The sequence below is a fragment of the Nyctibius grandis genome, chromosome 27 (assembly GCF_013368605.1).
Source record: "Nyctibius grandis isolate bNycGra1 chromosome 27, bNycGra1.pri, whole genome shotgun sequence".
Classification (NCBI taxonomy): domain Eukaryota; kingdom Metazoa; phylum Chordata; class Aves; order Nyctibiiformes; family Nyctibiidae; genus Nyctibius; species Nyctibius grandis.
In genome coordinates, this window is record NC_090684.1 from 2544999 (window position 1) to 2687665 (window position 142667).

Consider the following 142667-nt stretch of genomic DNA (forward strand, 5'->3'; position numbering starts at 1 on the left):
TAACGCAAAGGTGGTTTTTTTTGCTTTAAAAAAAAAAAAGGCAAATAAATACATAGAATACTATAGAACAACCAGGAGGTTTTACAGAGAGGATGGATGGATGGCGATATATTTACAAATTAAAGAAAAACAAAACAGTCCAATACTTTCTGTCTGATGTGAGCAGGAGGAACGAACATTTAAAACTCTGTACGGCGAAGGAAGGAGGCTGTTCTGCGGGTTTGACACGGGGTTTAGACTGTGTTTGACAACCGAAGCCTGATGCCCACTTGCGAAGGACGTGGAGAGACAAGGGGACCTGCTGATGCGCTGGGGTTTTGTTAGGACCGGAAAAGCATCGTTATCCTCGTTAGTAAAACAGGTCTTAGTGCAAGAAATAGAACACAGTCTTTTTTTTTTCTCTTTTAACAAGATTTGTTTATTTTTATTGCTTAACTGAAATCGTTTGCTGCTAGTACATAATTAAGCCTGGTACAACAGACATTACCTTGCAGGTTGAACTGGTGGCTCCGCTGGGACCTCACACCGAGCCGTTTGTCCACCAAGCCCTCTGCAGACATCTCCTTCCTTTTCTGGTTACTTCCAGTAACGTGGTGGTAGGACTCTAATTGCTTTTGCGAGACTTTTTGGGCTTAGGACAGGACTAGCTGGGCTGGGTCCAGCTCCTTCCCTCCCTGCTTGCTGAGGCATGCTGCGGGGCACAGGGTGAAACACTTCTCCATGTCCAAATGGATGCTAAGAGGTTTGCTCAGTAAAATGGTGGGTCATGGCAGGACAGAAATACAGGCTTTACTACAAATGGCACGTAATACAGAACACGACCCAGACCGCCCTGCTTTCAGTGACACCTGACCAACTTTCTTCAGGTCTGGAGGTGCTGCGTGGTAGCCAAGGGTCTTGTGGTCCCCATTAGCAGTTGGTCCACAAAGCAGCGAGGATGTGGTGTGCTGGGTGTGAATGAAGCTCCAGAGGCTTTTCCGCAGTGGAGGCTGTAGTTTCTTTCTCTCCTCATTTCCACCAGCACTGGGGCAAGAAGTTGTGCCAACTCAACACTGTAAGGGCAGCTGCAGGCTTGGGAAGTGGTCATCCCTGTGACCAAGGGTTGCGTCACGTTTGGCCTGGTGTGTTTGCTTAAAAACCAAATACAATCCTGCGTGTCCTGGGAAGGGGCTGGGAGATGCTCTCCTTGAACTGGAGCGGTGGCGAGTGGCAGCGGTAGAAACAGGGTTGTTGCATGAGTGCGTTTACACTGACGGTAACAGAGAGAGAGAGAGACATGTGGCTCGTACCCTGCAAGTTGACACGGATGGAGGACCCCGGCAGCTGGGTTCCTCTGCGGTGGAGAGGGGACACCCCTGCCCTGGGGTGGCCGGAGCACCCCCAGCTCTAGGGGTTCCTCTGCCTGGTAACGCCAGCCTAAACCCTCCTTGGCTCATGTGGCGCGTGGAACTCCTTTGCGGTTTGGTTTGCATCCAGCTCTCTCCTGTTTTCCATGTGGTCCCGCAGGAGGTGCCGTGCGGGTGCTGACCAGGTCCAGGCTCTGCCCCAAACTGCAGGGGAGTTGTGCCTTTAGCAGCTTAAAGAATGTGGCAAAGTCCATCTCAACAATCCACATTAGCAGAAGTATTCTTGTTAGCAATATGTCTTCGTAGCAAACCAGCTTGAAAGCTAAAAGAATAATTGCATTAATCCTATTGCGTTTAATCCATTCTGCGGAACAAAAACACCCTCCTTAGAAAATGAAATGAAAGAAAAGTCCAGCCTAACGTCATTGGCCGTCTGTGAAACGGTCCGAAGAAACCCAATCTCTCTCAGCGAAGGTACCTTTGGTTTCAAAAGTGCAGGAAGTGGGAGAATACACATGGCGTTGGCCGCTAAGTACTGTCTAACTCTACCTTCTACAGTGATCCATGCTGGCTCAGCTGGGAGAGCTGCCCGGGCATCCTACTCCTACTGCGCTGGCGGAGCAAAGACCGTCGCGTTAGGGGCGTGTAAGCGGTGGGGGAATCGTATCAGTTTGTTAAACTTCACGGGAAGTTCGAAGCTGTGTAAGGCATGTGAAGGAGCTCTCCTACCCGAGACGCTTTGTTACGATGTGTGAACGGGTTAACTGAAATCACGTGTTGGCTTGATATGTGAAGGAGACAGCGGAGGGGAGTCCCGCAGTGCAGGGGAGTCCCGCGGTGCAGGCGGTCGCTCGTGGAAGGGTCTCACTCAGGCTGATTGATGGAGGGGGGAAAGGCCACTGTCAGAAATGAGGAGGGGAGTTTGGGGGATCTGGCTCAGCCCGGGTGCCTGGGGGAGACATGGACCTCGGGTCCTGCACTCCCACCTTGTGTCTCCCGAGGGATCCACGTCCCTGAACCATTCCAGCTGCTGCTCGGGAGCTGTGGTGCAGGGCGATAGCAGGGGATCCTCCACCCCATCCCGGCAGCTGCTTCTCATCCTCACTGGGTGCCTTTGTTTGTTTATTTTTTTAAAATAAGTGATTTCTGGTCCCCTCATCCTATATTAATCCTTCTTCCACTCCCTCTTTGCTACATAAGATTTATGGAGTTGCCTTTAGAAGATAGCAGGCGTGGTCTGGGGGCAGTTTCCCCCCAGGTTCTTACAAAGCAAAGACTAAACCAAAACGGTTTGCCTCCGGTTACCCAGGCCAGCGATGCTGTTATCCTCGGCGCGGGGGGGTGAGCAGCACCTGACTGTCCTTCCATGCTTCCACAAGCTCTTCTGCAACCTCTGGTCCTCTGAGGATGCTCCGGAGCCCCACGGAGGTGGTGGGTGACCTCTCCGTGGGCTTTGCAGGGGGGATGGACCACGGACCCTAAGCACCGATGCAAGTTACAGTGCCAAGAGAAGTGGGGGACCCGCTCTTCCCTGCACAGGTGCTGCTTGATCTCTGGGGAAGGAGGTTGTGGTGCTGACTGGGTTGGGAGAGGCGATGGGCAAGATGCTGCTGTGAGGATGGACATCTCAGTAATACAGTGCCGTGGTGTCGTTACCCAAAGATCCACCGCTTTCCTCCTTTCATGCATTTCTGTTGCTCTTGCTGCTCTGCCCAGGCCCCGCTCACCCCTCTTCTCTTCCCAAAACTTTTTTTTAAACATTTTTTCCCCCCTCTTAACTGGAACCTTCCTGTAAAGATTAAAAAGAATTTGTAACTCCCTCCCAAAAGAACAAAAAGGGCCTCGGGGAGCCCGGCTGGCCGAGCCATCGTGGCCCCTGCCGGGCTGGCTCTGGGTGCTGGGGCCAGCCCCGAAGCTGGGCGCAGCTCGAGCATCCCGCTCCTCCTCCAGCCCCTCTGGCTCAGCCCAGACTTCAGCTACAGCTCCAACCCATCCGCGCCCTGGGAGTCCTTGCCGTTCGCTTGTTTGCTAAGGATAAGATGGCATCGGCAGCCACCTGGTCTGCCTGTTTGCTTGGATTTTTTTCTTTTTTTTTTTTCTTTTTTCTTTTTTTTTTTTGTCCTTGTTGGTTGTTTTAATTCACACTTTTCTGGAGGTAGTGGCGGCGGCGGCTGATGTTTAACCCCCATCCACTACAAACACCTTAGACTGTTTGTGGTTTCAGTGCATCGCGCTATGCCAAGGAGTAGATAGCATTGACTGGGGAGGTGGCTTCCGAGCTCTCGTTGCCTTCGGTCTCCTCTTTGTCCTTCTTCACCGTGTACTGGCCGATAAAGGAGCCGTCCTCGTTAAACTGCCCTTCGCCCCCCTCTCCATAGTCCACCAAGCTATCGTCGCTCTCCTGCTGCTTTATCGTGCCGTCCAAGGAGGTCTGGCTGTTTGGCAGGGGTTTGTTGTCTTCGTCGCTGGGTAGCAGAAGACAGACAGACACAGTAAGGGTTGAGAATGGGGCTTACAACCTTCACCCAAGGTCTGGATATTCAAAAATAAATCCAGTGTGCAAATATACTGACCAGAGCCCACGGATGCGGGGTGCTCTGACTGCAGACAGCAAGTCATGACGTGTCTGGCACGTACGTGAAGGTGTGGAGACAACCTCCACATAGCCTCCAACTGCCTGTGCAGTTGGTGCTGTGGTTAGTGTTGCTGCAAGCCCAACCTTCAGGCTCTTTCTTTTTTAGAAAGCAATTTTTTTTAACCTGTATCACATACGATGCTTAGATCAGTCCAACTGGATGTACATTCTAAATATCCTTCCCTTGTCATTGCTTTGTATTCTTTCTTTCTCTCGGCATTTTAGCCAACCTTGGTGTAACCTGGTTTAGTGATGTTTGTTTCCAGATTTCCTTGCAGAAAACCGCACTTGGCTGTTTAGATAGCTACATGCAATGGGGAGCACTCTCAAAGCACTGCGAGGGGGCACGTATAGGATGCCAAGTTCTGTGCAGCTTCCAAAACTCTTGGGAATTTACCTTTCCAAGCTTATTTCTGAGCGTCTAAGCTTGTTTGTTCAAGTCTTTATCCTTTTCTCTTTTTCACTAGAAAGATTAAGCCAGGTCACTGAAAAATAAATAGTCTGACTCACAGGAAAAAAACAACCCTTTAAAGAAAGCCTTCTAACACAAAAAAAAAACCACAGGGAAAAGCTGTTTTCTCTCTGGAGGGCAAGGGCTGGTATCTCACAAATACAGATGGCTGCATGGAGGATGAGAGTGGATTTCTATAGATAAAAATCAATTTTCATATCAGCTAGTCCTTAGTTCATGTTTGATCTTATGTCCAGCATGCAAATTCTGTACTATTCCTAAAGGTGTCGCATATGTACCTTAAACATTTGTCCTTCCACCTCCATTCCTGTCTTTTTATTGTTGTTGTTTTAGCTTGGGACTCGTCAGACTCACTCCCCAGCATGGCACTCTACTCTGTTCTTTATTTTTCCTAAAATCAGTAAAAGTACTGGGCTTTGACTGCAGCCCTTGATAGTTGGTGACCACACGAAGGGGTTTGCTTCCCAGGAAGGCATGAGAAACACTTTGCTTGGGCCAGGGAGCAAAATGCTCTTCAGCTGGGGAAGGCATTAAATCTCTCTCATGCCATTTAATTAATGGCATCAGCTCTCTACAGTGGGAGAGGAATTTGGTATCCCACAGTACAGCACGCAGCTTTCTAACGTATTTCCTTGTATCAGCACTTTGTGAATTAAGTGATAATACAAAACCAATATTTGAGGCCTTGTGTTAACTTGGCATCATAATAAAAAATAACTTGTTAGCTTTGAAAGCAGCTTCTTTCTGGGGGGAAGAGGAAGAGAATTCAGTCTGCAAGCGGGACTGCCAGTTAGAAAGCCCAATAAATGCCAGGTAGAGAGCGGCAAAACCCAGATCCCTTTATTTGCAATATCCTTTCCCAAGGTTTGGGGTTCGGTTAAAGCTGAATCTAGAGCCAGATTTTCCCTAATGGGGGTTTGCAGCACCAAACACCCCGGCAATGCGTCTCCCGAACCTGCCCCCTGGTTTTACCTCTCTCCGGTGCTATTTATCCTGTTAGTGCATTAGGAGGGCGAAGCAGATATTCATCAGCATCTTGATGCAATATTACCCCGTTAAAATGGATTTCTATGGGGTTTGCTGGTGTGTGCATTAGAGCACCCAGATGAAAACCATTTGAGAAACGTCCTGAGTTGCATAAATCATTGAGAAGAGGGGGAGGCTTGAGCCGGAGGGAGGATTTTCAGGACTGAGACAGAGTGGGCAGATTGATTAGGATCTAGCGGGTTTTTTTTTGCTCATGTCCCTTGCCACCGTCCCCTGGGTGTCCGGCATCAGGGCGCTGAATGCACTGAGGGCATCGTCCCCAGGTCCAACCCTTGGCCAGTCCCACTACAGCAGGAGGGATCAGCTCCTCGAGCGTGGGGCTGGGGGGGTCTGGCTGGCGCCTGGGGGTGCCCCCAGCCCACAGAGCATTTCCACGCAAGATGCAACTGGCTGGACGTGGGGGTACCCCCGGTGGCAGTGGGAGTTAGAGGGATCTCGTTTAATGTGTTAGGTGGAGGCAGGTACATGGGAATAGGGAGGGGAAGGTATAGTTTCAGCTATAAAGAAATAAATAGCTAGGAGGAAGGAAAGTAAAAAAAGCTAAATGTGCCGGACTTCTGGCAGCACGTGGTCCTACCTTTCAAGAGACCTTCATGGTCCATGTGGATAGACCAGGTGAAAAGGAGAAGAAAGAATGGGAATAAAACAGAGAGAAGCAGAAAGAGCCTGATCAGAGAGAGGTATGATGAGGTCTGCATTTACAGGGGCAGTGCTAAAAACCAAAAAGAAACGTCTCTGCATTCCTCATGGAGCTAATTGCCTCGTTATACCAAATGGAGCCAATATAATTGTTCAGAGCTGGATGAGCCTCGTTGGCTTCCCCGAGAAAGCCGATACAGAGCAGCAGGGCTGGTGCAGGTGGGAAGGGGGCTGTTTGCCATCGGGCTGGTCAACAAGGGCTTGTGGTTGAAGTCTGTCAGCGAGCGGCTGGAGGGAACAGCGGTCGCTGGTGGGGACCGACATGCAGCAGGACGAGGGCCGAGTGAAGGGGTCGCTCAGGTTCCCCCCCACCTTCTGCTGGGCTTCCATGATACAGCCATGCACCCGTGTCGTGTTATCTATTGACAAGCGTACACCTCCCCAGGCGGCTTCACCAGAGCTCTCCTCCCCTCGCTAGGCTCAGAGGATGGCTCGGTGTCCTCCTGTCTTGATGTCTGCTGAGATGGTCCATTCAGGGCAAGCTGGCACTGCCTGCAGTGTGTGACCTGTGCCACAGGATGCTCTCCTGAATCTGAACCGGAGCCCAGAAGCTAAAACCACTCAACTTTCCCTTCCCAGTGGCCGGGGTTTCCAGCTGACTCCCCCATGTGCAGCTTAAACATTTGGTATAATGAGGCACAGTCACTGGCACAGGACATTGTCCAAGGATAATGGTCTCCTGCTTTGAAAAGAAGCTTCTCAGCTTAGCCTCTGCTCAGGAAAACCATTATTCTGTTAGTGGAACAGAAAGATGTGACAGTATCTCTTAATTATAGGCTGCAGAGATTTGAAAGTTGCATGCACAGGGCATTAAGGACGTGAGATATGATGAGAGCATATCAGACATGCTATGTGGAGGTGGGGAGGGAAACCAATGAAGAACTCGCGTCAGCTCAATTCCTGTCCTTGCTTGAAATACTAATTGCTACCCTCCTTGAGCCTAACAGCGCAATCATTTTGAATCTTAATCAGCCAACAGCGTTTCATGTCAATCCTTCAGGTTCACCTTCCTTTCTGCCTCCTTGAGGGAAGCCTCCTATTACTTCTCCCAGGAAACCTGTTGTTCCTGAGAAGGAGGGGGCAAAGTTTATGGGTTGTTGGGGTTTTGTTGTTGTTGTTGTTTGACTGTTTTTTTTTCCCCCATCTAGTCCATGGGACAGTGTGATCGAAAATGCAGGAGCATCTTGAAGCTTGGTTATTGCCCTTCTACTGACCTCTGCCTTTAGCTTGCAAACTTTCGGGAATGGGGCTGTCAATAAAAGTTTGGGTTTAAGCTAAGCAGAAGCTGCTGTGTAGTAGGATGAAGGATTTACCCCATTCCTTCCCATTGCCTGGAAGGCAATGCCCCTTGGATGGTGCTTGGGCAGTAAATGCAGCATTGCTGACTGTCACAATGCCGCCAGCCATGCCAAGAGCTTGGGTTTCCTTCTATGCGAGGCAGTTGCCTTAGGAGTGATGAGGGTGAGGAGGCCTTGACTGCAGCCACCTCAACGGACTCTTGAGAAGCAGATCTCTGAAATCAGTGCGTACTGCCAGAAGCTCGGCTGTGGAGACCTTGTCTGAGATCCAGGTGATGGAGCTGAGCCTGTGGAGTTGTGTGTGGGTAGCTCCTGGGTGATGAGATGTTTCAGGCTTGCTGCATGGTATTTACACCATCCCACAAATCTGGGAACCAAGAGGATCCCTACTGTGACTCGGAGCATTAAAGGGACTTGTTTTGGTCGTCAAAGCATGGACGCTAGCTGTGTGGTACGCAGTTTTGGTTATGGCTTGTGTCTGTACAAGGAGCACTGCCTGCACTTGTAAAATCACGCCTGGGAAGAGATGCGTTTGATCCGGGGCAAAGCCTGCAACAGGACCAGGCTGGGCTAACTTCTTCTCTGCTGTTCCCTGTGTCCTGGCCAGGAATCTGAAGAGAACAGCCCCAAACTGCCATTTGTGTGTGGACTTAATGCGATTGCCCCGGTGTGGCTTGCTACCACCAGAAGTGATAACCAAACCTCGCAGGGAGGTGAGGAAGGTGTTGCCCTTGGGTGTTGTTTAGGGCAATGAGAATTGAGACCTTTTCCTACAATGTGCCACTTACTCCTGTTCCTGCTGGGCCGTATTTGTATTCTGTATCGTGCTGTCAGAAGACTGGGGAGCTTTGGGCTTACGGCATCCTTCAGAGAAAAAGTCGCTACTGAAATAGCGTTACCGTGCTGCTAACCATATAAATGTGATTGTACTGAGGGCTGCAGTTGTTCTACTTCCATTTATGTGTTGTGTGCAGACAGATATATTCATTTTGCTTCCTCTAAAGTCTTTGGCAGAACACGTGTGTCTTGTTACATCCCTTACTGAATAGTAAATAAATTCTTCCTATCTTTGCTACCTCCATTTGTAATGCTAGGAGCATTGGTAATGATATGGGGTTTAATTAACCCCCGTTTTGAAGTCAGGAGAAAAAATCCTCCTATCCTAATTGGGCAGCTGTGTCCTGGGTAGCTGATGCCAGAGTCCCAGCTCTCTGCCTGGACTGATTCTCCCAGCCTGAGGCAGGGAAAGGAGGAGACCTTAGCAGCATCCTCACAGCCTGGTCACTGGTCCAGGGTTTTAGGCAGGAAATGTTCCCTTTGGTAGAGGACTTGCAGAGGGAAGGAGGCAGGAGGAGGAAGGTGGGAGAAACAATTTAAGAGGCTGTGTGGCACCGCGGTGCTGCGGTTATGTGGAGGGGTAGCGCGGTGAGGTGTGTGATGGCTGGGAGTGGGGCTGATGGGGAGACGTGGGTGCACATGCCAGTGGAAGCATACCTGTAGTCGAAGGACCCATCTTCTACGTTCTTGTCTTCGGGATTTAGATGTTCATCTTTATTGTCTCGTACTGTAAATAAGCACATCCCCAACGTTCACGTTAAAAAGCAGCACAGAAGATAAAAGCTTTACAAGGCAGTAACAGCAGCTGGCATTGAGGCTGTCTGTAAAATCCCTGCGGGGTGAAGTACAGCTTTTCATTGACTCTGTGAAAAGCCTGCGCTTGGGAGGGCTTGCAAAGGGCTTGCAAAGGGTACTGCTGTGGTGGCACCAGGGCACAAGCACTCCAGAGAGTGAGAGAAGATGTATGAATTGGTGAATTTTCTTAAGCCTTATCTTTGCTTTGCAAAAATTTAATGAGATTTTTGCCCGAAAAGATCTTTTTCTAGATATGGACAAGCAAATTTCCGGAGTAGAGGTTGGGTCGTGTATAGCAGAAGTGTCCAGCTCCACAGCTTAAAGCCTGCACAGCACAGAGCCCTCACCCGACCTTTAATTAACTGAAATCCTTCCCACTAATAATAGTGTTCCCACTACAGAGAAAGAAAAGCCCTTGGAATCACAAGCATCTATCTGAGAGCAATATGATTTGATAAGCCCCCAGGAGCCCGGAGATGTTTAAACCATGAGCACAAACGATCGCCGTGCGACGCTCTTACCTGGATATTTCCCACCTCTGCTCCTCTTAATGAAGCAGACGATCAACAGAATAAGGACCAGGAGAGCGATGGCACACATCAGCCCGATGAACCAGCCCTGCGTTGCGATGTCCACTTGATTCTTGGTATAAGCTGGGAGGAAAATTGAAAGGGGAAAAAAAAAGAAAGCTTTAAGGGACAGAGCAGAACCACAGAGGGAAACAGATGAATAGTAAGACACAGTCCACTGGTTTAGAAATTATCTTTAGCGCTGCATTTGTGTGACTATGTGTGTATTGACCAGGTTATCGGAGACTGTAGCACAGGGATCTGTGGCTTTTTTATTTCTTTTGTGGTGGTAGGTCACCTCAGCCTTTTAGCAGGAGCTACAAACAGCGAAGGGTCACAACGGAAAGTAAAACCTAGCACAGACCAGTGAGTGCATTGCAAATAATGGCAAAAGCAGCTGGGTAACAGATTTGATCTTTCATGTACTGTGTCTCAAAACTGTCCTGGAAGCGAGAAGGTCTGAAAGGAACGTGCCCAAGCAGATCCAGTCCCAGTAGCACCGCTGGATCCAGAGGGTTACTGACCCTGAAGGGCTCATCAGCACCCTCGAGCTGGGAGAAACCCAAATCCCGTGGGCCAGCCTTGCCCAAGCTGCAGCGGCGATGGGCAGTGGCTCTGCTGCCACCGCCACCAAGGTCCTGCTGCCCTTGGGTGGCCGAGGGGCATCTCCAGGGCTGAGAGGAGACTTGTGGAAGCCCACCGAGACTTGGCCAGTGCATGAGAGGGGACGCAGCGGTGGGAGCAGCATTCTGAGGAATGACAGCTGGGTCCCACATAGTTGAGGGGTGCTCTGATAGCACTGGATAGTCTTTTCTCCTGGGACAAACTCTTTATACCGCTGCTTCCAGCACCCTCAAAAGGCTGTTGAATATTAATATGATTAATACCAAGCAAGGAGGTGTCTTGTTCCCCAAACAATGCTCTGGCTCCTAACTGCCATGTCCTCCCTCACGTACTCTAACTTCTTGTTTGCAGCTCCCATACACGGTCAGACAGACAAATCTGTGTCCTATAAATAGCAACAAGCTGCCATTTTCGGGCTCTCATTGACATGCACTTTGTATTCAGCAAGACAGAGCAGAGGAGAAAATAACCTTCAGCGCAGCAGGGGGGCTAAATTTAACCCGACTGCAGTGCAAACAGATAGGTATTCCTGGTAGGAATGCAGGGGGTGTGAGCTGGATGGGATTGACTTGGGATTTAGCGGGGGTTTGCCTGAAATGGGCAGGACAGTGCAGCGAGGATCCTTTTTGGTGCCCAAGTGACAAAAAAACCCTGACGGTGCTTACAAAGCAAGCATAAAATCCAGCCCTCTGTTAATGTATTCTGAATGAAAGGCTCTTGTAAAAGAGACAAAAACTTTAAAAATGGGTTGAATTGGCAAACTTTTCCTAACCCACACCAATTTAGGGCTGTAAGTGCATACTTATTCCATCAAAATTGAACCCAAGAGAACAGGCACTTTCCTTGGGATGAAATCTAAGCCACATTGCCAGTAGGTAATAGCAGCAAACTGTGACAAGGAAATCCACAGATAAAAGAGGAAAAGGATGACAAAGAGAACCATTCGCTAAAGAAATGATGTGGGACCCTGAACGCTCGGTGTTTGTGAGCGGCACCAAGCTCCCGGGGAAGCCGGGTGGAAGCAGCTGCCTAATGGTGCCTTGGCTCCCTTCTGCTGCTCTTCCCTTTAATGCTGCCACATTTAATATTTACCTTTAGTACAACCTGAGCTACGTAGTCCTTGAAGATGCACTTTTTTATAATGGAGAGAATGAGATTATACCCGAGTGGAGCTGGGAACTGGATTCAATTAGCTGAGTGCTTGGGGAGGAAAGGGGAAGAAAGCTTCACTGGAGAGCTTTGAAATGGAAACAGATTGTATTAGCAGTCCTGATGGGATGGGGTTTGTACTGAACCCAGCGCTAAGGGAGAAAGAAGGGGGTCTTCAAAGTATGAAATGCCAGAGCAGCCTGAGCGGTGGGTTCATACCACCGTGCAGATTGGGGCTGAGTTTTACAGGGAGGGAGGATTTTGAGTACCAAGTCACCAGGGGATCTTGCAGTAGGATCGTGGCACTGCCTATCGCCAAGGTAGAGGTGTAATTGCCATCCTTCCCAAAAAAGCAACACATGACGACAAAATTATCGTCACAGCAATCTTGTATTTATAGTAAACGAGTGACTGTCATTGCAGCATTGCGAAAGAGAAGATTAAGTACATGGCTGTCAGAGAGGATGTTTTGATTTGCTTTAATGTAAGGCCAATGTTAAGGGGAGACAGTGGAAAGCAGCTCAGTAATTGAACAGGTATTGATCTGAAATGCAACTGCAGTAATGTTTTTTTTTTTAAATTATGATTTTGTGGCAAAAAAGATGTTACCTAACAGTCGTAGTTCATATGCCAATAGCAAAGCTGTGTTCCACCAACAGAAGATGAGCAAAATTTTTGTCTTTCTGTATAAAGCAGAGCATTAGGTGTGTAAAGTCTCACTAGCTCCAGCCTTGCATGATCCTCTTCCCAGGGTTTGTACTGGCTGGGGAGGTTTTTTTTCTTAAATTTAGAAGATCTCTTTGTATTAAGCTATGTTTGTAGTTTCAAAGTGTCCTTTACTACTGGAAGGAACTCTGTTGGGTTATTGAGCTGTCAGTTAATCAGAAGCAAAGTCGGAGGGGCAGTGTCTTGCAGCCACAGTGCAGGTGGACTTCTTACAGACCTACACTCAAAACTGAAGAAACTTCTAGAATAGAAATTTGCAAAACATTAAAAAACAAAACCCACAAAAAAACCCCAAACAATGCTTTTTTGTCAAAAGCATTCCTGATGGCATATGATTGTCAGCGGGGGCTCAACGCTCGTGTCAGCAGTATCCAGCCAGCGAAGAAATGGGTCTGCAGCGTTGATGCATGGAGGGATGGCGATAGCTCTGTGCGTCCCGCGGTGACAGGGCTCAGGTCACCAATCGGCCTCTATCACAGGGACAAGGGTGGCCCCATCTTTCAGTCTCAGTGATAATATCAGTAGGAACCCCTCAATTACAGAAAATGGATATGCCAAGACTGCCAGCATCAATCAGCCAAGGATATTGCTTTTTTTTCCCCCCTCTCTTCCTAATGCTTCCCTGCCTCCTGTTGTCCATCATGCAGGGGGCTGCCCCCTCTCCCCCCAGATCCCAAAGTGGGTGAAAAGCAGGCGAGAAAAGAACAGAGGCGGGTCCAGATTGGGAAATACTTATCCAGAAAGACACGTTGTGTGGTATGGGTGGGGGCTGTCGAGCTGCTGGTGATTTCTGAGTCAGGGGAGCGATGGGGAAAAACCCCGGTGAAAATAAATCCCTTTTGAAAAACATGGCTCTCTGCAAAGCCACACATGTTCCATGGGTGCTGTGCTGTGGGTTCAACCATATCACAGGGTGACGGAGCCGTTTGAGGAGGCACATCAGACCTTGGGCACGGGCCAGAGGCAGGACAGAGCCAAGGTCAGTACTCGCTGGTAGTTTCTCAGTGTTGGGCAGCATTAGATATGCAGAAGTACCAGCAGTTGCTGTCTGTCCCTGTGTCATCTCGGCACATTGGAGAATTACTCAGCGGCGTTCTGGCTTGACAAATTTTTGGACACCAAGATGTGCTGGGGGGGGGGTGTGGGGAGAGCTGCTGCTCCCCACCTCCCCCTGCAGCACTCCCTTGCTGGGAATTGCATTTCCCTTTTGCACTTCTCAGCACAGAGCCTGGTAAATGCCTGAGCTTTCCATTGCACGGCTGGATCTGAGCAAAATTTGAGTTCTTTGAAAATCACAGCCTCTACCTACTACATCAGTCAGTGGGGGTTACTCCCGTGCTGCTTGCTCCTTGGGCTTTCGGCTAAGCATTCAGACCCGTGCTTTGACAGGCGTTGTGCACAGATTCCTACGGCAAAAGCCCCGGGTGAATACAAAGGAAGTTACGGTTGTTTTGATCTACTGAAACTCCTCGAGTGTGAAGTTTTATAAATGCATAAAGCCCGATTCAGTGGCTGTGGAAGTCAATACGGGTATTTCTCTGGTGTTGGGTGGGCAGGGTAGGAAGCCCATAATTAGAAAGCTGTAAAAATCACTCGGGTGCTCAGCCTAGAAAATGGCTTGTGCAATTAAATGTGAAGTTGCCAGAGGAAACATACCTGGAGGATGGAAAGCCCTCAGCACATGCTACATGTGACTCTTACCCAGGTCTTCTGCAAGCACCATGTTCCCCCTCACCTGCATCCCATCACCAGTATCTCCCCACCTGCCCCTCCACCATAACCTGGGGCCAAAGCAACCGCCACGAGTAGCAACACGCGTGTGGAAGCGCGAACACGCAGTGGCGGGGCTTCAAGCAGAGCCGCGTGACAACATGAGCGTGTTCTCCACCCTCCTTAAAGACCCTTTCCTTCGAAGGGATCCCCATCCCCTCCTGGGGCTCTCCTCCTCCGTGCAACGGGGAGCAACCTCCCGGCGATGCTGGGGGTGGCTCTTTAATAAGGGCAGAGATCAGGAGGGGTGGATGAGGGTTGTCCCATGCAGTCATGGTCAAACCACCTCCCGCCACCACGCGAATGACGTCGGCGGTGATGGATGTGACATGCCTCGGAAACGTACCCCGCGGCGGGGCTGAAGCCCGGCTCACCTGAGCTGGTGGTAAAGGTTATGTACGAGTGTTCGCTGGGGCTAGACCATATGGGGAACACCCACAGCTTGTACATCATTCCCGGCGTCAGATTCGCCAGCTGCACAGAGGAAGGGGTCTGAGCTTTAACAGGGATAGATTTCTCTGTCTTGTTACCTGAGAAACAGAAACCGCACATCAAACCCAGCTGCGGGAGGCTCGGAGAGATTACCGTGTCGACACTGCAGGCGATGCGTTACGCTATCCCTAACCACTGAGCAGAAATAATACAGCTTGATGGTCAAGGAGCTATTAACTGAGGACAGAAGAAAATCGGTGATGCAGGAATACGGTGTAGGTTTTGCTGCATCCCTGCTTGCCCCACTGCAAAAAATACCGGTAGCTATTCACATCTCTCCCTGCTTTTAAGACCCGATAGGTCCTTTATCTGCCCAGCCTCAGGTCTAGATGTTTGGGGATTTACCACAAAGGGTCTGGAATTTGCCTGGTCCCGCTCAGCCGGGTGAAGGTGCTACAGGGCTCAGTAAAGGAGCCAATTCTTGTGCTTTTTGGGAGTGTTACATGTGCACCAGTTTTGCTGGTAGGTTAAGGAGGCTTCGAATGAGCTGGATGTTGCATTAAACATGCTGCAGGGCTGCTCGCCCCAGCCGGCAGATTGCTGCTTTTGGGGGTGAGAGGGGTCTAGAGCCCTTCAGCTCAAGGAGGGGTGCTTGGGGGCTGGTTGTTCCCAGGCTCTGGCCAAGGATGACCTGTTCTTTGCACTGTGCCGGGAATCATTTGCTGATGAGCTTAAAGGGGAAGGTTGAGCCTAGCCCAGTCCGTGCTGCCCTCCGAAGCCGTGCAGGCTGTGGAGTGAGACCAGGCACTGGCTGCACATTAGAAATTGCTTCAAGGAGAAAGCAAGGCCGTCTCTTAAATGATGTTGTAAATGATCATAAGTGGTTTGCTGTTAATGATTATGCCTAGTTGGTTTATTTTAAATGCCGATTTAAGACCAGCATACCGGGTGGTGTGAGGGCTGAAATGGCTGGGAAATAAAGTCAGAGATAAGCAGTAGTCATCACTGCCTATCTATAAAAAAAAACCCAACAACATGGAAACATCTTTCTAAACAAGTACTAGAACCAGAGATACTGGCTTTGAGTTTCCAGACTAAGTACATAGCCTTACAATTTTAAGAGACAACGATATCTGGATACAACAGGAGGTTTAGGATCATAGATGATTCTGCCAACTCCAGGTTCAAGAAGCCTGTCTTCAACGGCGTTTAAAACTGCTCCCCAATTTATGTAGATTTCATTTGTTTTCCCTTAAAGTTTTGTCCTCTTTCATATATATTTTTACATTGTGACCACAACAGAGGGGGAATCACTTGTGAATCACCAGGATTAGCTCTGGTGCACTCTACACAGCAATGACCATGACCTGCCTTTTCCTCTCCCATCCTCCACGTGCCCATAGAGCATTATTCCACACACTGTAATTAAGACCAAGTAATAGAATCACAGACTGGTTTGGGTTGGAAGGGACCTTAAAGATCATCTAGTTCCAAACCCCCTGCCATGGGCAGGGACACCTTCCACTAGACCAGGTTGCTCAACGCCTCATCCAACCTGGCCTTGAACACTGTCAGGAAGGGGGTAATAGGTTGCAACCATGGGAGCTGGCAGGATCTCTAATGGCATCACCACCCTATAGAGTCCCCACGCGATCTGATGCTTACTGGTGATATACTTAACCACAAAGTCAGTTCCTGCAGAGTAATTGTGGCTCCAGGTGATGTTTGCCCAGTTACTATTAGCCATAGCTCTTATGTCCCATATGGACGATCCATTGGTGGCTGGTGGACAGGTTAGAACAGGAGTTAGTATTTTGGATTACACATGAATGAGACCTCATCTAGCATCTGGTGTTGGCAAAGCCTTACAAAATCATTCCTGAAGTAAGTTAATGCTTTGATCTTAACCTACGAGCATGCCTAAGGACATATTTGTCCTTTCAAGATCTTTAACTTTAAACTTTTGGGGAGAAGTTTGGTCACAGAAGCTCATTGTGTATTGGAGTCCAACTGCACTTAGTTTATCTTTGGAGTCTGAAGGCTTCTGTGGCACATCCCTGAAGATTCTGGTAAGCAGGGAAATCTCCTCGCTAAACTCCTGCCCAAACGGACATGTGTGCACACGGACTCACTGCTGCAGCCGAGAAGGGAAGGCTGGGAGAGAATATTGTCGTGTTACTGGGTCTGGAGACAGCCAGTGGGGCAATGAAGTCACTCGTTTCTGCTTTTGAAGTTAAGGATTGTCGACGTTGCTTTGGAGAGCGGATGAACTTCATTTCTAGTGAAGTAGAGCTAATCCACTAGTTCAGTGTGCGTTTAAGTGAGGTCAGGTAAATTCCACCTTGGTTTTACTATGATGATGATTGTTATTATTTACTTCAGGGTGTAGCTTAGGTTTTGGTTTGACAAAAATAGAGATTAATAACTGCAGTCCCTGGGACGAGGCCAGCTACGCGACTTTGGGGAAATTGCAAGGACCTGACGCTGTGGGGTCGGGGACGTGACCTAGAATCCCTTGTACAAACACAACCTGTGCTGCCACGCAGTTGCCCTGTCTGCCCGCGTTACAGCTCAGCCTCCTCCCTCGTGTCCCCGGGGGGGGTCGGGACACGCGCGGTTCCTCTTGCAGCTCCTATTTTCCTCCTCTCTCCTCTCCTTGCTCTGTGGCACTGCCACTTAATTGCCTATTTTCAATTAGCGTCATGTCCCCACGTAGTCACTTAACAGCGACTGTGTTGGGGTAACAATCTCGCTTCATTACTAAGACCTCAATATAGCGACGAAGCTGCAGCTGTAGTTCTCGCACCAGTTTTTAAGCTGATTTTGCTTTGGCAGCGCAGCTCCCTGTACGCTTCCCTTCGCCTTGCACAGCGTAAGGCTTCTCTGGCCGGGGAGGTGTGTGGTGCCACAAGCTGGAACACAAATTGCCATTTCTCAGCTCAGGTTTGCATCTTTACTAAGCAAATTAGTGCAGAGCAGGACACGTGCTACTGATTCGCAGATGTGTTTAACTGCGGAGTATCGGGGGAGGCTGGTCCTCCCGGCGTGTGATTTTGGTGGGTTTTGTTTAGCCTGAGCTAATCTTATGCGAGAATATAAAGAAAAGGGTCTGAGCTGCTTTAATCAAATTCCTTGAATTAAATGGGTGTCAACTTTGATATTCATTACTATTATCTCCTTTCCCTCTTTATGAAGAGTTAACAAGGAGTTCTGTAGCTTTGAGTGTATCCTATGAGCTACGTAACTGAATTCTTTTGGTTGCGTTCCCTTTTGCTACTATTTTCCTTTTTTTTAATAACCTACATTTAAGTATCCATAATTATTTATTAACTATAGAGACCTTTATAGCAGCATTTTTAAAAACAAGGCTCGGAGAGATACATCTATCTATCAGTAAAACACATGGTAGGGAATACGCCTCCACCAAAACAGAGTTTGCCCATCCCGTTCTAGCTGATCGCGTGAGAGGTTTATCTCGACCCCATAAATACCTGGCACACACCTGCGTGTTGTAACCTAAACACTCCCCCGGCTCTCCTATGGCTATGGCGAGGTTACATCGCAAAGAGCAGTAGCATAAACCAAAAGACGTGTATAAATGATGACAGGTCTCGTAGCTAACAGCTGATGTGCTAAATCTGAAGTGATGTTTTCTATAATAGAGCCCCTTTGTAACGGCAATAAGATACACGATAATACTTTTGAGAGCTTTTGTAGGGTCTTCCACCTCCTTCCCGAAGACTGATGCTAATTCAGCATCGCGACACCCCGGGGAGGGCTGTGTTATCCCTGAGATTGAGACCAGGAGGGTGGCACGGAGACCCCCAAGTTGCCGGGAGCCACTTGTGCCCCTCGATTCCTGAGCCTGTGCCACCTCTGGCTCCTCGCAAAGCCGTTCCCAGAGCGGGGGATGTCTTAAATTTTGCCTGTGCCCGTTATTAATCCTTGCTCTGAGCAAGATGTGGGGAAGGTCCCGGTAGGGTTAGAGGGGTTAGAGGAAAAGGAAAGCGCAGTACCCAACTCCTGCTTTGTGGTGGCTGCCGGAGCCCTCTCTATAGCTGCTGTAGTGCTTGCGACGGTGGTGGCGGCTGGGGTGGCAGCTGTGGTGGTGGTGGTGGTAGTTGTGTCAGTAGTTGCGGCGGTGGTAGTTGTGTCGGTAGTTGTGGTAGTTGTGTCAGTGGTGGTGGTGGTAGTAGTTGGGGTGGTTGTAGTACTGGTTAGACCGATTGTAGTTGGAGGCAGCCCAGTTGCAGCTGGGAGAGGGAAACACTGGCTTTTCAGATGAGGTGATGTCTCCTCGGGGCTTGCCCTCGCCATCCCTGACGGCCGGACGCGCAGGCACACGAGAGGAAGCAGAGCAGCACAGCACGGAGGCGGGGGACCGGGGAGGGAGGCAGGCAGCAAACAGCACCGGGAAACACGAGGCTGAACCGCTTTTCCCTTCCCCACCTGCGTGCGGGGACGGCGATGCGCCGGCCGAGGGGCAGGGAGCGATGCTGGGGGTGAAGAGGGGCAGCAAGCGGGGGGCTGCCCCCGGCAAGCTGCTCCTGCACACCCAGGTTTGATCCCTTTCTCAGGGCTGAAGGACCTGCTTCTCTTTTGCCTCTGCTCTGCCACCGGTGCCCCTCGCCACCCAGGGCTTAAATCGCACGGAGTGCACCGGAGGAGGAAAGTGGGGGGGGTCTGGGGATGCACAGGGCAGCTCCATCATCGCCCCACCCAGAGCTGCGCTGAGAGCACTCAGGGCTCCCTGAAATAAGGAACAGGATTTATCTCTTAAGAAAACATAATAATCCCATTTGTCGTGGGCCAGGCAAGCCACAATTACATTAATGCAGCAGCCCCTGGACTACACCTCCAGCATTTTTGAGCTGCTAATTCAGCCTGCAGCTTCTTAGCTGTTCCCTTCCTGGCTCGTCTCTGTACTAACACTGCAGCCTGGTCATGGAGCGGCTTTAGCATTAACGTGGATTTTAGCTCGTGTATGAGTGATGGATGGTGCTTTGCCATCACTACCCCTCCCAATTTCCATTTAAATTAGGACAAAGGGGTTGCACACCCCAAGCTGTCCAGGGGGAAAGTCTGAGCAATTTGTTTTCTAAATATCCCCGGCCACATCTCACCTGTGCTGTATTTCCAGAGCCAAGGGGTAAATGTGCCCCTTTGGGAGGTTGGGAGGGTCCTGAGCACCACCCGAGGGGAGCGCATTGGCTGGGGCCTGAAAACCCGCCAGCAGAAAACGCAGCTGAAATGCTGCTTGAACTACCTAAGGTGAATGAGCGGAGCTTTACCCTGCGATGCTCGCATTAAATTATATTTGCTTACTCTTACTGTAGATTAAGGGATTACAAATCCCTGTTAGGCAAATGAAACCAGCGCCTTTAAATAAATATCACCCACAAACAAGAATAGCTCTAGGAAATCACTTTAAAAGGCATCCCAGAACCAAGCCAGGGCTTTCTTCTTCACCACCTCCATCCCCAAGGAGGGCCAACCCCTAAACCTCAACCCTCCCCGAGAGCCCAAAGCAGAGAAGAGCAGTAGGTCACTCAGTCCATCTCCCTACTGACCGCAGCTGCAATAAAACCGCAGTTACCGGCACGTTCCCCAGACCACCAGCCCACCCCGAGGTGTGCCCAGAGAGCAGCACCGTGCCAACACCGTGTCACAGCCAGCCCCATGCAGCAGCGCAGCCACCAAAGCCGAGCACCCGCCTTGCCCAGCCGATCGCTGCCCCACGGCCAGGCGAGGGGCTGGGGGAGAGAAGGGGGGTGGTGACAGGGAGGGGACCCAGCGTGGGTGGGAAATGGCACAGCTTTGTCCTCGGGTGTTTGTTGGGTAGCAATTGCCACAGCAATCGGGGTGCTGGGGTCTTGCTGTTCTGCCTTGCTTTCACCCCGTTACTCATCAGGGGCTTTGCTGTGTCCTGAGGCTCTAAGTTACAAAAGCCTTTCTTGGGTTGGGAAGTGTTAACATCCATCTTTGCTGATTCATAGCGGGTTTTTTGGAAGGTTGAGAGATTAGTGTCACCAGGTTAATGTCACCATTAACCCGATTAAGCTGCAGCTCCTTGGTAGGTTTACGATGCATGCGCTCAGCGCCGTAGACACGAGTTATTAGCTAATGCAGGCTCAGCATCTCCCCTGTGACTCCCTGGCTCCTCTCTAAGGCAAACAGGACCCCACAAGGCACAAAGAAACTTCCTGAAAGGCAGGAGCTGGTGGAAAACCTAGCACAACCCCCCAGGTCTGGTCCATATCTCTGCCCCATGCCTCTCCAGCCCAGCACCTTCGCGGGCTGTCTGCACCACCTCGCCCTGCTGTAAGGGCTCTGACAGAAGGGGAGATTCAGCTTTAATGCTCCTCTAGACCCTCGATGGGAAGAGATTATCTGGGATAAGTCAAAGCTTTGCTGTCCCTCGCGTAGGGTATCGTCTTTATGTATTACACACAGATACACACCCACGCAGGTGAAGCTGCGGTGCCAAGACCCTCCTGGATGCCGCGTTGACCCCTCCTGTGTTGGTCGGAGCTGGGTGGCTCAGTGATGCCAGGCAGGATTTGCCCCCACACCGCTCCAGTGGAAGTGATCCCCGAGAGCAGGGCTATCACATCGCATCAGGATAACGCGGGCGTGCTCCCGAGCGGGTCCCTGCATGAGATCGAGGCGGGAGGTGTTGGCACACGGGATAAAAATGATCCTGGCAGGACTAGGAACAGGTCAAAATGTGGGATCAGGTGAGTCCGGAAAGCAATAGTTCAGAGAGGGGAGGATGGGGAGAGCGTCTATGGGCAGCACCGTGCTGCAGGATGGGACCGGGCGGTGGGAGGGCTCCCAGGCCGTGGGGGGATCTGGTCCTAAGCTGCCCCGGGATTCAAAGCTACGGCCTCATTTGTGTTTGAATATGAAACGTATGCGGGAGAAAAGCTCAGCTGGGAGATTTGGGGGAGAGAAGATAAGGGGCATTTTCTAGGCTTTGAAATCCATCCCCTAATGAGAGCTGATTTCAGTCTGGGGGGGATAAAGGCAGGCTTGGACAGAGATCAGAGCGCTCTGGTGTCCCCCAAAGAAAAGGGCACCCTGGCATGGGGGAGCAGCCGTAGCCCTTCCCCGGGGTGCCTGGGGTCCCCTGCTCGCTGCCCACCACGTCGGGGCTAATTAGGGAGTGACAGATCACTGCTCCTGGCAGCAAAAAGGGGGGACGGGGGTGAGGACCAGGCTGGCATGTCCAGAACTGCTCGTTCTGAAAAAATCTAGCAATCACCCACATCATTCTAAAAATGTGGTTGCAGTATTTCATCAGGGAAAACGTTTCTGAGCTTTGCAGAGTAGCTGAATTTATTTTTCTCCATTGCCAACGTGAGGTTCCCTCAAAGGCTTTGACAACAGTTCCCTCAAGTTTAGGTACAGGACCGAGCATCTGGCGTTCACATGAGGGGAGATAAATTCCCCACTCTCTGAAAGCAGGAGATGGCACAGAGATGGGGCGGCCCCTTTTTCAGATGCAGGGCAGAGCAGCACCCTGAAAAACCAGCGTGTCTAAAGACACGGGCTTGAAATTGCCCCAGAGCACCCAGGAAACCCAAAGCCAGTGATAGCAATTCCCATCCTCTTGCTCCCATTCCTGGAAACATCTAAACGACCATTCAGCTCATTAACAGCCCCCATCATCTTTGCAAGGCAGAGATTGCTTTTGCTGTCTGCAAGATGCATTAAATGTTCAGGTAATGGAGACCGAGGGGCACGGGGGGGGGGGAGGAGAGATGCTGTGCTAATGGCCAGGGGATGCAGCAGTCTGGCTAGAGCAATTAATAGCCGAAGTAATGAGAGATGCTTGCAGCAGGAGGGCCGTGCTCTTCGCTGCAGCTTGGCTCCTCGGACCACGAATGGAGCAGTAAAAAGGAGCCCAAACCTTACACAAAAACTGTGTGAGGCTCAGATTAGGGAAAAAAAAAAACCTGAGGAAGAATCATAAAAGCAAAAGAGGGATATTTAAAGAGGGAACCTCTTAAGGGAGGGACTCGAGTCCTGCTCCGACTAGTGTAGCAGTTCAGGGAGTAGTTGCATGGTTTTTTTGCAAAATACAGGAAACAATACACATTCATACGGCTCTTTAATTATTTAAAGGTGCTTTTAATGTGTTGTTAGGCTGTAGCAACAGCTTTCCCTTGGGTGTGTCTACAAAATAATTAGGCTTGGAGAAATTTGATTAATTTTTCATGAATTTTTGACGATTAGCCAAATACATTTTCTTTTTTCTTCTCTCCCTCTCCCAATTTTTAGCAACAGAAGGAAATTGTAAAGTCTTTATGGTAAAGATAAAGTGTTCCAAATCTAATAGCTATAAGAAACTCAAGAATAGAAAGGAGCGATTGAGCAGCCTCTAAAAGACAGGGGTCAGCAGTTCTCTCCGTTTCTACTGCCGTCCATTTCTAAAACGAACAATAGGATCTTTCTCTTCTGATTCATAATTGTGGAGAGACAAGTAGGGAACAGAGAAAAATCAATGTTTTTTTCCCTTAAAGTCTAAGACCGATGCTCTTTATCATCCCTGATGCAGTTTTCCCATACACATGGGCAGTATGGGATCCAGTTCTGATTTTTTTTTCCTCATTCATAGCATAAATAAGAGCCCTTTTTAGATGTCCCCTCTTTTCCCAGATCACCTCTCCCTTTGTCCAGGTCTGGCTTAGGAAAAGTAAAGCCTTTCCTAAGGGAAAGTCCTTGCACTTGACTGATTTCATCAAGCTGGTCCCGTTTCTCATACACATACAGAACAGCTACGGCCCTGTGTACCTAAGGTTACCCCTGGAAAAAAAAAAAAAAGACCTTTTTATATATTTTAGTGCCAGCAGCCCATGGCAAAGAGCATTTTAAGACAGTTTTCACTGCGAATCCATAAAAATCTACAAAATCTAGGTCACTGAGCGGAGACGAATCTCCCGAGAAAGGTCAAGCAGTATTTCACGTGAACCCTGTACTTGGTAGAACAGAAACAGCCTCTCGGGACAAACGCAGCTCGACTTGTGTAACAGCTCCCGCACCCGCCCCGTGTCCTAACGAGAAATGACATCCAGCTCAAGAGCAAGACAAAGATGTGTGCTGGATCTTGCTATGCCTTGATTTCTCCTGCTCAAGTGCAGCATGGTGAGGAAGCTGTGGCTGAGTTAGCACTTAACGACCTACTACTCCAGTTACTGACTCTTAAGACCTCTTTCAGCTCTTTTCTCTTTGCTATTTCTCCTAGCAGAAGGTAAAAAAATAGAGGGGTGGGGGGACCAGTGGGCTCTGTTCTTGTAGAGTTATCCTTTAAATGGCTTCTAGTGGTATAAGAAATTATGCCTGAAATGATACGATGCTGGAAGGATAAAGAGATCACACTGTGTTTTCAAAGTTCAGCAATATCCGCTGCGAGTAGAAAAGTACTTGAAGAAGGTGATCCTGAGCTACAAAGAGAATCCAGATTCTCGTGGATAAGCTAAACCCTGGCCAAAGTATGAGCTACGCAGCAAAACAGCCCTCCCTGACTTGGAGGATAGAGATCCTCTAAGCCAAAAGGTTATGTCCACGGTCAGTTTCCCACTACCCAAAGCAGACCAATCTGTTACCCCCTTTTTTTTTTAGGAAGAGAAAATATAGTAAGAAGAAGATTGGCATCTATTCAGAAAGGAAAAAAAAAAACACAAAAGAATATTGGGTAGAGATACATCACCGCAACAAAATAAAAGGAGGAGAAACATCGATGAGGTAGGAAAGCAAAACCTACAGGTGCAGAGAGCAGGTCCTGCACTTGTATTCCTTGGGAAGAGCCTTCCCTAAGAAGCTGTTCCTCCTTGGGAGGCCTGGGGCCGTGTCCAGCAAAGGCAAAGCACGACCTCTTACAGAGCCCTTGGCGCGGGGCAATGAGTGCTGTTGCTCCAGACCAAAAGCTTTTCTGCAGCGTTTTGGGGTGTGTTTTGGCTGGCTGCGCTCCCCAGCACTGCTGCCAGCCCCCTTCTGAGCCCTGCTCACAGGGTTGTCCCCACGGCTGAAATATTGGCTCAAAGCAGGGGCAAAGTCATGTCTGCAGCGTTCGTAAGAGGTGGGCGTCCTTCTCTGGGCAACAGAAGTTGTGCTTATGCTTTGGACACTGCAGGGTTGGCTCTGGGTAACTGAGGATTTGGGTTTCCTTGAAAGCAGGTAGAGAGGCTTCCCCCCGTTACAAGAAAAGGTTTCTCTCTGCTTCAATGCTGCTGTAGAAATTCACAATCAATCGAGGGCAAAGCCAGCAATAGCCTCGCATGCAGACATGCACAGCTGTGGCACAAACGTCCTTAACCCTTTCAATGGGCACCTCAAACAAAAGGATTCTCCTGTACGGAAGCCCTGGCAGCCCTAAAAGAACCGTGGGGAGGTGTGTGGCTTGTGGTGCCCGTGTGCTGCAACACAGACCTGCGTGGCCAAGGGGGGGAAGCTGCTCCAGCAGCAATACTGCAGGCTCCTGGGTGTAAAAATGCAGTGTAAATACTGCAGGGTGGGCACCACCGAGTCAGGGAGGGCTGGTAAACGTTTTGTTGTGTTGTGCGGGGCATGTTGAGGCTTCAAAAGGGAGAGAGCTTTGTGCAGACCCGGGATTAAAAACCTCTTTAATAGGGCAACTTGACTCTTATTTTTGCTTGTACAGTCTGTGGCAGCTGCCGTGTTTGGTGGGTTTGGCTGTCATTAGGCATCTGGGAGGCTGTTAAGCCCCGCTCAGAGGTATTTTAATCTTTGCAGACCCCACCACGGAGCCTGCCCTAGTCCCTGTGGGGCTTCATTTTGCCTGTTGTTGTTTCATATGTCCAATTTAGGCTCCTGCCACTTCACCTTCCCATTGAAAGGGTTAATGGAGTGCATGCTTAATTGCCAGCACACCGAGCGAGCGTGGAGTGAGTGTTGCCCCATTCCTGTTACCTCCTCCGGCTGGTACGGTACCTGGGGTTGGCGTGGCTTCAGAGGGCAGCGCCAAGGATAGGGAGGGGAATACGAAGAGAGCATAGAAGAGAAGGGAAGAGAAAACAGAGGAATATATAAAACAACCAGCACACACCAACAAGAGACTCGGGACCACTTGCACACAGTCACCAGAGAGTTGAGAGAGAGGGAATAAATGCATTAGCTACAACCCGTCACCCTCCTGTGCACCAGAGCCACTTGCACAGGGCAGAGAGGGCAGGGATGTGCCGGTTAAACACGCACCAGCGCCGCAGCAGAGATGCCTGTGGTGTTGATTAAGTGAAGTGCTTAAGCAGGTGCTTGTATCTAATAGCTGAATTTTACCTTGTTTTTTTTCTAGTGTAATTCTGACATCAGTGCTAGTCCTGCCTTGCGTGGGTCGGAGCCCGTGGTGCAGAACATCAGAGATGTATTTTAGTTAAACTTCTCAGGTGAGTGAGTGTGGCAAGCAGAAAACAACCTCTGAATGCATTAATGGGGTTAATTTTCTTAATCTGCTTTTTTTTTTTAATTCCAAACTCATCTTTCACGTAGCTTTACAGCAGGTACCTTCATATCAAAGGGGGCACTTGGAGCTGCTAATCGTACTCACGTGCCTGTCATTGGCAGAACTCGCCTATGTCGTGTTGTACCTCAGGGTCTGGTGTTTCGTGGTCAAACTTTGCCATATTTCTGTAACTTCAGACCACGATTTCACTCTTTAATTTTTCTTGCTGCTTAAGGGCCAACGCTTTGTCCTTTTGCTAAGTGGCAGCAGCTCGTCCCTTGGGCAGGGGCAGCCGGGGAGCACTGGGTGCCACCGCCCGTCCGCATCCCCGACCCCGGGGACAGGGACCCTTACCTTGTCACGCTGCTGTACGCTGTACCTGCTAGTTCCCGATACAAATCAGTTAAGCAACATACCCCAGCAGCTGGTTAGGGCTGTAATTTAGCTCTGCTCTCCTAACAGTCACCATTATCAGCACATCGAAACAAACCCAGTAAGCAAATGTAGGTGAAACAACTACAACTATTGACTGTCACCACCAACAACTCCAATCTGATCCCTGTTTGTTCAGCAAAGCCCCTTTTTAAAGCAATGACATGCCCCCTCTCCTGTTTGCCAGGGTGTAAATTAGCTGATTTTTTTTCCCATAACATATGCAGCCCCATCTCCCATCCTGTCACGTCAATTAGCCGTGCTGGAGCCCACCTCGGAGGTGTCAGGAAGCATTTCATTTCCACTGGGTCAGCAGTAGGAATTACTTTTCCTACTCAGAGCCATTAGTTGGGGAGGGGGAGATGGAGGAAAGGAGACAAAAACCCCATTAAATCAGAGCGCTAACCAAATCACAGGTCTTTTAGCAAATGCTAAAGGAAGGAAAGAGCCAGCTTTTGTCTCCCTGCGTTCCCTCAGGGCTCCTGAACTTTCACTTAGTTTGATGAATGTTCCCACAATGGGCATTTTATCTTGTTATGAGTCTGGGAGTTGGGGCTTCGCTTTGGAGGGTCAGGTCAGCTGCTGGGTATGGGGTGACAGGGAAGTGGCACCGTAGCCCCTGGCTGGGGTTCACTGCCTGGAGGATTCAGCTGCTGCAGCCCCTTTGAGCCACATAAAAATCACCCACATCTGCCCTTTATTCAGCTCGTACAGAGCTCCACCTTTTGCAAGGTGACAGCAAGATGCCCTCCTGCTCCGGGGCACGTGAGGCACACTAATCACTTGGGGGTCAGCAAGATGGTTCCCAAGAGCACAGGACAGTCCCCCAGTCACCTCTGTAGCATTTCTGCCATGGTACTGGTCAGTCATCTGTCTACCTCTGCAGCAGGTGGCAGCTGTGCACCAGTTACTGTCTTGTACTGGTTGCTCTGTGGACCACCCGATTCTCTGACCTGCAGGTTTTGGCTGATGATACATGTACCATCACCCACCCCCAACCCCTCAGCAAAGCGAGAAGCTGTTGCTGCTGCACATACCTTCGTTCAGCAAGGCTGGAGACTCCTCCACTAAGGTTTCTCCTTCTCCCACCTGGGTCCGTGCGCGCAGGAAGAAGCGATAGCGCGAGATGGGGTCTGTCCTCTGCAGGGTGAACCTTGTCTGATTGGGAGAGAAGTTCTCTACCAGGGTTCGGCCCGTTTTGGATCCGTTAACTGGGGAGGGAAAGGCAGGTCATGGTGGCTTCAGCCTTGTTTCAGAAATACGCTGTGCTATCATCTACCTCGTCACCTCACCCCAGAACCCAACCTGCAGTCGGTGTGGGGCCACGCAGGCTCAGAGCTATAGCTGCTGTTAAATACACTTCATCTAGGGTGGCTGGTGACTTACTAGCTGGGGGACACGCTAGCGGGGACATTCAGGGTTGTATTGGTCAAGGAAAGGCATAGCACAAGTGCCAGGGGCTCGGAGAAGGCTGTACTGCCCCAGGCATCGTGCTGGGCTCTGCACTCTAGGCAGCATCTCTTATACAGCTGGGAGCTTGTGGTTGAGTGAGAAGGTAAACTACTCAGACTGCGCTTAAAGGGCTTTCTAAATTGAAGATCAAACTTATTTCCCTTCCATGGTCAAGTCTGGAGAGCTGCTGAGCAACCACAGCCCTCCCTGGTTAACTGCAGCTGCCCAGCACCACTCCAGGACTCCTCTCCAACTCATCTTGTGATGAAAGCCTCCAGTTCCTTACGGAGAGCTTTCTGTGCTAGGTGAGGAGGTAATTAGCAGCAAGAAAAATATTTAATGACTTAATTATCACTAAGAAGATAACATGTGGAACGTACAGGCTTGATATCTAAGGTTGTATCCTGTGAGGACTCCATTGGGATGCTCTGGATGATCCCACTCCAGATTGATGCTTTCCAGGTTTGGCTGTCGGATTCTTAGATACCTGGGGGAGCTGGGCACTTGGGAGGAGGACGGGAGCAGGAAGAGGGGGAAAGAAGAAAAAACATACAAGATAACATACCTCACAATACTGTACACATCGCAGGCTGACCGATACACTCAAGACACTCGTAAACACACACACACACACATATAACACACACGCGCTAAAGGTCAGAAACCGATTGAACAAGAATCTGTGCCAGAAACCATGCGCCAGCCCCGGGTTTTCAGCAGCGTGTGTGCAGGGAGAAGAAACCAGAGCAGCTCTGCATGCAGCCCCAGCCCCGGCGGCACCGCGCTCGCTGGGTACCGCTGCCCTCCAGCACGTAGCTCGGTGAGGCACCCGCAAAAGATGCTACAGCTGTGAAGCAGAGCTGTGACACCGTTCAAGTCCCACTTCTGCATGTCGTACACAGACTTTACTGGTCTTGTTTACAGCCCCCACCCAGCCCCAACATTTACACCTCATCTATTTCTCTCTTGGAATGGCGAGAAATAGTAGAGCAGCTTCTCTTATTGCAAAGCATCTTTGGGTTATTAATGTCTAGAGACCTGCAACAGGGAGCTGGTGCACGAATACAGTGGTCCTTACCCTGGGGAATGGCTGCTTTTATGACTGCTTAGTCAAAGCTAGTAAAGGAAGGAAAGCGTTACACATTCTTCAATTAAATTATTCTCCTGGTTTACTCATAATTGCGGTGTCTTGACTGGGGAGAGAACTTGGCTCTCTGATCTGAGAGATTAGTGATTTTTTTTTTTTAAACAGACGTTTTGCAGAATATCATTCAATCTCCTAAACATCAATATATAGTCAATAAAATTGCTTAGTGGTATAGGGAAAAACAAATCAGCAGTTTACTTATGACAAGAGTATAAGCTGCTATAATTGATTCAATCAATGCTGCCCACGTATGCATATAGCTATGCCCAATGCATATATAGCTACCCTAAATGGATATAGCTACCCCAGATGCATATATAGCTACCCCAAATGTGTGTGTGTATATATATATATATATATTTTATATATATATATAGCTACCCTAGATGCTCCGTGCCTCGAGCACGCAGGTAAGCAGCTCACTCAAAATGCACCTGCCTGCAAAACCGCCCTGCTGGAACAGAGTCCTTTCTTTTTAAACAAGCTTAATTCTGGCTGGTCAATTGAAAATCCTTAGAAAATGGTGACAGCATCCAAGGAAATGTTAAGGAAGAAAGAGACGGGGCTGAGAGATGCTGTTCTTGTACATGAACAGGATGAAGTGGAAGAGAAAGAGGAAGACCCCATAGGATTTTGGGTTAGTCGAGAGAGGATTTGTTTCCAGCCTTTACTATTTTCTCCTCTTGTGTTTTTGTAACATACTGTGCCAGAAACATCTGTGCTACAGGAAGATTCATTGCCAGCCCCTGAAAGTGCAGCTCCAACACAAAGGTACTGGCGTATCTATAAATAGCTCCTGTGACAGCAAGAAAATTAAAATCTCAAGTTCATCCTTGACACAAGCGCTTTAAACAGAAGAATGAGGTGCTCTCGCCTTAAAAGCCTGACGGGGGTATCAGTGACATCCTTTCAGAACAAAAGGACTCAGGTCTTGCAAAGATTTTACTGCCTTTTACTGAGCAGGGTGAATATATTCACTCCCTTTTCACCGCCGCGCAGCACGGGGCGGCGCGGTGACATTGGCAGGTCAGGCAGCAAAGCAAGGGCACGGAGCTGCGCCTCGGAGAGCGCTTTGCAAACATTGCTCTGGTTCAGCCTAAGAGCTGCTTGCTGATGTGTTCAAAGCACCTGAAGGGGATATTTTTTATTTTTAGATCGATGAGACGGTGCCAGGCGTTAGCTCTGGGTGTAGCTGCAGAGATGTCACCTGCCCGGCGGTGAGGCAGGCATCCAGCCGTGCCGTGTGACAGTGACACTGCTCAGGAGATGCTGCCCAGGCTCAGCTAAAACCTGTCCCTAGCACATCTCCCCAGCAGCTCCCGGGCTGCTCCGCGGAGCTGAACCACCCCAACCTCTCCCAGCCCATACCCGAGGGACGGGTGCCTGCGCAGCCCCCCCGGGAACGTACCTCCTTCTGGTGTGGGGAACTCCTTAACTTCACTGCGGGGCCCATCTCCTCGCCCGTTGGTTACAACCATTTCAAGCTTGTAGTTGCTGTAAGGAAACAGCCGGGACACTATGCCCCGGTTTCGGTCTCCAGGAAAACTCACATACTGCCGTTTTTTGGAGACCCACAGGTTCTTCAGCAAACTACTGTCTCTCCAGAAATAGGCCTTCAAGAAACAGGCATGGCAAGTGAAGCTTTTCCCATTTAAATGGTTTTTTTTTCATTAACAAAGCATAGCAAAAACTTTGCCTTTCCAAAGAGCAGCTCTCAGCTGCAGGAGCCTTTTAGAGCAGTTAATGAAGCTCCACGTCCCCGCAGCGAGGCGGGTCAGTGGTGTTACCCGAGGAAGAGGCTGAGCACGGGGTTAAGTGCTTCCCAAAGGTCACGGAGCAAAACCAGCAAAGCTCAGACTACAAGGAGCTGTTTCTGGTTCCTGAGCACTAGGCATCAATTGACTCTCCCTTCCTACCTGGAGTAGTACCGTAGCAGTGTACAAGGCAAGGTGGGACGTGTCCAGGCACAAAAGGAAGCCTGAACTTGGAAAGTCTCCCATTCGAAGCCCTGACTGTAAATCTTATTTCATGCAGAAATAAGATTCATTCAGAAAACAGACCAGAATGACAGAGGAGAGGCAGAAAAAGCGAAGGCAGTGCCCAGGGAGCTTGCTTCGTGCCCAGTGGGTTATTGGATTTGAAATGGTCTAACTGCAGGACATGTGATTTTGGTAGCATCTTAAACTCTGATAGAAGGGGCTCTCTCCAGACTTCTGCTTGTTTTGAACAGGGTCTGTCCTCTGTACAGAAACGCTGGTGTTTTACCTTAGCAGTAAATAACCGAACAGGATCCACGCTGTCTTTAGTTGCCAGTTAGTACGAACCGCTGGGTTTAGGCTTTGCAGGGGTTGGTGTTCATTAAAAGGCGGTGTAGGTACTTTGGGGATGACACAAAAACGAGCCTGTTTGTACCTATCTGAGGTCATTCCCCCCAGAGCCAGCCAGCCCATGGGTCTGGGCAGCTCTATAGCCAGGAGACACCTCTCTGCATGGACAGGACCACCCCGAGTCCCTCTCTGAGTGCACAAGGGCAGCCCCACTTGCTTTGTCTGAGCACCCCGGATCCTGCAGCCGGGCACCGGGAAGGGCCAGCCCAGCACCGAGCCCTGGGGGAGTAATGGGAGATGTCCCCAGCCCCGTCCAGGCACCACAAAGAGCAAACCAAGGCCCTTCGTCTCTGGTGCTGCTCCAGAGCTGAGAGCTCAGCCCCTCTGCTCTGCACCCACCCATGGCAAAAGGGTCCTGATGGCCAGAGGAGAGTTTTCTGTCATCCCCATCGCAGGCAGCTCCATCACCGGGGCCACCTCGCCTTGTGAGAAGGTTAGCTGTGTTAATAGTCAGTGCCGAAGAGGTTTGGTTTTGCTCACTCTGTACTCCTTGAGCTGTCCCTGGATGGTGTCCAGGTGCACCCGGGTCCAGGTCAGAGCAATGGCAGTGCTGTTTAAAACTCTTATCCTAACATCCGTGGGCGCAGCCTTGGGATCTGAGCGTTCAGGGGTAAAGCAGAGCGTGCGTTAGGTGCCCACTGGTACCCTGGAGATCAGACAGACGGACAGACACCCCTCCTGCCCCCCCTTGCCATAAGCATTGAGGGGCTGCTGCAAACCGGGGAGCAGCAGCCCCGCGTGCTGGCTCTGCCGTCTGCTGCCACCCCGGCCAGCCCCATCTGCCAGCAGCGTTTTCATGGGGATAATCACCTCCTTTTCTCCCTCCTTAAACTGAATTTCTGAGGATTTCCAAACTAGTAACATAAAACAGGAGCAACAAGCCAACTCTCAGCTTCCTGGCTGCCCTTGTTTGGGGTGAGCAGACCCTACAACCCTGCAAATACACAGCAGAGCATCACTTACCTCTGTCCCCCTCGCTTTCTCCCATACATGTGCATGCTTAAAAAGCTGACAATTGTTTTTCAAGCATTACTTCCACAGGAAAGGAGAAAAAAACCCACCATGTTTCACTCCACCAGCTATCACAAGAGTACTCGTGATCCAGTTAATAGCAGGGCTTCCTACACACTGCTGGAAGAGATGACGTTAGCGAGGAAGGGCTCTGGCTCGCCTCCCTCAGCTAGGTCCAGCTTTGCTTCCACCCTGACTCCCACCCTTTCTGCCCATTTTCCTTCCCATTGCCCTGTCTCCTCTGGGAGAGGATGCCCGGTCGGAGGATGTGTCATGTGTGCTATCTCAGCACCAAGACTGCAGATTTTCTTGAAATTCCTTGTGCCCTGATTGTGTCCCCTTGACTTCAAGCCCAGAGTCCTGGATGGTGAGCTGCCAGATCTACCTTACTTCTTGGTAATGCTAAAGTCACGCAGCCAGGGACCCCCACTGATGCTGCAGTTCGAGGAATTAATACATATTTCTTTAAAAATAAAGTTGATGGCAGCAAACCACATTATCCTGACAGGATAAGGATAATTGTGTCTCAGAGTCTTGATGCTACAGGCACAGAAGGTGATACCACTAGCCCAGAGAGAACGTGAAAAGAGAGTTAAACAAGTTCTGCGTGACCAGGTGGAGAGTTTTAAAGAAGGATAAGCTGAGCCAATGGTGTGTTGCAAAGAGGAGCCCAAGCTGGGGCTTAGCTGAGGCCTTGTCAGAGAGGCACAAGAACCCAGTCCAGGATGAACCAAGGCCCTTTTGGCCACTCGTAGCACCCCTCACCTGAGATGAACTCGGTGCTCCACAGATGTTGGGGGCAAAAAAATTTAATGTGGTTTATTGGAATGCAGCCAGAGCTCATCTTAAATGAAATCTTGCTGTCTTCCACACTCTAAGTGTTATCTCTGGGTCTTACAGAGAGCAACGGAGATGCTAAGTGACTTGGGTTGTGCAGGCAGAGCCCAGAACAGAACCTGATGGCCAAGCCTATTTCTGCCAGTGCCTGGTACTGGATTCTTGTGCCAAATCAAGCAGTGCTATGAACATGTCCTGGGCACAGGTGCCAGCCCACTGACCTTGGGTGGGATCTTGCCCTTCTGAAACACTTACGATCTCTGGCTCAGAAAGTACTCACAATCTTCCCCTGAGTAGCCGATGACCGTGTCAGGCTCCGGTGCTCTACCAAAGTCGTTCTCCGCCTGCACTTTGATCTCGTAGGGTACGTAGATGGGCGTGTTCCAGACAACATGCCTTGGTGTCCTCACTGTCTCATTGTACCAGCTGCCTCGGGTGTCCCTTCGCCTCCATCTCACGATGTACCTGAGGTTGGGCCCATAAGCTTGAGTTGCATTCAGAGGCTTAAATGGACCAAAACAGAAAAAGAAAGTGAGAAGGAGGAAGAGCCACTGTATTTCTCTGCCACCACAGAGCTCCAGAAAGTTCTGTTCAGCAGCTGGTTCTTATTTCATGCTCCATCAGCGACTCTCAAAGGAGGTCAATACTTTTGTCCCCAGAGAGAGACGTACCTAGTCTTTGTCCTCCAGACCCAAGGTAGGACCAAGAACCATATCCTTCTACTCCAGTCCACACTCCCAGTGCAATTTCTACCCTCCTTACAGCTGCTGGCTTATTTATGGATGACACCTGCTGGTCCATGCAGAAAAGAGCCGCTCTGGAAGCCCTAGGTACTGCTTGAGGAATCAGGCTGGGCATCCTCCCTAACCTCTATCTGTGATCCGGCATCTTTTCTTTGGCTTCAATGTAATTATTTTTTTTATCACAAACCTCCTTCTAGGCACTGACAATGGTCTCTCTTGTAGATGCATCTTCTGCTTTTTATTTTCTTTATTATCTCTAAGGTTATAGTATTCTGTGTGGTGTATCACACGTTGCCAGAGGCTCTGAGTTTATCTTGGTATGTGTGACCGTAATGGTAAGATGCTGGGTGGCTGTCAAGCGTCAAAGAACTCACCATCCAGGTTATCTCCATGTTGTTTTTTTGGGTCCCTGCACCTTGAACTCCCGTTGGGTTAATTTCAGGACCTGAAATTCACATTAGGGGAAAAAAAAAAAAAAAGGCAGTTTATAATGTCAAAAAATGACCATTTGAGTGGTTAAAAACCCTTTACTGTGCAAGCCAAAAGTCCTTCCAAGACAGAAGTTAATGGCCTGATTTTTCCAGAAGTTCCCATTCAGGTTAATGGAACATGAGGCTCTCAGCACTCTTGAAAACCAGGCCATTTATTTAGGAGCCTCTTTTTTTTATTTTTTTTCTTCCAAAATGTCCTAAATCTTTGAAAGACAGCCATTGTGAAGCAACCCCAGGAGCCGAGTCTGACACTTTTGAAATCTGAAACAAGAAGAGCAATGTCGAAAGCTGACACTAGATGCCAGTAGATATTGCACAAGTATCTCTGCAATGGTTGAGTTACGAAATGCAGCAAAACTACTAAGCTTCCTGTGAATTCCTCATATGAATTTTCCCAAGTATTCTACAACGTACGGAGCACTGGGCACACAAAGTGAAGACCCGAGTCTTGGTCGTGGACTGGAGCACACTTTACTCTTGCATCGATCTGGGCTCCTGGCCAGTTCTAGCCATGGCCAATGAATTAGCAATTTTGGAACAAAATGCCTTTTGGTTGTGGACAGTTCACACTTGAGTCTAATTTTCCAAGAGACTCTGAGCTTCCTGTGGTCAGAAAGGATGAAAGACTTTCGTTAGAAAGCTTCTCTGTGAGGTGAAACTGGGCTGTCCTTCAACAGATTCTGCTGGAGCGATCTTTGCGTAGATCTTTGAGTTTTGCTGCGCTGCAGAGTATCAGTCAGAGGCTTGAGGATGTGATATATAAAATTACACCCCAGCACACGCATGGACCAACTCATTCCCTCACCTGTGTAAATCTGTTTCTGTTATAGGAGCTGTGATCATACACCATGAGGGAAGAGTCTACATGGAGAGCGGTGGCCACATGCTAAGAGCAACATCAAGTCACCGCGGCGAGAGGGACCGGGCGGACAGTACTCACGTGCCCCGTTGGTCTGGTATCGTTCGGATGGCACGCTGGGCAGGCTGCTGCCCACGTCATTCACCGCTATCACCCGAAACTGGTAGTTGACGTAAGGAGAGAGGCTCAGGACGGCCGAGTTGACGCTCCCGGGGTACCTGGAGTGGTTATGCCACATGCCAGGTTGGAACCGGTCCTCCTCAAACTGGACGATGTAGTCTGGGGGAGAGGATGGAGAGGTGGGGTTAAGGGCTCAGCTCACAGGGAAAGTTTTCTCTCCACCGTGCAGAAGAAAGCGGGAGGGATACGGGGCAGAGGGTCCGGCACTGACCTGTGATGGGGCTGTTATTGTCATCGCCGGGAATCCACGTCAGCCGCACGCTCCGCTCGGCCAGGTCTGTCAGCTCCAAGTCACGGGGCCGGTCGGGTCGTTCTGTTGGCCAAGTAACGAGACAAATGAGGCTGGGATTGTCCCAGGAGCTGGGAGTCCCAGTTCCCATCGCTTCTCCCGGGAGGGGAAGCTCTGGCCGTCTTAGTCCAGACCCGTGGGAGGACACGTGCTCTGTGGCACGATTCACGCCCTGCAGCTCTTGGTGGACTAGTACAATTTGTTAAATACAAATGTGCTCATGTACTAGTCGTGCCCTGCCTAGAAACCCCACCTGCTCCCTGTACTGCTGATGTTATCTGGTGGTGGAAGCACAATACAGTGGCTTAGCAGGGGGATGTGTGATCTCACAACAAACTACACGCAGCTGTCCAAAAAATAAATGCAAACAAATAGAACAGAGAGGACACAAAGCCTCAATGAAGATATAGAAATGCTCTGGGCACAATTCTGGTTTCTTTACCTGGTCACAGCCCACATGGTCGCACAGAACCTCATGCTATAACAGTAACAGTAGTAACTTCTTTACAGGTAAAAGTCAAGGGATTCAATGTGATTTTTTTTTTTCCCCCGTCAGAGCTCACCATTTCCAGGTATGGGTAAAGTGATTCTTGCCCTCAAGGATTGGCACTGTGGGACACGAAATGATGTGGCACAGGACCTTTCTACCCGCGGCCATCTGGATGGGTTTTCAAGGACAACATGGACAGGACTTGGAAGCATCAGCTCCCAGCTTTTTCAACCGCTACACCTAGATTTTCTGTTGGCGTTATTGGCAAGGCAAAACAAAATCAATTTACAAAATAAAATAAACCCAATGAATTAGTGATGATTACCTTTAGGTAACTCTCTCAAACGGTTAGCAGGGATGGCTGCAAGGTAAGACATTGGTTGTTAACGGTGTTAGTTTAGTCATTAAGCTTGGGTGGCCAAAGGAGCACCTGGCAAATATAAAGTTACACACACAGTTACAGATTTCAGAAGGATCTCATTCTGCCTGGGGACCAGCGTAAGTACATCCTTCCCCAGAGACCCCCAGGCACGCTCTGCACCCCTTTGTTCGTATTTCTAGTACACAGCAAAGGGGAAACATCAGCCTGCTGTAGTGTTAATTAGCTATTAGGGGAAAAGGAAGGGAAATAAATCAAGCTCAGTCAAATTATTAGGGATATGGGATTCATATTGCATTTTGTAGGGCACTGCGGGTCTCTGCCAGCGGTGCCAGCAGTTGGGGCGCTCCCGTGAATGCAGCACGTCAGCAAGGTCTGAGGTGGCCGAGAGCAGGGATTGATAAATCCGTGTTGTGCGAGTAGATCTCGTGGTGTACATAAATGGGTACGGGGAATGGGTTTAGGTTTGTCCCTCCCCATATGGAAAAGGGGAGCTGCCAGGCTGGGAGCGGCTCGCTCACCCCTGGCTTTCTTTCCAGCGTTGCTCAGCAGCCTGACAGTCAATTAAATTCACTTGCAAATTTAGGACTGTTCTCACAGAGCTTCAACATCCACATTGGGATATTTTTAGCTCTTTGTAATAACTACTCCTTTTTTTTTTTCTGCTCTCAAATGCAAGTTTCCTTCGACTCAAATTCAATGCCATTGTCTGAGCCTGGGATGAGGCAGCACGTCCTTGCTGAGTCCTGCAGCAGCAGAACAAGTGCTCTGCCAGCATCTCCCTGAGCAGCTCTGCTTTGGAGGACAATTCTGTGACCACAGATCACCCTGTCAGTCTGACCTTGAAGTCAGTCTGTTGTACTCAAAATAAAGCACTTTCAGCTCTGTGTCGGGACATGGGGAGGACAGCTTTACCCAGCACGGTGAGGTACGCTTTAGCCGAGTCCTTGTCCAGCTCCGTGCTGGCTACGCAGGTGTAATCCCCTTGGTCCTTTTCAGCCACGCCATATATTGTCAGGCCATCGTCTTCTTTCTTCATCCTTAAAGGGATGAAAATGATAATCACACAACTGCACATTAGGCAGCAGGATTGAGGTCTGACTGTCCTCTGATAAAATATATATAAAAGCCCAAACAGAACAGGAGTACATCTCTGGTCTGAAGATTTTATCAGCTAAGGATGTGTTGAGTTTTTCATTTCCTAAGGGATCGGTGAATGTGCTCTGGTGTGTATCTGGAATAATCACACTTTTAGCAAAACAATCTGACCTCTGACTGGCTTGTGTCCCGTGGTCAGATCTCACTTTGCAAGAAGGGAGTCAGCGATGGAAAGGAAATTACAACTGTGACACTCACAGCAGGTAAACATTAATTTTGAAGTAGCTTGTTATTAACCCACCTGTTTTATCAAGATGTCCTAAAAATATCTGTAAATAAAACCTATAGTCAAAGTCTTGATTTACTGATAAGTCAATTTTAATTGCTAGGCAGTTGGGAGGAGCTAGTGACATTAAAAGGATCAAGAACAGCAAATGTTGCCTAGATGGGAACTCGGTGTTTGTCCATGTTATCCCTGGTGACTCTTGAAACATTCTGTAAAAAGTCCAACAATCCTGGGAGAGAAAACCCATGAAACTGTTGAAGACAGACCTGTTTCCCATGTACAGGGGTGCATCGTCTTTCAGCCAGGTCACTGTGAGTTTCAGCGTAGGGTCGTGCTTTATACGGCAGTGGAGGCGAGGCATGGAGCCCCTCTTCACCACCTGGTCTTCTGGTCCTCTCACAATCCTTGTTGGGTCTGCACGAAGTCAGAAAGAAAGCGTTAGGCACCAGCCTGCTGGGTCTTAGCTCAGGAACTTGATGAAGAGCGGTGGTACTTGGAAAAGACGAGCATGCACGTCAAGTGTTTGTCGAGTTTGCTATAGTGAACTGTCTCTGATGCAAATGCTTGCAAATAAATTAATTTAATAAGCCATTAAATCATGCTGACCCTTTAAAAAATGCCTGGTTTGCTGAGTCAGCAATCAGTTTTGCTGCACAGGGAAAAGCCCAGTGGAAACTTGATCAGAAAATGTTTTATTGCCATCAGTTAACCCTGATATACGGTATTTCTTCTTGCGATGCTTATAGCATCTCACGGCTCAATATCCACACCAAGCCCTTCTGCAGCTTCAGTATATCCACAGACTTGGGTTTTTTCAACATTAAAAGGGCATCTCTGCCTTTTTCTGGATTCTAGCTCCAAATTACGCAGTGCCTGTCCCGCTGACAGACTGCTGGAGCTCACAACCAATCTTCCCTTAACATAAATTATTATTTCTGCTGCAAGTTTGAAAAGATCCAAGAGACTGTTTTGACCTGGAGCCCTTCGTGCCCCTACCTTTGACCTCCAGGCGAACCTGGGCCTCCGCTTTACCCAAGATGTTGGTAGCGACGCAAGTGTAGATGCCCTGGTCCTCCTTCCGAGCCATGTTCATCTCCAAGCTCCCGTTCTCATGTGCCTTGTAGTTTCCTCCATCCAGTGTGTTCCCCTGGCCGTTCTTAAACCTCACAACACCACAAAGCGCTATTGTAAGGGAAGAAAGAGCAGGAAACCTCCCCTTCCCACCCCTCCGGGCTGGAAGGGGACATGCTGCAGCTCTTACCATCTCAGGGTGGGGATCGGCGAGCCAAAGAAGGGGCAGTCAAGTCGGGTCCTGTTGTTTTGAATCACCTTGATGAGCTGATTGCGGGGGGCCAGTATCCGTGGAGGCACGTCTGCACACAACAAAAATCACAGCCATTGAGAAAGAAAAGAAACCAGTTTCCAGACTGCTGCTCCCTTTCCATCAGTCAGTTCATCCATCCTGACTTCTCTTGTGTTCACTCTTCCTTGTTGGCACTTTCAAGGCTCAGTAGAGCTTCTCCATCCCTCTCATCTCTCCTTCCCTTTCTAGCCTCGCTGCATGAACCAGCTTACATCTGAGTGCCAACGGGACTGGTTTTGCAGGTCCATGGCAATGGACTTCTGCGCCAAAACAGCAAAGAGGAAAGCAAAGAGAGAACTCTTGCAGGGAAAACTTGAGTACACGGTGGTCATCTTCCATAAGTACTTACCCAGGACACTGACAAAGGCATTGGCGAGAAGGTAGCCGTGCTCGTTGGACGCGTTGCATTGGTACACGGCGCTGCTGCCAATCTGGGTGTCTCGAAATACAACGGTGTCTCCAGCCACCTCTCGACTCGGGTTGGGGGGAGAAGCTTCAAAACAGAGAGCATTCCTTAAATTAAATTTCAAATTAAAATTCACAACTCTCAGTGTCATTACGCATCTTTTCATCTCAGCCCAGATAAAACCAGACAATGGTACCTACAAAGACACGGTTCAAGTGGCCTTGTCTCAGGCAAGCAGGTGGTTTATGTGCTGCCATGCCGGAGCCCACGCACACCGCTCAGTGGGGTGCCTGGCACCCCGACAGCAGCTCTGGCTCTCATGGTCAGCCACGAGATCCTTGGCTAGGCAAAAAGCAGGTACAGATTCTTCCTTGCTCACCTTCTATGGGCTCGCCGTTCACCAGCCACTGAATCGCAGGCTTGGGGTTCCCGTTGGCACGACACACCAGCCTGCCATCCTCACCAGGGGCCAGAATGAGGTTTTGGGGTTCATCCAACCAGTATGGAGCAGCTTTAAAATACACCAACGCACCAGTTAGAGGCACAGCAGTAGTACCTCATCCAAAACCCCCTCCCTGCCTGCATGCCGCTGAACTAAGGCATGAAAACACCGTCCTCTCGAGTGGGCTTTCTGGGGTGCAGTGAGAGCGGAGAGTCCTCTTCCCCCCTCTTTGGCCATGATCCTCCCCTTTTGCACAAAACCACAACCATTTATACTGGTGAAGCTCTGGCGAGTTCCACCAGCTGAGATCACATCGCACGCTGCTTTTAAGTCACTTTGGACAAGAAGCAAGTATGGCTGGATACAGCACGGAAACAGCCCCCGCAGAAAGACCCCACTCCCCCCTCCAATAAATCAGAGCATCCCCTCCCGTGCGTGTCCCCTCGGCTTCTGGTTGCGAAGGTAAAAAAGATGGCAAGGTAAAGATGACGTACCCTTCACTCTCACCGAGATCGTGTGGCGGATGCTGCCCATCTTGTTCGACGCCAAGCAGAAATACTCCCCGGAGTCTTCCTCGGAGACGTTGGAGATACGAAGAGCCTTGTTAAAGTTTTCCAGCTTGGTTTTGCCAGCTGGGAGCTCTCCTCCTTTCTTGTACCACATGATGTCTGGTGCTGGTCTAAGGAGAGGGGAGGAGATAAATGCTTTTGCAAGACAAGAAAATTACTCCTAAGAAAACAGTTGATAATCCTGCACTTGGAACCACTCACACCCAGGGAGAAGGACTGATCCAACCACTGAGCCACCCTCCTTCCTACCACAGCCCCTAAAACTGGGACCCCGAGCATCACCAGCTGGTCAGGAGTGGGGTCCATCTCACGCCTCGTGCTTGGGGATGAAGAGTGCTGGTCTGGCAGTGGGTGTGGGCAGCAGCAGGCAGCACACCCCAGGAGTGCTGCCAAATCTGACCCTGAGCCCAGGACGCTTCTGCAGGCACATGGACCCCCAACGTCCTCACCCGCAGTTTATACAGTGCGGTAAGGAGCACCCAGGAGATTTCCCAAATAGGTAGAAGGATAAATCGGTGGGAAATTATCCTTGGACAGCAAGTACCCAAAGACACCCGCTTCTCTGACCAGTGCTGCAAAACTCAGCTCTCCTGTTCACTCTTATCCTTTAAGCAGGTTATGAGAGTATTGTTAACAGCAGTTAAAAGGAAGGGAACGATCCCTTTGCCCAGCCAGAGGTATTTCCACTGGCGATTCAGCATCTTGGACCCAGGCCATCCCTCCGGAGACTGCTGGGGACCAGCCACCCTCTCCCCACCCCGGGAAGCGGTACGTACACTCCTGAAGCAATGCACTCCAGCAAGAGGTCCACCCCTCGGAGCACCATCTGACTGCTTGAGGTCCCGTAGGGATACATGAAGCTGGGCGTTGTTTCCGTAATCCCTCGGGCTGAAATCAGCAGGAGAGAAAAAAACAAACAAAACATGGTGCTTTTAAACTCTCCTTCGCTGCAGCAACGGGGAGGGCACATACAGAAATACACAGTGGGGGAAGCTGTCAAGTTCCTGGCCAAGCCTGGAATACTGAACTCACACAAAAATGTACCTGAAAGGCAGAGAAGAGCTCAAGGTAATTTTTAAAGTAAAAAAAAAAAAAAGCATAGAGAGAGGATGCTTGGGAGGCAAGGAGGTAAAGAAGCAGCAGAGGATGGGCAGAGGGAGCGGAGCCGTGGGGAAGAAGCCCCACACCATCAGCTCCCACTGAGGCAGCGTCTTTCCTGCCCCCCGCTGCCTCTAGCACAAAGAAATGAGCTGGAATCAGATGAGACTTGGAAATACTGATGGACAGAACGTGTGATGAGTGACAAAAGGAACAAATGGGCACAGAAAGGGTTTACTAGGACAACTGAGCTGCTTTGCCCCAGAGATCTCCGAAATACAGAGGATTCCGGCACTGTCTGGGGCTCTAGCAGCACCAAGCAGGTTTCCCACCCTTACTGGGAGCTGCGGGACTGGAAGGACTGTGCCCTTTGGAAAGGAACAACTTAGTGACCAAAATGACAGATTTCAGGACTGGACAGGGAAGTTTAACAGGAGAAAACCAGGGGAAGCCACAAGACAACCCTTTACAGACACACACACAGAGCAAAGGTCTCTTTGTAGGGGCAAAAAATTAATTATTAATGGAATAAATTCCATTAATAAGTGTAATTATTAAACTAGGTCTAGATCAGTGAGGACAAAACAGGATGAGATGTGCTTGAAAGCAGCAGTAGCAGAGACGGAGGTTATGAGATTAGGAAAGGGCACAAAATGGCCAGGGTTGGCACAGGGTCACTACAAACACCGAAGTGATCCACGGGGAGAGCCCACCCCGGTGTGGGAGCGGGACCTCGGGGCGCAGCCCAAGCCCTCTCCTGCTGCCCCGAAGGCTTCGTTGGCTCAGTGAGCAGGAGGCAGCCAGGCGTGCCCAGCGCCGCGGGGCTTCTGGGGATGCCCACATCTCCTTGGGAAGCCCCTACATGAGCTCTGGTAGGGGAAAAGGGCTGGGAAGAAGGAGGGGAGGGAGGGCAGGGGCTGTTCGTGGAGCTCCCATCAGCCTGCCTGAGGGCAAGCCTGGCACCAGGCTCCCAAGGGGAAAATAACCCAACCCCAGGAGTCAAACCGTGCCTTTGGAGCGGCCCCGCGTGTGCCAGAGCGCGGCCGCACGCCCGCATCCCAGCGCTCCCACGGGGTGCTCGTCAGCAGGTTAGTCAATTATTTGATTAATGGATTACCAGGGCAGGCAAATCTTGGCCTTATCCCGAAGGGCCAGTTCTCTGGGCAGGCACAGGCCACCGTTTGCTTGCCTGCTTCTGCAGAGGATTTTTTGGTTAAAGCACCCAGCGTTTATCGACAGCTCCCACACCTCCAGCCAGACTCGTGAACTTCTCTCTTCTCATGTGATTAGGAGATTGGGATATTTTATAAGTCAATATTGGCTTTTATTAGCCAACAATCCTGTTTGAACAGGCTGTTCGCTTCACTCCCACAATGAACCCATTTGCTCAGGAGCCCGAGGCATAACCAGAAGAGATAAGCAGCAGTGCAAGCCAAATTTTACGAGCCATATATTAATGATGAAAATTAAAAATAAGGGAGATAAATTAGTATCCTATCCACTTGTTTAATAAACCTAACAACACCACTGCATAGCTAATAAGCTTTTTGCCTTAGTATATCACTACTACTAAATATTTTGCTATTTATAATAGAGAGCAGCCAGAAATGCTCTCAGGCAGAGAGCACCCAGCTCTGAACTTGTGGCAGCTACAGCTTGAAGCTGTCAGATACATGGCAACGCCTCACTCATCTGTTTGGATGGAACAGAACTGGAAAAATAAATCCCATGGCTGTTTATTTCTGCTCAAAAATAGACTCTGCTTCCAATATATTGCTGCTCTTGTCCCCACCTCTATGAAACTGGAGTGGTTCAGCCTTGAACAGGGTATCCCAGAAACAGCCACTTCTCACCCCGGAGCAGCCGAGTGCCCCCTCCCCACAGTCCTGACCTGACAGCATTTAAAAATTGCACATCAACTCGCATTTCTACTTGGAGGTGGTAATAGGAATATGCACATCCAGACACATCCCGTCTGTTCGCCTCCTGCACAGCTAGCCAGCTTTAAAACATCCTGCAGATTTGCCAAAAAAAAAAATTAAAAAAAATAAAAAAAGATGAAATAGACTTTCATTTCCTCTTTAAAAAAAAGGTGAGAAACTTCTGCTAATAAAATATTCAATTAATCCTTTTAGATCATTTTTCCTTCATAATTGCAGACAGTTTGCCTAGGAAATTAAGCTTTGCAGCAAGGAAATCATTGCAGCCGCTACGAGCCGTGGGGAGAAGGGCTTGGTTGCGTCTCCTGGGAGAGCCTGGCCCTCGGGTACAGTTTGGGACAAGAGTCCCACGAACCGCTTGTGCCCCATGGCCACGCCAGCAGGTCCCACGTCCCCGAGACGAGCTCGGGCACATCTGTCGCAGACCAGCAGGGACGGGGACTCGCAGCCCGTCCCATCGAGCTTCCCTGCAACCTCTGCAGAGCCCTTTGGCTGGCTCTGAGCTGAGCCCGTACTGCAGGGACCAGCACCATCTGAGAGCCCCAAGTCTCCCAAAGACCTAAAGACTTGGGGCACTGATGTCCCTCTTCCCCACTCCCCATCCCTAAGACTCCTTGCCTTGCTGCAGCTGGTCCCAGGGGCTGGTACAGCCAGATGGGTCACTCCAGGGAGAGACACGGGGTCAGCAAAAAGAAAAAGGGCCAAGGGTAAGAATTTTTTTACCAGTTCATAAACTATTAAGAAATTGTGTGCTTGGAGCCCAGATTTGCACAGGGGCGTGAGTGGGTGATTTGAATCCACTGGACCCATAAAATGTTCCAGGGGACATTAAGTGCAAACAGCGGGCGGTTTATCCCACGCACCTATGAACAGGAACCTGGAGGAATCTATGAGGCTGTGCAGGTGAGCTCTCATTTTCCTAACCGAGTGACCACTAATCATCCCTTTTCCCTGAACACACACATGCAGTGGGAGATTGAGAAGCCCACGACCACCGCAGTGCCTTTCCCCGAACCTGCAAACCCAGCAGCGTGAAGGCATTCCCTTTGAAACACAAACATCGTTTATGCTGCTGAGGTGCAAGATACATTTACAGGAGAGCTCACTGCTGGTTTTCTCTCTGCTCCCTGGCCCCACGCGCCTGCAAGGGAGGCATCTCCTCCTGCTCGCCCCTAGTCGAGGCGTGATGCAGTTTATGCCGTTCCCATTGAAGCTAATCTTGCTGCCAACCCCCTTTCACAGCCATTTCTACAAATCTTTTCACACCACACCCAGCCCGTTTGCTGCCACCAGCGCTCCCTCCGAGGCTGGGCCTTCTGCTGAGCTCTCCAGCATCCTCAGAAACCTCCCGCTCCTGGCTGCCCGTGAGATGCCAACACCCCGGTTCCCTCGGTGGGGAAGGGATGCCCGGGCTGCCCACTGGCACGAGAGGGCTCTCACTGAGGACACCAAACCCTGTGCCTTCACCTGGCACATCCTCCTCTTCTCACACTCCTACTCTCTTAGCAAAAAGCACTCCTTGTCCCCAAAAGTCCCCATGGAAGAAGAAAATGTGCCCTGGGCTGTGCAAGCTGTGGCTCCGGGTGGGAAGCTGAGCGGGGTTTCTCTGTAGGGCACGGCCAGGGACCAGCGCAGGGCATTGCCGGGGCTGTCCCCATCCCACTGCCCCACAACCCTGTCCCCCATAAGCAGCAATAAGGGCAGAAAGTAAATCCTGCCCACGACAGCACCTGGCCTCGGGGCGATCAGACCCCGGGGTGGTCTTTGGCGAGGCGTTCGCATCCCTGGTAGTGCCTGCGCTCTCAGCATCGCCCACAAACAGCCCCATCTTCCCTTCCCCTACAAACCCCCGTCGCTGCCCAGCTCTGCCCGCATTATCCCATCACGTCCGTGACACTTGCAATCCATTCCAGGGCAGCGATCGTGCCCCGGGGAGCCGCGCATTTTTGTGTCTGAAGCATAATTTATGAGTTTGGGACTGGCTTCTCCCAGCAAACGCAGGCTCCGGAGGTAATCTCCCTGCTCAGACAAAGGGCAAGAGCCTCACGCAAGCATCCAACACACGTACAACCTCATCACAAAGAAACAAAGCGCCCAGCTTTTGAGAACACCAAATACTCCTTTTTTTTTTTTTCCTTTTTTTTTTTTCTCTCCCAGTCGCTGCCTGTGTTTAGCCGCAAATACAATAGATGCTCTTTCTGAAGACAGAGGGAAGAGGGATGGTGGGTCTTATCTTTAAATCATGAGCCACCTCTTCGGCGAGGGGCTCGCTGAGCCACATGGGCCAGATCCTATTAATCCAAACACCTCTCAAGCTGAGCTCCAGTTAATTAGCTTAAAACTCAATAATTTTAAGATGCCAAAACTTTGAGGGGGGTTTTGTCACTCTTCGGCTCGTTTCGTCCCACCCGTTTTTGCCAAGCTGAGGTGATACCCCAGGGCCGGGGCCGCGGGCACACGCAGGGCACGGCCGGTGCTGCCCGGTTAGCGCGGGAGGTCAGTGGGGTTAGGCGGGGGGTTAAACTGGGAAGGGTCTCCCCAAGCCAGCGTTGACTCACCACTGTACATGGCAGTGTGATTTCGTAAAGACGTTTCGTTATGGGGTTTCTCTGCAATAAACAAAAGAGCGTGAGCGTACCGAGGGCCACGAAGCGGGCGGGGGGACAGGCAGCGCGGGGGGACGGGGGACACAAAATAACTTCCCGAAACACAAGAGCAGCGCAGACAGACAACAGCAGGGGTACAAAAGCACTCTGAGCACAGCTGCCTTCCAGGACAAACAACATAACACAGCGGTAAAGGAGAGGAAAAGAGGGCTGTTCTCCTCCTACGAGATGGGAAGACAGATAAATATATGAAAATTGTATCAAACATTTCCTTGAAGTGTTTTTCTTTTCAGTATAAAGACATTTGTATCTTTGAAAACAAAAAATCAGTTCAATTTAGAGAAGAAAATGTTTTTTCTCTATGGAAACATATTCCAGCTGCCTTTTCCCGGCATAAAGCATAGGTTGGGCACAGCCAGGCAGCAGCGTAACGATGCAGAAAGGCGTGGTGAAGATGAACAAATAAAAATAATAATAATAATAATTAGGTTCTAAAAGCATAATCCGCTGTAAAATCCCTCTTAATTACAAGGTGATTAAAGTAACTTGTGTTACATGCAAAATACCAGCTCTTCAATAACCTGCTGCTCTCACTTATTGCCAACCACCCCAGCCATCACCTACACTTGACGAAGAAAGCTAATTGTGAGGAGGTGGGGACGCACCGTCCTGGCCCGTGGCTGCTGGAGGATCTGCCCTCCTCAGCTCACACCGGTACCCGAAACCCTGGTTTGGCGCGTGGGAACACCCTGGTTTTCAGCAGCTAGTGGACTTTTTTTTTAAAAGACAGCCAATGCTCATGGCTTAAGGCTGAGATTGAACAGTATGAGACAAATCCAAGCTCGTCTCCTTTGACCACTGTACCTATAAATAATTTTTTTGGTATTATAACAGATGAGAAATTAGAGCCTCAGTTCTTTAACCTATAAGGGCCTCTGGGGAGCTCATGGGGTGGCATTTGCATCTGATAACACAGCAGACATTTCAAAAGCAAAACTTAAAGAAAGGGACCAGTATAATTGGAAGTCAATTCTGCATAGCCTGGGAGCAAAACGCCGTGGTGGCATCTGAGCGTAGCAGGAGGGGGAGCTTGGATCTGTCTGCACAGAAACCTTCCAGGATTTCTTTCCTATTTTTTCTATAGCTTGAAAAATATGTCAGGCTAAAGCCTTTGGAGGCTCAAATGACCCCAGATCTTTGTTTGCCAGAATTTCTCCAGCTCACACTAATTTAGGACTCAGTCCTTCCCTGACAGGTAAACGTTGGCGCTGTTTGGCCAGCGCTGTAAACAGACAGGTAATATTCAGAATGAATTACCCGCACACATCCCTCACCTTCAGCAAAGAGCCTGTTTATACTATTTACGTTGCCAATTCTCGACTCATGCTTTGCACAGAGGAGAAGCTTGTTACAAGAAAAGTGCAAAATACTCCGGACTCCGTCTGCTTCTCACGTCACTTTCAGGTCGCTTTAATAGTGTTAATTCTAATTTAAGCTGCTGCGAGATCAAATTCAGCTCCTAACGCTGGGATTCGGGAGCACCACATGCCTGCTTCGCCCAAGAGCCTGCTCCCCAAAACACAGCCTTGCATCTGCCAGCACACGCTACCCCTTCCTCCCAGTCGGACCTTACTGGGAACGGGAGATGGCTCCTGTCTGGGCCCCATAGATGCTGTTTCTGTGTCGATCGCTGATTGTGACAGTGCTCTGCACACAACCCCCCCAAAAGGCAGCCCATGCTCTGCAGGACCTACATCAACTCGAGAGCTTCATGCCCTGCAGCGCTCAGCTCACGTCCCCACCAGCCAGCTCGCCTGAAACGCATCAGCATCAGGACCTCGCCTTCCTTCAAGCAGTCTCACTTCTGGAGAAGAGGCTGCTGGTGGCTGGACCTGCCCATGGAGAGGCTCTTACATGCCTGGGGCATGTGCTCCACCTGCCCCCTGAGACGACGCTCTTCACCAAGGTGAAGCTGAGATCTCTGGCCAGCTTGAGCATGTCACCCATTAACATGCTCAGACCCCAAAGGCTCAAGCCCTCCTGCCAGCCCGTCCCAGAGCCCAGGAGCTAAACAGCAGCTCCTGGTCAGTAGGGAAAGCCTGAGCTGTGCAAGGCTGACACACACCCAGTCCCCCCGTGCAGCACCAGCACGGCCGGGGGTTCCCCGTAAACCTAAGCCTGGAGCAAACCAAGGCTACTTCCAGCTTTTCAAACTAGGGAAAGATCACTTGATATTATGCATTTCCCTAAAGATGGAGGGAACAAACCATCTGTGCTGAAATGCTTTCCAGTTTATCCCAGACACACGAATGTAGCAACACCCACACCGAGCTACCTCTGCAGCCCTCGACCCATGAGGCTGCAAAGCTTTGAGATGCTGGAGGGAAACCAGCCCCCCCTCCCTGCCATGTTAGCTGTCCAAGGACTATCATTCCTCATCCAAACTGGTTCTTGCACTATCCTAAACAAAATGAAGGAAGCCACTCTTCTCCCTGGTAGGTCTCAGTGCTGTCAAGAACAGAAACAAGGTGTCTGGAAGGAAAATCCTGCCTGAGAGAGGCCAGCGAAGACCCATCCTGAGCAACCACAGTGACACTTACTGGTTTTCACCTTGAGAGTGTAGGGGTTTTTCTGCTGGATGGTGTGGGTGAAGTGGAAGCGTGCGTTGCAGCTGTAGTCGGTCTGGGCATCCTGCAGCATGACGTTGGAGAAGTACAGGTCGCCGTTCTGGCCCTGGGAGACACGCTTGTCCTGGTGGATGGGCTCCATGGCTGCAGGGGAGAAGGGGCACTCAGAGCAAGTCAGGTCCTCCCGCGGGCTGACCCAGGCCCTGTGAGGCAGCCTCCAAGCTCCGAACTAGCAGTAACGCCCCTAACCATAGTTGTTCTAGATAAACGTTGCAGGTGATGCAAAGGCTGCCCCAGAGTTCGAGGTGGGAAGGGGAGTTCCCCCGACTCACAGCTGCTCATCCAGAAGATGACGGGCGAAGGCAGGCCGGGCGGTGGGTTGCACTGCAGACTGAGCGGAGCACCTTCATCCACCTCTATGACATCCACCTTCTCCTTGGGCCACAGGGGAGACTCTGCCAGGAGAAGCAAAGACACTGCATGAGGAAGGGAGGGGAATAACTTTGCAGATCTCTTCCCGCTGGACCTGGCCTGGTTTCAGTGGAGTGGCCTCAATGCAAACTCCATTTCTACGTGTGCAAGACCCTTAAATCTACACCAAGTATTTCCCTGGTAGCTACAGCCATAACCCTCATGCCTTCATCTCGGTCCTGTGGCCAGTTACATCCCAACATAGGTAACAGATGAAGCAGGCTGAGATGTTTGAGCACTGGATATTCTCCATGCCTCTTCTACAAGATCTCATACGATGCAAATAGTCCCTGCTCTCCTCGGGGCATGGCCAGCTGCTTGCTCTGTGCCACGGCTGTTACTCACTAGAAACCTGGAGGTGGATTTTGCTGGAGAGAGCAGTGCCGTAGTCATTGCGGGCGAAGCACTGGTACTCTCCCTCGTAGTCCTCTGCCCGTCCCCCGCTGTGGAAGTCGATGACGAGCGTCCCTGACCGCCGCCGCATGGACACCTTGGGGTCCTTTGCCACGTTGAAGAACTTCCCGTTCCGCGTCCAGGAAAAACTGCAAGTGCGGGGAAGAGGTTGGGTTTGTAACCATGGACCATATTTACCTGGTGAGATCCTTACCTGTGCTGTGCAAGCCAACAGCTGGATCAGCTGGTGGGGTAAACGGCACAGCTGGACCAGAGGGGAGCTCCTCCAGAGCCAGCTCTAATGAACAGCAGGGCTTCAGTGTAACGAGGGCTGCAGAGGCACTTACATGGGAACGGGGTTCCCTTTGGCTTCACATTCAATGAAGATGTTATCCCTTGGGTCGACGATGTAGTCCTTCACGGACTGCTTGGTGATTGTGGGGGGCTGAGGCACTGCAAAGCAAACGAAAAGCCGTGAGGAGGGTCATGCAAAGAGGGCGAAGCTTCTCCCTGCTGTCCTGCAGCAGATCCTGCTGGGATCTCAGACTGTTTCCCAGACTATTTTTTTTTTTTTTGCAATTTATGGTTTAAAGCCCTTCAACACCTGAGGGAATTACCATGAGTGTTCGTGGGGGTGTGCTGCTCATCACCCCTCAGACCACCAGCACTGTTCATACTCCCTTTCGGTACCGGGAAGCTCTTGTTTCTCACTTAGAATCTTGGTCTCATTAAGAAATTTCAGTTACATCTTCCTGCTACCTCAGGTCATTCGAATCAGACTGAAAGGCATCCTGGCTGTGCACCTCCAAGACAGGGACTGCAGCTGGGACAGGGAAGCCAGAAAGCCACTGCAAGATGTTTAGATACCCCCTGTGCAAGGAAGAGGCTCAAAACCTCCTGGGTTTACCCCGAAGGAGCACAGCAGTGGCGTTCAGAAGGGCAAGGCTTGGGACAAGGGGCACACGAGCCCAGCAGCCAGCGTAGGCTCCAGCTCTGGTCCTGAACCCTGCGTTGAAGGGCTCAGTCCCATGGCTGTCCTGGAGCAAAGCTGCTCAGGTCCGAGGCCGTTTGCTTTCCCCCCAAGAGCTAGTGATGCTGCAAGCGGGTCAGTACGTGGAGCCGAGCTTGGCACACGTGCTCGTGCAGGGCAGAGGAGCCTGCTCTCCTCGGAGGTGTGGCATTGGCAACGACAAGCCCCTGCAGAAACAGCATTTGCCTCGCAAAGACAGCCTGGTCCTGGCTCCAGGGAGAGCAGCAGAGCCTGAGCACTCCTCCCAAGCCGCTCCAGCACCTCCCGTGCCTCTCCCAGCCATGCCTGGCCGTGCAGAAGTGGCTTGTCCTCCCCCTGGCCAGCCCTACACCCACGGACACCATGTGCCAAGCAACAGCCACCACCAGCCCCCTGCTCGGTACGGACCCCTCGTGCCCTGCTTTGGCCATGCAGAGGAGACGGACACGCACACACGGAGGGCGAGGGGAACACTTACATTCACTCTGAATATTTGCTGTTATTCCCAAAGTGCAAGCACAACAAAAAAAAGAAAAAAGGTTAATTGAAGAACAAACCTATTTACATCACGTACACAAACATATATAGTTATTGTAGGGCTTGCAAATACCACACACAAACCATCTTACAATTCAAGGATGTTCTGATCTACCTACTTACTGTCCACGTGGGAGGAGCTGCTGCTGAGCGGTCCTGTTAGCTGTCAACTGCCTCTGCAGCACGGGTTTTTAGGCCAAAAGAGAGCACAGGGTGCCTGGATGGGCTTCAGCATCACTTGCCCACAGGCACTCGTGGCGCTGTGGTCCAGCAGGTTGCCCACAGGAGTTAGGAATGTTCACCCCTTCCTTATGGCTGCGCTTACCCTGAGCCCCCCCACTTTCATCCCCCAGAGTCAGAGGCTAATATGTGCCTGATAAACCCTTAGCTGGCTTTTTAGGTGCCAAACTCAGAGGAGGTGCCTGTAATATAAGGAGATGTATATATATATCCTGAAAGCAACCCCCTGATGGCTCCGAGGGTTGGGATGGAAGTAGAACAAAGCTGATGCTCCACTTGTCCAAAAGAGCAAAGGAAGGTTGGGAAGGGTCAGCTGGTGGGGACAGGCATCAGCAGGATCCCTAACCCTCGCCCAGGGTTGGGAGATGCTCCTCACCCGCCTGCTCTTGGCACTGCTGTGCACAACTGCCTCCGTGCACATTATTTACAAATATCTGTCCTGCGAGGGACCCGTTCAGGAAAGGATGCCAAAAGGATGCTCTTAGTTACGATCCCAGTTTCCCACCAGCACTGGAAGGGCTGATGCTCCCCTCAGCTCAGTGCTGTGCAGCAGGGAGGAGGAGGCTGGAGAAACGGCGAGCTGCTGCAGGCTGCCTGGAGCTTTTCTCCACCAGCTGTCAGCATTTCTCTTATTTTTCTAAGGTCACATTACATTTAAGCAGCAAAATTACTCCTTCCCTGATGCAAAGCACGAGCAATCACAGAATCAATGAGGTTGGAAGAGCCCTCTGGGATCATCGAGTCCAACCATTGCCCTGACACCATCATGTCAACTAGACCAGGGCACTAAGTGCCATGTCCAGGCTTTTCTTAAACCCCTCCAGAGATGGTGACTCCACCACCTCCCTGGGCAGCCCCTTCCAATGGCTAATGACCCTTGCTGAGAAGAAATGCTTCCTAATGTCCAACCTGACCCTCCCCTGGCGAAGCTTGAGGCTGTGTCCTCTTGTCCTGTCGCTGGTTGCCTGGGAGAAGGTGAATGGCACCTGAACAGCAGACGGTGGCTATTTGCAGACCCGTTCAGTCTTCCCCAGCTGCACTGACCCCACTTCCATGCCGGCTGCCTGCGTTTCTGCAGTATTACAGCTGCCAACAAAGCCAGGCCTGCAGGACCCACCGAGCTGCGTGCACCAGATACAATTCCCATTGCTGGGAACACGAGTGCCCTGTGTGTGTTACAGTGCTGACTCCAAGGGAACAGATATTTTCATCTACCGTCATCTGGAACGGAGCAGAGCACGGACTCGAGTCTGGGACCCCCTCCCTGTGCTTTCAAGTAACACAAATATTTATTCCCCTCCGCAAATCAGGGCTTTCCCACCCTTTCTCTTCAGTCATTTCCCAATTTCAGCCAAAAGCCACTGCCCTAAATTTTTCCTTCCCGTTTTGCTGCACAGAGTCCAGGATCAGCTGAGGTACCACGGCTGCAGCCAGCACACCCAGGGCTCCACAGAGCAACAACCCACGGGGGAGAAATTTCTCCTGTCAAGAGCAACCCTGGCACTTCAGCCTGAATTTAGACCCCAGCAGAACGCTGTGCTTTTTCTCCTAACGCGCTGCTCACCGAAGGATTTCTGTGCATTGTGCTGTCGGAAGAGATTCCCGGCAGTGACAGGCTGATTGTTATTAACAGTCGCTACAGGAGGAAGCTGGGACACAAAGAAATTACGAAACTGGTTTCCAGAACAGTGGCTGAGTAGCTCTCGATACAAACCCCCGTCTCAAGTGCATTCAACCAAGTCCTGCATTTCCCGTGCTCTGGCCTGAAGATGCCCGTTCAGCAGAAACATCAGCCCATGTCCCCCTTCCTCCTCGCTCCATATCCCCCAGCTCTTGCATTTCTTAATAAAACATAACTCCTGTCTCATAATTAACCAAAAAGTCCCGACAGAGAGAAAAATCACATTGTTCTGCAGGACCTGCCTGGGTCTCCACTGCCCTTGAGGACCTTGGTGTCAGCTCGTGGCAGCATCTGCCAGATAAGACTAGCAACGAGCTCATGTCCTCACGAAAGAGCGTCCCCAAGCCTGCCCATGCTGTGTAGGAACAGCAGAAGTCCTGGGATGCTCCACTTAAATCAATAGGCTGAAGACTCGGCAGCTTGGCTCAGATGCTCTGTTCCATTTTGATACGTGGTTTCAAGTCCTCTGCTCAGCTTTTGAGATAGACTAAATCAGAAAGTGATTAAGGTGACTTTCTGGAGGGCATGTGGTTTAAAAAGAAAAATAATCCCAAACAAACAACAGAAAACTTTAGGCTGGGCCAGGAAAGCCACCTGGGCCGTGCACATCTTCACTCTACCTCCTCAACCATTTCAGCAGGAGTTTTTAGAGGGGTAAACCATAACTTACAGTCCAGAGGGACTTCGATGGTGCTGACGAGGTGATGAAGGTAGAGAGCGAATGCTATTCCTGCGCAGGTGAGGTGGTGTCTTTGCATGACCATTTTGGACGCCTGGGCAGCGTTAGGACCTCAGTTGTGTCCCCCGAGGCGAGCAGACCAGCGGCACGTGTGGATGGATCCTCAGCTGCAAAACAAACACAAACCCAGTGGTCACTGAGCTGTTTACCTCCATTTCTGTCATCTTCCTTTTGGCAACTGCGGAGAGAGAGTGTTTCCAACCCAAAAATATTTGTGCGGAGGGACAGGGGTGTGAATAGTGTCAGAAAGAGTTTCCAGGCTCTGGTGACCCAGGTACAAGCCCGTGGTCACTATCCTTCCAACTCCTGGGTTGTTCAGTTGGCAGAAAATCAGCCTTATGGGGTTGTTTGTGCTCAAAGCCTGGAGAGATCTCTTGGATGGAAGGAGGAGGACAATGCTCTCCCCTGGGACAGATGTGAAGTTACTCAGAGCAACTGAATACAAAAACAGCAAACAGTCCCCATAGGATAAAATAAAAAGGATGATTTTCTGTTTAAAAAAATAAAGTAATAATAATTGTATTTTATGCACAAGAAATACCTAACAAACATCTGCTCCCTCCAGCGGGGCACTGGGGTGAGCTCTGCCTCCACGTGCAGCCTGGCAATAGCAGGGGGACCGGCTCCAGAGACCCCCTCGTGTACCAAAGAGCCTGTCACCGAGCTGGCACAGCTCTAGCAGGAGTCGGGGCATGGCGGGACCTTTCCCAACCAGCCTCTAAACAAGCCCATTCCCACCCAGGCTCCAGCTGCTTCCCTCCCCAGAGGGTTCCTGGTGCCAGCACGCTGCTGTCGGGCTCCCATAGGCACCCCCATCCAAACCTCCTGGGGACCACCAGGTTGCCATTTGCATTTTTCATACACATACCTTTGATTTTGCTGTTAATAAACCCCATAGACTAAATGCAGATTAAAAAAAAAGAGCAAAAAGGAGGATAAATTATCCCGTCTGTACAATAAAAGCCCCCCTAGAGAGGCTGCTGCGGCACAGAGGCTGCATCACGGCTGAGTTACAGCTCTCTGTGAGAGAGTTATAAAAAGGGCATCAGACACGCAGACAGCTCTCTGGCTAAGCACAAAAATAACGCCAGGGCAGCAAAGAGTGGAAAATCCCCAGCCTTGCTCCGCGCCGCTCCTCCCGGTCCCTCGCAGAGGCTGCCGCCGAGGTGGGATGTCGCCAGGCAGGGGAGCAGCACAGAGAGGCCATTTGGCAAGCAAGGAGAGCCCGGCTTCATGAAATATAAATAACCAAAAAAAAGCTTTGGATGCTGCTGCCCCTTCAGCTGTTCTCGAGCCCGGTACGGGGCACGCACGGGAGGGAGGGGGGGAGCCAGCGCAACAGACCAAACCCGGCGAGCGCGGGGCTGCCGGGGGCTCCGGGTACCGCAGGAACGCTGCTGGGAGCCGGCGAGGAGCAGATGGCATGGAAAATAAACAGCCCTGACACATGGCCCGGGAAACTCTCCTGAACCCCAGACAGGATCAAACCCAGCGCAAGACAACTCTTAAGGACACTTTTCCCAGTTACCCTTATGGGGAACAAGATGTGCTTAATGGTTTCTCCATCCAGCCCTGCTCGGGTGCGATCGGGGTCTCTGTGTCCCCGCTCTTGGGCTGAAGCCCAAAGGAACTCGCCGTCCCAGCATGTCCCAGTTACACCAGATGATGGATTGTAGGTTGCGAAGGGGCTTGGAGGGGAGTGTTGTTTTGATCTTTTTTGCTCGTTCTAAGGATCTTCCGATCCAGCTGTTGCAATAAAAATAGTTGAAGGACAGAATAATTACAGGACTGGGCCAGTAATTAAAGTCATGTCCAGGACTTCTGCAGTCCTGTGATCAGGTCGTGCTGAACAAAGCTTTTCAAATTACTTCTTTAGTTTTCTGAGGGAAGATATCATTTTGATCTGTAGCCTTCAAAGTGGTTCATTTCTCCAGTTACAGCCTAAAATGAGTAATGGATCAGCTGGTTTTATGCCTTTCTGTTACTAAGCACAAGTCTGACTGATGAACTGAATCAGCCAACACTGCAACCAGAGATTTAGCAAGGGCAAGATTTCTCGTGTCCTCACTACGCTCGCGTGCTGATGCTTCACATCGCTGTCACAAAATGCTTTAAACCCCTCTTCATTCACCGAGGTGCTATGGGAGGGAAGGCGCAAGGCATTTACGAAGCTGGGCATGAGGAGCAGCACCAACCGAGAGCAAATAATAAACCCCACGACAGAGCACACAGAAAATGCATCCCCGCCTTTAGCGGAGCGGCCGCCGGGTTGCTCCAGGGCCCCTTTGTCTCGGGGTAGATGTGGGTGCGACTCGCATCAGGAACAATCCGCCGCCGTGCCTGCGCGTGTAGGTGGCTCCTGGGGACAGGCAGTGCCGCGAGCCCCCGGCGCGCAGAACACAGCCCGCATTGTCAGGGCTGCTCCTCGCCCGGGGACAGGGACATCTCCCCAGCACAGAGGGCTGGAGCTGCGCTGGGGGCACGAACGTGCTCGTCTGGGGATGCTAAGAGTCGTGAAGCTGTCTGATGTCTTCATCTGCTTCTGAGACTGACTCAACCCGAAATGGCCTGTGCAAAGGGGCAGATGGGACCTCTTCTTCCCAGGCTTAGCATTTCTTAATCGTTGTTCCCGGCCCTGTTGTGCAACACAGAAAAGATTTGATTGCTGCCCAAAGAGCTGAACAAGCCCTTCAACCTCATGTCTTCAGCCATGTCCGGGGATGGCCAGACCCATGGGGGTGGGAGGGTTGAGACTGGGGATGCTCAGGAAGCCTCTGACCTAGCTGGACCCAAACCCAATCTGAAATCTGGGCTTGTAATGTTCAGTAAAAACACAACACTCAGCAAAACCTCACACAAACAGCTGCAAGATTGTGATGCCATCAAACAGGAATTTAACTGCTTAAATGCATTTCTCATCCAGCGCTGAGCCTGCGTCCAGGCACCAACAAAAGCCACGTCCCTGCTCCACTTTCCTCCAGCTACAAGCAAGACAGCAGTGAGATGGACTCGGACGCCTTTTTCCCCAAATACTTACCCAGAGTTCAGAAATGTTCTTCAGACTTGTCGGTGCTTTCCATTTCCCCCATGACCTACAGCACCATCAGTTCTCAGAAACTGTTAGTCTGGGTCGAGAAATAAATCCCAGACCTCTCTGCAGATACTTTTGTAAATACATTTTTCTCTGGACAAAAGCTTGAGTAACCCCAGGACAGGACCTTTAAAACTAGAGACTCTTTGCAAAATCCAACCAAACACCCACACAGCGTTGTGAAATCAAGAGGTGGATGTGCAGCCTTAACTCTGCTCAGTTCGGAGCCTCCCTCCTCTCTCTGAACAGGCACTGGAGGGAAAAAAATAAATGCAAGAAAGACCAAAAAGGGATGGAGACCTGGGGATGATGGAGACACCCGTGATGGGGATGAAAACCCAGACCCTGGGACTCAATGGCAGCAGTGCCTGCCCCAGCTGAGTGACCAGGATGGGAACTGGAGGGTTTGGAGAAGATTTGTACTTTCCATAGAAAAATCAGCCACAGTTATTCTTGTGCATCAGTCAGGACAAATCAGCTTGAAAGAAAAAGAAGTTTCCAGAAGGAAACATCTGGCTGTGGGTTTTCTGTTCTGTTTTAAAGGCAGAGGGCGATTCTGCTGCATTGTTAAATGTTTTCCAAAGAAACCTGGATTTTCAAATGATCGTGCAGCAGGTAAGCAGCTGCCCAAGCGTCAGTAGAGTGAAGAGGAGGTACGAAGGGTCAAGGGGTACTGGATGCTCATGTGGCCTGGCAGAGCCCAGCCTGGCCCAGGGCAGCCCCGTGTGCCCCCGCCAGCAGGGACAAATTCCCCCAACACCCTCTCCCAAGGTGCTGATGGTCCCAGCACCCCCCAGGCGAATGTGCCTTGATGATCCCAACAGCCACGTGGCGAACGGGATGCCACTGAAACGATACCTGGCCCATATGCTGTTACAGGTCACTGCCCGGCTCTGCTGCAAGTTTCACACTCTCCAGTTTCTCCTTACGTAAAGACAACGCTCGCATAACAGTAATTAAAATAGAAAACATATCCAAGCACTTTATCCATAAACCACTCAAAATCTGCAGTGAAAGGGGAAAAAAATCGCTTTTAAAATTCTTTTAGGTCGTTCTCCATCCCTTAAGAGCCCTGCTCCAGCATCAGGAGCACTGTGGACGGTACCACTAGAGCAGGGTTTCTCTGCAGGCACTGCCTCCTCCCCTCCCAGCCCCTCGGGGATGCCAAGCCAGCACAGCGGGCTGCACACCAGCCTGGCAGAGCTGCAAACCTCCCCAGCCACATAGAAGAAACATCAAATCTCTATTTCTCCATGCACATGTCGATTTAACACGTACTTTGCTCCCTCCCTGCCTTGAGGTGGGGGAAATCTCTCCTTGCCACAGATGGTGGTGAGCTGCGCTAGCCAATGCTCCCATCCCGGCCCCGCAGCATCCCTGCATCCCCCCGCGCCGGTGAGCCAGAGCTCCCATCTGCTCGGCACCATCAAGCTGCCCGCTGCCTTCGGTTGGCATGGCCAGGAGAGGTGGAGGGGGGAGCTTGCCCATCGCAGGCTCCCTCCGTGGCCGGACGAGGCTGCCGGCACGCTCCGCTCATTAGCGGGACATGAACCACACGCCACGTAATCCGCTTGCTGCTTCTCCAGCCAAGCCCCAGGCTCCCCCTTCAGAGCTCCACGGCTCCACCGCGCTGGAGGGCAAATGGTATGTGAAAATATCTCGTCTTGCTGCAGAGGTGCGACCATCAGCGAGAACCCACTTCAGGCCAAGGCAGCAAAAGGCAGCGCCCCGATCCGCCAGGCTGATTTGGCCAAAACTTGGCTTTTTGTCATAATTCCCAACACCACATCCCTGCAAACCACAACACACGTGATGTCCTGCCCCAGCCCCGCTGCCCTTCACCCTGCCCCGGGGAAACCGGGCACACCGAGCAGAGCCCGAGGACTTCCCTCAGGTGCACAAATAATACCAGGGAAGGGCAGAAATTCATTTCCTTCTCAACAGCTTAATGAAGTGAGACCTTCCGGAATAATGAAGGAAACAAATCCCTTCCCTGAGCCCTGCTCCTGCAAAACAAGCATGGGCATGGACTCTCCAAGGCAGATGGGGGGCTGTAGAGCAGACACAGAAACGGTAAGCAAGGGGAATCTCTGGTGGAAGTTAAATAAAATTAAATAATTCCACAATGAAGGATTGTTTTTAATCAGCTCATTAGGTCCAGCAGGATGCTTTCTGCAGCAATTAGGCATTTATCCTTATTTATGGCTGTAAGAGGAACAGTAAAACTCGAGCAGCTAGTGTTCCCAAGAAGATTCCTACGGCACCATTTAATGCATTTCAGCCACTTAATTAATACTGATTGAATAGCACAGAGCAGCGTTTCCACAAAGAGAAAACCCTTTTGGTTTCAGATAATGAAAAACATTGATTTAGAGGGAATATATGTATGTGATTCCCTCACAGTGACTAAAGGCTTCATTTTGCTCCTGCTCTGTTCGGGTTCTCCATGGCCCCCCCATACACACACTAGTAAGTGATGCACATGCAGCCGCATCCCTACGACGTGCATAAGAAGCCACTCAAAGCAAATGTTGCATTACGGTGCAGAAGTCAGTGAAAAGAAGGAAAGAAATGATCACGAAGGTGGCAAGACACGCTCATTTGGCATTTTCCTCCCAAGGGACAGCCCGTGCCCTTTCCTGGGACAGCAGCAGCGCGTGGGGAGGGCAGCGCTTCCCGCTCGCCTGTTTGGAGGAGAGAGAAGCGCTTTGTGTCTGTTCCTGAGGTCGGGTACGGCTTTCACAATTGTTCTGCCAAACAACTGTCAGAGCAAAAATTCATTTGCATCTCATCTGTCTCCCCCTTAAAAAATAACCGTACTCATCCTTTCAGGAACTAACGCTTCAGACCTACGTACCCTCTAATCAGAGGCAAGAGGGCTTGTCATGGGGAACAGGTCCTAGGCTAAGATTATTGGTGGTCCAGTGTCTATCAGCAATCGTTTTCTGTACCCGTTGTAACCTCAACGGAGTCCCCAGACACATCTTTGCTCCTGTCCTCTGGACACAAGGACATTTCTCAAAGCACGACCTGCAGCAGCAGAGGTTTGCAGGCAGGCACTTTCGACACCGTCACTGCCAACCCTCTGAAAAAACCCCAGGCAGACCCATTTGTTTGGGAAAACTGCCCATATGCTTCTCCCGTTACATTTTCAGCACATCTTTAAGAAATATGTCTTTAAGGAGCACACGCACAGGCCGTTTCTCACAGCCCCTTGTCTCACCGCTCCACGGGATTTTTGCTGTATGCTGCATTTTCCTTCCACTGCCTGTAACTCTCCTGCCTCGCCCGTGGGTGAGCTCTCAATCCCAAGCCCTGCAGGCTGTAGGCATTTTAAAAGAACCCAGCAAACAAACAAGCATTGAGAGAAAGCGCCGTGAGATCACCAGGAACAAGGATGGCTTCCTAAAGTCACCCACCAGCACATGCCTGGAAGAGCCGTGGCAGCATCCCTCCGACTCCACGCAGAGCAACACGTGGGAAGTGGGAATAAATCCATCAGTCCCCTGAACTTTAGAGCTGATGCTGGCAGTAAGGAGATTTGTACTTTAGCTTGTCTCAACAGCTATCAGCCAGCCGGAGCTCACCCGACCTTCCTCCTGCAGCACTCTTGAGTCGGGACCAGCTGCAACCAGGCTCCAGTTTCAGAAATATTTTAAAATATTTAAATTTTTAAGGAGGAAGGGGATAATTGCGCTTGCTGCTATTCAGAGCTGGGCCTGCGTTGTGCAGCGTTTGAGCACAGACAGTGGTTACGCTTTCAGGAGGCAGCTCATTCCCTCGTAGAGCTGCACATCACTACGGAGAGCACAGATAACTCCAGGGACAGACTCTTAATCTATCACGGTCGTATCTCGGCACTACATAAATGTGAATTAATTTATCATCCTGTCCTTCTGGTAATGGAAGGAAATACTGTCATTCTATTACACAGAGGGACTCTAGTCCGGAGAGGTTAAGTGTTACCCCAAGGTCAGACAAAAGATAGGCACGAGTGGGAAATGAGCTGAGATCGCCGGAGCACTCAGTTTAATCAGAAAATACCGTTTAACCTTTACAAACTGGTCACAGTTAGGGGAAAAAAAAATAAGGAAAAGCATGAAACTTTCCATGGAAGATGATGGCGTGGCCTTCGCCAGTCGGCGCATCACCAACGAGCCCTGCCGTGCCCCCGCGGCAGCTGGGAGTTGGCCCCGCGGCAGCTGATCCGCAGGCTGCTGGGGCTGCTCCGGGGACACCGGGTCACACCGGCCCCACCAATCAGCTTCCCACCCTCCCAGGGAGCTGCTTGTTTCTGCATCTTTTCCTTTCATCAACAAGAGTGAGAAGCGAGTAAGAAAAAAAAAAAAAAATTTATTGGAGTTATCCTTGGTAGAAAACCAAAGGGCTCCAGAGCGTTGTTTCTGCACAGGCTGCCAGCATGTGAGACATGACGTGACATGTAAGGAACACGGGGTGGGTTACAGCTAAGATGGAAAAGAAATAATTTTTACTTGTTATTTTTGAGGAGAAATATTTAACGACTCTCCTTATATTGCAACCTATTTGGAAAAATACATGGTCATTTACTTAATTAGGATGTTGCGTTGTTTAAGAGGGACAAGGAGGGGAACTGGTGTGAAAAATATGGGTTAAAAAGGACAAAAATACAAGTGGGGAAGTTTCTCAATGAGAAGCTTTAAGGGGCAGTTTCAGGGCACAGGACACATCGTGTGCCCCTGCCCAGAGTCAATGTGCCCAGTGCCGGGTCCGGCTCTTTCAGAGCTGCTCCAGTCACGGGTGCCGCTCAGGACGCACTGAATGGGTGCAGTTATTCAAGTGCTGAACGTTCAACCACTGGAAATTATAGTATTTAAAGGTGAAGAAGGACTTGAGCACAAAAGCTTTAATTTTCACAGGGTGGTGTAAGCCCAGAAGAGCTGGGACAAGAGCTACCAAGAGGAGCAAGGAGGATTTTGCCCCCAAGAACAGGAGGCAGAAGCAGCACCAAGGGCTGTGACCAGCTCCGAGGAGCCCATGGGCAGCATCACGGGGCAAATTCTTCTGTGCCTCCTCGGAGGGCTCAGGGAACAAAGCAGGACTGTGGGGCCGCCCGCCCGTGCAGGAATGCCCCTTCCAAGGAGCTGGAAATGCCACGTTCCCAGTGGGAACACAGTGTGGCACGGGCTGGCCATGCCTGGCAGCGATGCTGAGGTCTGTGGGGACCCACCTGCCGCAGCCCCACGGGTGTTTCCCCGTGTATGGAGGCTCTGCTCCTCCTTTATAGCCTCCCCCAATCCTTTTGGCAATGCTCCTCACCCAACCCCACCAACCCCCACCTCCCCAGCCGCCCCCATCTCCAGGGTAGGTCCCCAGACACCATCTGCCCCGGTCTGTAACCGGATCAAACACACGGGTGTCACCGACAAGGCAGGAACACGCCTGCTGATGATTAATCCCGTAAGTGAGCTGTATTTACAGACACCGGCTCTTCCCCAGAGCTGCTGTATCACCTTACAGCTGGTCGGGGCGTGCAGGCAGCTGCCAGACACCGCGTCCTCCATCCACCACCCTTACACCAGGCAGGCTCTCCAGGACCGCATCCTCACGCTGGGTATCAGCCCAAATCCAGAGGCAAACCTCCCACAAAGAGTCAATGCAGGTAATTAATCTGCTCTGCTCTTCCCAGACACAGTCTTGGAGCACATCTGGTTCCCGTGTGCTGCAGAACGCCTTTGACATTTAATTTCAAACCCCAGGCACTTCGACAGCGGTGACGGAGCAAAGCAGCAGCAAATCTGACATTTCATCCCTGAGCCATCTGACGTACAACATTTAGACGAGACCACAGCACAGAACGGTATGAAGAAATGGGAGGGGACCACGAAAGACAGGGCAGTTCTTCAAAGCCTTATATAAAAATGCAAACAACAAGGCTAGCTGGAAGTCTGCCTCTCCCAGTAGCACTGGATTTGCTTTTACAAAAATGCTGTGTAACACGTTTTCCTTGCCCTGTGCGTACTTAGAACCTAATTACACGTGGGGAAGCACAGGAAGGAGATCATTTCCTCTACGCTCCCTTAACAAGTCACATTTCTACATTATAATTGAGCTCATGTCTGGGAAATTTGATTTTCAATGACTACTCACCTGCCATAGCTTCACAAATCTTCACAAAAAATTATATTTTTACTGGACTATACTGCAGGTATAAAGCATGTCTTGTAATGATTTTCCAAAAAGGGCAAACCAAGTATCCCAAATCCACATTTTCAGCCAGTTTTCCAAAGGAAAAACCCTCCCCACGCTGCCTGGCTTTCAGCTGGTCACTGCCAATAACTCCTCAGCCTCTTGGCTCATTGCAAACCCAGCTGGGGACCCCGCTGCCTCTGCAAGACACTCAATTCCTGCAAATTTCATGGAAATGGCTTGTCAGGGTCCCTTCATCTTACAGGACAGACATTTGGCTGGGAGACTTGGACACACAGACTTTATTAGCTATGCAGTTAAACTCAAGCCAGCCCCACGGCTCTGGCTGTGTCCCCCTGCACCCCCCCACCACCCCGACCCAGGCGCCTTCGCTCCCCCAGCTTCCCTCAGACCCCACCACCAACATTTTAAAGTCATTTATTTCCCAACAGAAGCTGGTGGCGATGCAAAGTTAATGGTCTACGTGTCTCCCACCACCCCCCGTAACGTTTTGGTGGCCCCGTTCTCACTGCCTGTCCTCAGACGTGAAATATTGACAGCCTTTAATGACAGACAGCGTGTTTTACCCTGGTATAGCAGAGATGCTGTGAAATCACACGTTATTTATTACCCTGAGCTCAGAACGAGAAGGGAAACACCATTCTCGGGTATTTCTCAGCAATGCGTTCACAAGTTTTCACATTAGTCTGTGTAAAATTCTCACCCTTTGCAACGCAGTCATTAATATTGCCGGCACAGTCACTCCATCTGCCTTTTGAGCCCCCTCCAAACCAGTAATAAGTTAACTGGGAGAAGCATTTGGCTTCTACATAATGAAGCTGGCACAAAACCAGCTTTTAACCTTCAGGACTGAGTACAGGATGGGGATTACTTGTTCATGGTGGTTAAAAAAAAAATAAAGGGGATGTGCATGCGTATTGAACGACCAGGCTGGCGCTTAATATTTCTTTTAAAAGAGTCAAACTGAAGGCAAAGGCAGCAACGCTGCGCTGGGCACAGGAGCAGTGTCAGTGGCAGCGATAAATGATATATAAATAATAGGAGATAAAAAATAAACAAGGTGCAGGACTACCCGTTGCTTTGTGACCTCCGGCTGTGCGAGATCCATCCTGAGCCTACCGGCAGTGTTTAGCTGGGAGGTCAGTTTGAGCCAGGGGATGCACGAGCTAAGGACCGTTATCATTTCCAACGTCCCACAGGCTGGGAGATATGAAACCCACGTCCAACAAACCCTTGCAAATACAAATCTCTTGACAAGAACTGGAAGGAGGGGAAAACTTCACTAGATAAATAATGGAGTTTAAAGACAAGCAGAAAGCAAAGAAAAACATCAATATTCAACTACTCCACTGCCTCTCACCTCATCTCAAATTCACCCAGCTGAGCTCTGCATCGCAGAGGTGAACTGCTGCAGATGTTAAATGCAAAATATCTTCGCAAAAGCCACTAAAACACTGCCGCTGACAGAAGCAAGGGGTAATGAGAAGAGATTGGGAACTGAGGGCTGAAACAGCAATTCTCTTGAGTTCTGTACGCCAAAGTTTGAGCTGAAATCTGGCTTTGGTTTTCTAGTAAAATACTTAAAATGATTTTCCCTCTGACAGTACTCAGGGAGAGGAGAGCTGGGCAGGCTGCCCGCGCTGCTGCCTGAATAGGGCTCGGAGGAACCAGCGCTCAGCCGGGCACGGGGCTCAGGGCACGACCTGTCCCAGGGCTTTGTGAAAAAAAAACTATTCCCAAGCTCCTTCCCTTGACTTGCCCCAGGACAGAAGATAATATAGAAATGCAGAGCATGTTCCACGTTGGCTGAAGCGATATGGGAAATAGTAAATGTTTTTCATGTGTTTTTTTGAAAGAGTTTCTTTCCCTTTTTTTTCTGGCACAAGCTGCTGACGTTTTCCAAGCAACGTCAGTCTTACACGGAAGAAGCTGGGCGAGCTTGGGCTTTGTGTAGTGACACCAAGAGTGGAACAGAATCCTTTGGATACACACTAACTTTGATTTTAAAAATAGAGTAAATTTGAGTTTCTTGACCAAAATACACACAGTGGAGCTGGATCATTGTCAAAGGAAAAAAATATGCAAGAGACTGATTCCAAAGAGCCAGTACCATAACGTACGCACTGGTACCACCGCTTGCTGCTGCTGGGCTTGCGGGTTAAGGCTGGTTTCTTCCATGGTACCATCGAGTTACGCACTCAAATCCCATTGAGAGCAAACAGCACTGAAGAGTCTAACCCAGTTAGACATTCCCCCACTTTAAGACTTTGTTAGAAATGTTGATAAGGCAAGTGTACGCTTAAAAGATAGCTACATTAAAAAATCATCTCTCCCCTGAGATATTTTCACAGCTCATTTATTAAACCCCCTCAAAGAACAGAGGGGAAGAGCCAGCTTCAACTGTTTTTGAGCTATAACAAGCGATGAGAGAGTTCGGTTTTGCCTTCCAGTCTTGCTGCCAGTTTCTCTCCTAACAAGCTGTACCTCAAGCAATGCCCTTGTCACACGAGCAGCTTTATTTCAAACCCAGCGTGAGCAAAGGGAGAGCTAGCCACAAGTCTGAGCACTTCTGAGATGATCCCGTATCCCCTCAGCTGCATCTTTATACCCCATTCAACCAGACTCCTGGCTCAAGAGTTATGCTCTAGTTTAAGGGTGGGATTTTCAAGCTCATTTGCAGGCAAGCCCACGCTACAAAATGCTAAAGCAACACCATCCCCATCAGAAGGTACCAAGGGGCTTCCCTTAATGAGCTTTGGCTTGGTCCCAAGCAGGACCACTTGTTTTTTCTTGCCTGAATATATATAAAGGCAGCAACAGCATTTTCCAGGTGCTTTTGGCAGAGGGAGAGCAGTGCTGCCTGGCTGCAGGAGGAGGTGGGCGGCTGCGAAGGCAAGTGCTACCCGGAGAGCAGGTAGAGCTGGGCAGGCAGCTCCTGAGTGCTCATCACCATCTGAGAAGGAAATGCACTTGTGAAAACTTGACTGAAACTTTACTTTTACAAGGGTCTGTACTGTTTCAGACATGGGAGGATGCCCATACCCTCATCCCCTGAGCCCGCTCTCACTTGGCAAGCACTTCCCAAAGTAACTTGGGAAATCACGGGCCTGTCAGAACCAAGCCCATTGAAGCAGCTCGATAAAGCCAGCAATTTTTTTTACTGCTCATAAAACACTCTTTTTTATGATCTTACAATTACAAACAGCTGTTTATTTTGCTAGTTAGCTCTTTTAAAGCTTATTTTTCCAATGCGTAATAAAAAGTGTCAGGCATTTTCCAGGAATTTTCAGAGCAGAGAAAGTTTGGCACTCTATTATTATTTGAGAATCACTGAAAGGGTGCAATTAGCTTAAGAACAAGCATCTATTCTGGGTGGCAACCTCAGGATCCTTCCTCTGGCATCCAAACAAGCGCCATGTGACAAGCGGATGCCAAGCAGCCCAGCCTCCCTCCCGCTCAGGCATGCATACAATTCCCATAATATCTGCCTCCCAGCCTCGCTCAGAGCTCCGAAAGCTGGTCAAAACCTGCAGGCGTCTGTAACCCTTTGCAGGCTTTGCATTGTTTGGAAAAGCTGCAGGAGTGAACCCTCCCAGGGAGCACACGGGTGGGCACAAAAGCCCAATGGCTTTAGAGCGTCGCTGAATCACACCCCAAGAGCAGAGCAGGGTGGTTCGGAGCAGCGGACACCCTCGCAGGATGCCAGAGCCCTTTTTTGGGGGTCACGAGCCCCCAGTGCTCTCCCCAGCCGCTCGCTCGCATCCCCCAGGAGCTCAGCGTGGCCATAGCAACCCGCGTTCATGCGCAGAGACGCCCGCCTGAGCGAAAAGGGGGGGAATTGGCTCCCCAGCTCAAAAATAATTCATGAGAAATTAGTGAGAGCTACGAGAAGCCCTCTGAAGTGTCCTTGCCCCCAGCCCTGCCTGGGAGCAGGCAGGCAGAGGACCTTCCTCTCCATTCCCCTTGGCAAATGGCTGTTAGTTTAATATTAAAAAAGGAAAAGAGCTGTGATGTCAGTTGTGAAGCACCAGTTTGAGTGCCTTTTTTTGTTGTTGTGGTTCTTAATTAGAAGACAGACCTTCTTGCAGGGAGTCTCTGAGCAGCTGGCAGAGAGGCCGGTCACCCCACCACTGCTTTCAGACCCCTTCTCCTACTCCTCTAGTCCAGCTCCCGTTGCAGCCTAAGCCTGCCTGAGTTCCTCACATCAGAGATTTCTGACCCCATTTGGATGTATTCTTATTATTTTTTTTCACTCCAAATGCCAAACCTGATCTTGCACCACAAGGTAACTCGAGGCTGCGGACAGAGACTCGCAGGGATGAAGCAGTGCTGTGGGGAGACAGGCAGCCCCGAGCCACCCCTTTCCCCATCCCTCTGCCCCCCGGATCCCCACAGCCTTTTGCTTGCTTCTTTTCATCTTAACCCTTTCCTGCACCCACATGCAGCTGAGCTGGTGAGAGGCAGAGAAACCCCATTACTTATTGCAGTAAATAAACTGACATGGAAAAGAAAATACCCACTCAGAATATATAAGTTGATTCAATTAAAGGACCATGTTCTGCCACAATTACGTGACAGTTGAGAAAACAGAATCCTTCTCACCATTCCCACCCCACCAGAGCTCAACAAGCATTTCCCCCTGGGAATGGCAGCCGGGTACCCCTGCGGCTCAGGGACTGCTTCTCCCCATCCAACAGCCTCACTTCAGCCATTTTATGCTAATTATTTTCTGTACAGTTTTATGCAAATTCTTCCCACAAAGAGGGATGCACGGAAATGCATTTGCCACACTCCGAGTGCCGGCAGCGCAATCAGTCACATCAGCCTCTGTGCACGCTGGTCCCGCTCCAGTTGGGGCTGCCGGGTTGTTGCTGGGGTGCCGGTGAGCTTGCCACACATCCCACCCTTTTCACCAGTTCCCAGCAAACTGGCTGCTAGATATTACACGGTGACTAACAGCTCTTGTCACATCTCCACCACCGCAGCCCAGCACGGAGCCCAGGGGCTGTGAGTTTGACCTGCCTTGCAACGCCGGGACCGTACCGCACAATTACGGGTATGGAAGGAGAGGTGCCAGAGCAACAGGAGGAGGAACACAAAAGGCAGCAAAACTGAGCTTATATAGAAACTTCAGTCTCTGCTTTCCCAAATTCAAAGGCTTCACAGGCAGGAGAGAGGCTGAGACTTGAGCTGCATGCAGGGGAGACTGACGTGCAGGCAATTCGGGGGCCGTGCAAGAGGGTCCCCCCCCAACATGCGTCTGATGGAGCATATGCTGGAAACAGTCCAGCAACACCGAAACGGCTGCTGCTATCAGGGTTTTAGGGTAGGTTTCCCAGTCAGTCTTTTGAGAGGTTTTCATTTTAATCAGATCAAATGACAGCAACAGACAAGTACCACTGATGTCTATAACGCGACACAGCATCTCCAGAGCAACGTGGCTGCAATTACACCCAAACCATCTGACCATGCGGCCTGTGTCAAAACCCGGAGCAGCTCAGAGAGCAGCTTTCCCCCTCCACAGCGTGGGCAGGGCTGAGGGGAAAGGCTGAATTTGTGTGCAAGGAAGGGCTGGCCATTGCTGGAGGCAACAAAAAGGCAATACCCTTCTGGTACCACACAGCTCACAAGTCCGCCTGGACGGATGGAGGAGAGCAGGGAGGCAGATTTCCAGGTCACCAGCTCGTACAAGCCTTTTGCATTCCTCCAAAGCACAAAACCAGCCCAACGGGCTGCACTCTCCTCCCTGTATGGAGCTTTCTAAGGCCTCAAGAGCCAAAGATTCTCAGTGCGAGGAGGGCTTGGGCAAAGCAGAACAGACAAAGCCTGTCATCAAATAGTAATGAAAATGCCCAGCACAGTTTGTGGGAAGAAGATGACACTAATCACCTCCCCAAGGAGCTCACCTCCATCACCTCCATTTCCTCCTGCCCAGAGGCTGCAGGGTGCCTTAAAGCCTCCTGCCACCACCCCAGGGCTGCCTGCAGTGCAAGGGTGCGTGGGCAGACCCCGCCGTGGTACGTGGTCTGCTCCCACTGCTTGGTGTCTGCACCCTGCGGGGGCATCCATGGGTGCTCTGGAATAACCTGCTTCCCACACCAGCTTGGTTCCAAAACAACCCGCAGCGCAGTGCAAGGGAGCAGGAGGCTACAATCAGCTTACACCCAGCTTACTGCAAAGCCACCAACTCCTTTTGCAAGAAAAAGCTTATTAGTAATCCAAGAAGTCAGGATAGCACTTTTACGTCTTGCCCTAAAGCTCTCTGGATTAAAAGAGAAGCATCCTAATTAAATCAAAAGGTACATATGTTTCTGATGAATGCTGGTATTTACACCACCGCCTCCCCCTGCAGAGGAACGGGCTGTTTCCATCCAGGCACAGCAGCATTATTCAGCTCCCTCTCGGGGACAAGCAGCCCCGAGAGCAGGAATTAAGGGGTTAGATGCACACGTCATCCCTGCCTGACTTGGAAAAGAATGGAAAGCAAGAAAGTCTAAAGACACACTGCGATAATAGAGATCAAAACCCAATTAACTTGCCCCGGGCAGCATCCAGCCCTGGCAAAATGAGGCAACTGAGGAGCAAAGGGGGGTCTGGGTGCAGGGGGCTGCTCTCAGCGCACCGCTGCCGCGGCAGGACAGACACCCACCGACACAGACAGAGCCACGGCAGGTCTCAGCCCCAAGGAGACTCACGCCATGCCCTTGGGACACGCTGCTCAGCCCTTGGGCAAGATGCAATAGCAGACTTTCTGGTCCATCCTCCTGCAAATGTCTCAACACCCAAGGCTGTACAGAAAACCACCTCCGCCGCCCCCTCCTCACAGGGGACTCCAAAGGCAGAGAGCTGCCTACCTTTGCCTTTCCCATCTAAGACACGGTATTTCCCCTCCAGAGCTCGGGGTAACGTTCTCCATCTCCTCTATCCCAAACACAAAGTGTCTCCATGTGCCAGGGAGGATGCGCTGAGCCCCTCGCAGAGCTGCGAGACCTGCGGCTCCGCCAGCATCCCCCAGCCCCGATCTGCCCGGGGGCGAGTCCCAAAATCACTGGGCTGCTGCCCAAGGCCCCTGCCCTGTCCTCTCCTGGACACAGGGTCCTGTTATCTCCAGCCCACCCATCCCCACGGGCCGGTGAAGGGGAGAAGCCACAATAGCCATTATTAATAACTCTGACTTTCTTCTCCCTTCCCTCCCTGCTCTTGCTGAATTTTCCTTCATGAATAATGCAGGAGCTGTGGTGCAGGACACTACCCACTCTGTCCCCCGCCCATCCCTGAGTGCCAGCCAGGGCCTGTCCCCGTGTCCTGGGGGCCAGTGCTGCTGGTACGATGGGGTTTTGTTCCCAGATGCAGCTTCCTTTTGTTCCAGCCCTGCTGGCAGCAGCAGCGAGACAGCCCCGCACATCATGCAGCGAAGCTGCCGAGGAGGCAGAGCAGAGATCTCGCCGCTGCCAGAGCCAGCCCGCAGATGGAAACTCCTAAGCCAGGGATTTCTAAGTATTTCACCAATATTCCAGCACAACTTCTCCCCTCTCCAACAGCAGCATCTCCATTTTACAGCTACGGAAACTGAGGCAATGAGGGTGAGGAGTCACAGGGAGCATCATCTTCTACCACACTCATTTGAGCGACTCAGGCTGCTCAGGTACCAACTCTGCTGGTACCAAACTTGACTTAGTTAAAGCACACACCTGCCTTTGCCCTGTAGCCACAGTCCTGGTCTGCCCCAAACACAGACTTCATAGACTCTGCCGAGAATGTTACTTATTGCGAGGTACAAGATGAAGCCTGAGGAACGCGAATCCCACCAGTTTAAGCAAAAGACGGCGCGGAGGAGGCTGGCCCACATTTGAGGGGACACGCTTCGGACAGCATGGGCTTTCCTGCCCTTCTACCAGCTGAGGTGGGAAAAACCCCAAAAAATTCCCTTGGAGCTCCCAGATCCTGGTCTGGCAATGCAGGAAGCACAAAGCGCGCTGCAGAACCGAGCTCCAAACATCTCTTAAACCCTACCCGCTCCCGAACCGTCCTTGAGACTCTGTGCCCGGAGCAAGGTGTCCTACCTCGAGCTGCTGCGCGCTGGGAGGTGCACGGCATCCCCCTCCACCCCCAAACACCCACCGGACTGCGATGCGTCCGTCCTCTCCCACCGCAACGGTCTGACACCACCCAAGCAGGGCTCAAACACGGCGGAGCACAAGCAAACAGAGCCGAGCAGCTGCCTCCTCCCAAACCCGCTTCGCTCCGACTATTCTGCTGAATCACTTACTGCATCGCCGGTGGGACCTTCCCGAGCGTGGCGAGGCTCACGCCCGAGACGCAGTGCTCAGCAGCAGGTTTAACTCCTGGAGCATCGCTGCACACCAAAGGCATTCAGAGCCGGGGAGAGGATAATTACCTCCCAGCAGGTTTCAGCAGAGCCCCAACTGTCCTGCCCTGTGTATAATTAACTGCAACTCTAACAGTTAAATGCTTTTCTGCCAACCAGACTGGAGCTGCCAGGAAAGAAACCCTCTCCCCACGAGGGTGGCTGCTGGGGTGCAGAGGTACCCGGCACGGCTGAGGCGTGGGGGGGAGAGGCAGGCGCGTCTCGGCTCGTTCCCACGCGCCGGCAGCGTGGGCTGAGCAGTCAGACGTGAACAGGTTTTCCTCATCGTGTCCCCCATGGTGCAGACAAGGTGACTCAGGGCACAGGGGAAGGCAAGGCAGGAGGAAAAGGGTGGAGGGTGGGCAGAGAGCAGGGGTAGAAGGGAGCAGAGATGCCGGGAGGGTCCTGGCGCTGGAGAGCCCGTGGTCGTTTGCAGGTCTGCAACGAGAGCCAAAGGCTGCAGCAAACCCTGTGCCGAGTGGGCATGAGTTCCCATACAGATCTCGAGCCCCCATTGCAGGGCACTTCTCCTCCTCCCAGTAACACCAGTATGGATGCACTGGCCCCCTCATCATCACACAGGGCCTTTAATAGCATTGTGCTTGCAGGGAGAGCTCACTGGCACAGCATGGGCCATGGCACCCTGGACCTCTCTGAAGGAAGCAGGATGGGGCGGGTGGGACAGCCTGCACAAGGACACAGGGACATGGGGATTCTTCCATCTTGAACAGAGAAACAGGAGATTGCTCTCCTCACAGAAATATTTCCCTGGTCCAAAGACAGCTTATCCCAGAGCCGCTCTGGGCTGAGACCTCCTTGGGGTCCCAGGTCACTCAGCCTTCCCCCCCTCCAGATGACTCGACACTTCCCGATCCACAAGGACTGGAGTGATTCTGCATTCCAGCCCTGATGTGAAAAAATCCCCAAAATCTGAATCTCAGACCCTTTCCAGGCTCACTCACCCTCACGGTACATCCTGTGTTTTACTATTTTCCCAGTAGAGAGACACAGCTTTTAAAGAGCCAACCACAACACACTGGAGAGAGGTGATTTAATTTAAAAATGGGCACAGCCTGTATATGTATCCCAGTTCCACTGGTAATTAGGAAACAGATGGGGAAGGAGGGGGGAGAGAGAGAGAGGAATCTTTGTTAGGTTAATTGTTTGAAGTCACTAAATGATACATAGGTGGCCTGATTTCCCTGGGGGATCATACACGAACTTAAGGATAGACTTTTGCAGAGAATAAAGGAGGGAGTTCCCCCCAGTGAAGGGCAGCAGAAGATTATGACTAATCAGGCAAGAACAGAAGTGATAAAGCCAAGGAAAAAACAAAGCTCCCCTTTGTAGCTTCAAAAGAGGAATCGACCAATCTGATCCACAACTTCATTACCATCTTATTAGAATGCTATTTCCATTTTCCTGATTAAACGGGTGCGAGTAGAGAAGTCTTTGTGGTCTCAACTGACCTCCAGCGCAGGAGGTGCTTCGGTGCGGAGAGGTCTAAGCCCTGGGGACAGTTCAGATGACACCTTTTTGAGCGAGCACTTCAGTTCTCCTGCTTCCCAAGGTGCCCTCCGAGGACACACCTTCCTCCCAGCTCAGATGTACCCAGAACCTGATATTTTGGAGCAAACACAGCAACATCTCCCTTGTTTTCTGGCTCCCGTCTCCCAAGCGTTTGGTACTGATGCTCACTGGATGTTGTATGCCAAGGGGTATGTTCTTATCTCCAGCAACAAGAGCACACAGTTCCCCCCCACAGTGCTGCAAAACTTCCCCTTTAGTAGCAATTACCGTTCTAATAACTTTAAGCCTCAAACAACTGATCAGAAGGTTATTTGTGACAGCTAATTGAATCACGAGCTCAATGAAACTCCGTCTCCATAAACCCCCCAAATCCTTTCTCCCCCACGAAAGGGCCTGGTAACCACCACGAACTCATTTCAGTTCAACTCTGCTGTCTGCCTTTCTCATTAACCCAGAGTAGCTGCCGAGATAATTACAGAGTCAGCCTTGCTGATCCGGATTATTGAGATTGGGCAATGCCCAACGGGCAAGCCAGCAAGCCCAAACAGATTGAAACCACGAGAAAATGAGAGTGGGGCTGGAAGGGAGAAGGGTAAGGGGTCCAGTGCAATGGGACAATCAGACTTAACAGCGCCCAGAGCCACGAAATCTTGCCAGGTGCCCTGAATTGCTGGGTCTGGTCTTGCCATTGTGCCCAGCCTGGTGAGGCCACAGCATCTTTCTTTCCCCCACGAGTGGGTTTGGCTCTGTCTGCACCTCCCTGCAAGGCTGCAGCATCTGTGTGGCATCTCCCAGTGATGCCCCCAGGACATTACCCTGACCCCGGGAGAGCGAGCCACCAAACCCGTGCTGCTAATCCTCTATCCTGACCTTTACAACACCGCGTACTCCCAGGAGACAAACTGCTGCATAGCGCACATTAGCACCATCATCCTCGCCGTGCAAAAGCAGCCCGAGAGGATCTGCTCTCCGCGTGACTCCAGACAGCAGCAGGACACTGCCAGCACTGCAGTCTGAAAAATTTCCCGTCGTAGTGGATGCTGTCTGCTTAGTGATGGACAGCCCAGACAGCGCGTTACGGAGGTGCGGAGGAAGAGATGCAAAGCCTGGCAGGAGGTGGTGGCCCCAGTCATGCCACAGAAAGCAGTGGCAGGTGGTCAGAAGGAGGGCTGGTTGGCAGCAAAAATTCATCCCTGCCTGAAGATGAATGAAGTCACCAGGGATTAACTCAGTCCAATATCTCTATTGCTTTAAGTTGCGGACAGCACAAGCTGCAGGCCGGGGAGATAGGGAATAATGAGGCTGAATAAAGGCTCCCCAGGGAAGATGAGCCATGTTCTCTTTTCAGGACCCTTGAAATCCCATTGATTGCTTACAGGCTTACACTGGGCAAGAAGAATCCACTGGAGCTGGTTCTTCTTTTCCCCCCAGAGAAGCCCAAAGAGGCTTTTAGAACTGGCCATATTTCAGGGGTAATTAGCTGCTGGGGAGGGGATGAGTCTTTTCACAGGGTGGAGGCCCCCAAGTCAGCAGTGATGGCAGGGAAAACCCTGAGCTCCTTTTGCAGCTTGGTGCTTTACCAGGCACCAAACGTGCCCAGGGCAGCAGCTAGGAAACAACTCTAACTTAGCATAAAGCTATTTATTAAACGAGATGCACTTCTTGTTCCTTGAAAGGGCAGCACACAAGAGCGAACCCAGCGCTGCCTTCTGCCTGATTAGCCCTGCACAGTCACACAGAGCCAGTCTGACAATCCTGCAAAGTTTCTGCCCAGGATAAACTATCCATCTTTCTTTTCTGCCCGATTAACACTTGAGGCTGTATTCCAAAAACCCTCCACAAGTCCCAATTAACAGCTTAGTGCATCTTTAACTTGCTCTTGGAACATTGCTACTCCGCTAGCAGGATACCAGCTGTAGCTGTATTCTGTTTCAACCATCTTTTCTAGCTTAGAAACTCATCACAAAGCCTCTGCCCACATCCCACATACACCCCCTGGCTCCCATCCACATGCTCAGCTACAGGGCAGGACCCTCTGCATCCTTTGCACCCAAAAGGCACCTGAGAAACGGGGTTTCAGCCGCTGGCCACAGCCCAGATGTGCACAGAGGTGCCAAGGATGTGCTCAGAGCAGCAGGATGAAGCCCACGCTGTCGTACCAGGGAGGGGCTCAGGTCCATGTCGCTCCATCCAGCAGCGGTGGTCCCCGCTGCTCCCTCCCTCCCTGAGAGCCACAGCTGCCAGCACAGGGCTGTAATTAGCCACGAGCACATGCCAATGGCAACCCAACTCCAAAAGCCTTTCTTTTGCCCTCTAGAGCCCCATGATGAAGCTGACGATGGATTTGTCACAGATTGTGATTCAGAAATAGGATGGTGGCACACGTCGCTCCGAGCGGCGCGGGGTCCCTCGGCACTGGCACAATTAGGATTTTAGTCAGGTGCCAGATTCACTTGCCCGAGACCAGGACTGTGCTTATGTCCCAGGCACGTCCCCCTCCGCTGCCTCCCAGGGAAAGGCTCGCCGCAGCCTGGGCTGAGCCCGAACCCTCACACCAACCCCACGTGGCATCTGGCCAGCGCTGCCCACCCCGTCCTGGGGGGCAATTGCGCTGCGGGGCTCCATCTGCCTTCCCACATCTCAGCATCTGTTCACAATCAATACCAGGAGCGTCACGAGCACAGCTCAAACCCCTTTTTACCGGACAATAGGCAGCATCAGGCAGAAACTGCATTTCCATCGCAGGGAGGCATTTTTTTTTTTCCTTTCTCGCATGTAACTTCCATGGCTGCGCACGTACCACATCCCTGCTCTTTGCCTGCACTGTTTTATTTTGCAAGAGCTCCTTCTGTTTGAGAACCAGGATTTATTGCAAATTGATTGACATACGTTGACTTGAACCAGGCAAAGGCAGTGATTTAAGGCGTTCAACAGCCCACAGAATAAATATTTTGTGCTTACCCAGGGCCTCAAGGTTTCTTGACATGAGGAGAAAACACATGCCGGTTGATCCACCTCATCCCTCGGCCGGGCTGTGTCTGGAGCCCCATCCTTGTACACCCACAGCCAGCTGCGGGGCAGGAAGGGCAACACTCGTCCCCGACAAGCCACCCCCAGCGTTACTACACACACTAACACAAAGCACTTTCCAGCCTCCAAGCCTGAAGCAGGTAGCATTAGCTCCACGGGTTCTCTCTGCCACCGCAGACAGTCCAAAGCCATCCTTAAGTCAAGCCATACCACCCCTGCCTAAGCATGTCAGGGATTAGACACTAAAAAGTTCATTAGTGCCATTTCCCTACTCATCACAGACTACGGCAGGCACAGGGGGGGCTGGTGTTGGCGTTACTCGCTGGTCAGCTGCGAGGCCACCGGCCCCGGCTGCGCTGAGTGGAAGTGACACGCTGCTGCTCACTATGTGCTGCTCCGACGCGTGCCTGGAGCTGACACGGTGTCCGGGCTGTCTGCCTCAGACAGGAGGGTGATGCTGATCTCTGCCATGATACAGCCGCGCTGGTCAGCGCAGGTTAAACACCCTCCCACGACAGCAACCTGCTGCACGGCTTCCTGCGGCGCTTCCACGGATGGAAACCAGAAGCAGAGTGAAGCTGGCTCCCTGGCATGGGGAGGCTGTCAAGGGGCTGGCGAGGCAGCTCCTCACCCTCCCTGGAGGGACTCTGGAGCTGGGATATCCCCGTGCTCCTTTCCCAACACCTGCCTGCAGTCACGCATCAGCCTTCTCCGCAGAGGCTGAGTTTTGGCTGCCAACATACCCTCACATCTAGAATGATATCCGAAAACTTATGGGGAACTTCAGAGCTTCTCCTTTCCTTCTTATCCAGCCATTCTGCTGGAGGTTTTCTCCAAAGGGTTCCTGCCCAGCTGGTTCAATCCTGGTACATGTCAATGCTCTGACAAAGCAGCTCAAAATACTTCATCATCATTTACCTTAAATACATGTAGTTTTAAAAGCACATGCTGTTACTCAGAGGACTAGCAGCAGAGCACAGAACTTTTTAGTCATCTATAAGCAGCAGTCAGCAAGTTGCAAGCGTGACACGATTTTCTTCCTATCCAAGGAATCTCTGGTTGTCCACATGTTTCCAGCTGCCACCTTGACATCAGCAAACAGAAGCCTACATCATAAAGCACACGTAACGGCAGTCCCTACGGAGCCATCTCCATTGATCACACCTAGATCCAAGTGGCCAGCTAGGCTGTGGAGCCCAGGGCAGCTGCACAGACATCCCACATCCTGATGATATCTTATCACTTGTAGCAAAAGGAAGGTGCCTGCAAGACTTTCTCAGGCAGCTGAGGTACTGCAGGCCCTTACAACCTGCAGGACAATCTCCTGTTGGTTTTGGTGTTATTTTTTCTACCCCTGCAAAGAGGTTTTTTATATAACTCAGTGGACTAATACCATGTTCTAGCAAGTGAAACCACATCTAAGGTGAAGCAAATCTGAGGACAAGGAAGGAGAAGTTCTTTCCATGGTGCCAGCAAAAGGAAATGCCATTTAAAACCAGACACTGCTCTGGCAAAGCCCAGATTGAATGAAGACTAAATAAGAGCTGACAAGCTGACATTTGAAAATGCAATTAGCTACCTTGTAGAGCCACCCTGTTATCTTATTGTTAATTATATGTTTGCTCAGTCTAAGAGGCAATACACTTATTTAAAATTCATTCTCAGGCTCTCCTGCTTTGACTAGTCCCTTCAACCAAGAGCTACTGTCCTTCCCCCCAACCAACCCTACCTCACAGGGTTACGGTGAGTTTTATTTCCCCAAAAGGACCATGCTATTGTGTATTACATAACTGCCATGATAAACTTGCTCTTGGGGAAGCATCTAGAGCAGCAAGTGAATTCCCAAGAAAAGAGGTGCTTGGGAACAGCTGGATGCCAAGGAGAGAGCTGAGACTCACTGCATTAATTTCCCACTTACACAGTTCCAGGGAGGTGCCATCCCTCCCCAGAAGTGACAATCCCAGTCGCCCCACCGAATTTAACTAACCTGTTTCTGCAGCCCTTGATCCAAGCTCTGCAATCAGAGATTTGATTATTCTTATATAAGTTTCTAACTCCTCTCTTAATTGTGATGAAGTTGTCTTTTAAACATATTAGCATGCGTCATGGACCAGGGCCGTTTTACAGACATAAACATAATTCACATTTGTTTGTCTTACAAGGCAAGTTAGGGGGAAGAAGGAAGCATTACAGCTGAGCAAACACAGCGATCTCCTGGGTAAAAAGCCTGCCAGGAACATTTAGCAGCACAGGCTCCCCAGCTCACGCCCTGGCACTCACAGGAACCAGTCCCACCTCCATTCAAACCCAAAGCTCTCCAGAAAGGTTGATCTATTCGGAGAGGAAGATTAGAGTAGCGAGGCAGACAAGGAAATCGGAGTTCATGAAATACAACGTTAGAGAGAAGCCTGCTATACTGGGCTCAAGCCAGATTAGCCTCACAGCTGTCACCACGGCCAGGAGAATTCAGACGAGGTCAACCAAAAATACATAGCCGTGGACCCAGCTGCTGATACTGCTGGGAAACAAGACCCTGCAGGCCTTGGCATCTGGGTATCAGAGCTGTCAATAAGAGATATCAGGCTGTGATATGCAACATAATATTTTGAAGGACGCTTCTATTGTACACATATTTGTCTTCTAATAAGTGCAGCCCGTGTTTTGTATACACTAATACATGTATAAATTAACCCTGTCTTCAGCTTTTCTGGGCATAAGGGAGGGAGCACTTAGTTTTGACAGAAAGTCCAGTCTTAAGACATTTTACATTAGAATCCAAATTTACTAGATATAGTGGAAGAAGGAAATAGGATTATCAATTTATTAAGTAAGTTGATTTGATACGGTTTTCAAGAGGTTGTTCTCAGTGCACATTCATATACATAGCTTCACCGCAGAGGGCATCAAATCCTACCTAGCCACGCTCTTTAGAATTTACAATGGGAGAAGTAAAAATAAGCCAAGATTTAATCCCCAGACATGCTGCAATACTTACAATCCAACTACAGACAGACTGCTCAAAATGACTGTGCCAGAACATGGTCTGGGCGTGCCAGATGTGTCATGAAAGGCAGGCTGGCCTGAGAGGAGCTTCAGGGGTCCCATGCATGCTGTCACATGTGCATGGCTACAAAGCCTCAGTTCTCTCATTCCCCCCTCCCTCCCTCTTGCCTGCACACATCTGTGAACACGTCACAGGGATTCGAACAGAAACCAATGAGCTTCCAACAAGCAGTCTTTGTTGCTGGGTCTGGTAGGAATCTGAAAGCAAGATTTCACGAATCCTGACACCATTTAAGTGACAGCAAGAAAGAGAGCTTTTTATATGCCCTTAACTCAATAAGGGTACAGCTCAGCATACAGATGTGTCTTTATCAACTGCAGAGCCATGCTGTGCTGTTAGGCATATTAGTAACTCCCCCAGCTATCACAAACACGGCTGTGTAATTAAACAGAAGGCGGATGGTGGTACCATACCCTACTGTGGAACTGTTAAGAGCCCGTGGAACAAGATGCAGGCTCGCTCCAAGTACTAATCATCGAAATTGCTTGAGGAAGGGTGACATTTACCACCTCTCACACACCAGAGCACAGGCAGCTCCTCATTAACTGAGCAGACTATGTGTAAAGCTTCCAGGAGCAAGACAGGAGTCAGGGCTGGTCTTCACCTTTTCGCTTTGTTGGGTGAGAAGGGAATGCTGTAATTTCTTTCTCTCCTTCCTAGCCCCCAGGCTATTGAATATCCAATAAAAGCTGCCTCACAGTGATATGAGGATGGGCAGTCAATCTTTGTACATGAGAAAAGGTTCTCAAAGTGATGCGGAAAAGGAGTAGATTGTTTTGCTTACTACTGGTGAAAACCCTTAAGGGAACAGGATCACAGAACAATTCTGTTTGGAAGGGACCACAGCAGGTCAGCTTGTCCAACCGCCAGCTGAAAGCAGGATCAGCTATAAGGTCAGACCGGGTTGTTCATGGCTTTATCCAGATGGATCTTTAAAACACTCGTCCAACAAGGGTGGAGACCACCCAGCCTCTCTGGGTAACCTCTGCTACTCCTTGACAGCCATGCCGGGGGTAGGGGGGGGGGGGGGGAGGGGGGGATTTTTTTTCACCTCCTTGCATCCATTTGCAACCTCTTGTTTCAACCTATGCCTGTTATCCCTTCTCCTTATCAAGGAGGAGCAACAGGGGGATCAACAACGCAGGGACTAACGGGTAGGACCCAGGGAGCCCCCTCCAGCCCCCGTGGCGGGGCGGCGGTTCAGCACCCTGGAGAGCGGCCGGGCGCCCCGCGGGGCCGGGACAGGGAGCTCAGGTCCGGTCTTTCTTCCACCCACGGACACTCATCTCCTTCTAATTCCCTGCCCCGTGGCGATTTTCATTCTTCCTTGCTAACTCCAAGTAAATAATCCTTGAATAATCTTTCCTTGTTGAAATTTGGAGATGTGGTACTCACTCAGGCGCATACCATCATCTATGGTTCTGTTTGCACCCTCAGTGTAAATATATAGAGTCATAGAATCATTTAGGTTGGAAAAGACCTCGAAGACCATTAAGTCCAACTGTAAACTTAACCTTTATGTGCACCCAACATATGCAGGACACCAAGCAAATTAAACAGAGAGCCTGAATCCTTGTTAAAGAACACTGCTCTCCAAGTAACCTCTAGAACACAGAAGCCACTTTTCCTCCTCAAAGAGTGACTACTTAACACAGATGAAAAACATGAGCAACAGGTCAGTGCCTTAGGTCTCCTCAGTTTCAGGGGCACTGCATTTTCTTTTAACTTGGAGCTTCTTGAGGTAACTGGGATAACTAACAAAAGCAAGCATTTCATAGCAGAAGTGGGATTTAAATGCATTTTCTGCAGATTCAGGGAGAGCCCTATCCACTCACAGCTCACACTGCACTTGCCAGCCCTGCCCATCCGTGCCAGCGCATTTCAGGAGGAATATAACATGCAGGCTGACAGTGAGGCAGTATCGTGCCTGCTGTGACTTAGGTCTGTAGGAACCCATCACTCCCCGTGCTGGCAGCTAGCAAAATCTACTGTCAAGGAAGCATAAAGCAGGAGAAAAACTACCAGGAATTCAAATGAACCCCCAGGTTCACCTTGCACCAAGCCTCTGAGTTACGCTCCCTTTAACCAGCCATCTGTAAGGATCAACATTTGCTTCCAAAGGTGGGAAAGCAGCACCTAGGGCAGCCCATGCTAGGTATTTATCAGCTATACGTACATCACCCTTTGAACATGAGATTATTTGTTGCCTGTGACAAGGAAGAGCAGTGCCTGGCAGGAGGTGGGTCCACCCCAGACTGCACAGGCCTTCATGTATGAAGCTGTCAAACCCTCTCAGACTCCACTGGAGTCACTGGGACTGGAAGGTGCTCAGTACCGTGCTAGATTGAACCTTGACTGTACAAAGCACCCTCTTTCCTGTGCTGATGCTTCTCTGGCAGCCTCATAAGTCAGCAGCCCTCAGTTTAGGCTTAATTGAGTAGCAGAGGCAGAGCGATGCCAGCAAAGGATTTCCAGGTGCTGCTTTTCGAAGCAAAGCGTCCATTCCCTGTTCCCAAGGCCTGTACCCTGTCTTTTTCTCCAGCTCTGCCTGCAGCCAGGGCACGACGCCTTGCTCTCCTGTGCCCTTGGGCTGTTCTCTCTGAACTGCATTTCTACAGTGAGAATAATAGGACGTGGTTATCACCAGCAGCAAGAGGATGGGATGAGATCCCAAGGACCCTGAACTGAGGGGAGCTAAAGAGGCAAGGCAAAGACTTGTCCCTGCATAGCACCCTTGGGAACTTCTACCTGGTTTAGCCACGCAAAATCATCTCTATTTGTTCAGTTGTTAATCCTTCTCCTCCTATCTCATTAACTAGGAATGGTGATCCCTATAAGCAGGGCTGAGGTCTAAATCCTCCTTTATTTTAATCCATAATAACACAGTACGGTTTCTTTCAGATCTGGATTTAAAAAAAAAAAAGGGAGAGGGATTATTTAGCATAACAACAACTACAAGCAAGTTCATTCTGAGCTGGATCTCTAAAATTATGCAACAATTATCCTAGACAGCAAAGGTAAACGAATGAAGGTATGATGTGCTTCAGCAGGAGGAAAAAAAAAAAAAAAGACAGAGCAGAAGTCATTAAATAACATTTAAAATAAAGAAAATTGTTTTTGAAAGGAGTTACCCACAGGACAGGGAGACAAGCTAGACCTCTCTGACAAGATTTGCTAGAGCCTGTCAAAAACTGTAACTGAATGCAATCCGTGGTTTGAGCTGCCTGCTTGGTTTTAAGACACAAGGGAATATTTTGGTAAGGGCAAACTAAACCCAAGTAACAATAAAGATTCAAAGGGGAATTACGAGAGTTTAGGTTCCTTTCTTGGGTTTTTAAAACTTTCCTCCCAGGTTTTGCTTTTATTCAAATTCAGGTAAAAAATGGTTTTCTGTACATGACTCAGAGACATTCAATGTAAACAACTGTAATGGATTTAAATCCCCACAATTCAGCTGCATTCTTATTTCACCTAAACAAGCAGAGCTTCGCAACTGTGCAGAAACCAGATTTCACATCTCCCTGAAGTCCTGTAACAATACGAATGAAGGAGCTCTGCCTTGCCTTTCAGGTTTAGCTACATATAAAGTTAAGCGCTGATGAGATTTGAGCGCCTGATGCTGCGCAGAAAACTAAATTAAAACCCCATAAAAGTCAACACACACACGCTACTTCTGTACGGAGAAGGAAGAAATTCAGCAACTCCTGCCGAAGGCTCACAGATAACGTCAGAACCGCAGAAGTGTCTTGGGAATCTGGCTGTTTAAATTTCCCAGATTTCTTTAACAGTCTCAAGTGTAAACCTTTTATTTGTGGGCTCCTCCTTACCAGAGCACACCAAGAACAAGATGGAGCCAACACGCTCTGAAGCTCTGAGTAACCCATGCAAACCTTCGCTCTGCCCAGGTAGGCTCCATTTCTAGAAACACTGACATTTATCCAGACAGTATTTTGTTAGAGACACCCCATAACCACCACATTTCTGCTAGGTGGGGTTAAACAGATGGCAGGAACGGACAGAGGATTCAGGTCAGGCAAGGTACTTGGTACCTATGAATAATTCACCCAGCAAACATTCTCCCAAGGACACTAGGTCACCCATCCAGGCCTGAAATAGAGCATCAAAAGTAAAAATCATTTCTGTGGCAAGTTGAACTACTTTAAAAGACATCTATTTATCATTTCCCATCAGCCTGAACCAAGCACCAACAAAGGTCCCTTTGCCTCCTGTCCATGTCCGCTCTTCCTTTCCTCATGATCGCAGGCAACGCCAACAGCTGCCTGGGGCTGCACTTACAGCTTTTCATTTCTATTCCCCCTCAGTCCCCCACACACCATATGGACACGTTACCATTCACACCTGATCTCAACACCTTCCCCACTCACCACGCACAGGCTGCACCTGGCAGCTCACCCAGGAGACTCAGTACCCTCCTTCTCAGGAGGGGTACAACCACACCAAGACCTACACACAGGGATGTCATGCGAGTAGCCTCTTTGCAGGGTCTCAGACAGCTGGCAGGAACAGAGGTATGAAGAATAAGACCTCATTTTCTTGCTATTATTATTAAAGATAGTTGACCATCTTTGATGCTTGTGCACTGCAGAAAGCCCTTGTGGTGGCACTCTGCCAGCAGCAGCATCGATTTTATACACAAGACCCATGAAGACGAAGACAATTAGATCAGAGCTAGGCAAATAATTCATTATGAATTAATACCATTTGAGAGCTTGGGATATTTTCCATTTAATCATTAACTGGGAGAAGAGGTGATTGGATTGACTGACTTAGTTTAAATCAGATCCCTAGCCACAGCCAAGGCAACTGGGGAAACACTGCGGCCCGCAGTAACCCCCAGCCAGACGCCGAAGATGATGTCGGAGCTTTGTTGTTAGATAGCCAGCACCACCACACAGCTCTAGCTCAAGCAAGACAAAGCCAGTCCCCAGGTCTCAACCCTGTAAACAAAGTCCATTTTCAAATTTAACAACTTGAGCCCATCCTCCGTCAGCTAAGAAGACCTCCATGCATTATTTATGTTGTACTCGAATTACAGCTACACAAAAAAGGAAAGTCAGCAAGGGCCCGGCCTGAAGCCGTTAAATAGAAAGAATGTGATGCTGAATGTGAGCAGTTATCTTTCAAGGTAGGCCATGAAAAGAAGTTTTCTGGAAACAAAGCAGTCACGCTGACGATCAATTTAGCTGTCTGCCAAAGGGTAGACATTTTACAGAAACCCAGTCGGCATCTCAATAAAAGTCACTGGATTCTTGCTTTTGTCCTCAGCATCTGATAGGAGCAGCCCAGAAACACTGACAGCTCCACAGGATCCATCTTAAAACAGGCAGGCACCTGGTCTGCATTTCAGTATTCCAGTTTTTTTTGCAATATACACGTCCCCCTGCCCCTTTACACTGCCTCTCTCTCAAAAAGCAGACAGAAACATCCCCGTTTGACTTTCAGAAGTGCTCTGTAGCCCACATGCTATTCCAAGGACCCGACCTTGAAAAAGAATCTCAAAGACAGTACTCAGAAAAACCTATCCGAGCAGCAAGCTCCATCTGCCTTTCCCAGATTTAGAAGGGAGGGGATTTTCTAGAGAAAACCTCCCTTGGTCCCCCCGTAACCCTCCCCATCCCCACGGTACCGTGCCCAGAGGCCTCGCCAAGATGCAGGCGTGCATCTTCCCTGTGCCCTGTCCTCCAAGGAGCACCTAAGGCCACGGACGAAGGCGCTACGCTGTGCTCAAGCCAAACAGTACCTCTGCCAGGCCCACGCGACTCCCACCTCGGACACGGCCACGCACACGCCGCAGAGCTCCCTTCACCCTCCGCAGCCCATTGCTGAGCGTCTGCCGGAGATGGGGAGCAGCTGAACCGCCCGTAGAGCCGGGAGTACAAATGATTCAGCACTTTCCCCACCTCCAGGAGCCCGATCGATAGCAGCGAGCGGCTCTGCGGGCACAGCCGAGGCACGCACATCAAACCCGCGGCAGCCACTGACCGCTGCGCTCCGCCGGGGCCCGGCTCCATCCAGCGCAGCATCGGCATCGCGACCCAGGGGGTGTCACAGGGGCCTCGCCGGTGAGGCCGGGGGATTTATTTTGCCAGCGCAGGATGTTTCGGAGGGAGGACACGAACCCACCCCCGAAAGCGAGAGGGAAGAAGCAGGGCGCAGCCGCCCCGCAGCGCAAACCTTCCTCCCCAGGAGCCTTCGGGGGCCCAAACGTGCCCTGGCACGCAAAAGTCCCTACTCGGGCTTTATTTCCCTGCCCGCACCCCGTCCCCCCAGACCGACCCGCCGGGATTTTATCGCTCGCGTACACACGATGTCGTGACGTAAGAGCAAAAATCCCATCACATGCCCGAGCCCGGTACCCAGCTCCCCCCGCATGCGGCTCCGGGGGAGGGAAAAATGGGGGGGGGTTGGTGGGAACCCCGCAGGCAGGGGGGTCCCAAACCCGCCCTAAGGGTGCGGGGCCAATCCCCCCCCCCCAGCCCCCGCCTTGCCCCGGGGCTGCCGCGGCTGGACCCCCCCGAGCATCCCCCGGGGGCCGCCCGGTACCCGGTACCCCCCCCGCCCCGCTTACCCGCTCCCGGAGCGCCGGGGCTCGCCGCAGCCGGGGCTCCCGCCGCACTGCGCGCTCCCGGGCGCGGCCGCGCCGCACTGCGCGCTCCCGCGAGGGCGGGCGGGGAGCGCGCCCCGGCAGGAGGCCGGGAGGAAGGCAGGGGCTGGCGGGGAGGGGGATAAGGCAGGGGGAGGGGTTCATTAGCGGTGCCGTTAATTAGCAGCTGCAGCTAATTAGCGGCCCCGCCCCGGCTCTGCCCCCTCCCCAAAAGTTCCCGCAGGCACCAAAAGCACGAACCGGGGTTACGAACCACGCGGGTCCCAGACTCTAAAGCCCATCTCAGGATTTTTCGAGCAGGAAAGGAGAAGTGTTTTCTGAGCACAGAGAGGCCCCGGGTTACACCAACGGCTCTTGGGGGGTCTTTGCCACGCAGGGTGTTGGTGAAGAGGAGCAGGAGTGTCCCAGCTTGGCTCTGGGTAAGGCATCAGCTGGTGCCTGTCTGCAATCGGGCACTCTTCCCCCGCCGAGTGACCCAGCAGCAACTTCTGTTAACATCACAGCCCAGACATCTCTTCGGCATCTTGGTTATCAGAAATGTCAGTTTAATTAAAGCTTCCCCCATCTAGGAAACACTCTCAGCAAGATCTGCCGCTTCCCTCCCCATACATTTTATTACATTACAGATATTCTGCTGAGGCTGTGAAACTTAAACTAATAGAGACACTTTCTCTAGAAGCAACACACCTAGAATTGCTCTAGAAGCGATCACACCTTATTGATTTAGCATATCTTCTAGACAACATATATTGAACACGCTGATGCACATCATATATTCAAGCCCTTTAGGGGTTTATCACAAAAAGTGCTGCGGTCCCTGGCTTAGCCCAAAGATGTATTTGCATTTACATGTGCCACCATCCCATGAAAGTCCCAATGAAGAATTCACGTGTCAGAAGTTACATGTGTGTCCTGCAGGGTCTGCTGGACCACCAGAGAAAAGAACCTTCCTCAGAGCGTCTGGAAAAGAAGCTGGAGGCTGCAATTTTACTATTGAGTAGTAGATGCAGTAACACAAAACCAAATTTAGAGAGCAGGTGCTGCAGGAAAGCAACAGCCCAGCTGCTATAAATGAAGGAAGATAAATCAATTAAGAATAGCTGAGACAGTGCAGAAGCCAGTGCTGAACAGAGCTCCAGCTGCCAGGGTGCTGGTGAAAGCAGAGGCAAAAGCCAGACGATACATGGGAGCAAGGAGGGATCGGTAGCGAAGTGCAAGGAAACCACCCTGGGCAAAGCTGGGGACCTTTGGCTATGAATGTCACTGAGACACAGGCTTATCTCCCTCACCCTGGAGCTGCTCAGCACCCTTGGAAACATTAGACTTCCTCAGGCTTTGCCATTTCTGCAGGGATCCCATTGTACAGAGCTATATTTAGGGCAGGAGAATGTAAAGTCCCTCTTCAAGAGCTTGCTCTTAATCAGTGCTGAGCACTCCTCCGAGATGCTGATTACTGTTAACTCCAGCGGGATCCGAGGGCATGCTGTGCTTCATGAGCTGCTCAGTACCTTGCAAAATTTACTTCTCCTTGCTCCTGCAAGTGTCTATCTCTTCTCTCCTTGGTGGTGTTGGCTGCAAAACAGCCTGCTGGGAAGGAACCAAAATATTCCCTCTTGCTTTTGGAAGTCTCTTTGCAGAGAATCCCATCTGGAGGAGCACACTGCCTACCTGCATCACACAAATACTGATACGCAACATACAGTGCTGAGCTGTTGGTGCTATGAACAAAAATTTGCTTACTCCTCTTTGTAGCTGCCTCTGTGAGGTGTACTGGAAGAAATAGTGAGCAGAGCTGTGATGAAAAGCTTGGAGATGGTCCAAATGTGTGTACATGGGTGAAATGAAACGGAGACGTGTCTCCTAGCATGCATCTGTCTAGGGATAACCAAATCTCATGCAGCAAGGATCAAAATGGTCATGAAAGAGTTAGTTTGTTGCAAACCATTGGCAACTTGAGATGAAGCATATAAGTGCAATAGAAATTGCACCCTGCACTTGCAAGATACATTTGTGACAGTCTGTGTCACAATTAAAATTAGCATGTGCTCCCTCCTTGGCTCTGGTTCCTCCCCACATCCACTCTGGGTATTTGTACTCGCTCAAGGGTCCCTTCCTTTGCTTTCTCCCTAGAGATCCACTGCAATCAAATTAACATGGTTAAGCAGGGAATGGGCAACAAGGAGAAATTAGATGAGTTCCTCTCCTCCAACCAATCTCTTTGAAAAAAAGTATTGATTAGCCTTAAAGCATTAGCACTTGGAAAGATGGATTCATGGGCACCCTGACACTCGAGCCTTTCAGGAAAAGCTGGTGATGGATGCACGTCCCAGGCACTTTGTTTTAATGGAGCAGCAGCTTCGCTTGCCCCCAGGACAGACATGGTGTGACTGCAGCCAGCCTGTGCTTCCCTAGCCAAGAGCACAGGACATGAAGCCCTTCCCCTCTGTAGCTACAGGAGCGCTGGCAGAGGTGTCTCACCTTATTAATGCACCTGCAGTTTTATTCAGTATTGGTGCAGGGGATTTAAAAGCTAGACTGGCATTTAAATGCACTCATCCTGTATTTGCTAAGCCACTGCAAGCACGCAGCGCAGCACAGGCTTCTATTCCTTTGGAGCCAACAATTTAAAAGGGGATGGGATCCTTCAGTTCCTGAGCATCCAACTCCAGAGGCCTTGGATCCCGCTTGCCAGCGATACCAGACCTCTCCAACTGCAGAAGGGTGCAAAAAACCACCTACCACTACCAAAGCACTGGAGCCCTCCCTCAGCCCAGGCAGTGCTCAGCCCAGCCCGGCACACGCCGTGCGTTATCCGGGGCTGCCATCTGCTGCCACAGCAAAACCGTGTTTTCCTGCTAAGGGCGATTATTTTTAGAGTGCACAAAACCCAGCCCACAAAATACGCAGTTTTAGTACTGCTGTCAGGTAGCTGTTGTAAATCTTACCCAGTAAATCCAGCAAACTGGGGGAGCAGCTATTTCATTTCCCTGCAAATGCACATCAAAGCAGATGAGCTCCTTGGCGCTGGGAGTAAAAGGTTCCTCCGTGTGCATGTTACAGGCACAGAAGCAAAGGAAAAGAATTGCAACAGGGTAAGATTAATGGCTCCAGTAAAGGAGAGAAAAACAGCAAACCTGAGCCAGGTCTGTGATTAAATTAAAGGACCTGCACGAAACGAAGAACCCTCAGCCACAGCCATACATCTGAGCAATCCCCCAGACCTCTGTTGTTACTATGATCCCGTGGAGCATTTCAGTCGATCCCCGTCCTTGGAGCAGTGCAGAAACCAGCTGGATTTGTTCTCTGTAACATGCCTGGGGCTCTTCAGGAGCAACCAGCATCTGGGCAGGCCCCAGGGGCAGAGCCTCGCTGGCACTGGTCACCGACACCTCATGCATTAAGTGTGAGACTTATTTCTCTGCTTCCTGTAGTGCTTCTCATACCCAAACTGATAGCAAAGAGCTACAGCTGCCTGTGGGGAAGGACAGTTTCGCCTGCTTTCCCTCCCCAGGGCTGTTAATGTGTCTTTGGAGAGGGGCTGCCTGACCACATGCCAGCAAGGGAAGGGCTCTGCACCCCATGGGGAGATTTACCTGGTGTCAGCCAGGCACGCTCCAGCCTTCATTCCAGGAAAGGTTTCCTTTGAGTTCTAGATCTAGAAAAAAGACCTTTATTTGCCTGCTTGTGACAATCAAGACTGCACCCACCCCAAAACAGAGGTGGGTGAAATCCAGGTGTCATCAGGTGGGGTCACACCAACACACTGACATTTCTGTCCCTGAAAGAGCAGGGACACCAGCTGAACTCACCCTAAGAAGTTTTTGCAAAACAGCATCCCAAAGCAGTTGTTTCCCTAAAAGTTGCCTCTAATACCCCACCTCTCTCTCTCTGGGTCAAATTCCTCCTCACAGTTTGCATCCCCAGGCTCACAGCTCCAGACCTGCTTCCAGGAACCGCTCAGTGGGATGCTGGCTGTGAGGGGGCTGCTTTGGGGGCCCAGGGGTGCTATCTGCCCAGAGGGGACCACGCTAGCGCTGGCATAGCCAAGAGCAAAGCCTGCTGCGGACGGTGGCAGGGAGGCAGCCACCCAGGCCACCGAGACCTCTCCGTTGCACAGCTCCAGGCATTCCTGGAGACTCCTATGTCTAACACCAGCTTACCATGAAATATTAAGCAGCTCAATGTGAACGAAGCTTTGCGCTGATACTGCTCTTTCCAGGCAGATATCAAGATCACAGATACAAGAGTCCAGGCAGCTTTGCCCGGCATCCTTCCCCCGAGAACGTTACCTTTCGGGGCCAGGCAGGTTTGCATTGCACCCCTGTGCTCACCAGCACTTGCCCTCTCAAGCCTCCTGTTTTGCATGAGGGGATGGGAAGAAGATGAAGGCAAAGAAGATGTTTTCAAGGGAAAACTGAATTATATCATTCCCTTACAGCTCCTCAGAGTCCCAAGGAGGGGCTGAAGTGAAGGGGGCGGGGAGAAAACCCTTTACCTTTATGCTGCACATCTCCATCTCTGGCTCATCACACCCTTTAAGCATTTCTACTGGCTTGAGGGGCACTGAGTGCCTCCACTTATTTACTTCCAGAGGATTAGGAACTTGCTCAGCTGGAAAAGACAAGGCCATCTTGCCCGTGCTTATATCACCTTAATTTCTAATATGAGCCAGCTGCTCATTATGCAAGAAGTCATTAATGTCGCCCCATCATAAAATCTAAATATTTCCAGCACTCTCCAGATAGCAAATTTAAAAGGTTATATTTCCTGAAACACCTTTCTGCATCATGTGTCTTGTGCAGTATCCATTTTTCTAGTGCTTAATATGAAGAATAATGCACATTGCTTTTGTTTTCTTTCATTTCATGAAGGAATTGCTAGTACAGAGCATGTATACACAAGTATCTCTCAGCTCCTGCAGAAGTCAGGCTCTACCTGTTAGAGCCTGGGAGCCTGTCTTCAGCCTGAAGCGAACACCATGAGCCTGTTCCATGTGCTACACCACTAGATTGCAGCAAAACACCAATTTCTGCTGCCAGCGCGCTTGCTGGACAGGAGAAAGGAGCAAACAGAAGAGTGTGCAGCACTGGAACATCTTGCAACCTCTCTAGCAAAAATCCAGGTGAGAAATCCTGCAGCAAGCGAGCCGCAGCAAAGAGAACCACTCCCCTTAGGATGCACACAACCCACAAGAGCATCTTGCTCACTCGGTTGGGCTGAAAGCACATCCCACAGGCGCAGCACTCAGCATCACGCTGCCTCTCAGCCAGCTTGCCCGAGGTTTCGCACTGCCACGGAGGTGGATGTCACAAGCCAGCCCCAGTGAAACTGGACCTTTGTTTTGTACTGAGTTCGCACAAACAACTTGAAACTTGGCTGTGAATCCTACAAGGAAAAGGCGACCTAAAAGCAACCAGTGAGCTGACAAAGACAACGTGTTCCTGGAGCTGGAGGGACTGACGAGCAGTGGTGGCTGTCACCACACCACTCTGTAGTTCCCTTTGTAGAGCCACGTCAAGAGGACTGTTACACACTAAGCACTCTTGAACTTCAGCCCGCCAAATCCTTGAGCTGGGATCAATGTTTTAGAGCTGAACTTCAAGCTCTTGACTTGGACACGTTGGTCTCAAACTCCAAAGGTGAAGTTCTCCCTTCTGCTGCTGCATGCCTTGGACCCCACCTCCAGCAGCCGCTCTGCTGCTCTCGCAGGGGGGAACGTCTGCAGCCCCTCTGTTCACAGGGACAAAATGGGCTGCTCGTGGTTTCTAGAGGAGGCAGATGTAACTGAGCAAACCCTTTAGCTCCCAAGGGCACCCTCCCTGGTGTGGGGTTTGGCCATATATTAGTCAAGATCTGCTGCGTTTCCACTGGAGCCCCAGAAGGACCGAGGACTTTCAGCGCTAGCAGATTTCTCACGATTACAGCAAATGATTTTACAGGGTTATCTGGAAGGAAGACATTTAGATGCGCAAAGCATTCATTAATCATCAATAATTAACAATTATTATTTAAAATACCAGGGCAGGAAAAATCCCGGTGTGGATATTTTTGATTTGTAAATGCCAGGCTTTTAATTAAAAGCGAGGGAACGTAATCATCAGCCGACTGTTTTTAACAAGTAGCATTCTGGGGTTTGGCTGTTGGATGCCCTAGACAGAGAAGGGCAGGGGCTTTGCTGGAGTAACAAGAAGTTTCAAGTCTGAAGGACGTGCCCTGGCAGGAACATCCAGCCCTGGGGCCAGGAGCCTCCCGTGGGGCTTCAGTGCCAAGAGGGGGAAATCCAGCTGGTTGCACTGTCTGGCACATGTCAGTCCTCAAGCAATCTCTGTCCTGGGGACAGGTGGGAAACTCAGGCTCTATATAAACCACAGATGAATTAAAGGGTCCAGAGAAGAAAGCAGAAGCAAGGGACAATGGGGAAAGCCCAGGTTAGAGTTGCACAGAGAGTTAATGCCAGGAAACACAAGGAAGGAGGTCTGGGAGGCATGGTAATGGCGCTGGGTCATACAAAGTATTTGGCTTCCTTCTTTAAATGGCCACGTCTGAACAAAAATAAAGCACATGGGACTTGATCAACACTCAGCAATGGTTTTGTTTGGCTTGAAAACACCACTCGTGCTGAATATCCTATTTATATGAAAAAGAAAAAAAGAACAGACAAACTTCCCCCAGCCCTCCTTAGCCAGGCAGTGAGCTGAAAAGGAACCCCCCTGCAGAAAGCCTTTGCTGCCAGGGAGGATGAATGCCCTTTCAGTCACTCCTTTCAAAAATTGAAGTCCTCACTGAACACCACCAGGACGCGTGAAGCTGCAGCAGCACAGAGCTGCCACGTCCCGGCGTCAGCTTGTGGGGTGGGGAGAAGAGCCCAGAGAAGACACAGCAGGTATTTACACACATTTAGACCCTCAGGAGCTGGTGCAGTCCATCTGTGACGCAGGAATTCCTGCACCTTACCTTTGAGAGCTGTCTCACAGGCAGCACTCTCCTCCCAGGCGCTTCACGGGCTGCTCACCACCACATTTCAAACCCTGATTAATTTGTTAACACCTACCATTCATCAGCCCCATAACATCAGCGCTATTCAATAGTCAAAGACCAAATTTTTTATCCACAACATCAGTCTCCTTCCATCACCACTGATCTACGCCCAAGCTCTTCGTCATGCCCTGGTACAGGCATTTCAGAGCCTTTCAAACAGCCTCTTCAGGCAAGAGGCTAATAAAGCCGACCCGGAGAGTGCTCGATTTGCTCACCATGTCGTGTGACTGACAGCAGCACAACGCCGCAAGCACCGAGCTGGCACCAGAGCCTGGATATAGGTTATTGGTTAATCAATCAATAGGCTTGATCCTTTTCAGACTCTTACAGAAACCCGCCTGAGCAGAGCAATTAGCATTAGGTGGGTTTCTGGTACCTAATTCCCACTTAAATTATCCGTGATTGAGCAGCAGCTGCAGGCTGGGTCTCTTCAGCAACAGCTCGTGAAAGAAAGGTCACACAATGCTTGTTTTGCAGGTGAACAGCAGCATCCCACACTGCAAGGTAATAGAGGTCTTTTGTACAAAGAATTCCCACCTGAAATCGTAGAAATCATATAAGTAGACTGCATTAGCTACACATCATAAATATTGATGCTGTTGCTAAGGGGAAGGAGGGCTGGGTTCAATGTTAATGGACTGATGCTGGTATGCTGAAAACACTCCGGGGAGCAAAAGGGACAAAATACCGCTGTCAAAGAGAGCTGCGTGTGTCTCCCGTGGCTTTTGGGCAGGACTCACGTGGCTGGCCCTGGGAATGTGCAGCTTGACATGTGCATGGGTTCTTCCTCGTACTCCTCCAAATTTTGGGTTAATCATGCGACCTTGTGAAGACAGCAGCTGGTTTGGCATCTGCTCTTAGGTAGAGCACACACCACAGGCATGGGCCATGCATCTTCACGCCTGGACATTGCGTGTGAAGCACCAGCATACGGCTTCGGTTGTATCCCCTGGGGAGGGGGGATCTGCAAGGCTTTGGGTGCACCAGGCAAAAGCTGCCTTCTGCACGGGTTGGTGCTGAAGATACTTGATGAGCTTGTGCAGTTGCTTAAGGAGGACACAGCTCTGGTGTTTTCATCACTGGGCTTGCTGGCACAGGGGTGATGGTGGGTCCAGTGGAGAATAACACGCTTCTCAGTGGTCAGAGGCTGGGCTGTGCATGGAGAGAAAGCATGGGGAGATGCCCAGAGCTAAGCTCCTTACAGCCACGGGTGGACTGATGGAGGAAGATGATTTTGGAGAGGGCCCCAAGAGATCCATCCTTGGGAGTTTGTTCTTGTTCCACAGAGCTGCAGGGACAGAGAAGTCCTGCCCCATGCAGCCCAGCTGCTCAGCATCCCCTGCCCTGTGTGTGCCCTGAGGGGGAAGAGGAGGGCTAATTAAAAAAGGAAGCTTTTAAGGAGAGAGGCTCCACACAAATTAGATGATGACCAACCACTGAAGCAACCCAAGACGCCGCACAGCCCCGGCAATGACCTGCGCTCTCCGAGCTGGTTGTGGGTGGCACTGCCCGCTGCAGAGGCACTTTCACACCCCGCTGAATCAGTGCCCTCTGTTTGCCTGCAGCACTCCAGAACCTGAAGAGCCCTTAATGGATTAGGTATCTGAGAAGAGGATGCTGACAATCAGTGGCTGAAACTCCCCTCCCTCCTTTCCCCCTCCCTTTTTTTCCACTCCCTGCTTTTACTGACTAATGCAGTCCCTGATGGCTTCCAAATTTCAAGTGCACAAGGTGTTACACAGGCCAAGCTTCCACGGCTGCTTATTATTCACAACCGAACAAGACCTAGACAGCAAATTGCTTTGTTGATCCTGTGAAGGGAATCGATCCTTACAAGCTTAGTGCATCTGACATGTTTATCGCTGGCTGGGCACGGGGAAGGATGCTCACAGCGGGGCCGGGAGGGGTGGCCCAGCCTTCTGCAGCCCTCCAGCTCCCCGAGCTCTGGTGTGGAGCAACCATGAAGGCTGGGATTAGCTGATGGGCTTTTGAGGCCAGAAAGCACCGTTCTGGTTGTCTGATCACCTGAGCAGGCATTAACTCTGGTGTCCTGCCTGCAGACACCGAGCACTGAGGATGGGAACATGAATTAAAAGGCAGAGGTGTCCAACCAAGCGCAAGATGGGTCTTGGGGTGATCCTGGAGACTGGGGGTTTCTCGCATCAAGAAGTTAGTAGGACCTCTGAAAAGGATTTAGGTGTTAAAGCTTTTCATTGTGCCTTACTCGTTACATCTTGGGCTTTGTGGTGCTAAATTGCTGCCCACGCTGGAATAGGTGTCCCTGCTTGCATCCTCCAAAGACCAAGTCTCCTGCTCACCCACCCCGGGGCTGCGTGAGACTGAACGAGATGAAACCCCTTCAGTTCAGAGAAACCGAACCAGCACCGGGACCGCAGAGGCGTGGGCTGGTTTTTATTCATGATTCCCGTCTCTCCTCGACACAGTTCAAAGCTCACTCTGAGCTAAAGGAAACAAGATGATGAGAAGCAAACACAACCCGAATCTGTGCTGGAGAGAAAGTGATTACTTGTTAATGGACCAGCCCGAGATGAGGCTGTCCCAGCCCTGCAATTCAGACAGCAAAACCCACCTGCTGGGAGCCTCTGCCACAAACTTGTGAGAAAACTGAGTTCTTCAGAGAGAATAACAGATCATAAAGCTGCAGGACACACACAGATCATTAACGAGGCTGAGCCCACACAGACAACACTCAACAAACCCGGGAGCAGCAGTCCCTGCCGGGGCGGGTCGGGGCTTCGCAGCACGAGTGTCCCTGGAGGAGACACTACCCAGACACGGAGGTGGGCAACGTGTGTGTTAAAGCAACACGAGTAATAGGTAAAAGATGCAAAGTGTAAGCAAATATCGCAGGAGAACAGCTACTCCTGGATTCCAGCGCCCACACATAAATCTCACCGGTTGCAAGCAGGAGGGGGTGTGCAGGCTGTGCCAGCATTCAGGTGAAGTCAGTAAATCAAGCAATTTTCCAGCCTACACGTGTCTCAAAATCAACTGCAAGCATCCGACGGTGCCTGATTTGCCTTTTGCTTTTGCTGATGCAGACCCAGCGCTTTGCCACTCCAGCATCTTTCCCCCGACAGTTCATTGATTATCAAGCTAGAAGGGACAACAGTCATAAATTCATTTGATCTTGTTTATAGTATTCGTCTGTCAGACTTCCCTGAATCGATTCCCATTTAAACCAGAATATTTCTCACTGGAAAAAAAAATATCTGTGCACGGCAGAGAACTCTCCTAAAGCTCCCTCGCCTTGTGCTCCAGCCCTTGGTGCCCGGGCAGATGCCTCGGTCACAGCCAGCATCGCTGCGGCCGTGGGGAGCACCCAGGGCTCCCGCTCGCCGTCGCTGCTGTGGGCAGGGGTGAGCTGGGGCAGGCAGGATTCGACCCATCAGTGGGAGGGCAGCGGAGCCAAAAATAAACCGGTGGATGGGGAGCAACAGCCCTGGAGCCACAGCAGGATGGGGTTTGGAGTTGCTGGTTTGGTCCAGTATTGCTGGGGGCTCCAGTCTTACAGAATCACTGAGGTTGGAAGAGCCCTCTGGGATCATCGAGTCCAACCATTGCCCTGACACCACCATGGCAACTAGACCAGGGCACTAAGTGCCATGTCCAGGCTTTTCTTAAACCCCTCCAGAGACGGTGACTCCACCACCTCCCTGGGCAGCCCCTTCCAATGGCTAATGACCCTTGCTGAGAAGAAAGTCAGTCGCTCCGACACAAATAAGTTCTTCACTCCCACGCTCCCCACCTGCGACAGAGCAGAAATAATTGGGTTTTCTTCTAATTTTGGTGTGTATAGCACTAGATCGCCGGGGCAGGGGCTGTCTCCTAACGTGGGCTCCTGCAACTGCACAGCTCGGCTCTACAGTGCAGTCTCCACCTTCCTCGTACAACAAGTAACAGCCCAGGAGCCCCCGCGGGGACCCTGCCCGCACCCCCCCGGCAGCACTCCGGGGACTCGCCCCCGACAGCGATGCCTTCCCTTCCCTGGGGAGTTCAGCCAATTAACGGTGCGCCCATCGTGCTGCTGTAATTGCACACTATATTGCTCTAAACAGTAACAAAAAAGAATAAAAAAAAAAAAAGATGTTGCTGGGACTAGAGACTTGAAAAATCCATTAAAAGATTTATTTTTTATTTTACCCAATACCTTGGGGGTTTGAAAGCTCATCTGCGTGTTACTGCTCCAAATGGAAAACCAGAATAAATGCATATTTGAAGTAATAAAAGCCCTTTCATACTAAATCTGAGTACAAATTAACAATTACTAGTGCTGTCTAATGCCTTTCTGCCTCAACATTTTCATTTAACAGCCGTTCTTTTATCTTCAATGCTCCAGTTATTTTTTTTCCTCCAAGATACTTATTGTTAGGTTGGGGTGGGGAGTGTTGTTTTGTTTGTTTTTTTTTTTTTTTTTCCCTTTCTTTCCAATTTAGCAGCAGGAGGAAAGTTTTGTTTTGTTTTTTTCTTGCCTGAACAGCAAATAAAATAAGAGAAGGAGGGGAGCCACCACTCCGGCTGCTGGCACGGAGCCCTCTCCATCCTTAGGTGCCAGAGAGGAGGGGGTGCTGGTGGGCACCGTGTCCTACTCACCCTGCAGGCACGTGGCTACCAGGGCTGGGGTCCCTGCCCACCCCTGGCATCGTGCTGGCTGCTCAGAGAGAGACCTGTGAGCAGGTAAAACGCTGCGTGGGTGGCACTGGTGTACAATTGTCACCTTGATACGTGCAAACGTTGCACGCCGATGGCTGACAGCCTCCTCTTGCTGGCAGGTGGCCAAGGGAGCTGGGGAACAACCCAGCCAGAGGAGATTCGGGGTGGCTTTGCTCATGAATGAAGAGAGGTGGAAGGATCTCCTAGGAGAAGGAAAATCCCGGCGCTGATTATCCACCATCAGCAGCATCACAGCACTAATGCACTGGGGAAAAGGCGGCGCTCAGGTAAAGTCTGCTGCCTTTCTCAAGGATCTCAAAGCACCGATGGCAAACGAGCAAAGGAATTAGCAGCGGAGTGAACTGAGGGCGTGAGAACAGAAGGTTACCCCCAAGCCCTGCTTGAGCGCTGTGTGTGCTTCCTCTTCACACACCATTAAGTTTATGGGGAAGCACACGACACAGCTGGGAGCCGAGTAACTGCTGTTGATTAGTGCTCTGCAAACAAGCAGGGCTGATGGAGCTGAGCACAGCATCTTCAGCAGAGAAGAAAGGATAGTCCGTGGGAAACCTCTCAAAATACTGAAGGGGATGCTCTCCGGTTGTCAGCCGTCCCCCTGGACAGACTATGGATCTCTGCAGGTCGTGGGAGGGTTGTGGTTTGTGATGCTGGGGAAGAGCCATGACACAAACCTCATCTTGCCTGGGGACACAGCGAGGAACTGGCCACCACCACCAGCACCAACATGCCCAAGAACCACCCTTGTGAGTAAAGAGAGAAGAAGAGGGATCCTTAAGAAAACTCAAGTTCTAAATACTTTCACTCGTCTCAAACTTTTGGAGAAGGGCATGAAACATGTCTTTAAAAAAAGAAACCTATTTGCATATTTTGCATAACTTAGCAGGAGACGCTGTGTGTTTTTGCTCTCCCCCAAGAGCTGTATCTCGCTTCCCTTTGATCCGGTTCCTCACAGCGTCAGGAAAGCACGACCAGAGACGTCCCACACAGAGGAGCAGGGAGCACCACAGGCTCTTACCTTTGCTTGAGACCACCCTGGGATTCCTCACGCTCCTTCACGGGGAGGTTTCTGACACAACAGCCAGAGTCAGAGCAAAGCCCAGCTCAGGCAGGGGTCAAGTAAGGAAGTTTTGGGGCATTTCCTTGGCAATGGAGACTTGTCTTAGTGGTTAACAACACCAAGCCCCTTTGTGACTCCTGAGCCCTTTCCCGAGAATTAGTGGGACCCAGTGGCCAGGACACTGGCCAGCATGTCAGGAGACCCAAGGACTTCTCCCAGCTCTGCTGCTGGTTCATTAAGTGACCTTGTGGTTGCCCTTTCTGGCCTGCACCCTTGAGATGGGGACAGTGGGATGCTCACCCCCTGCTGTAAAGCACCTTAAGATCTTGGATAGAAGCAGAAGGGCCTCAACAGCCCCTTGCTGGGGGGGTTCCATGGGGTTATTTGGCCTGGTTTAAATGCAGATCCTATTAGTGACCTCTATTCATCAGCAGGGAGCACAGCGTGCTCTTAGCAGGGCTGTATCATGCTTTGAAATTCAATTCATTGCAATCAGCAGCAGTGGCTCTGAGGGCAAATGGAGAAAGCCAAGAACGTCATCTCAGTTAATAAGATAACAATTTAACATGTGGCGGGGTTTCTTTCCCTCTGCCTCCATCCAAACAGGCCAGCAGACATTGGGAGTTGCCTCTAAGTAATTTAGTAGAAAGGCTGCTGTGATTTCAATACCCCCTCCTCCCTGTTACCATCCAGCAATGCTTCTTGTCACCAGCTAACAGCATTTAAAATATTTACAGCCCTGTCTTTTCCCTGGGGAAGGATCAGAATAAATCATTGTAGCTGACAATAAATCAAAAATTAATCTCCCAAAAGCGCGAGGCCTGTCCGATCCCTCAAATAACAAGCAGCACGATTTATCAAGTAAATTGGTACCGGTGTCTGCATGGCATCGCCGTGGGGTGTAATGGATGGGGTGGAAGGGCAGGCAGCTCGGCCAGCCCCAGGAGCTCAGGTACCAGGGAAAAAGGTTGGGGTATGGCTCTGGGGTCGTTAAATGCCACCTTCTCGTTACCTACGTGGTCTTGTTCCCCCGCTGCCATCGGGAAGCGAGAGCTCCTGTGCGTCCCCAAGCCCAGTGCAAGCCCTCTGCCCCAGCAGCACTGGCATCCCCACCAGCCCCAGCAGCACTGGCATCCCCACTGGCATTCCCACAGCTGTATTTTCAGCGTGCATCCCTGTGCCCGTGCAGCCCTCGTGGGGATGGCACTCGCAGGGACCAGCACCTCAGGCTGAGCACAGAAAGGGGCATGGGAGGAAAGTTATAAGGTCCTTTATATGGTCATGGTTATTGCACTGCCATTGCAATAATCATTTTCTTTTCTTTTCCAACATATAAAACCTAAATATACTCATCCTATGGCATATCTTAGAATCACAGAATGGTTTGGGTTGGAAGGGACCTTAAAGCCCATCCAGTTCCACCCCCCTGCCACGGGCAGGGACACCTTCCACCAAACCAGGTTGCTCCAAGCCCCATCCAACCTGGCCTTGAACACTGCCAGGGAGGGGGCAGCCACAGCTTCTCTGGGCAACCTGGGCCAGGGTCTCACCACCCTCACAGCAAAGAATTTCTTCCTCATATCTAATCTAAATCTCCCCTCTTTCAGTTTAAAACCATTACCCCTCATCCTGTCACTACTTGCCCTTGTAAAAAGCCCATCTTAATAGTGACTAATTTATACCATCAGCATTTTGTAGGATGTTGTTCTTTTAAATATCCGTTGCGCTAGATATGTACACAGACAGACATTTACCACAAAGTTCTCTGCCAGGGCACCCCCCAGCTCAAAGCCTTGTGGCTGCCGCAGGAAGGGCTCAGCTCGCAGCCCCCCGGTAGGGAACAGCACCCAGACCCTGGGGTTCAAGGGAGCAAAGAGTTTTGATGACAGTCTCTCCTGTAACCTCAGGAGACATTTTTTCCGTGGTACAAAGCACACGCAGCATCCTCACTCCTCTGCCAGACAACCGCCGCTCCAACCCGCTGCCCTGCCATCACAGCAACCATCAACCTGCAGCTCTGTCCATCACTTCTCTTTACAAAGCTGATTTATCTGACTACCAAAACACCTCTTCCCCCCCAGTTTGCAGCTATTATATCTGTTTTTCCTGCAGAGGGAAAATTTCCTTTTGATCTTTCTCCCCGTGACAAAGTAAGACTAAACTCATGTGTAATAATTGCTCCCAACAGACTTACTATGGGCACCTCCTCTCTTTCTGCTACAGCTCAGGATCTAGATGTTTAGTCAATCTTATAAAACAAAGAGAGAGACGAAGAGATTAGAGAAATTTATAGACATGACCCCAGCTGTGCAGAGGCAGTGCAAACATTTAGCTGGAGATTGCTGCTGGGATGCGTGCTGGAGTCCCCCAATGCACAAGGGAACAGCTCTGACACTTCTCTCTTAAACTTGCTTTTTTTTTTAAAGCAAGTTGGGAGTTTCTGGACTGCAGAGAGCGTGCAGATTTTTAGTGGTGTTACCGATACACGTATGCAAACATTAGTTTCTAAGGAACATGATTTATAAGGTGTCATGGCTGTAAGGCTGGCTGACCTAGGCAGCAAATTAACTTGGGAAGTGCCAGGGTGCATTAGTTTGACTGACAAGCAAACAGCCTGAACCAGGTCAGCAAATTTGTTAGGTGCCTTAGTGTTTTCCTTAATGGAATCAGAGATCTCTCTCTAACAATAAATTAATCTCTGTCAATAGCACACGTAATAGGGTTCTCCTGACAGACAGCTTCCCAGGAGGGGTCTCCTTCCACTGTGCACTAGGATTGCAGCAGAGTCCTGGGTCCCCCTCTGGAAACCAGCTGGGTATTTCAGGGAGACTGGGGACCAGTGGGCTGCTCCTAGGAAGACACCCTCCTTCTGCCTGAGTCCCTGGGGCTGCTGCTCAGGGGAGGGTTCAGGAGACTGGGGTCCTGATGAGCCCTCTCCTGAGGTCTGAGCGCAGCACTCAGCATCACATACAATCTCGTTGCGTTATTGCATTTTGTCCCTGAACATGGCACTCTAAGTTTTCTCTTCATTCCATTTTCTCTTAACTTTGCCAGAATAAATTCAGACCTGTTATTCCTCTAGCTGTGCCCAGCAATAAGCCCCCAGCTCAGCTCCATACCAGCAGCCTCACTCTCCCCGAACCCTGCACCCCGCCAGGGGCATGGATGCTGCAGGGGCTCCTTCCAGCTGAGGCACCGTCCATCCCTGTCCCTCTGCTGCGATGACCAGTTTGCAGGCAGAGGGATGCAAGCTCAAAAGCTGAGGTTGCACAGAGAGGGTGATGGCGACTGGCTCCTTCCTGGCTGAACCTCACATCGGTGCAATCCCCAAACCACACTGTTTGAAGCAAAAGCTGTGGGCACATCCCTGTCGCCTTGTAAACTGCTGCATAAGGAGGTGGGCTCCACAACTCCTGTTTTCTTCCTCAGTGCTAAACATCAAGACAGCAAAGTTTTTATTTATAAAGCTATTCTGAGGTTTTAACAGGATTTTACAAGATTTGCCAACTGTATACACACGTGGGTGTGTGTTGACTTGAGTGTCTTTCTTGTCGTGAGTTACACAGACGAGAGATTCCTTCCCTCAACAGAAAAGTCTCCTTCCATCTCTTCACACCCGTTTCTCCATCTACTCATCTCTCTATCCAGCTATCAATCATATTGCTGTGGCACATCTATCTACCATGTAATTATCTACCTGTGACCTTTTATGGCTTGGCTGTCCATCCATATTTCTATTTATCTTTCTCCACATAAACACAAACACCCATCCTCTTAGTCTAATTGCTCTTTCAAGTCTTCCCTACTCCCCCTCCCCTGGAGGTATACTGGTTTGCCCAGGGGCCACTTAACTTGACCACAGTCACACCTTGAGTCTTGGATTTATTCTCACCACATCCCCGTTTTATGTGGCACTTCTCGCTCTCCTGTTTGTCTCTTCTTTACAGACAGACATTCCAGAGGGGAGAAGATGGGACTTTAGAGCTAGTTGCAAAAGAAACATCTCAATACATCGAATCTGGGCTCCAGCAGCCCTGCTGAATGCCTTAGCCAGACTTTCTCCTCAAAACAGCAGCAAGTTGTTTACAATTACACAAAGAGGCTCTTTATCACAATTACTACCAAGAATGTATAGAAAAAAAACAAATCATGAAATGAAAAATTGCTAGGCTGCATTTTCCTGCCAAAACCAAGGCTGCTTTTGGCTCAGACTCTGGTCTTGTATCATGCAAACCAATTTGCTCCTTCCCTGGAGGAAAAGGGAAACTCTGGCCCTGTTGGGATGTCACTGACATTTACTGGGATGGTGTTTTATGGTCACACGAGAAGAGGACGAGCCGGAGGAGGGATGCACTCACTGGCTGTCACTGGAGGTGGAGGCAGAGAGGGGAGGATGGAGCACGCTCCCTCGGAGCATCTGAGCTTGTCAAGGTGCAAGGAGCTAAAATTGGTGCCTACCTGACATGCTGAAAGGAACCCAAGGCTGCCACACAATTACTCTTGCAAGTACAGCGATGTTTATCCTGCAGCAATTTTCCATAATTAAACTGACAGTACCTGACAGCCCCACGTCAGCTGCCGCAGGAGCTGATGTTCTCGCTCCGCTCCCTTGCTCCTTTCCCCCCTCTTGGTGCTACTCTCCAGCTCTCTGATTATTTCCATGACTTTTGACAAGAGATCCCAGGTGAGGGAAGTTGAATCTGGGTACATGTTGGCTTCATCAGAGATGAGGAGGAGTTCAGCCACTGGCTGCAGGGGACCAAAGACACCTCCAGCCCCTCTGGGATGGGTATTTGCTGTTAGCAGCAGTGTTTGTTTTCCAGCAACCACGCAAGCTCGAAGGTGATCAGATCAGGTTTCTCCTGGCTCTCAGCTCTGGGACTGAGCTGTGTAAATCACTGCCAGCCCACTGACTTCAAGGAAAATGAGCAAATTATCCCACCTGGGGTCCAGCTCCCTGCAGCACAAGGATGTTCCTGGCCACCAGGCACATTCTTCCCCACTCAGTGACTCTCTCAGTGCTCACAAACATCACCTACAGCTTTTACATTTTGTATGTCTGGTAACACAAGTGTTTCTCCTGGAAGGAAGCTCACAGCCTGAGCTGGAGGGGAGAACTGGATGCAGTCCATCTCCTCTCAGCTCTCTGCACCAAAAGGATGGAGAGCTGGGAAGGCACCTCCCTTTCTGTAGCCGTCCCTTCCACGTGCTTCCCTGTGCAGGCACAAAAATCTGGGCATGTCACTTCCACTAGAACTCAGTTTTCTCTGCTGGCTCTGGGTGGATTCAATTTTAAATTGCTTTGCTTCCTTTGAAACCTCACTGGGAACTCTCCCATAAGGCTCATCTAAAATTTTCCATCTCAGCTTTTAACTCAGTGCAAATTTTCATGGAATTTGCCCTCCTTGGGAAAAAGAAAAAGCCTGGTTTTCAATAGAACAACAAACAAAATTATAGAAGTTTGGATTTCCAGATGAAATGTTTCATTTTTCAGGTGCCAATCAGCTTATGGCTTTTCATTTCTTCAGGCTGTTGATGAAAGCAGTGTGTATGAAGTGAAAACCCAAGCCCTCAAAGCATGCAATCACCCTGGGGATCCTGCCCATCCAACCTGCCCAGGTCTTCCTCCGGGCTCCGCTTTGCTCTGCTCTCCATGTGATGATGCAAAAATCCTCTCCTGCAGCCCCAGGCACCAGTAACAGTACTCCTGCACCCCAAATCTCTGCTGAAAACATTTCACATGGCTTTTCCCTTCTCCTTGCCTCCATTATTGATGAGCATGGCCACGTTAGACCTCTGCAGAGCATCCTGCCCTACAGGGCAGGCGCCGTGTGTACAGCACAGCTCCAGGGCTCGCTCTTCGGAGGAAGTCCTAACAGCTTCCAGTGGTGCTGCCAAGTCATCTGTTCTTATTCTCAATTGGAAAGCTGGGCTCCCCCCTCCCTCCGGGAAGCCATCTGGAGAAGCCTGGTGAGAGACGAAGAAGAAACGCAGAGGACAGATGTGATCTTGTCTTGTACACACTCCCAGAGAGGCTGCTCCGTGCTGATTTTTGATCAGGACAGTGGGTAGCTAGACAGCAGGTTGGGGAATGTAAATAACCTCTGTCAGCAGAGTTTTTAAATTAACTCACTTTGCTGAATTTCACTCTGTCTCCTCTCTGCCCATAAGCCTGGGATGAGGCACGTTCATGGGATTGACAGGCCAGATCCTCACCGTGCTGCTGTCTCCAGTGGACCCCTGAGGGGCTTGGTGCCACTGATGGTATAGGACAGCCCAGGTGGCTTGTGCAGGGGGGTGATTTAGGAGGACACTTCCAGGCTTTCATTCAGCATTTAAAGTGCAGATCAGCAGGAATTCCAGTGTCCAGCTCCCTACTGTCCATGTGTCTTCATCTGCCTTCACCAGGAGCCATGTGGGTGGCAGAGATTGAGCCATGGGTCCGGAGGGGAAGGGGGAGCAGGGGGTGCCCCTGCAAAGCCTGTCCCTTGCCCTCACCATCTGGGGATGCTCAGCAGGGACAGCTGTGGTACTCAGCGGGGAGGAACCAGCACAGCTCCTGTGCTGGGGCTGATGTTTCTGGATGGACCCACCAAAGCAATGATCCCAAACATGCCCTATACACACCCTCCAGCTCACCAAGTGTGAATCAGCCCAGATCCTGCAGGGACCATTTGGGCTGATGGGGCCATAAGCCTTCTCAGGCAATGGGTTCTGACAGGGTGACATAATGGAAGAAAATAATGTAGTGAAGCCTGGGGGATGTGGTAATGGAAGTTTTATCACCCTAACTACCTCTTCTTCTGACCCCAGCAGCTAGGCAGATAATTGGCTTTCCACAGTTAGAGAAATAATTGGGATTAGGACCAACTAGGATGCTGAGGACAGCTTGCCCTGGGTGCAGAGCAGTGCCCACATATTGGTACTCGTGGTCAGTGGCAGCATTCGGTGAGTGGATTCACACTTGGGCAGCGGGTAAAGGAATCAGCCCTTTGGTTTAGGGGCTGCTACATGATTTACACAGGGGCAGCTTCTCCACTTGCTTGGAGGACCTGGGGCCCATCTGCACAGGTATCTTTACTGAAAAAAAGTCTTGCATGGTGAGCAAATGGTAGGAGAAAATCTGAAAGGAGTTTGTGGTCCTTGAGGGCTTAATGCAGAACAAAACACTGTGGGTCATTTCAAAGGCTGGGGGAAGCAGCAGCACCCACGGGCACGTCTCGGGTGGGCAGGAGGCTGTGCTCTACCCAGGCTGATGGAGAGCTGCTGCTTTACACCAGGGAGGGACTAACCCAGCTCCTGCTGCTAATAAATTGCCCAGCAGTCACAGCCACTGGCTCTACACATGGCATTAATTCCTGCCCCCCACTTTAGGTGTGGGGAGCTGCAGAGCACGCAGGGTCTCAGGGAGACGGACCAGGCTAGTGGTAATTACTATTCATGCAGGCGAGGATACTTTATTCCCACGTCAATGGCAAAGATGCTGAGCAAGTTGTACAGAACGTACATGCATAACTAACTGCCTCATTATTTATAATAACCCGGTTTATTCTATACTCAGTCCCATATACAAAATGATTTCTGAGGCAGTTGTCAGATGAGGATTAAGAGCAAGTTCTTGCACTGAATCAGGAAGCAAGCTCTGCTAGAAACCTGTTCCTGAACACATACATCTGACCCAGGTATTTTGATTGTTTATAGGCTCCCACATGTAGTGAACTCACTTATATTGCCCAGAGTGGACCCACAAGATGCTGCCAACACGGACAAGGATTGCACAGTCACTGCAGGTCCTACACACAGTAGCAAGTGTTTTCTAACGCACCTTCACATACGTCACACATACTCACACCTATTTGTACAGGCAGCTTCTTGTGCCCAAGACTTACGTGACAACATAATGTCTAATATTTAGCACTCATAGCATGGCATATTCATTTGCTGTATGCACAAACATGAACTAATTAGTAGACTTAATTAGTGTGATGCTGCAAAGTGAAGAAAATTGAAAGAGAGACACAGAAAGGAGAAAAGACAGACCAGAGGGGGAGGGATAGGGAAGAAAAAGGAAATACAAAAGACCAAGACAGCTGAGAAAGACAGAGAGATAAAGGGTCTCTATAAAAATAGAAGCCAGCTTGTTCTCCCTTATTTACGCACAGCACGGCTCTGCGTATCAACAGCTAGAGAAAGGATTCCCACCAAGGGCTCCGAGGCAGCCCTCCAGGAGAACATCCATTGCCAGGAAGGAGTGACAGGTGAATCCTTCCTCACCCTCCTTCCCCATAAAAGAAATGCTTGTCCCCAGGATCATCTCTCCACCCTCCGGGCAATGCTCCTGCCAGCTGTGAGCTTTTGGCCCATGCACACCAGCCCCCATGTTTCTGGCTGGAGGAGCGACCTGCTCATGGAAAGGCTGAAAGGGAGGAGATCTGAAAAACAACTGGGGGCTGAAAATATTGCAAGGAAGACTGATGTGCTAGACACAGCACAGGAGCCCCACCGTCATCTCTTCCAGCAGCTTGGCTTTGAGGCCATTCTTGGGCAACGTTTCAGGCATTGGGTCACAGCCACACAGCAGGAATGTGGACTTGTGCACACTGGATGTGCATTAAGACTCACATGCAAAAGCCCACAGTATGAACATGTCAATGTGCACATCCATCCTTCGCTCAAGCGCATCTCATCATCCAAATCTTACTTACAAAGCACTCGGGGTCCCTGGTCCTCATTGCCAGTTCACTTCTCACCGGGAAAGCAGAGCACATTGAGGAGAACAGCAGCACACAAAATCTTACTTCTCTCCCCCAGGGAGAAGTCATTTACTTTTCCAACCAGCAGCACAGTTTGGGTTTTCATCCTCCCCACTGCTCACCCAGAAGATGAAAGAGTTTGAGGATTTCTCTCTGCCTCCCGGTCTGTGTTGGCCTATACCACACACTGTGGAGGATAAGGCATTAAGGCTCTCAACTAGAGAATTTCCCAAGGCAATATTGACTAAAAGGTTTCCTTAAACATCCCCTGATAGGCAGCACTTAATGGGGTTTAAAGGCAGTGGTGAGCTGAGGCTGGATTTAGGAGATCTGCTCTCAGTGCCCCTCAGGCAGCCAGCTTGCAGACACCCCTTTAATTACAAGTAACCCCCCCAGTCTGAAGCATAATGACATTTTAAGACAATGAGCTCATCCCTGCATGTCTCAACAAGCCAGGGGATGCAGGGGTATAAGGACCCTGGTGCTCGGGGCTGGGGAGCTGCCAGGGACAGCACGGGCAGCTGCATGGCAGGATGCTCCTGCTGCTGTCCCTTAGCACAGTCCAGAGTTGACTGACTGCCTGTATCTCAGGTTTTTAGGCTAAGTTTAAATTAATGTGATGCCTTGCATCTAAATCCAGCCCAGTTTGTGTGGGAGGAGATGAAGGGACAGACCCCAGGTCACACCAGCAGCCTGGGGCAGAGGCAAGGAGCTGAACTCCCCTCTCCTGCCATCTCCCTTGGGCTGGGTGGGAGGGAGCTCTGCCCTCCCCTGCCCTCTGGCAAAGGCACACAGAGGCTTTGGGAAAGCAGAGCTATAGATAGATATCCCTCGACTATTTCACCGCTGGCACATGCAGTTAGGGCTTAAAGCTGTCTGTTGTCAGTCCCACTCCACTAAACCTGGTGCTGATGTGTTTTAAATGTTATCTGTCCTGTGCAGGAAAAGAGGCACCTCCTGGAACAATAACAACAGCTTCCACACATCCCTCCCAGACCCCTTTTTCAGTAAATCTTTAATTAAAATTCCTTCTGGTGCCCAGCCCCACGGATTAGCTGAGGGGCTGCGATGGCAGCGGAGGAGCCCAGGGAGAGCCAGCCCTCACTCCTGTCGTGCTGCCTTCCCACAAAATCTCATCTCATGGCTTTTTGTTACTGCTTGCTGCTGAGTACCCGGGCTGCACAGCTTTAACCTCCCTGCAATAGCTCAGCCTGCATTCCCAGGCCCTGCCACCTTTGCAATGAGTTTTCACAGGAAGAAAAATATATAATATACATCTACACATACAGATTGAGCTATAAAACAGCAGAATAACGATACCAAATTGAAATCAGAGTCCCAATGGATCCAGTCCACAGAAGGATGCCCACAAGTACCAAAGGCACTGGGCACAAAGCCCCCCAGAGCTGGTCTGAGCTACAAAGAACTCGAGCAGTCTGTCCTAGGTTACAAAACACGAGCACAAAGCCACTCAAAAAGAAAGCAAAGCTGACCAGAGTGATCTGTTAAGTTTCAGTGTCACAGCCAGGAAAAAAAGACAAAACAAAAATGAGGAGAAACAATTATGTTTTAAGAGTCTTCCTTAATAATACAGCCTGGAAACAAACTATAGAGCTGGGACTATATATAGATGCTGGTTAAATTCTTGCCTGTTGTAGGATGGCACAGTGCAGCTGCTTTACTCCAGGCGAGGCTCTGTGAGCTGCTTTAACTGAGTGTCTGTGTGATGTTTCCGTCCATCACTGTGCTGGGCTTTCATCTGAATATACAGCTACAGGTCCCTGAGCTGCTTGAGTGAAAGCAGCACTTCAAATTGGGGACCCAGCTTCGCACAGCAGCCCAGAGCCTCCAGACAAAGTCTAATTAGCTCCAGCATCAGGTGGCAGGACAGAGATTTCAGAGGAAGATGGCTGTTATCACAAGCAGGCTGCTGCCCAGGTAGCTGGTTTAATCTCTCCCTGGTCTTGCACATTTGGGAAGCTGAAAACACTGCTCAGCTGGAGCTGCTGCATCAGCCTTGGAGCATCTCAGCAGGCATGCTCTGTCCTGCCCAGCTGAGCAGCTCCTTAGGAGAACAAGGTTATTATATACTTAATTTTCACTTGCAGATGTTGGCATGGGAGTGGGTCAGTCCTTTGCAAGCAGGAGCTGGGGACAAGGAAGGCAAAGCTCTCAGGAAGGGGACTGCTGGGGAGGAGAGCCTGCCAGGGAGCCCAGTTCATTGACAGGACCCTCCATGGGGACCCAGCCCTACTCAAAAAGAATAAACACAAATGCTGAAAGCTTCACCCAGCCTCCAAAGGGCCTCATAGGTGTTAATTAATTTTCAGTCTTGTGTGAGAGAGGATAGGGTGACTCCTTGAAAGGCAGCACCAGCTCCCTGCAGCTCTGGGAAGCAATGATGGGAGCAAGGAGGTGGGATGAATGGACCAGACCTAATTCTCAGCACCAGCCCCCACCAGACACAACCCCAGCACCACAAGGGGCTGCAGGGGAAAATCCCTGTGAACTGGCTCACCCAGGTCCACAGAGTCAGAAACAAAACTGTTCCTTCTGTCTTGTATTAACAATTCTGGATCCCAATGATTTACAGAAAAGCAGGGACCTGAATGTTTATTTTTGCTGTTTCTCCCTTAAAATTCAAGTATCCAATTCTCCAGCACAAAGAAGAGCCTATCTCGCCCTCCAAGTATCCCACTGAGCAGAAGATGACCATTAAACTCCTCTGTGCAAAGCATTTGTGTTTTACAACCCGCAGCATCACTATGATGTTTAAACCCGGGTAAGGAGAGCTTTGTTCGCCGAGCACACGTGCCTCCTAGCAGGCGTCCAAGCAGTGATGCACGGTACAGCCGTGTGCAGCCATCATTTTACTGCCTTCCCTTCCACTTACTGAAGAAAACCATGCAACGGTCCAAGGGGAAACTTGCCAAGGTAAATTTGGGACTGAAGAGGCACTTCTGGTGGGTCTGGTCTCCCCTCTAAGTGCACGAGCTGCCAAGAAATGGTCCCCACCACCTGGACAGGACATCAGCCAGTACCTCTCCCCTTGCTATTGCACTATAAGGACAACCAGCTCCTTAAGATGGGGTGAAACCCAGCACAGCTTGCATTATTCTGGCTAAACCTGGTTGCCATCAGCAGCCTGAGCAGACACAGGCTCCCCTCTCCCTCCGTGGTAATTTATCTGCTTGCCCTACTAAAGGCTCCACTATCTCACCAGGCTGGGGATGGCCAATGCTTCACGTCCCCCAGTTGGGAAGGCAGCTGCATGAGGCAGGAGGGTTAGAGCGGGTGTCTCGGAGCCGTGCCCTCGAGATGAGAGGGACTAAGAGGGCGAGTGTTGCAGCAGAGGCAGCAGCACCTTCACCCAAAGCACCTTTGTCACCAGAGGACCTGAGGCTGCACAGGGAATCCCTCCCCGTGGCAGCAGCCAGGGCTCTCCTTGCCTCAGGATTACAACACCTTCCCAAATCCCATGTTTACTCATTCCCCTCCTTGTCTTCTCCTATCAGCCCCCATTATCTGATAAGTTTTCTGGGGCAGTCGGAAACAGCTGATTAGCACTAACAGGAGAGAGCTGACACCTCACCAGAGAAATTACAAGGAACAAGAGATAAGCAAGGACCCTGGGTACACCAAGATAACACAGGTCTGTGTTTCACCACACTCGCTCTGCCAAGGTAGCACAGACACCCTCGCGTGGGAGCATCAGCACGTTCACCAGAACCTGAAGACACATATTTATCTTGACAGATCCATACATAAGATTCAGTGGAAGAAGCAATGTCAGTCAGCAATGCTTTCTCCTCCACAAATTACAGGAGACAGGGAAGTCTCTAAATAACACCCCTTTAAACTCCCTAGGAGGCACCTAGGTGAGACCCCCAGCTACATCCGAGGTGATTACCCATCTCAGAGGCACCCCAGGGAGCCCTGAGGTCCCAGGTCAGACCTACTGCACGAGGGAAGAGCAACTAGATTTGACATGCTGGGTGGGGTGGACCTGCTGGCACCCCCATAAAGCTGAGGGACCAAGGGAGCACCTCCCTTCATGCCCCGTAGACCTGGTGCATACAGCACTGAACACCCAGTGCTGGGTGAAGCCTTTTCTCCAGAGGGTGCGAGACTTAGTGCCTGTGTGCCACGTGCTGATTCATTTGTGCTGCATACGGAGCTTGACTGATCCACCACTTCAGCTGCTGCAGCAAATCCTAAACCTGTGGTCTGCCAGACAAATCCGAGGCGTTCAGGCTGTAGGGTTTTGTGGCTGTAGTTAATGTGCTTCCCTATCTGTGTGCGAGAACGGCTCAGACAGGGCATAGAAATGACAAATTACACACCCTCCTGCAATTATGGTCACAACACAGAGGATGTATTTTTGACCTGGCAGCTCTAGCAGGGCCCCCTTTGAACGCATAAAAATCTTTCCCTTTGTTTATTACGCGACACATCTGATGACACCACACACATCAGAGTGGCTAATTGCCTGGAGTATTCCAATGGGTGCTACTCAGCCGATCGTAAACTGTCGCTGAAGGAAAATTACTGATAAACACACTATCTTGCCTGACCATATAAATAATTGGTAGTATTATGAATGCATGAGCCAGCACAATTAGGACCCAAAGGTTGTGCCATGTGTCACAGCAAAGCTAATTTCTCCTAGATTTGCAGTGAGGCTTATTACTCAATGCCACAAGCTTATTTAGAAGTGGATTCTGACTTGATGTAAATCAGTATAACTATGTTAGAGAAGGGGGCAGCTCTGATTTATGCCAGATGATGAACTAGTCCATAATGTCCATATGGGTCTATAATTACCCATATGGACACAGATATGGACGTTCTGCACAAAACCACTACTGTGCCTGTTACAGTTATGATTCAAGATAATCAAAAAGCCTAATTATGTGTTATATGCCCATCAGAAGTCCCAGACCAGTAGGAGAGTAAAATTTTCCAATTGCTACAGGCCCTAAGTAGGCAAAATAATGTCCATTTTGGTTTGTAGATTGGTTGAAGCTGAATTAGTGAGAGATATTAACTTAATAAGTACAACACTCCAACATGCAAAATGTCACATACTGATGGCACATACGGACACCTTGGTTTAAGTTTAGAGTAGGCACTGCAAAGCGTGACTTTACTGCATGGGAAACAGGTGGCAGAGCAAGAGACCTGAATCCAGACCTCCCAAAAGCCACTCGGGTGCCTGGGCCAGCTTTCCACCAGTGCTGCAAGCCACTCATCTCCAAACCCACTCATCTCCAGGAGGTGGGAGGGGGCATACGAGCGAGGGGGAGGGTGGCAGGAGATGGTTCAGCCTCCTCCATGTACTTCAGCAGACGCCAGCATGAGCAAGCAGGGGATGTTGTGCCTACCTGCGCGATTGCAGCCTCCTCGGAGGGAATCCTGGGGAGCGCAGGCTGCTAGGAATGAGCACACACACTGATTCAAGTGGGAACCTCCAGAAATCCCAGGGCTCAGACTATACAGAGTAGGTTCAAGACAGCTTCACAGTAAACTGAGCACAGAGAGCAAGATAGGCACAGGGCACTTCTGTCTGCATTGTGCAGGTCAGCAAGGAGCTGTGCTGGGCTCCAACTCCTCAGGGATCCCGTCAGAAGGCAGCTGTGATGCTCCCACCCCTGCTGCTCCCAGGGCTTTGCAAGACTCCCAGACCTGGTTATCCCCCACCCATCAGGGGAGCAGAGCATCACTGGTTTGGATCACTGACAGATCTGTATTGCAGCAATGTTAATCTCAAGCCCAAGGGCTACTTGCTTTAGCCAACAAGGCAGCCCTCCCCAGTCAGCGAGTGTCCTGGACTGACCACCTCCAGGGTCATCCTGTCCCTTGCTCTAGCCTCAGCAAGGGGCTGTCACGCCCGAGGGCTATACTGACACCACAGAAAGCCATGCCAGGGACTCTGCTCCCTGCATCCTTACAGAGGCACGGCCTGGCTCAGCTTCTGGAGGCAGGACGTTTGCCAAATTTCATCTGAGACAAAATGGAGATCTGGACCATTCCTGAGGACTGATCTTCCTATGGAGTGAGCTTATTAAAATAGCAACAGCCCACCTCCTCTGCTGGCAGCCTTATCAGGCACTCAGCACTCCTGACACCCCCGCAGTGAGCTCTGCCCAGCACCATTCTCGAGCCCGGGGGAGCATTTGTGCCCACCCCAGGTTTGATGAGCAGACAGGTGCCTGTTACAGCTGATTTATCACATCACTTTGCATCTCGAGATTCTTGGTGGCTCACAGGCTATGCCATAGAAACAGGGCTCTTTTCCTGCCTCTTCTGAAGCCATGTGAACCACCAACAGGAACCAGAGAGCTTGTTTTGTTCAGAACAGGATGGCAGAGCTAATAAGCACCAGCAAAGCAAGCATTAATAAGGTACTATAAATATCAGTGTCCCTCACAGAAGCAGCGAGGGGGGCTCAGCTTCCAGTTCATGCCTCGCAGCAAACCTAAGGCTTGAACCTACACAGAAATCCCCTCTGATCTGTTATGGGCTCACATTATCCACAGCACTAACTCTTTTAATTTGACATTTTCCTCCAGCTTTCCCAACCTGATTCAAACTCCAGACACCAAAAGAGAGAATTTACATTTCCAATTCATAGGCAATACAGGCCATTAGGTTTAACAAGTGAATGAACTTCACGTGTAACCTGCAGCAAGCATCAGCTCTGTGGCTCTTCATTTTAACCGATTACCTCGTTTGCTATATGTAGGAGCCCCTGGCGTGGCCATGGCAACTGGTTTTGCTTAAATGCAGCTGAACAGTGAAGTTAATTTTAGATTAGGTGAGGAGGAAGATGGCACATCAAGGGAAGCTCAGTGCTAGATTTCTCTCCTCAGCTTCTCTAATGGAAATGGCTCTGCCTGCCAGGTCCCTTGCGGGTGGCCGTACCCCTGCAGTCACACACCAAGCTGCTTGCACATCCCCACTGCTCCCCAGGGTATGCCAGGCTTCAGGCATCCCTGCACCAGACCAGCCACATGCAAGTTCATTAGTCCTCCATAAGCCCTCCAAGCCTGCTTAGACTCTGCTGGTGGGATCCCCCTCCTCCAGCCAGCCCTCTTCAGAGTGCTCAGTTTCACATGCAGTCAGGGGAGAAAAGCAGATGGTGTGGTTTCTCACATCCCAGGGTAGGTCTCTAACCCAGGTGGGCTGGCTTGCCCTCTCCCTTCCAGCACTGCATATCTCACTAAGATGATTTCTGCTTGGTGTATTATAAAAGTGTCAAAAATGTCTTTAAAAACCCAGGCCTGGGGATAGTCACGTCCCAGCTCAGTACAGTCATCTATATATATTGATGTGAATATTCATACTTTAGCCAGAAAAAAACATAAATAAGCTAGAAGTGACCTTAAGCATAATTAGTACTTTGGACCGAAGAGGTATATTTTGGTTGTTCTCATGAGAATGGGAAGTAGGTGGTAAATGGGCATTTCTTTGAAGCAAACCTGCTTATTACTCAAGTCCTTCCTCCAGGATGCAGGCAGCGAGCAATGCAAGGCAGCTTCAGAGCCCAGCGTCCCAAGTTTCTTATTCCAGCCAGTGCTCACCTTGGAAAGCTCTTAGGGGCCACGTTAGCAGGGTTTCTTTTGGGTTTTCTGCCTTCTTTACTACCTGCTGCTGCAGTGTTTCTGGCTCCCTGCGCTCACCCAGACTGTGCCACCCGTTCAGCCCTGGGACCCTGTTGCATACACATCTCTCTTCCCTGCCAGCTTGGGCTGCTCCTTTCACCATTCCAGCTATTTTACCCCAGCTGGAGCTTAACCACCTTTTACACATCACCTGAAGGAAGGGCAGCTACTCCAGGCACCAGACTGCGTTCAGTTCCAGCACACTCTGACCTCATACACCACCGGTACACCCAGCAGCACCCGCTCCACAGCCTGGCTCACTGATAAACAGCAAGTCAGCTCTCCTGCCAGGCACACTGCCAGTCCACAGGTGGGCAAACAGATCCAACAAATGGCAAACAGATCTGCATCGACCCAGGGGTGTGCAGTATACAGCTATACATACAAGACATGCATATATATAGTCATGTGTTGGCATTTTTGTTATATCCCCATACACTGTATGCAAACCATCACTGACTATTAATACATATATACATATGCTCACATCAGAAAGCAATACTGGAATAAAAACAAGACCAGAGCATGCCTTGCTTTGGCTCCAAACTGTTGTCTAGCATAAAAAAACATGCCTGCCTGCATTAAAAATGTGTATTTACTTATAAAATTCTATATTTACTTGGGCAGCCGCTCTGCTGGTTCACTGCAACCCCGAGTCCCTGTGGTGCCACCCCACTCAGCCCAAGGGTGCTGGTGCACAGCCCTTCCCAGCGCCAGGGCTGAGCCAAGCCCTGGCTCTCGCTGCTTGCACAAGGCGTGGTGCTAAGATGGGCACATTAGAGAGTCCCTTTTATTTATTTCTATTTTTTTGTGTGAATTCAGGCCTCGAGCCATCCAGCCCAGGGCTTACGAAGAGCCAGAAGTCACCAGGATCTCTCTAGCAATTCCAGCTAATGCCAAAAACTGGGAGGAGAAAAGCATCAGCTGCTACAGCCTTTTCCAGGAGACACTTAAAAAAACTTCATACAGAGAAACCTATTGAGATTGATTAGCCAACGCTGTGATTGGTAATTTTGCTTAATGCTATTAAAGAAAAGCATTGACCATTTGTCCAAGAGAAAGACTGGCAGGGCGCCAAGTTTTTGCATAATGAATTCAGAGGATTAATCCTATTAGTCTTCCTCCCTTCCCCCAGCCCCTTAACTTCTCTGAAGATGAATCGCAGATGCAAAAAACCAACCAACCAGACAGATATTGGCTGAGACGCATCCGATATCGCCGAGACCTTTGTGCTTGCCCTGCGAGATAGCAGAATGACTCAGAGGAGCAGTGGTAGGTGAGGAGAACAATGGTGATGTTATCAGAGAGGCTGGGAGACGGTTTCAAAGCCTCCAGCAGCTGAAATATGCAGAACAATAGAAGAGGAAAAAAAATTGTGTGGTTGAGGAGTAGGCACAGGGATATTATTAGCAGGTTACAAGTGTGAAGGGGGCTGCGTGGGAGAGGGGCTGCACCCCATCGCCCAGCACGGTGACACCCTCCACGGCTCACATGGCAGTGTGGTCCGGGGGTTCAGCCTCACTGCAGAAGGGCACCTGCAGCCCAGTGCTTCCCGTGGAGGTTATTGTCCAGAGGTTACCCTACCCCCCGAGTCAGGCTTGCAAGTGCTAATGCCAGGGACACGCAGGAGCAGTGAGGAGGGCCACCCTGGCGCCTCTCACCTTCCCCTCCACCTCAGAGATGCCAGCATAGAGCAGGGTGCAGCAGCCCTGGCTCCCCCATACCTCCATGGGCTTGGATAGGAGACCCTCCTGCTCCCACCCAGCCAGCAGTGGCCCAGAGCTGCTGTTGGAGGACAAGCCTGGAGAGCCTCTGAGCATTCCCTGGGGGTGCTTTCCCCCACTGAGGACAGGCACATTCACTACTGCTGCTGCTGCTGCCCTGATCCTGCAGGGAGGGATGCTCACAGGGGGGGATTCCACATCAACTCCCATCTTAGAGCATCAGAAAGGCTAAACTAATTTTCTGAGCTTCCCCTCCCTTACCTTTAAGTATCATGTTGGGGAGGAAATCACTCATCCACACCCAGTTCCCTGCTCTACCTCCATGTAAATCATTGCTAATGCACTTTCCCTGGGAGCCAAGGAGGACATTAGCTGCTTTCCTTCAGTGCAGCATGTCACCTATAGACAACATCACATTAGCTTCACATCCTTACATGTGACAAACCTCTGCATTAGGAGCCATAAATATTTATACAGCATGAACACAGACAACAGAGCTGACACCTCGCACTGCGAAGGGATTCAAGTGTGGAGCATTATTTACAACTTCTTCAGTAACACTTGAGTGTCACCCACTGAACACCTCCCTCCCCGTTATTCCTTCCAGGAAAGGAGGAATATACATCTCCAGGCACCGAGGGTTTTGCCTGGGACATTTCTCAGCTAGAACTGACTGTACAGTCTTTCTCCACTGAGGACATCCCACACAGTCAGCTACCAGCTCTAACCAAGTGATCAGAGAGCTGAGGAAGCCCAGGCTACCTGCTCCCGAGACACACAACAAAACCCACCTGCACTAAGGGACTGCCAGGCAGGCAGTGATTTACTGACTGGTTTTAACCACCAACAGCATAATCTGCCCATTGCTTCACTGTCCTTAGGGGTCTCTCAAAGCCAGACCTGATGACACCAAACTCTGCCAGTCAGCACCATCCATTTTGGGGAGGGTTCAGCAGGTTAAATCATTTCAGCAGTACCCGATGGCTGCTGTGCCCTCTCAAATCCAGCCAGCCACCACAACCTGTTCACTAGTGAGATGAACCCTTTGGGAGCTGCTCCTGCCTGTGCACAGACAATAGCACTGCACCCCTCCCTCCCACCCAAAGGGTTTCCTTCCTTACCTGATCACACACACCCAGAGCGCAGCCCAGGATCACCACCACACCTCCCATCCTCAGTCTTCTGCAGGAGCTGTGAGCAAGTAACACCAAGAGCTTCTGGCTGCAGCCATGGCCACCTCAGCTGGCCCCAAGGCTTTCCCATCAGCTATGGCACACTCAGGAGGAGGGACATGCCACCAGTGTGGTCTCAGGGCACTGCATGCCCAGCAGCAGCAGCCAGGGAAGCAGCCCCTCCTGTTCAGCAGTTTTATTTGCAGAGCAGCTCTCACACAGGTGCTCAGGGTATTGAAATCCCAACACTTTTCAGGTGTTGGACATCAATCTTGATGAGAGCAGCCAACTGCCAAGTGTCTCCTTTGTGAGCTCCTTGACGAGCACTCAGACTTTGTGTTCTTTTCCACTAATAGTTTACTAATGAATTTCTTGGCATGTAGGTTTGAGCAAACAGCCAAATTCAAAGCAACTTTTAGAGATATTTCCAGAAAGTGCATTCAGAGCTCACTGCCACAGGCGTTCGAAGAGCCATCCCACTGGGGAGCAAAGTCACGGGAGGAATAACTGATCCAGAGCTCACCCAGGCAGCTCTTACTGCAAATCTCCTGTCTGCTGCTTGTGCATTAGCCACCATTCGAGCAGCTGGTGCAGAAGTTATTCTACAAATGATTTTTAAAAGCAGATCTGGCCAGGAAACTCCTAAGCTGCTCACAAGCAAGTTTCAAGCCAAGATTTGTCCAGAAAATTATTTTCTGGTAAGCATTTACTCAGTTCTAGTCCAGGCAGCAGCTGCTGCAAGGGGAAGACCAGACTGTGCCTTTGTCCACTCTCCTGCCCCAGATGAATCTACAGAACCACGCATTCAACCAGAAACCCCATCAGATCCACCTCGGTGGCTGCTGCAGTGCAGCAGGGCAGGGGGGCATGTGGATGCTGCTGGCAGCTTATGTGCAGCACTGAGGCTCATCGGGGCTTCTGGATCCAAAGGAACACCCTAGAAAATTGTTCCTGTCTTGTTTCCTCAAAATGTTTTGTAATGAGGCTTGAAAGCCATAAAATTTTCACTACTACGATGGGTTTGCCCTCTCATTTCAAGCAGCGTGTCTCTAAGAATTAGCTGCCTGAATACCTAAAGGCAGTCTGGGCTACGAGAGGCTTATGAACACGGGGTAGGGCACCCTCCGAGCGCCCTGGGCTCTCCCAGGCTGCTGCCCAAAGTCTGCGCCCAGGGGAAGCCCATCTGCTTCCCAGGGTTATACAGGAGCATCAGACCCTTCCCTCCAACCTCCCCCAGCTTCTTCATGGTGAAACCAGAAGCCGCAGCCTTGGCTTCTAGGGATGTCAGTTCTCAACGTTTGCTTTCTGGAAGAATTTGCGTCGGGGGTTTACCAGGAGCGGTGCAAACCGGGTGGGATCCTGCGCGAGGAGCGCTCCCCGCTGCGGCAGCCTGGGCTCACGATGCCCCACTCAGGCTTGATCCGCTGGGTCCTTTTGTCCCAGCTCCCGCTCACCCCCTAGCACAGGAGGGCAGAGTCCTCCCCTCCAGTCCATCCCGTCACCGAGCCATGGCATCTGCCGATGCGTCCAGGGAAGCGAGCGAGCACCGAGCATGTCAAGCAACGAACACTGTGTCTTACGCCTGCCTGAAGGCTATTTACACAGTTCCAATTGATTTGTTGTAACCTGTAATTATTTTAGCTGATTTTTTTTTTTATTTCATGCTCTGTTTGTTTTCACTCTCAGGGAGACGAACAATATTTCTCCCTGCCGAAGTGACGCTGAATGGTCTGGGGTGGGCAGGTGGTCCAGCAGAGGAGCAGACCGCAGGAATGATGGTCACTCACGTGCTTTCCAGCAACCACGAGCAAGGGCTGCTCCTCTGCCCTTCCAGCAGGGTCGCAGAAGTGTGGTTTCAATAGCTAGCCTGATTCCTTCCTCCTATTTATTTCACATCTATTTTTATTCTGGTGATTTTTTTTATTTTTCTCCTGCTTTCTTCCATGCCACCTTACAGCAATAAAATGGATCTTTCCATAGGAAATCAGTGCTTTCTGCCCATAAAAAAAAAGAAATCACACAAAGCCAGTACATCCCACGCTCTTGAGGATGGAGCCTGAATGCATCCCCACGAGCAGTCCCACTTGTTTATTATTCAAGCTCCATTAGCAGGTAGAGACAGTTCTGTGCTTGCACAGCCCATGCTGGAGCCATTCACTCTCACCTGGGAGCTGTTGGGGAATCCTCGCTGGGACTGATCTTCTCGTCCTGGTTTGGGGATAGGTAAACATCAGATTTATTCGTTTCCCTGATCCATTTAGCGGGTCACCTTTCCAATTTACCTTGCCTTCTACCTCTTGGTTTCCTGGGAATGCTCTGCTGGTATTGCAAAGGAGAGGGATTATTATTCAGAATAGAAGTGGGAGAGATGCTATAAGTGTAAAGCACAAGAGCAATCCTTAATCATCCTCATCATTAGTTAATTGCCGTAGCCTGAGTCCATTCCAAGGAGAACACAGAGTGTTAAATATAGATGTAGGAACTGGATCTATTTTTGTGATTTTATGCTCTCTTTGAAACAAGTTCTGCCTGCTGCTCCCCCTGAGGATGTCAACACCGGGGACTGTCAGCCTGGCGCTCCGTGGGACGTGGGCTCCTACCCGGAGCATTTGGGAATCTGTTTAGCTAGAGCGATGCCTGACAAACGAGTGCCATTAGGATCCTGCTGTATTTTGCACTCAGCTTTTGGGGAAAACCTGTTAAATACCTGGTTCCAACAGTGCCTTGTCCAAAGTCACGTCAGGAAATCGGTGGCGGAGCCAGAAGCTGAGTCAAGATCAGCTGAATCCTGCCCAATGCTTCAACCATGAGGCAGTTGATTTCCTCCACATAAGGAATCATTTCCATCTGTTTCTTGGCCCTTAGGCTAGCACGAGTCCTTGCTCTCCTCATCACATGTTCCCATTCTCAGAGCCCTTCTTTCCTCCTGTCTGCACCTGTGTTCTGTGTCCCCTCTGCATTTTCTCTCTCCCTCCCTCCTCCCTCCTGTTCAATCCACTCCACTAAACGTTTCCTTCTCAATTAGGGTGGTGGCAGCCATGGAGAGCAGCTGGCCGGGGAGCAGAGAGGGTTTGCAATGCATGGAGTGGCTCTGTCCTCAATTACCTGTCCAGAGATCTCTCCACTCCAGCACTCGTACAGATGCTTTGCGGTTAACTCCTCCGTTGCAGGGGCTTTGCAGCAGCACTGAGGATGGAGCAAGATGCGTCTGCTCCAGCCCGGGCGCGAGGCGGGGGAGAGCAGAGACCCGTGCCACCCTCCAGCTGCCTGGATTAGTGGAGGCTGCCGGAGATAAATCCCTTGGCAGCGCTGGCAGCGGGGACGGTGGCTCGGAGAGATAAGGCCCCAGTTAATGCTTTTTCCCACGCCTAGCAGGGAGGTGGGTACCGGGCTCCCCACGTCTCATCGCCTTAGAGATGTCAGCGTTACCCTTCCCCTGCCATCCTGCTCCGAGCCTCAGATGCTCCGGCGTTTGGCCGCATTTGGGGACAGAGTTGGGACGGAGGAGCGAGCGCTGCCTGAGTTTCAGTGTAAGGGAGTGGGACAGGGCAGGAGCTGGGGGACATGCCTGTCCTCGCTTGGGACCCTCTGCGGGGTCCTTGGGGCTCAGGGTGGGTGCGTGAGTCCCTAAGCATCCAGCCACCTCCCCGGTGGTGTTTGAATCCATGTGGTCCTCCAGGTCATAAACCACATGTGACCGATGCGTGTCCGCACGGCACCGTGTGCCCATCACAGCAGGTGACATGAGCCATGATCACACCGTGGAACCAGGGGATGTGCACGCTTCATCCCCGTGCAAACGTGCTGCTGAGCCAGAGTGTCTGGACGAGCACGAGTGTGCAATTGTGTGTGGGTGTCTGCGCACGTCCAAGCACGTGTGTCCTTGAGCAGAGGCTCGGGAGAGGAGGATTAAATGCCAAGTGCTCTGCGGGGCTCTGCTGAGGGCTCGTGCCTGATATATTGAACCTGTTGGCAGGTACCTGGGCTTAGGGGCTTTTCTGCTCTCTAGCAATGCCCGTACAGCATCTCATCCCTAAAAATCCTGCTGCACTGAGCTTAATTGTGTCCCAGATCTGAAACCACCGGGCTGCTGTGTGTGCAGGTATGCACACCTGGTAGAGTGCATCGGTGGGTGCTCCTGTGTGCCTGCTGCCCATGCAGTCAGGTCTGCACACACGTGTTCACGCGTGTGCGGTTGGGTGCATCTCCTGGGCACTGCAGACTGCCGGTGCTGTGTTCCTGGGGCACACGGCTATGCTGTATGTGTGTGTGGTTCACCTTCTGCAGAGCCATGTCTTCGTGTACGTGTGTGGTCCAAATTAAAGGAGAATTAGGGGCTTAATTACCTGCCTGTCTCCTGGTCCACAGGACTGGTACAGTGAGGACAGATGGCTGAATGTGACTCCCCAGCAGACATCCTGACTGAGCTTCAGCAGCTGAGGCTGGCACTGATCTCCAACACAGATCTCTGATACCCTGGGGCCACCTTTGTCCTCCCTGCTCCTCCGTCCAGGGGCTGTGCTTCACTCCAAGCCACCCCTAAGAGCGGCTGTTCCACCCACATGTAACTGCAGTGGGGGCTGTGTCAGCGCGTGCTCTCGCAGCCCATCTCCATAGGGCAGCTACCTATTCCAGGGGGATATTTTCTGCTTTTTATGGTACAGATTAATGAATCCACTTGGGTCTGGTTCCTCTTGGTTACATCATTCTTGATCCCACGTTCTGGGGAAAGATGCAAGCTTGGCATTGCCACCAGCAGCAGCTCACCAAGATGTGGGGCTGCGGTCGCTCCGTCCCCTCTCAGCCAGCGTTTCTCCACCCTAATGCACATGTTCCTTTTTTTTAGGGAGACAGGGGGCTCTGTGCCTGCAAGCAGGAGCTGTGCCATCCCTCTGCTCCTCTCAGCTGGATCTGGCCCTTCGCAGAAAGGAGGGGAGCCGTCCTCATACCTCCCACGAAGCCTCCGTCCCTTCCTTTGGATGCTGATGCTCGCAGGAGAACGGCTGGCAGCGGGGTGGGGGGGAGGATCTCAAAGGGGATAGGAAGGGAAAGTCACAACTTAGTAAGACATTAAGACAACAGATTCATTAAAAAGTCATTAGTCTCTGTCAGGAGTGGCTTTAATTAACAAATGCCAGGAACTGCAGTACTGTCTTGTTGCTGCCACTGTGCCTCAACAGTATTGTGACCACCTGAATGCTGCTAATTAAATGCCGTTTAAAGCTCCCCCAAACCTGGCAGCAAATTTTCAACACTCTGCCAATTTTTCTCCGCAGCCTCCAAATTCACCTCGTTTGTCATTGTCCTCTCCACATCGGGGGTGGCGTTTCTTGGAAAACCTTCCCTCCCCTCCTCCCCTCCCAAGAAGTGCTTTCTAAAGGTTGTTTCCATCTTCCAGTCATTCAGCCATAGCCCACACTTCTGTATTTTTTAAGCTGTGGGAGCACTGACACTGCTGCGTGGCAGCTTGGAGAGCTGATCTTTCTATGAAACATGGACGTGTCAGCTCTTGGACAAGGTCTAGTTGCACATGTCCCTGCTCATTGCAGGGGCATTGGATGAGATGACCTTTAAAGGTCCCTTCCAGCCCAAACCATTCTATCATTCTATGAAGGTCTTCCTCATTTAAGTCTCCTTCAGCATCACCAGCTCACACCCATCCTTAGGGAGGGAAGGTCCTCATCCCTCCTCCCACCTGTGGGTGACAGCTCCAGCTGGGACCCTTGCTCCTGTGCATGCCCCAACACTGGGCAGCCCAGCGCCTGCAGATGCTCCTTGGCCATCTCAAGGCATCTGCTGACAAGGGATGGGGTTGCTGCTTGGGGGGAAGCTCTGTCAGCTTGATTTATTCCTGTGCATTGCACTTTTACAGAGGCTTCACTGTCAGAGCCACACCAGTGGCAAATAAACCGAGGTGCCCATCTGCCAGCTGCCCCCCAGCCCAGTGCCCCTTGTAGATGGGCTCTGAGCGCAGCTGCTGTCCTTGGGAGCAGAGACGCCGGGGGGCTGTCAGCCGTGGGCAGGGGGAGTCCAGTCAAGCTGATGGCCTGAAATAGCTGAGCGGGTCACCATCTGGAGCAGCACGGCTCGCTGGGAATACCCAGGAAAACAAAAGCTGCTCAAAGCAGTAGAAGAAGGGCAGCAAAGCCCTTTGGAGATGAGGTCAAAGCAGGAGAACTTGTGTCCAAGAGCTGAGGAAGGGGGGTTGCATCTGGATGTCCTCTCCTCTCTTTCACTGTAACCAGCTGCATCCAAACCCCAGCTCTCCTCTCCCTCTTGTCCCTGGGGAGCTCTGGGGCTGGGCAGAAGGAAGGCATTGCCATGGCCCTTTCTTGACTTCTCATCGTCTGGTGACACTGGTGATGGTCTGACCATGAGCTGCCTCTCAGGAGATACGGGGCCCCTTTGAGCAAAGCACTGCTCCGGCTCCCAGCACTGCCAGCTCGGAGTTTGTACCCAGCACATTCCCATTTATAAGTACAAGAGCTCCTCCCAAACCACCTTGAGCTCCTGGGCTCTGGCTGCCTTTCCCTCACTCGCTCCCTCCCATCATTTCCTCTCTGAAAACAGCCCATCTGTTCCTTGAGTAATGGGATTTCTTTGTACAATTTCAGGAGCCTTCATACTCCATACTGACCTCTATTTGCAAAATCAAATCAAATCAATTTAACCACAGGCTCCTGATTTCCCTGAGTTTTCCTTTGCTCATATTGTCCTTAATGTTTCTCGTGATTCTTTGATCTGACAATCAAAGGTATCCCTTTAGCTGCACACACACTCGGGGATGCAGCAAACACACGATCCATAAAATATACAGCATCCTCACGCTCGGATTTACATAACAGTGACACTGAAGGCATCAAAAAGAATCGGTTAGTAGACTTAGGAGCAATTATGGCAACGGCTCCTATCAAGGGGGAGGAGGCTGGAAGCTGACAGCGGGTGACACGAGCTGGTAAACGCTCAGGTGTCTCCCAGCTCTAGAAGTGACACTCATTCTGTTTTACACCTTGCTGAGAAGATCACCGCTACCAGCAGCTCCACACCTCCCCGCGGTCCCCTTGTTTTCCATACCCTGAGTGACAGCAGGTTTGCAGAGAGACATCTGGAACGAGCTCGGGCTCTGCATCAAGCATCTCCGATTTCTGCCAGCACCGTCACCGCGGTGGGCTGGGGACAGAGGACACCGAGCAAGGCTCTGCGAGGGAACTTGGCTGCGGCTCAAAGCGCTCCCCACGCTCTGGTGCTCCAGCGAGGGAACGAGGGAGCTGGCGTGAAATGCCACCATGGGAGTGACATCCCATCACCTCGCTGGAATACGGGAGATCGCTTTGGAAAGCGTCCCTCGCAGACAGCCATCACCCAGCAGCAGTTCAGGCCCCACAGGCAAATCTAGAGTCCAATCCAAATCTATCTGGACATCAAAATTAACTAATTAGAGAAGCCCAGACATGTATTGCATGTGTCAGATTTAACAATGCGGCCTCGTGGTGCCAGATAATTGCAGGTCTGAGGGAGATGTGGGGCTACAGGGTATCTAAGAAGGCAAATGGCAAATAAACTAACCAAAAGCCAACCTTTTTTGTTAGGGTCCATACTTGTGGGCTCTTCTCTTTGATAAAGGTCTCCTTTTCAGACCTGAGTAGGTGACTTAAAGACATGCCTTTAATTTTACGTCATATCTCCTACGATGCGCATCCCCGCACTGCTGAGCTCCCACGCTCGCTCCCCGTGTGCCCGCAGCCTGCTGACAGCCCTCAGCCCAGAAGCAAGACTCGCTTTCACCCAGCCAAAACAAAATCGAAGATAAATAATTCGAGAATTTGTAGATGCTTGGTTGTCATGGCAACCCCGCAGCCCTCCTCCTCCTCCTGAGCTGCCTGCCAGCGTCGGTAGCTGGCTGCCTCTCCGGCGGGGAGCATCTCCCCCAGCTCCCATCTGCTCTGCAGGGCTGCAATCCCACCCCTTCCCCTGGATCAGCCCCGGGCTCGGTGCCCAGCTCACGCTGCCGTTGGGTTTTGTCCCTCTTGGCTAGCACCGGGACCGCCATGGCCAAGGCTGATGGCACTAGAGCAGCCCTGGGGTGGCTCTAAGGCAGCTGTGACTGTCACCAGCACCCCACGCTCTGCCCCGTGCCCAGCCCCGCTGCCTCCACTGCCAGGAGCTGGGAGCAGAGCTGGGGCAAAAGGCTCATCTGCACGACCTGCGTAGGCATCGGCCCCCCAGGATATGTCAAAGCAGCACGAATATGTTTCCGTGCACCAAAAAAAAAACAAGTGGCAGGTTTTCTCACCCCACTTTGCACTTGCAGAATGTGCATTATTCTCCCTGCTCGGTCCTCTTAATTCTGATGGGTTTTGCCTTCCAGCAATGCAGCGCTTAAGCCAGCTCACAACAGGCACAGAGAGCGATTGCTCCCACCCCAGTTCGCTGGCATTAATGGGAATTGAGATAAAAGAAAGTAGGGGGGTGAGCCCCGGTCCTGGGGGTGCTGGGGTGCAGCTCAGAGGAGATGCCCGGGTCCAATCCTGTGGCCAGCGAGGGTACCCAGGGCTGTGCTGGGCTCTGGAGGCAGGTGAAGCAGGGTCAGGCCCCGCTAAGTGCATCGCCGCCTCCGGGAAGAGATGCTTCGAAGCCCGCCTCGAAGGCAGCGCTGGCACTCAGGGATTTAATTGCACGCTTGGTATTCTGTTCAGCTCGAGACCAGGTATTATTTATAAAAATAGAAAGCAGGAGAAACAGGGAGAGAGAGGAAAAATATCAAAGGGTTCTTGCATTTTCGTGCTCTGTGTGAGCAAGCAGCCTTTTGGATCAGATCACAGCCCAGTGCCCCTGGGAGGCTGCAGGGTGCTGGCACAGGGAGCTGAGCCCCATCAGCACCTCACTAACGGGGGCCCGGGGGCCAAATCCTGCGCATGGAGCAGCCCAGGCTTTGAGCAGGACTTAAACCTCGACCCGAGTCCCTGCACACGAGGGGAGGGCAAGCTGGGGAGAGAGGGGCTGGCCGCTGGCTCTGGGGACAGTGTGGTGGCTTTCAGGGGTGCTGCCGGGTGTCTGCTCGCCTGGCTGTGTTGGGTGGCCCCATCCTGCGAGGACTCAGCCCCCGGGGTGCTGCAGGGCAGGCAGGGCTCACCGCCTGCCCACGCTGCTCCCTCGCACGCCAGGGCCGAGGCAGAGGACGAGGATGAGGGATGCTCGTAGATGAGTCACTCGCAGTGATTAAAAAGGTCTTTTTTTTATAAAGGAGCCGTGGAAGGATGCCAGTGAGCATAACCTCTGTGACTGCCGGAGGAGTCGTTCTGGGGAGGAATTAACAGCACAATATTAGTTGCAGGCAAAGAACTTAATTAGCAGATTCAGCAGAGATTCCAATTAAAAAAAAATACGATGGGAAGAAAGCCCCGCGCTCGCCTCCTGACTCTTGGGGGGCTGAGGCAGCGCGGAGGGAGACAGCACCCTGGGTGAACCTTTGCTCAGAGGCCCCGGAGGAGCTGGGAGGGAGAGGCTGAGGGGATGAGGGTGGCTGGGGAGCTGTGGCCGGAGCCCCGAGCGATGGCTGGTGAGGGACCCGTTTCAGGAGGCAGCGCTGCGGGGTCACAATACAGCATCTCCCGGCTTTAACGTCCCCCCCCCGTGCTGGGCTGTTCGGGGGCACCCCCAGCTCAGCATCATGGCCCCGCTTCTCTCTCCTCTCTCAGACATACAGCAAACCCCCAGGGCCAGATATTCATCTCCTGCCACATGCCCCAGTGGGACGCTGCTCCCAGCCGTGACGTTCGCCAGAGCCACCCCGAACCATTAGCTCCTTTGCTGGAACCTGCGCTGGGGAGAAATAGGGTGATTTTATTTTTGTGTGCGTGAAGCGCCAGTAATGAGCCATTCTCTAGTGACCCGGGGCGACAGCAGTGACAGAGAGGGTGTGCGAATGGTCCAACAGCAGAGAAACAAATAAACGCCTTGTCACCGCAGCCTTCGCCTCTGTGGGTTTATTTTGTTCAGCCGCCAGCGCGGACACCAGCAGCCGCTGTCAGGGCATGAGGAGCGGGCCCAGCCCGGGGCCTGCAGAGCCTGTCCTGGGTGGGAGGGGGAGAAAGAGGAGAGGGAGAAAAGCTCTGCGGGTGTGCGCTTGTGTGCGTGCATGTGAGCATGCGTGTGAGCATGTGTGTGTACATGCATGTGAGTGTGCGTGTGCATGTGCATGTGTGCACTTGCATGTGAGCGTGCATGTGTGCATGTGCGTGTGAGTGTGTGCACGTACATGTGCATGTGAGTGTGTGCATGTGCATGTGAGCGTGCATGTGTGCACATGCATGTGAGCATGTGTGTGTGTACGTGCATGTGAGTGTGTGTGTGTGCATGTGCATGTGAGTGTGTGTGTGCATGTGCGTGTGAGCGTGCGTGTGTATGTGTGCGTGAGCGTGCATGAGTGCACGTGCATGTGAGTGTGTGTGGACGTGCATATGAGCGTGTGTATGTGCATGTGTGTGTGTGCACGTGCATGTGAGCATGCCTGTGTGTGCATACGCATGTGCATGCATGCGTGGAGGCATGTGAGTGCATGAGCACACGTGTGAGCCTGCGTGTGTGCGTGTATGCGCACAGGGCAGAGCAGGCGGCTCCCGTCGCCATGGAAATGCTGACACATACAGATACGCTCGTACCCCGCCCTCGAAATTCTCTCTGAGCAGCAGCTTTGGGGCAAAGAGCATCCAAACGCACCCCGGGGCAGGGGGGTCCTGCCAGGCACCGCGGTGGTGACGTCCTGCGGTCCCTGCCTGGCCTGGATGCCCTTCTGCGGGGTTTCTCTCTGCTGTGTGTGATGTATTGCCGGGTCGGGCTGATGAGTGGGGCAGGAGCCCGGGGATGGGGAAGGGAACCCTGCTTTTATATCCCTGCAGCACCTTGGAAATGCAAAATAAAAGCACAGGGTTAATTTTCCAGCCCAGAAGATGGGAAGGAAGGAAGCAGCCCAAGCCCACACGGCCTGTTTGCCCAGTACGTCCCTGCCGCCTCGCAGGACTGGTTATATATCTGTTATATATACTGGTTATATATACTATAGGATACTGGTTATATATACTGGTTATATATACTATAGGATACTGGTTATATATCTGCGAGGAGGAGGCAGTGGAAGAGATAACTGGTCCTGGGACATTAAAACACCCAGACACAAACGGTGTTAATGGTCCTGTCTGCTAAAAAATGCAACAAGTTCAGTTGCAAGTGGCTGACGCTGCAGCCTTTTAATTACATTTTCGTGTGGCTATAAAAGAAACAAATCTGACTCTTAAAGCAGCACGTAACACATGAGGCGTCATAATAATTTTCTTCACTGGTTTTTCCTTTCTTTATCAGTGAACGCTGTGCTGTTTAGGAAGTTTATTTCCCCCTGGACCAATCTCCTGCCTGTAAATTTGAGAGCGGGTGGGGGCGAAGACAGCAAGAGGGAGAGGAAGGGAGTGTAATATAAAATTTCTGCAATGCAAAGCATGCACTATAAAAAAGGCCACATTATTCAGCACGCCTTGCCGGCGTGTTCGTATAACGGGGGACTCCATCAGGTTCGCTTCACCCCTGTAAGTTGCTTCCCAGGGTGGCTGTAAAGACAACGGGGAGGGAGAAAGATAAACTGAGCTGCTCCTCCTGCATTTCTGGGGCTGGCAGAGGGAGTCAATCTCTTTTGGGCTCTAACTATAGCTGTTCCTGCATTCTGTGGTATCGCCCCTGATTTATTATCCGCTTTTATAGTAGCTGTAAACCAGCCCCAAAGCAGAGCAATAAAGTAACCAGGAGAACGTTTCCCCTTCCCACCCAACGCGGTCTGTGCAGCGGTGCCATCCCTCCGTCGTGACTGTTGGGATGTTGCTTTGACCTGAAATGGTGTGAGTGGGGTTAACCAGGGCTCCACGCTCCCCTCTGGGTGGAAGGATGGAGTTTGGTATCGATCTCTCGCTGGGGCAGAGCGTTCTTTAATCAGCTTGGAATTAGCTCCTGTGGGTAGGGAGGACAGCCCCATAACTCAGGACACTCGCCTCTGACTTGGGCAGGAGTCCTGAGCCCAGTCCCCTCCGCTGGTACAGACCCAGTGCCCCAAATATAGCCAGATCCCGACAGCAATGGGGGCTCGGAGGTGGAAGCTTAAATGTATTGATCTGGCCCTTGGCCTCACTGTGCCTTGTCCCCCGCCAGCTCCAGTGCAAGCTCGGGCTCGTGCCCACAGCTGGGCAGTGCCAGGGTTTGCTGTACCCCAGGGCCAGCACCCCGACACCGATGCTTCCACGGGCTTGGGCTTGTCACCTCGCCCTGCCACGTCTTTGCTCCCCCTTTTCGGGAGGGGGCAAGGAGTGTCTCTGGGCAGCGTTTAACATGCGTGGGCTGATCTTGAGGGATTTGGAAATTATCCCAAAACAAGTACTAAAAGGCACTATAAAAATGTGATTATGAACATGATAATAACAGCATGTTAACAGTGCCTGATACCCACGGTGGAAGTGAGGATTTGCTGATAACCCTGACGAAGCTCGGTGTCAGGACACGACAGCTTCAGAGGATACGAAGCCTCCCCGAGACTCCTGCTTCCTAAACCCGAACATATGTTACTCCTCCAAAATGGCAATTATTCAAACGCTCGTCCCAGGTGCAAAGCCTGTGTCACAGCCTGTGTCACGGCCAGCTCCGGGGCCCCACGCTGTGCCAAACCTCCCCCGGGTTGGCAGCCGCAGGAGTCACGGACCCGGATCGGGGCTGGAGGACGCACAGGGGAAGCGAGGTCGGTGTTTATCTTTGCAGCAGAGAGAGGGAAAGAGGGAGGAGGAGGAAAACACAGAGTAGATCCTTGAAAATCTCTTTTTCTAAGGCAGATCGGGGAAGCTCTGGGGCTCGGGCTGTGCTAGCCCATGTGTGGGCTTGGTTTTTCTTGGCATTGCTGCTGAAGGAAGAAGCCTGATTGATCCCCGCTCCCAGTGATGCACAGCGGGAGAGCCCTGGGTGCCGAGGGTAACGCAGAGCTGCCCTGCCACCAGCAGCAGCGATGCCATAACTCAGGAGCAGCCGGAGCCCGCCTGAGTTACGGCTCTGTCCTGCACCTGCAATAACTTACTGCCTGCTGCCAGGATGGGATTTGGTTTATTCTGCGCAGGGGAGGTGCGGGAGGGGAAGGGGTGTCTCTGGAGAAAGGGCTGCAGGCAGCTTTTCCAAACACCTCTGGGGTTTATGACTCTATCATGCTGCCAGAGGTAGCTGCTGTTATGTCCTTAAATCATTAAAGAACAATAATAACCGTGACACCAAAACCAATTCCCATATATAAATAATACTGATGCAAGTCTCTGGGAGGTGTCGGTACTTCTTGCCCAGCAGCTCCCGCTGGGAGACAGCAAAGTCATGCTTGGCTGATGCCTGGGAGGAAGGAGGGGAGGAAGGAGAGAAAGAAACTGCTGCTGGGAATGGATCCTACCCACAGTAACCCTGCCGTTATGCACCAGGGACTGGGGGCATCACCTCCTGCCCTCCGGCGTTCCCAAGCGGGTGTAGGACCTGCCTGGTCCCAGCACAGCCTGCAGAGGCTGGATCCTCCCTTTGGCCCCGGGATGGGAAACCTCACAGAGGCACCAGGGCCCTTGTTCATCCAGGTCTGCTGGAGCTAAGGCTTGGCTGAGTATGGCTTGCCCAAGCTTAGCCCTCCAAATCTACTGCTTCTCTGTAACACTGCCTTCGAGCTGCTCCCCAAGGAGCTGATGTTGTGTCTTAAGGGATAAGAAGGGTGATGTGAAGCTCCTTACAACCCTACACGTGTAACTGGCTGTAGGTAAAAAATCACCCTGAGACTGCAAGCTGCTTCACCTGCAAGACAATTTTTTAACCCCTCGCACCAGGGGAATATGTTCCAGGTGGCTTCAAGTGCAGAAGAGGCAGGAGAATTGCTGAAACAGCAGAGAAAATAAATTAGTGCCACCTCGGCTAAAATCCCACACAATTAAAACCTGGATGGGGCTGTGCTCATCTCCTGCAGACAGCAGCGTGAGAGTGACACGCGTTAGTCATCGCTGCGGCGAGCCGGCTCAGCGCACCCGAGGAGCCTGTTTCCAAGCGAGGTGTTAGACGAGAAGGCTCCCGGCCACCCAGGGCCAGCCTCTCCCTCCCCAGCAGCGTGCCGCCCGTGTCTGGAGCAGGGGGAAGTGCCTGTCTCCGTCTCCTTCCCTTGCTCGCAGACGAGGCAGCTCAGGGTGACTGTAAATGAGTTTACAGAAACGCTTCTCCTGCAGCTAAAGCGTGTGGGGGAACGCTGCCAACCTGGGCCAGCGAGGCAGTGGATGTCCCCTGTCACCAGGAATGAGGTGACACCAGTGTCCCCATCCTGCAAATGGGAAGGGGGACCTGCCCGAGGCCACGCAGGGAGTCTGCAGCAGAGGAGGAGAAACTCAATTAGTCTTAAGACCAAACAAGCACCTTTGAACCTCCTGTAGTTGGAATGAGAAGTGATTAAATTACCTGGATTTAACGGTGCTGTACAAGCTTCCACCAAGCCTTGGACAAAAGCCCTGTGCAGTTCTTCTGGGTTCAGCTCTTTCTATGGGGTTTGCTTGTCGGTCCAGCCCTGAGTGAGGTCCCTGCAGCACCGGCTGCTCCGATCGATGCTTCTCTGGCAGCTGGGGAAGGAGCTGCTGCCACTCCATCTCCCCCAGGTCTGTGATTTGGGGCAGTGGGTGCCCTGAAAACAGCACCCAGGAGCTGCAGGGTGTTGCAGAGGGACCCAGCCAAGCACAGGAGCATCCACCCAGGGCCACTTGGCCAGGGCAGGCAAAGCTTTCCCTGTTCCTCCCTGAGCTTGAAGCCAGCCCGCCAGCCTCTCCAGCAGCACTGCACGGCCGAGCCACGAGGTTGAGCCCTGGGGCACACAGGTCGAGAGCCACCATCACGTACGGAGTGATTACCTGTGCCCTTGGGAACCGTGGGCCACTCCGTGCAGTGGCCTTGAGACATCTGCAGCACGGGAAGCACAAGGCAGCTCTCCCCCCCTCCTCGCAGCGATCCGTGCACGCTATGTCGCAGGCACGCAAGGATGCAGCAGCAGCAGGACGTGGGCATGGGCACAAAGCCCACCTGGGAGGGCTGCTCCAGCTGCCTGGGGGCTCCAGAGTCTCATGAGAGAAGTGGCTTTCGTCGGGTGCTTATGGGCTGTTGGCAAAACGACGGGGCACAGCCCTGCATGCCCCAGGATTTGGGTAAAGCCTCACATTTCACCTCTTGCTATTTGAAAAGCCATGAGGGGACCTTCCAGCTGAGACCCCTCTGACTCTCAGTTTATGCTGCAAAGCGTTTAAGTGAGGCTAACATTAAGCATGTGTTCCCATTAAGTATCTGCATAAATGCTTTGCTGAACGGGGGCCAACAGGCCAGAACATCACCCATTTGGTTTGGGCACACGGGCAGGGATTTTATGTTATTGAAGTCCTGCCAATTAAATCAGGTCACTCCAATCTCTCCTCTTCTGCCTGCCTGGCTCTTTCGCGTGTGAGCGCGTCTGTTCTCCATCCCTGTGCTCCAGCCCACCGCCCCAGGCAAATGCTCTGGGAAGGGGCCAGACCCCCAGCTCGGCTCACGCTCCTGAGCATGAAATAGGGATTCAATGGCTGCCATCGCTCCCGGGGCGTGTGGCATCCGCAGGGCTCTGACAGCCGCTTGATGGGGCTGGGAAAAGCATTTCTGGGGAGCGACTGCTGGAAAGTGAACAAAAGTGGGGTTGTTCTGCTGCACCCACCCCAAATCCTGCCTTTGTCAGAGCCCCACGGCTGGGACTGACTGAGACGCTTCTCCCTGCATCGCATTGGGTGCGAAGGTGGATGGGGTCTCCATCCCTCGCCTCTTAAGATGGGTAACAGGCAGCTGGGACCCCAAATCTCTCCATGTGAGACAGAGCAAAACAGAAGGCAGTGTATCCCCCGTAGTTCTCAAGGTTAAGAGTCTCTGAGCATCCCCTTCCAGGGGAGGTGAGCCACCGGCAGCATGTCTTGCTCAGGGACCCAGCCACCCCGAGGTGCTGCAAAACCCCATGGGGCACCTGTGCTGTCACCATGGGCATGTTGGGGATGGGGTAGGTGCAAGGGACTCCCCGGACCACACACAGCCAGATCTTTTTAAAGGCAAATAAAGCTCTTTGGGTGCCAGTGGGCAGGAGGTGATTTGGGCCACAAGTCTACCCCAATGAGTCTCCCGCTTCCCTCCTAACATGGGGCCATGCAGTGCCATGGGAGGAGCCCCCCGGGCTTCGTGACCCCAGCTTGTGGGGAGGGGACCCCGGTCCTGCAGCGGGCTCAGCTGCATCGGAAGAAGGATGCTGAGGGGTGAGAGCAGCAGGCTCAGCCTTCGCAGGAGCTTTTTATATCTGGTCCTCAGGAGCAAAACCCCAAGGGCCTGGGGGTGCCAGGGCTGGGGGGGCCAGGGATGGGGATGCCAGGGATGGGGGTGCCAGGGATGGGGGTTCCAGGGCTAGAGGTGCCAGGGCTGAGGGTGCCAGGGCTGGGGGTGCCAGGGCTGGGGGTGCCAGGGCTGGGGGTGCCAGGGCTGGCCCCGCGGGTGCTCGCCAGAGCTGCGGGAGTTAAGCGCGCAGGAGCTGATTCAGGTGGGTGGCACGTTGTGGCGACAAAGCTCGAGTGAGGAGGAGGAGGAGGAGGATGGGGAAAGGGAGGGGAGAAGCGAGGAGGAGGAGGAGGGGGGGGAGCGTTTGCAGGCAGCGGGGAGCGGCGAGTGTGCGGCTGCAAAGGAGCCAGCGAGGGGAGGAGGAAGGTCTCTCCCCGCTGCCTCCGGAGCGGGCGCTGAGGGGCAGCGTGGCAGGGGGTGACCTGCTGTCCCTGTCCCCCCCTCCCCGCAAAGGGACAAGGAGGGACGCCCCAGCTTTGGCAGGTCCACCCCGAGCCAGATGTGCGGGCAGCTGTGGCGGGGGACGGGCGGGCGGATGGCAGCGGAGCTGCGAGACGGGAGGAGAGTGCGGGGGTAAGTTGGGCTCCGGCCCTGTTAACCGCATCGTGGGTCGGTTGTGACTTAGGGGGGGGGGGGGGGGGTCCTGTGCCCGGGGAGCTCTGCACCACCGAGCTGGCTGCTGGGCGGTTTGTTTGGGCTTTTTTTTTTTCCCCTTTCCTTCCAGCGCTTTGCGTTCGCTGATCTCTGGCGTGGAGGATCGATGGTGTGTTTAAAAATAAAAGAAAAAAAAGCAGGTGAAAATAGGAAATGCGCCCAGCATCGGTGCCTCGCTGGTGCGTGGTGCGGGAGGGGTGCGTGAGGCAGCCGAGGGAAGGGAGGTTTCGCTCAGCGCTGATGGTGGGAGCTGGATTCCCGGTCCTGGGAACTCCTCTGGGATCAAGTCGATCCTCACCCAGACACCGATGGGGTAACCGTGGTGAACCCCGTGGCGATGCGCTGGGGATGGTGCTGCTGGGGCTGAAATCCAGGCGCGCAGAGGGGTGCTGGCAGGATGGATCCAGGCAGGGCAGCGCTTGCAGTGCATTAACCCCTCTGCGCCCGAGCGCCGTGGAAAATGTTAAAGGAGTGAAGTTAGGCGGAGATAAGAGGCTGTGTTAAATAAACCAGCCTGCTCCTTTGGTCTCCCTCCCTCCTTCCCAAGCCATCTTGCCTGCTCAGCCCACCCAGGGCAGAGGACAGGCTGCCCAAGGGGTGGCAAAGCAAACCCTGGGAGCAGCCGCCCCGAGCCCATGGTGTCATTGCTTCCCACCACCTCTTGCTTCCTGCCAGAGCCTGAAAAAAGGGATTTGAGAGATCTCAGCAGTGCCCTTCTCTCCCATGAGTGAGGAGAGGATGAAGCCCTTTGATCCCCAGGGCTTGTGCCTGGGCAGCGGGACCCCAGCGGGGAGGACTGGGTGCTCCGGGCTGGGTACTGCAGGGTGGGAAAAGGCCCCTTGGAGCAGTGTTTCCAGGGAGGCTTTTGCTGGGAGTTGCAGGTATGGGCTGCCATCACCTCTGGGCATGAGGGTCTGGTTCCTCAAGCTGTGATCTAACGAGGCTGGGAGGTTGGAAGCTGTGCACGGCTGCTGCCTGTCTCAGCCCCCTCGGGTTGCTGTGCCGGTGCTGAGCTGGGACCCAGCCCCTGCCGTTGCGTTGAGGATGAGCAGCCCTGATCCCGCAGCTGGGGTGCAGGCAGAGCTCGTGGCAAGGCTGGGAAGCGAATGTCTCATTTCTGTCTCTCAAAGCCTGAGCACGGTGCAGCTGGGGGGTGAGGGGATGTGGGTCGGTGCAAGTTTCCCAGCGTGTTGACTGCTCCCTGCCATGGGCCTTCTCTTGTGGGTGTCCATCGGCCCCTGGTGCTCATGCCTGGGTCATGGGGCACCACCATCCAGCTCCCATCCTTGCTCCCTGTGGCAGAGGACCCTGGTCCTGCTGGCCCAGCCTCTCTGCTATGGACGCAGCTCTTCCAGGCGCTCCTGGCTCTCCTTTCCCCTGAGTGCTGCTACCCCAGCACCCTGGCTCCTCTCTTTGGGCGGTGGGGGCTGGTTTGGCACCCAGTTGGTGCTGGTGTGAGTCGCTGTGCAGAGCCGGGCTGAGGGGCAAATCTGGTGACAAGTCTCTCTGCTCCTCAGCCATTTTAAACCCCTTCCTTCGGGTGGGACCTCTTTTATCTTCTGCAATGCAAACCCAGGAGCTCAGCATCAGCTGCTGGGGCTGAGCTGTGACAGCACCCATCACAGAGCCTGCAAAAACCCCACTGCTGCAGGAGAAGGGGGTGGTGAGTTAGGCAGGACCCCAACCTAAACCCATCCCACCTCACAAGGGGTGTCGGAGCATCAGGAAATCCTTTTCCACACAGCACTGTCTATTGAGCTGTGTAATTGCCTCCCCAAGGAGCCGGGACAGCCCCTCCACTCCCTGCTTCAAAGGAGGTGCCATGGAGGCTCCAATTCCCAACGAGGAGCTGAGCTTCGGCTGCTCAACCAGATGCGACTCCTTCGGCTTCAAAGAGCCGTGCTGGCTCACGGCAGCGGAGGGCTCGTCCCCACACCTCGCTGGAGCTGATCACTGCCAGTTAGGGATGTGATCCCAAATGTCCCAGCTAGGACAGGGGTGGAGGATGCTAGGAAGGTCCAGAGCTTGTTCCAGGTGGCCACCTGAAAGGCTGGGAACTTCACCACACGACCATCACCTCTCCAAAGGCAGGGGAGCCCGAGCACAGGGCTCTCTCCCTTTCTTTGTTCCCAGCAGACGATGTATCTCCTGAATCTCCTTCAGGGTACACCCTCGTCACTAATGCCTCTTCCCTTCTGCCCTAAAAGCTGCCCATGGGATAGCATTCTTGTTGGCACGTGGCTGATCTCCTACAGAGCAAGGATGCCAGCTCAGGGCCCGTGCCATCCCCTCCTTACACACAGAATCTCACCACCACCCTCCCTTCTTGCTCTCACATCCTTTTTGCCAGGAAACACGCCAAGGGGCTGTTTCGCTGCCCTCCGCTGAAGACAAGGTGTGAGGTCCCCAGCACCGACTGCTGGTCGCTCTTCCTCTGCCCAGCATGCGTGGGAGGCACCCGTGACTTTGGTTCTCCTCCTGGGAATCAAATTGTTGTTCCCAGGGAAGTGCCCTCTCCTGTGCTCTGCATCGAAAGCTGCGGCCCTGGCTGGGGAAAGCCACGAGAAGGAGAATTACAGCTGCTGCCGAGCACAGAGGGCTGTCTGCTGCTTGCTGGGGGTGCATCAGGAAAAACACTGAAATTAGATGAGTTTAAAACCTCTCCTTAAGAAGGGAGATGGTCTCTGTCCATAAGGATCCGCAATGGGACTTTGGGTTTGAGTTTAGGGCTCGGTCATTGATGCTCTTGAGTTGTGAGTTCCTCGTGGAGCCCAGGGCATCCCCCCTTGCCTTCCTGCCATGCCAGCCCACGGCCATGCCCTGGCCACCCTGGGCTTTCACACACTGGTCCCCACATGTGTGTCCAGCATCCCTCCTGTGCTGGAGTGGGACAGATGCTGAAATGCCCGACACCGTTCCAGGGCATCAGCCAGCTCATCAGCGGTGAAATATGTGTGCAGGTTGAGTGGTTGTTGATGGCAGAGAGTATTTTGTGATAAATATATTTATAGCGGGGTTTGTAAAAGGCTGTTCCAATGGGTGGGTTTAGGAAGGCAATAAATGGCTGAGAAAATGGTTGCACCTCGGAGCAGGAGGATGGCAACCCCTCACCTTCCCTCCCTCCATACCCCCCGGCAGTGGTGAGCGCTTGGGGCTCCTTGATGTGGGAAATGGGGTCCCACAAATCACACCATCCCCATCAGGGGGGGATGGGGGCCTGAGTAACCCCCGTGCCCCCTCGAAATGGCTGGAGTCCTCGCAGCGGGTGCTCCGAGGGAGCTGTTTGCAAACACGCTGCAGAGCAGGAATTATGTGTCGGCTCTGTTTGGTGTGTGATTCTGAATAACAAATAAATATGGGAAAATTGGGATCCTTTCCCAGACAATTCACAAAGGGCTTAATTGGGACTTAAGTAGTGCCTAAGTCTTGTGCTGGCTCTCTGCACTGGGGTGTTTCTCACCCAGACAGGGAAAAGAGACAAACTTAGTCAATAAATTACTTGTGATAAATTATTCACCAGCTCTACTCAGAATTAATGCCAGCTTCCCCCTCCAGCAGCTTATAAATGCTCTGATATCTCCTGACCCTATCCAGGCTCCAGAGCCCATCAGCTTTAAAAGCCTATCCCAGGCGCTATTATAAAACCGTATTTTGTGGCATTTATAACCAGTCATAAAAAAAATCACTCCAAGATTAAATTTGGTGCGTGAGGTTGGAGCGTGACCAGGCTTTGTCCTTCCTGTTGACCAAAGCTGAGTGGAGTCTGTTTTCAGGTTCAAGCTGAGAAAATTGTTTTGCATGAAGACAGGCCACTGTGCTTCTCTGAGGCTTAATAACGCTTGCTTTGAATTTAAAAGCCTTCATCAGTGAGGAATTTGTAATCAACATAAAAGGAGTTTTGCATTTTAACCAGCCGTTCCCAAAGGCAGAGAGGAACTAACTGCAGCTCTCTCTTTTGGGGGAAGAAAGCATCTTTGCCCCAAAGCCCAGGGAAGCTCCTCTCCCTGCTCCGTCCTGTGTTCCAGCAGGACCGTGTGGCTAGAGATCAACAGCCTGGAAATATAGAGGGGAAAGAAAAAATACAAGTATCTGGTCACCTGAAAAGCAAAAAATTTTTATTCCTATTTATGAAACATTAAAAACGAGCCAAGTCAGTCTGTGATGGAATAAGCATTTCGATTGGGTGGCTGTCACTCGTTCATAGTATGATTATTAAATTTAATTCAATGGTTTGGTTGTTCAAACTGCAGTTAGGCAAAGCATAACCAAACCATAACTTGAAAAGCCCATTTGGACTTCAGAGGTGTTGGCCCAAAAAGGGGTCTGCGGTGTTCGATCCCAATTTGCAAATCGCTGCGGTTGATCAGAAGCCACGTTTTTCAGCAGGGGCTTTAATTCCCATGGAAAATTCTGCCGAGTCCCATTTCTGAGTCACTTTTCCCAACTCCTACGTGCTGCCGCTGCTGCTCGAAGCCAGCGCCGGAGCCGGGCGGGCTGTCCCAACACAGGGGCTGCGCGGCTCCAACCCTCCAGCAGCAAGACGCAGCTCGTGCAGTTGGTGACTCCTCTCGTTGCCGATGCGCAGCAGGATTTGTCCCTGCATCGAGCGTCTGAAAGGACCCAGGAGCAGGGCCAGGGTCAGCTCCATCGCCGTGCTGCTGGGTTTGAGGGCTGCCCCGACACCCATCCATCACCCGTGCTCAAGTCCTGCTCTGCACTGAAATCACCCATTATTCTCTCCTTGTTGTGAAGCTATTGTTAAACAAGACAAAAGGGATTTCAGTGATGCTCTCCAGGGAGCTTTATGGCTTTTTAATATTTTGTTGACTCCCTCTTTGCTGATTAAACCCTCCCGGGAAGCCGCAGGCATACCCCCCGTCCCCTCTCCCTTGGCCACAGTTCCCCCTGGCTCGGCTCACACAGGTTTTTTCCCCGTTTCGCTCAGGTTTTAAGGGGAGTTCAATGAACGGGGCTGTTTGGGGCTGAAAGCTGTCACTTATCACGCCGAAATCTCTGCTCGCAGGCTGGCAGCGGCAGGACTGCTGCAGCTCTGCAGCGCGGGGCCGCGGGGAGCAGAGCAGCCTGGTGGTTCGTTTTCCTTGGGTTTATATTTTAAGTGTATGGAGTGGGGCTGGGGGGGGAGAGCAGCACGATGGCAAAGGTGTTTTCTCCTGGGGAATCGCGGGTGTGCTGGGAAGGGGTGATGCACCACGGCATCCCGCTCCCGCTGTAGGTCTGAGGTGGGGCAGGGCTGGCTGCAGCTCCCTCCGCCCTGCGTGAGGCTTGGTGCCATCTTATTTTTCCTGGTGTCCTTGATGCAGGCGGTCTCCTCGGGCAGCGCCTGTAAATAATAGAGTTGCAGAGCTGAGTGGGTTTAAAAACCACAGCGGTGGGTGGGAGGGGGGGAAGTCTGGAGCCAGAGGCAATGGAGTGGGTTGATGTGGCTCCTGCCTCCAGGGGCTGAATCCTCCCTTTGCGCTGGCTGCGAGGGGGTGAAGGCAGGGGGTCGCCCCGCTGTGCTGGGGGACAGGCAGCCCCTCATCCACCCCCTACCCCATGTCACTGCAGCTCCCCGATCTCCACAGCAGCCTGGGATGACAAAGAGGTGATGAGCGACTCATGGAAACTCAGGAGAGACCTAATTCTGTGAATAAACCAAAAAAAAAAAAGAAAAAGAAAAAAGATTCCCCGGGGGAGACGATGTTTGTGAATTAAAGACCAAGTGGGTGATGTTTCCGCCCGCCATGTGCAGCTGTGGTGCGGGGAGGGGGGACGTGCGTGGGGCCACCAAGGGCTGTAGCTCCCAGGGACGATGGGAGAGCGGCGACTTCTCACGCTCTGCCCTCGCCATGAGGACAGGGACCAGGTTTTCCTGTCTCAGAGCAGCGCTGGAAACCGGGGGCTTTGCAATTAGCACGAGGGGGACGGGTGAAAGAGCAGCTGGGATGCACCTTGGATCCGTAATGCTCTTCCTGCAGCCCCTCCAGGACACGTGGGGCTTCAGGGTCACTGCACAGCTCAAAGCCTCCAGCTCCAGCCCAGCATCCTCCAACGCAGTGATGCCAGCAGCCGGTTCGCCCCGGCTCATCACGGTCTCGCTCTTACAGGCTAATTCCCTCTCTGCTAGCAATCCCCTTCTCCCCTCCTCGGCCCCCAGGCTCCCAGCGGTCAGTTCGATGATTTAAAAGAAACTGGAAGTGGATTTTGCCAAGAATAAGCCCAATTCCTCACCCATGAAGGGTTATTCCATCGGCGAGGGACCTTCAGCAGCCACCGAGCGCCCCAGGGCTCGTCCACGGGCAGGGCAGTGCCCGCTGGCGTGACGGGCACGGACCCCCGTGCTGAAAACGTGGAGATTTGAGGGCTGGGTGTTGGGTCCTCCCCGGTGGGTGGGTGCAAGGGGGGACGTGCAGCCCCCCTGGCCTGTGACGGCAGAGCCAGCCCCGGGGCTCACGAGGGACCAAGCGGTCCCCGTCCCATGGGAAAGTGTCTCTGGGGTCTCTGCTGGTGGCAGAGCCCTGGTGCTCCCCGGGGAGGGGCTCGGCACCCCCAAACCCCGTAAGGGCGATGCTGGTGGAGTTGCCCCTGCCTTATCGAGCCCTTCCTGGCTGCAGTGGCTTCTCAGGGCACAGGGCTTTGCCTCCATCCCCACCGAGCCGCTCGGCGCCGGAGGAGGGGGTGAAGCAGCCCCACAGCCGTGCCTGGCAGTTGCTATGGCAACCGTACATTTTTCTTATGATTCCTAATGACTTATTGGCATTTGCACTAATCTACGGCTTTTTTTTGGCTGCCGGAGGTTGATATGTCTCCCCTCAGCCCCAAAGAGCAGGCGCATCCCGTGCAGTGCCGGTGCCTGGGTTGGGCTCGGGGGGGCTGCCCCGGAGCTGTCCCCCACCCGGGGCACAGCATCCCCGGGGCTTCCCAGGGAGCAGCAGAGACAGGAGCCACCCACCAGCCCTTTGCAAGGTGCAGGTGCTAAATCACGGCTTGTTTTTTCCCCAGCTGGGACCTCTCATCCTCTCCAAACCCCTCTCAGAACTGCGGGGTTTGGAGAGGAATGGCTCTCGCTGGGCAGGAGCCAGCCAGCACGGAGAGCAGCAACCCCATGAGAAGCAAGAGGGGTCCCAGGCTGTGCAAACCCCAAAATCAGTGCAAGGTTTGAGGGGACTCTGAGATGTGACTTCAGTGTTGTGTTTCCAGCCGTGCTGGTCGCACATCCGAGCTTTTCCTCGGTGAAATTCAGCACAAAGAAGAAATCAATGCACTCTTTTTAAAATCCATGTTTAATACCAAAAGTAATACCTCGCTCAGATTTATTCGTGTGGATTAGGTACTTCTTAGCTGCTCACGAACATCACTGAGCAGTTTGCAGGGCTGGAGCAATGCCTCAGGCAGGGCTGCCTCCGGCTGAAAGCAGGGCTTGGACCCGGGCATGGCCAGCACTGGCTTTGCAAACGTTTGGAGGTTTTTTCAGAGATTCAGGGAGTCTTTTTGCCCTCACCTGGGGGCCAGTTTCTGGCTGCTGACCC

At 51.4% G+C, this 142667-nt stretch overlaps 1 protein-coding gene across 1 annotated transcript; it reads right to left on the bottom strand.

Annotated features, from left to right (window-relative positions):
* Positions 1-2854: 2854 nt before the first annotated feature.
* Positions 2855-85964, bottom strand: NFASC (neurofascin). The gene is made up of 31 exons (XM_068419465.1): positions 85924-85964; positions 53994-54169; positions 51344-51361; positions 50204-50309; positions 49809-50005; positions 49325-49447; positions 48966-49136; positions 46318-46368; positions 41498-41609; positions 40647-40831; positions 40090-40221; positions 39654-39797; positions 39203-39314; positions 38938-39104; positions 38208-38355; positions 37473-37597; positions 36504-36539; positions 35611-35712; positions 35301-35498; positions 34244-34314; positions 33407-33629; positions 31759-31874; positions 30300-30504; positions 28125-28247; positions 27330-27503; positions 25353-25367; positions 18416-18652; positions 9651-9782; positions 8992-9061; positions 6078-6089; positions 2855-3811 (listed from the first exon to the last, which is right to left on the bottom strand). Exons 2-31 carry the CDS (start codon positions 54085-54087, stop codon positions 3580-3582), a joined length of 3831 nt encoding a protein of 1276 aa, XP_068275566.1. The 5' UTR covers positions 54088-54169; positions 85924-85964; the 3' UTR covers positions 2855-3579.
* Positions 85965-142667: the final 56703 nt, after the last annotated feature.

Coding starts and splice junctions, on each gene's coding strand:
- NFASC (XM_068419465.1), bottom strand. CDS start 54,087: ATGGTCATGCAAAGACACCACCTCACCTGCGCAGGAATAGCATTCGCT. Junction 35,713..36,503: donor TTTGAGAGAGTTACCTAAAG/GTAATCATCACT, acceptor CTTGGCCAACAG/AACGACCCGACCGGCCCCGT. Junction 34,315..35,300: donor ATACCAGACCAACGGGGCAC/GTGAGTACTGTC, acceptor TGTGAATTTCAG/GTCCTGAAATTAACCCAACG.